This window comes from Mustela nivalis, assembly GCF_964662115.1.
Source record: "Mustela nivalis genome assembly, chromosome: 15".
Taxonomy (NCBI): domain Eukaryota; kingdom Metazoa; phylum Chordata; class Mammalia; order Carnivora; family Mustelidae; genus Mustela; species Mustela nivalis.
The window spans coordinates 81966879-82111057 of NC_139034.1; the positions used below are offsets into that span (position 1 = coordinate 81966879).

Genomic DNA, 144179 nt, shown 5'->3' on the forward strand with positions numbered 1-144179 from the left:
CAAATGACCCTAATTAGAATGATCATATTTACTTTTCCCTACAGTGTGGACACTGAATGTGATTGCTGCTACTTAGGTTTCTTATTTCCCTGAGGCTTGGTTGTTGAGCTCTTCTTTAAATTATATGAGTCTCCCCAATACTCATCCACTAAAGTCCATAACCACAGTTTTGCTCATGTTAGAATGTGTTTCTGTTGCCTGTAATCAAAAGGATATCATTTAGCATGTTCTAGGCAATGGGTATGCTGAGTCTCTGTGATCAGGGATCATGAAGTTCAGTGGAGACAAGTAAATCATCCGTTGCAAAAACATGAGATAATTAATTGTTAAAGCAAGAATAAATCTTGGGTTCCATGGGATACATCTGAAAGACTTTTAAGCCAGGCCCATTTGACAGGGTGTAAGGGTGCCAGGGGAACTAAATTCCTCTACTTTTCTTCATTCTTCACATCATTAAACATGATGAAATTAACCTGGGATGTCACTCCATTTTAAATTGTACATCTAATTTCCTCACCACTCTCGATGCCTCTACCATCACAACGTTACCCCGGGGGAGCCAACACCCATATAGGACTATGTGTACTATATAAAAGTGTGATTTTTCAAGTCTATCAACCCCATCCCCCCTTTTTAAAAAATAACAACAAAAATTAATATCCAGAAAAAAAAAGAAAAAGAATTATAGTTAATGTAACATACCTTTCTAGAAATTTAAATACAAAATCAATAATTTTTTGTGATATAAAGGAGGAACTAGACCAAGTAGGTTAGTATACAATAATACATATTTTGATACAGGTACGACTGCACTAGAAAAAATAATTAGATGTTTACGAATCTATGTAGAATCAAGTGAATATGGCAGCCAAAAAAACACAGAAAAATACACATTTTTTAAAGTCAACTCAAATATTATAAGTAGCTTTCCACTGATAATGTGGTTTTTCGAGGTGTGACTGTGATTAGAAGTCTGTGATTAGAAAGATCCAAAAAGGAGCACCTGGGTGGCTTAGGGGGTTAAAGCCTCTGCCTTCGGCTCAGGTCATGATCTCGGGGTCCTGGGATGGAGCCCTACATAGGGCTCTCTGCTCAGCGGGGAGCCTGCTTCCTCCTCTCTCTCTCTGCCTGCCTCTCTGCCTAATTGTGATGTGTCTGTCAAATAAATAAAATCTTTAAAAAAAATCCAAAAAAAGCAAAATCTTCTTTCATTTTACATGGTACAGTTGACTCTTGAACAATGTGGGGGTTAGGGGCGCCAGCCTCCTGGGGTGGTCAAAAATTCATGTGTAATTTTTGACTTCCCAGAAATTTAACTACTAATCATCTACCATTGACCAGAAGCCTTACCAATAACATAAACAGCTGATTAACACGTTTTATATGTTGTATGTATTGTTTACCTTATTCTTATGATAAAGTAAACCAGGAAAAAAATGATATTAAGAAAATCATAAGGAAGAAAAAATACTTTTAGAGTCCTTGGCTTCAGGTATTGAAAAAAATCCTTGTGTTACATGGACCCAAGCAGTTCGAATCCATTTTGTTCAAGAGTCAGCTGTAGTTCCATTCTTGAAAAGCAAAGTGTCTGTTAAAGTAATGCAAAAAGACTTTGGTTTCTCTGTGAAATAGTGTTAGATTCTAGGCTCAAATGATTTAAACAGATTTTTAGCCAACATAAATGTCTAATAGAACTTTAGAAAGACAGGAAGGACACAGGACAATTATATGTGCTAAACTGTCAAATGTCTTACTGAATATTTAGTTTCCCTTGACTACACCCAATAAACCACAGCAAACCCAATCACCAAAATTATTATGACAAACAAAAGCATCTCCACTCACTTCCCCAAAGTTCCCAAGGGAACAGTGCCACCTCCACTTAGAACCATGGTCACAAAGAAAACCGTGAATATGTATTGTGAACTATCACAAAAATAACCATACATAAGACCACAAGGGAAATTTGAGTCAATTTCTCATATTTTATGTTATTGAAACCCATGATTATTGACCACAGTTCAAAGAAATTTGAAAGTAACATTAAGTAACATCTAGAAATTAAAAAAAAAAATACACATACATATTTCTATCCATTGAGGGGATAGAGAAGAAACAGAAATTTTAAAATAATTTGCATCAAATGACAACACTACCTATATAAATATAGATAAAACAATACTTAAAAAGGAGTTACATATATTTTTTTTAAGATTTTATTTATTTATTTTTTGGGGTGAGAGAGTGCCAACAGGGTAAGAGGGAGGAGAGGGACAAGTGGACTCCCTGTTGAGTGTGAGCCTGACACAAGGTTCAGTCTCAGAACCCCGAAATTATGACCTGAGCCAAAATCAAGAGGCAGACTCTTACCGGAGTGAACCACCCTGGTACCCCAGGAGTTGTATCTTTAAATGCATCTTACTATAAATATAAAAGTTTTAAAATAAACAAAGACAATTTTCAGCTCAGGAAGAAAGGCAAATTAAAAACGATAAAATTAAAAACCAAGATTAATTGAAGTAAAGAAAGAATAAAGATATGGTACAAGTTAAAAATCCACCACCAACAAATTAGAGCAGATTAATAAAATCTAATGTATTCTTTAAAAAGGCTAATAAATTAGGAGATACCACGAGTGCAATATCACATAGGGATAGGGGACAGTGTCAGGACACGATGAGGACATGACCAGTTCAGTCCTGAAAGCATGAGAATGTCCCGTGGTTGCTCTCCTTGCTACGAGATGGGACCAAATAAAACAGGAGGGCTTTTGCATGGCTCAGTTGGTTAAATGATTGCCTTTAGCTCTGGTCATGATCCTGGAGTCTTGGGATCCAGTCCCACAGTGGGCTCCCTGCTCAGCAGGGAGTCTGCTTCTCCCCCTGATCTCTCCCCTCTCATGCTCTCTCTCTCTCTCTCTAAGTAAATAACTAAAATCTTTTAAAAAAACAAATAAACAAACAAACAAAAACCAAACAAACTGGAGGAGCTTCTGCTTCCATCTAGTCCAAGAATTCTTCCAGGCAACAATGCCAAATGGTGGAAAAGGTGATAGAGTAGATATGCAACTAATTTTTTAATCTGTATTGGCTTCGATGAAATCAGTGGGAGAAAAAATATATTAATACTCTGCATATCCAAAAAAATATCTGTGGCTTCTGGAGTACCACTTCTGTAAATAAATCTTATGACTGAGGGGCGCCTGGGTGGCTCAGTGAGTTAAAACCTCTGCCTTTGGCTCAGGTCATGATCCCAGGGTCCTGGGATTGAGCCCCGCATCGGGCTCTCTGCTCAGCAGGAAGCCTGCTTCCTCCTCTCTCTCTGCCTGCCTCTCTGCCTACTTGTGATCTCTGTCAAATAAATAAATAAAATCTTAAAAAAAAAAATCTTATGACTTTATTTTTTCTTTTTCTTTTTTTTTTTCAGGTTTTATTTATTTATTTGAAAGAGAGAGAGAGTGCATATAAGTGTGAGAGAGGGGCAGGGAGAGAGGGAAAAGCAGACTCCCAGCTGACCGGGTAGCCCTCCGTGGGGCTCTATCCCAGTACCTTGGGATCAAGACCTGAGCCAATAACAGATGTTTAACTGACTGAGCCACATAGGTGCACCCTGTCCCCCCACCCCCATGGTTAAAATAAAATAACAAAAAGTAAAATAAAAACTTTTAAATTTTTCCTCAAATGCCCGTCATAACAGAGCACAATCTCTAAATACTATTGGGGTTGGGGCTATTTTCCTCATTCTGGTGCCATTTTCTTTACTATAAGACGTGGGTTCTGTCGCCAGAGTGCGTATGTGTCCACTGTTAGAGCTCAGCTCAGCTTGGCTAACGTCTCATGGATTCTCTTCTCCAAATTGTGGCTTTAAAAATATAAAACATTCTTCAGCTCTGTTGAATTATTTGCTGTTTTATTTTCACTAGATAAGATATCAGAGATCTGTATAGTCTTGTCAGTTTATGGGATTGCCTCACTTATATCTCTAAACTGTTCCTGCTGGCTTTCCCTCATCGTATGATTGTATAACGACCGAAGGTCTACTCACATCTAGATTTCTAGTTATGTTGCCAAAAAATACCTCGAGTATGGCGTTTCTGTTTGTGCCTGAAAACATCTCAACTAATAAAATCATTAAAAATAAATAGTAATGCTGATGAATGTCAACAAAAATCATTTGGCAAGTAATAAAATAATGCTTTCCGGGTGTACATACATCAAAGTGATGGAAGGATCCGCAAACCCTCTTCCTGCAATGGCTTGGGAATTAGTCTTTACCCTCAGGGAAGACATTTTTCCAGCTAACATTTTAGTGTCTTAAAAATTGCCAAGAAAAAGTTTTGGTTGGTCAAAATCTCCCATGTGCTTTTTGTGATTAATACGAAAGGAATAGATCTTACTTGCTTGATTAATGATGAATGCCAATAGATTTTGTAGATATTTTAAAACATGGACTATTTAAGCCAGGATAAATCCTCCTGTATTGAGACTGGCAGGGTGAAGTGGAAGAAAAGCAATAGTCCTGTAATGATGGTGGTGACTATAAAATGGAGACATGATTATATATTAGTTACAAAGAATCCAAGTATGTTAGACAAGACAGGCCATTAAAACAATTGATGCTTCCCAGTGGGTTTCAGTCTTTAAAGCTTCTCTATCAATATTGACATATGCAATAGGCGAGAACAGATTTAGAACTTATGAGATCTGAAACTTTTATAATTTCACGTTGTTTATAATTTGCAGGGAATGCTTATGGAAACAGATAAGATTATACATCCAAAATTAAGTAAAAAATAGAATATTTAAATTGAGAAAAAAACTGGCAAATGTCACAAACGTAACAAAATCTAGAAGAAGAAAAAAACATATTTTGATTAATAGTTGCCTGCCTTGATACTACATTTTTAAATTACTGGTTTGATTAATATTTCCAAAACACAACACAAAAGTAATCTGAAATTAAGGTATACTCAAGAGCAGTTCAAACACATTTTAAAATTGTTGCTATGTATACTGAGCTACACTAATTTGCAATAAATTACTCTTATCCTATATTGATTTATTGGTTAAAATGTGTAGGTGCTCTGTGCTTGTTTCTTCACTTTATTTGCTGAGTTGGTGGCAATTTGTATGCTGTTTTGTCTACATCTGCCAGATTTCATTAGGGAAAAAAATGCATCAGATATGCTAAGACAAGTTTGGTAGGTTGGCACACATAAAACATGCCACTGCATACATAAGACACCCCTCAACCTTGCAGAGCTGCTTTGAGATTGTGCCCTGTAAACACAAAGATTCTCATCAATTCATTCTGAGCAGGGTGCCTGGATGGCTCAGTTGATGAAGTCTCTGCCTTCAGTTCAGGTCATGACCCTTGGGTTCTGGGATCGAGCCTTGCGTCAGACTTCCTTCTCAGCCAGGAGTCTCTTTTTCCCTCTACCCCTTACCCTACTCATTCTCTCTTGCACTCTCTGTCAAATAAATAGAATCTTCAAAAAAAAAATTCCATTCTCAGTAATTCCCATCAAAAAAGCAAAAAATGTCAGGTCCTTTTCTAATCATATATGATACACATACACATGTACATACACATATACATATGCACACACACACATGCACACACACACATGCACACACACACACACACACATTTTTGTGTATTGCTACCAAGAGGAGTTGAATTTCTATTTTGATTGTCAGTGAAAACCATCTTCTGCTCACAATTCTGCATTTCTAGGGCTTGGAAGAGTTGTTCTTGCCTATTCCACGGCTCTCATGTCTGCTCCACTTCTCCCAGCAGGGTTAATGTGAGGGCTCTGATGTCAAGGCTAGGGGACCTACTTGCAACATGATACAAATGACCAGAATCTCTAGGGTGGACAGGTCAGCACAGAAAACAGTAGAAGTTTTCCTGAAGGTGTCTCCTATACATGACGTGATCAGCCCACAGAAACTCGCCATGGAAGTGATGACAAGGCCTAAAATAAATCTGAATTACCAAACCCAGTTGAAGAGAATTCCAAAAATAGCCGCCCTCAGTTGAATCCCCAAATTCACAGTAGCCTTTTTTATGGTCCACTAAAATCAGGGATGGTATAATGGATGGAAATCAGGGTGAGAAGAGACAGGGATCTTCATAAATCATAGTTAAATTACCGAACTTGACAAATTTTACAGAACCATGAGACCATCTGACCACATTATGAGCTCCCTTCCCATGATGTTGAGGAGGCTCAAGTTTATTGTAAATCGACCCTTGTAAAGGAGCTGGCTGTCATCCGTACATAGATTACTCTTTGTTTTTAGTTCTTTAGCTGTTACCTTTATCACTTGATCTTAAATATATAGTCATCACATCTGATTTAATGGAAGGCAATTTGCTGGTCTCTGAAGTAGAATTCTCTGGAAGCATGGGTGCCAGCCAATGACTCCGGAGCCTGCCACTTATTTCCTGTTAACAGCATCTTCTATGCCTTCAAGACAGTCCATCCTGTGTACCTAAGCCCCAATTAGATAATCTCAGAAACTTAAATAAGACAGGTCACAAGATCATTTAATATTAGAGACTTAGAAATCACAACTTTCCAACCCCAGGTGTTCAGATAAGCAGCCAAGTGTCAAAGACACCAAATGATTTTCATTTTATCTTCTTATTATTTACTAGAAGAATTAGTCACGTCCATACCTTACTTTTTTTCAGTACTTATTTGTTGGAGCTGCTTTGATAAAACCCTCCTGCATATTCACACAACCACTCTGCATTGAGAAAAGCTAGAATATGTACAATATCACTACATGACACAGACTTTTTTCTATATTGGTATTTTACATAATTTAATAGACAATATAAATGCTGCTCAATCAGACGATTTCTTAATGTATGATGGTTTTGAAATACATAACTTGGAACTAATGTACCTTTAAATGTATGCATTTCCTACAAACTGAATGGGAGAGTGATGGCTTTAATTTAAAACAAACTATTCATCATGGGTTTGGGAAACATTTAAATGAACTCTAGGTTTAGTCAAATTCAATACTTCCTGTTATGTTTTTCGTAACACAGAATAAACAAAATTATTTTTGAAAATTGCCAAAGGGCATTTGAACAGCATCATCTTCCTTTTCTCCCCATCAGTTATTTGTACAATCTTCAAAAATTTCTTGTAGAGTTTGCTTTTATTTTTTGCCTAATAGTTATGTTTTGTGGTCAGGCTAATTACACGTTATAGGGTCCTACATATGACTTGTTTGATTTTTTGATTGCAGAAAATTTTATTATGTTTAAAGGAAATTAGATGAGGAAAGAGAGTGAAAAATAAAATTAAACTTTTGATACTATATTTTAGATAATTTATTTAAATTATTTTTAACTGAAATTACCTGGACAATCATTTTTGTTCTGTGGATCAGTTTTGTGTCTTGAGACATAGTATAAGAACATTGGTAGTTATTTAAGCATTTATTAAAGAAAGAACATACCCCACGCAGAAGAGATGGCAGTTTCTAATATCCTGAGCGTGACCGAAGCTACAAAGATGTCTAGCATAAATGATGATTTACACTAGAAAGCAAAATCTAATGTTCATTTATAGCTTAAACTAGTTCATAAATATCTGCTTTTAATCACCAAAGACAGTATTTTCTAAAATTTATATTATAGGTGATTTTTTTTCCTCAAATATTTTCTAGTAGATGAATCCTCTTTGCAAAGGGATTGTAGCAATTTATTAAAAGAATAATAAATGTACTTAGAATTTTTCAGACCACTCTACCCTGAATGTAGCTTTCCTCACCTGCTCCAGCCTATTATTGGTATTTACTGGAGATTAGAGCAATTCAAGGACAGCTGGTATCACCCTTAGTAGAGACAGGGAATATCTAAATTAATTTTGATTTGCTCTGAGGAAGTAGCATCCATTTGTTCAAAATCAAGGGGTATTCAATAGAGCATTACATTTACATCATATTAAACTTCAAAATAGCATATTTAGCTTTCAGTAGTTAATTAACTACACATCTCTGATTTGTTTTAAAATGTTTTATTTTCCTAAAAACATTTTCCTTAATGGAAATCTGGACTTAGATTACACCTCAGCAACATTGATTATCTAGCTCCATATGGGTCAAATTATGTAAAATGTTACCATTACTGAAAAAAAAATATAATTATTTGATTTTGAATATTTTGGTTCTTTAGTTTGAAGCCGTTGTTTTTGTGTTGATGTTGGATGTTTAAGTCGGATGCTGATAGAATGATTACCCTATTGGACTTCAGAAAATGTGGTCAATGAAATAAAACTATGACACTTGTCTAAACAAAGCAACTGTCAACTCACATCACAGGCTCCTTCTAAATAAAGGAGTCCAGTACATTAAATTTGTTTTTCTTTAATGAACCTAAGCTTTTCACTGTCATTACTCATTCATTCTAAAAACAGAGGGAAATGCAATACATTACTCAAGGGAGACCATTTGTCTTGAGGTGCCTATTTTATTGATGTAAATAAATGAGATTTTGGCTCACTCAACTACCAATATTTTGACTTCATAGAATTTCTGTATTATATTGAAGGTTGCCATTTTTAAATTAATTCATATCCTTCCCAGAGAATCTAGTGATAATGTTCAGGAGCTTTAGGGTAAGACTGTTTGAAAATCATTGTCAAAAAAAAACAAGTTACAGGGACCCTGAATGCCTCGGTTGGTTAAGTGTCTGGCCCTTAATTTTGGCTCAGGTCATGATCCCAGGGTTATGAGATGGAACCCCGGTTCTGGCTCAGTTCTGGGAGTAGAGCCTGCTTAAGATTCTGCCTCCCTCTCCTACTGTCCTTCCCTATCCCCTCTCTACAAAACAAATAAAAAAGGCATGGTAAGAGAGAGAGATGAATGGTGATTTTGTTCTTGATTCATAGATAGATAGGTAAAAAGAAGGAATCAGGAGCCGTCATGTCATCATACTCCAGTTCTTTGACAACTTCTGTTTGTTGAACACACTGTTCAATATACCATAGTTCACTTTTTTCTCACTACTCCTCTACATGGTGACTATTCCCAGGTAAGAGACCAGCCTTTGCAATATCATTATACAATTCCTGCAAGTGAACCATGTTTCTGATTTGTTTTGGTATTTCCACTAGTAACTACAGCAAATTGGATCTTTATGACAGAATCCTGTGTTCAAAAATTTCACTGCCCGCAACACATGGAACTTGCCATCTAAAATTCCAAAATATTGTGTGTTATTGAAATCTTCCATCTTGTGGTACAGAGAACAGCTAAGCCACATACTAATCTGTTTACAGAGGGATTCTCTATAGGAACATTCTGACTACCTTGGAGATGCAGTGGACTACCTCTCTTCGGTGGCAAAGAAATCACATGTCTAGGCTAGGGCACAATTTTTAAATGAATGTAGATTGACATTGTAGACTTCATGGCAGAATGAGTGGCTGTGAATGTTATGAACTTCTGTCTTGTCTACACACTTGACACGTTTGTCCATAAGTGTAATTTGAGGATAACTCTCCTGTGAATTATCCTGTATCATAATACTAGTTTTTCCCCAGTGAAAAAGCCAATGAAGTGGTCCATCAGTCAGATGGTAAAAGAACAGCTGAATGGAATTTGCTTCTTTTTAAAATGATTTTATTCATTTGAGAGAGAGAAAGAATGAGAGAGTACAAGCAGGGGAGCTGCAGAGGGAGAGGGAGAAGCAGGCTCACCGCTGAGCAGGGGGCCAGACTGCAGAACTCAGTTCCAATACTCTGGAATCATGACTTGAGCCAAAGGCTAGTAGTTTAACATTTTTATCCGCTTATATATAAATGGGGTAGCATTATTGAGGGTACAAAGAGTTATGTTGATGCATAGGTTTTCACAAAATTAAATTAAATTTCTATCTGATTTTTTTACTCTAGTATTTAATAATCTATCCATACCTTCTTCCAGTAAGATAATTGGGTAATTATCTTGTTCTAATTAAACTAAATTTTGGTGGTAATGGTAGGGTATAAACAAAGAACATATTTATGGACAAAGCTTACTTTAGTAATTTTCTTGTTCTCTGAGTGGGTACATATAATCTGTACACCTTTATCTTTGCACAGTTACCCAGCACTTACTTGCAGCTATGTTTCCACAATAAATTATAATATCTGTATTCCCTTTGTGTTGATTATGACAATGGTCTTTCTTTCACAAATATATTTAATTCTTTCAATGTTTAGAAATTGGACAACCTGTTGCAATCGTCTTTCCAGTGTTGCTTATTTATTCAAGCAGAATGAAATAATAACTAGATATCATGGCTGTAGTATAAGACAAGATGTTTCTCAGTCGCTTTGCAGGAAAACATGGAATCCTGCAATTCCTAATCAGCTGTTTTGCTATAAAATATCAACAACATACAGATGATACCTGATTATCTTAAATTTTATTAAAAAATCTATAATGTTTATAGCTAAATTTGAAGTTTGAATGGGAAAATTCAGTCTCTCAAAACTATCAAACACAAAAGAATCTAAGTATTTTCCCTTGAGTTTCATAAACCTCTAAAGTATATTAATGAAATGAACTATGTAAATTTTTAGAATACCAAACACGATTCTTGATTTCTTCTCTTCTTTCTTTCTCTGTTTCTCTCTCTCTCTCTCTCTCTTTCTTTCTTTCGTTCTTTCTCTCTTTCTAAGAAAGAGTGAGGCTGAAGAGAGAGAGAATCTTAAGCGGACTCTCTGCTGTTACCGAGCCTGAGACAGGGCTTGATCTCAGTCAGGACTCTGAGACCACACTTGAACCAAAATCAAGAGTCAGACACTTAACTGAGCCTTCCAGGTAGCCTCTGGATTTCTTAATTAAGTACATTTTAGGGTATTTAGTTCTCAATTTCTGAGTAAAAGGTGTGATGTCTCCATTTTGCTTTCTCATACTTGATATGAAGTAGTGAAAATTTCAAGGAGAAAATAATGCCAAGCCCCTTTTCAGTAACAACAGTGAAATTAGAATCCCGAGAACAGTGACTTTCTGAGTATCAGCTGGTGGAACCAGTTATCCTTGAGTCATTTCGAAGGGCACAATTAATTCTTGAATTATGTTTACTGTTAACATTACTTATTGAATAACATCAGGCCTGAGACTTATGTAATTAGTTTACATCTGTTTCATCAATACAAGTTGTTCAGTATGCAGCAGAGGGTCCGCTGTCTGAAACAGAAGGTCACTTTGCCAGACCAGATCTAGAGAGGTGGAAGTGGGGGAGAGAGAGGCCTCATGACCGGAGACTAAGCTGACAGCAATCCTATATCACATTTCTCCTGAACAACAACAATGAAAACATCTCTCCCGAATAACATGCACTGAACCAGCTACCTATGCTCTATCGGGTACATCACCAGACTCTCTCCTTCTACCACAATCCTTGTAATTGCATGTAGTCCTTCCCTGGGTGGGATCAGGCAGTTTGCTATTGTTTTCTCAACACTCCTGGCAGAAAAAGAGTAGCTTCCTACTTGAAAGAACGCTGAACCAACTCCTGTGTTCACTCCCACTGAAACTCAGAGCTCCGATAAAGCGGGGTACAGCTAAATGCAAAAAGGTAATGAAAAAATTAACCTTCCTTAATTACTTAGTAACTATGTTCCTTTACATTTACCATATTCTACTGGCTAAAAGCAAGTCATAGGGTCCTCACATACTGAAGGGGAGGTTGTAGGGTGTGAACAGCAAAGCAGTGAAACTCCTGGGGCCACCCTTGATAATTACCACATGTTAATATCAGCACATTAATAAATTCTGCATTTTTGTATTAATATTAGTGCATTAATATTTCAGTAGTTGTGACAATCAATGCCAAATGTTATTGATAAATCAATACATATTTTTATGATATTTTATTCTATATATTCTTTGTTTTTGTTTTTAAATAAAATATCATATACAAAATAAGACCATAGCAATCTTTAACAATTTCATTGTTGCTCAGTCTTAACTGTTTCTCTGCTGTGAAGAATAAATTCCCTATAACACATTATGGCAGGATAAGAATTTTAGAAAAACTATCTGAAACAGCAGAAGTGAGAAGCATTCGTGAATTTCAAGCACTGTGAGAATTTTAAAAAATATCAGAAAGAGAACAGCAGTGATTTTTAAAAATCATAAGCTAATATGTCATTCATTTTGCATAAATTAAGTTTTATTCAGGGCAGCCTCCATTGATAACACATTTGAAAAAGAAAAGTTAAAATGGAGAAATGATTACTGTAAGAAGTTACTTTGACTTTATAAATGTCTGTAACAAACTGTTCATAAATGATGGAAAACATCCAAATCATTTTCCTCACTGTACATTAACGATATTTATGTGTATTTGATTATGATTACCATTGGCCTCATTGCGTATTTTACTGTGTGTGCCTGAGAAAGAGAGAGAGAAAAAGAGAGAGAAGGAGGAAATGATTAGGAAAGATGGATGAGAGTCTAGTAGAGGAAATAGACCTTTTGAAGATGGATGGGTGTGGAACCAGTGACCGTGACAAGGTCATTACTGGACCTACATCCCTGACTTCTAATCAGAAGAACTGATGTTTGTCTACGGCCATACCACCCTGAACGCGCCCGATCTCGTCTGATCGCGGAAGCTAAGCAGGTTCGGGCCTGGATGGGAGAAGAACTGATGTTTGTTTAGAGTATTTATTGGTCTGAATTATGTAAAACAACTCATCTGCATTCTGGTTTATTGACCACCAAAATCTCATGAAGTCACTACTGGGTTAACATCCATTTTTCTGACAAGGAATCATAGCCTTAGAGAGATTAAGGCACTTGCTAATGTCATACTACTAATAATTAGTGGATCCAGAGTTAGAATAAGTTACTTAACTCCAGAATCTGCACTTGGCTTACTAATTCAGGCTTTTAAATTTCAACGTTATAATTAAGGCTAAGAAGCAGAAAATAAGAGACCCTTGGAAGCAAATTAACAGCATTTATTCATTCAATTTTTAATGAGAAGCTGCATTTTTTTTTATCTATGATAACTTCTAATAAATGGTCACAACATTGATTTTTGGATACACATACACGCTTATTTAAGTATATCTTACCTCTAAATAAGTTTATTTTCACCATTTAATAACTTCTCACTATCTTATTTCCCTGTTTTGTTTTTTTCCCTTTGTGTCTGTGTTTATTCAATCCCTTTACTTATCTATATTCATTCCAACAACATGAGACAAAAACTTACCTGCTATGGGAAACAACACTAAAACAATATTGATTAGAATTCATCCACATATGAGAGGCAGACACCAACAACCATCTAAAATTTTGAAAAGTGTGGAGTTGTTCCTGACTTTGCATGTGGAGCTCCTTAGAGAACCACCTAGTAAAGCTAGTCCATAGTGCATTAGCTGCGGGACAAAACACCCTTCCATCCGATCCAGTTCCTGACTAATTGATATGATGTGTACTGGCATTAACACTAAGTTAGGCTGCAAGCTGTGTGCTTGTACCTCTTTTCTCCTTTCTGATCTTTTCTTTTCTTTCTTTTTTTTTTTTCTTTTTCCCCCCTTCATCCATATTCACAGCTGTGGAATTGGTCGTCTTTGAGATTTTGATAATCAGGGTACAGATTTGATGGAATCCAGCAATAATCAATAATCCATTGAAGGATATGTACTTCATAGATGGTTCTCTGGGAGACCAATTCATTTACCTAAATGGGCAACCCCCATGCTAATTTACTTAACAGAAACCTGCAGTTGTGGGTGATTCCATGCAATGAGTGGGTTGCATTCCCATACTGGGCTAACACCTTAGGGGCTTTTTTGTTGTATTTTCTTGTCTTATATTGTATGTATGTATGTATGTATGTATGTATGTATGTATGTATGTGTTTTAATTTTACTATTTATCTTGAGAAATGTTCTAGTCTGGGTATGACCTCAGCAGAGCTTCCCTAGGTCTGTCAACCCAAATGAGGCATGCTGACAGGCCTGGGAAGGTAAGCTACGAAGACAGCTCTAGAAGGTAAATGGGTGACCGTTATTATTCCATGCTTGCTGAAACCACCTCTGGTGACTTAATAGAAAGTTTATTTGTTTCCAACATACCCATTACCAAAACATGGTAGTTAAGTAACCCCATGGCCAACTGCATTGTGTCAATCAAACACTAAACTAACTAACCTTTTATTAACCAGTTAGCAAGGACTACTTGGGAATAAAACAAAACAAACACAGACCTCTTGAGTCTTCTTACCGCATCTCCATTTTCCTTTGCTGTTGAAAACAAGCATAACGTGTCAAACTAGGAGTGAACTTTAGGCAGGTGGAAACCAGAAGCCAAACTTGCTGAGGGTCTGTTGGAGGTTAGTCTCTGAAGTAAAATGATGAATAAGAAATCACTTCCATTTTGGCAACTCAGAGCCTAGGAGGTTGACAGAAATTAAAAAAAAAAAAAAAAAAAAAAAGGAAGTTAATTACAACAAAGCAAGAAAATGACAAAAGCAAGCAGCAGCTATTATGGTGGTGGGAAACAGAGTGTGCTGGATGAGATGGTGGGCTCCAAGAGGAGCTTGGAAAGAAGAGATGACACTTAACATGAATTCTTTAATATGGCTGGAAGTTCGAGGCTACCACTGTCAAGGTCTACATGCCTTTGTATAGATAATGTAGAGATAACAACTAAGAAGAACTACATCTTTGAATCTATGTTTCTCTTTCTTCTGTAGTCATTTGAGTTTCATATCCCAAATTACAAAATGTTTTCAGGGGATAGAGGCAGGCTTGGCCAATAGTCCTTGCCCCAGTAGACCCACAGCCGCTCAGCTCCATGACTGCCACAGCAAAATGCAGATATATGTCAATGATGCAGATCTAATTTAGACTGACGGGGAGTACTCGGAAAAACTCTGGCATTCTGTACAACTAAATGAACACTCGATGGGTTCTGTTGTTTTTAAATGAAACTTCTTGTGTTTGTCCATGAGACCATAAAATGTGGAACAGTGCTGGAGGCCTCTGCTATTTTTATCTGAGGTGCACAGAAAGTATGACTTTTTTTTAAAGGAAATGTTATTCCGGTGATGGGTTGCTAGCTCCTACCACATGCACCAAGGTGACTTTTAGAGCAGTGCTTTGCAGTGCTCAGACAAAGTCAGAAACTCAGAATGTTCAGCATCCTGAAAAAGGCTCACTGATTGGGACAATATTTCTTCCATTGATAGACCACACGGCACTGTGCTTCTCTTGCAGTTTTATAGTTCTATTCTTTGAAGTGATAACTGCTCAGCAGAGCTAGCTGAGTGTCTCTCTGTATGTGTGTGTATCAATGAAACCATGTGTGTATATTCTGAATAAGTCATTAAATGACTTAACCTAACCAAAACTTAAGCACAGGAGCATAGCTGATACCAGTGTTGGCATGAGATTACTTTCTTCAGGGTAATACTGGTTCAGCTCTATTATTAGTAGGGTTGGAAATAAAGGGCATACTTCTTTATGGTAATTATATGTGTAGGCGGTGAAATATTAGTCAACAGGCTTTTACCAAAACAGTAAATGTTTTTGTTTTATTCTTTTTTTCTTTTTTAAGATCTTATTTTTATTTATTTGTCAGAGAGAGAGAGAGAGCCCAAGCAGAAGGAGAAGGAGGCAGAGGGAGAAGCAGACTCCCCACTGAGCAAGAAACCCAGGACCCTGGGCTCATGACCTGAGCTAAAGGCAGAAGCTTAAACAACTGAGCCACCCAGGTATCCCTATTTGTTTTGTTCTAAACTCAGTCTTACCCACAATATTTGAAGGTCAGTAATCTTCAAATGCAGACATTCAGATGAGGTTTCACAATGAAAAGATTAGAATGTATCTGTTCAGATAAAGTGTTACATATCGATTTTGAAGTCATGGTGAGTAAAAGCATGGACTTTCATAGGAATCTTCTTACAAAACAGAGGTAACCGAACTGTGACTCATACACTGAACTAAAGAAAATACAGTAACAGCAAAAGCCAATAAAAATGTGATTTCTCAGATAAATATAAATCATTTCTAGGTAAACTAAAAGGGGAAAAAACAGGTGTTAACATCCTATTATATAGAAGTGCACATTACTTTTCAATCTCTTGCTTATTATTTGTGACTTTAAGAATGCCATCTAACCTTTTTTAGGCTTTAGTGATTCCCCCATATAAAATGAAAAAAAAATCTAAATCATCTCAGGTTAATATGTATATTATATGTATTATATTTATAATTATATTGAATTTAATTATATATTAAATATATAGATACATAATATATATTTAATTATATATTAATATAATTAAATTGCATTTATGATTGTTATATATTAATATATAAATATGTTATATATACATAACGTGTGATTGTATTTTAATTATATAACATATATAGCATCATAGAAAGTTTCTTGCTGTGTCTTCCAGCTCCAGGGTCTGCATTCTCACTGGTTTTTAGAATAATAACATATATGCAAACTGCAAATCTCAGATCTTAATGAAACAACTTTTATGTTATGAAGGAGAAAAGATTTCCCAATTTTGAGATTATTCTGAATCTTCAAGGCTGTGTGACTGAGAACGAAGCCGATATTTCTACTATGTTGTCCGCTTGCCTTTTCCTCCTCATTTGTGCTGACCTGCTAGTTCTTCCTTTGTTACCTGAAATTCCAACAATGGTAATTCTTATTCTTCTTGTCAGAGGCCACATAAATAACACTAGTCATTGTCTAAGTTCAATGTGCCCTCTGGGGTCAATGAAGAAATATTTTTGTGTGAAAACTTGAACTTTCTCTTGGGTAAGGGCCTGTTATTTTCATAATTCAGCTACAATTATGTCATCAGAGCATTCTTTCCAGGACTGCCAGGCATAGAATAATTGATAACAGAATAGCTATACTGTAGAGTGACTTCACTTTATGAAAATAAACCACAGTTATCATTTGAAACTTACATGAAAGAGAGATTAATGGATCAGAAGAAGAAGACTATAATTCTATAAATCACCGCAGCTCACTTGTCCATTTCCAGTTGCGGCGATTGGTGAATGATTCTAGACATTTTACACTTTCAGTGATCAGTAAGGGACAGTAAATTAGACAGGTTGGAAGAGTTTATTGGTTGTCCTGGTCAGTTTATGTAAGGTTCTATATGTCTTATTTCATGGTAGGAGGCACGATGAAGAATGCCCCAGCATCCTGGCTCATTTCGACTTGCTCTCTGTGCCCAAATCTCTTTACCTTTCAGTTCAATGATTTCAATAACGAAAACATGGGAATTACGTCCTTGGGGGATGATGTAAGATTATTTGAAAAGTGCATTGTGCTATTCCGATGCACGTTGCTACATCAGTAGAAAATATTTTAATTAACAACATGTAAATCACTCCAAATTTCTTGACCAAAAGAGATATTTTGAAGAAGAATTTGAGAATTAAGCACTTAATGAGGAGTCATCTTACGAATATAAATGGATTCATGGGATATGTTCATCAGTTTGAAGCTTAACACAATTGAAAAGCTGTAACAGGAGTTTATTGTTAAGAAGTAGCTTGAACAACTCTTTTAATTCAATGTGTCATTTGAGTTGTTGTTAAATAGCCATAGCTTATTTTGAAATACAAATTAATTATCTATTACAAGCATGCCATTGCTTATCTCCTTCAAAGTCTCATCAGTATGCAAATGATTCTAATTAGGTCACTGTCAGACAATATTAGTGCAGAGTCACTTTCCATGGTTTAGAATGAAAGGTTTTGGTTCTTAAATATTTATAAAACTGTTTCTGAAATCAGCTTTACTTAATTGGGATTATTCTGGAAGTCTTATTGGTTCAGAGGAAATAATCTATGACAACAAAGAAAACATTCTTTACAGAGCACTGATGTTTAACTGACACAAAGACAATTAGAATATTAAAGAAAAATATTCCTACTTGTCATATACATTTTGTTTTATATTCTTAAATCACTAAAATATCTTTCTGTATATTTTAATCATCTGTTTTTTTAACGTTCACCGTGAGAACAAAGAATTAAAATGATTGCAAATGTACTTTATAGAAAGTTTAGTTCATTAGGGATAATATTCTTCCCTACAATAAGAGAATTACTATCAATAGATATTAATTAATAAAACAGGGCATCCCATGGTATTACTATGTCCCATAAAGTAGATTTTGATTAAAAGGATGTCTTTTCATATGTCCAATCTTTATGATCTACTTAGATCACAGAAATTTTTTTTTTTGAACAGCCATAGCGAGATTTCTTGTATCATTCAAATTCCCTGACATTCTCTTTACTGTTGAATATAGTACAAGTCCAAAGCAGTATGTTGAATATGGTATAGGTCTAAAGCAATCATTTGGAAAATGAATAGCAACGAGGGAAAAATCAGTATTGTTAAACTTTTCCTGGGCACTATGTGCTGATGTAGTTTGATTGCCACCACTCCCACCGCCCCCGCCAGGTGATGGTCATAGTGCGTTGTGAACAGAGAACAGTTCTTTGAAGGAGTCGATGGGAAAGGGGGAGGCAGCATAATCAGAGACCAAATGCGGGGGACACAGAAGTTGAGGCGTGCAGGATGATACTGGTCTAGAAAATTAAAGATGTGAAGAAGAATAGGAGAGATTTAATAGAAAGGAAGAGGAGAGGTGAGCAAATACGACGTGGGGAAACCAGAAGAAGCCTCAGAAGCAGAAGCACGCACACCTGAAGAAAACGAGGGATCTAAGAAATGAGGTTCGCTGAGACATTCCACAACAGGAGGCAAACGGACCTGTACCCCAGACCCCAAGCAGCGTGCTCCGAATCTTTGCTCTCCAACGTCCTTCAGCGCAGATACCCTTTCTCCTTTCCACATGAGGAGACCACAGCAGAAAGATTACAGCGGTTTGCTCTAGCCAGTGCAAAACCCAAAACCCGGTTTTTTTTTGTTTTTTGTTTTTTTGTTTTAGAAATATGTGTCCTTGTTGTTATAGACCTCTCTGAGAGACATTACAGCATCACGATGAAGAATTTATGTTCTGGAGTTAAACATGAGACAGCTGGCGCTCAGTCAGAAGTGGGATAATGAGTGCATCATTTTATTTCTCTAAGACTCAGTTTCCTCTTCTGGGGTTTATGCAGATTTAAGGAATTAAGCATGTACAGGGTTTAGCCATAATTTCTGGACATAGAACACAGTAAAAAAATATGGTATCTATTTTTGTTATTATGTGTCCAAACAACATGGCCCACTTATGTTTATCTTAAATATAAGATATACATTATATATAAACATATATGAGATATTATGTATATATAGTATCTTATATATAAGATAGACATTATCTTATAATGTTTATATTTTTTATCTTATAATAATATATAATATATATATAAGACATAAGATATAGATATGTAGATATATCTATATCTTATATATAAGATAAATGTAATTGGGCCATGTTGTTTAGACACATAATAACAAAAATAACTTGCAAATATAATTCATTCTTGAGTTTCTCTGATTTGCCTATGAGGCAAAGCTGCTTCAGTTATCAGGAAGGACCCTCCAACCTCCTACAATATAGTATTCCTCCAACTAAATATTGAACTAATTTTCAAAGGATTCTATTTGAAGGCTGTTGCCCAGAATTCCAAATCGCTTCCATTTGACGTTTTACTAATATCCTACTGATAGCGGAGGAATTCGGTACTGTGAGTGGATAGGCAATGGTTAAGGGTACTTTAACAAATTATTTTTAACCTTGCTAACATATAGTAAAACATAATATGTAAAAACCATTTCCAGTTGTAAATCATATGAACTATGTATTAAATGTAACTTAGTTGTTTTTTAAAGATTTTATTTACTTGAGAGAAAGAGGGAAAGAGAGAGAGAGAGCACAAGCAAGGTGGAGAGGGAGAGGGAGGGGGAGAAGCAGACCCCCAGCTGAACAGAGAGCCTGGTGTGGGGTTCAATTCCAGGACCCTGGGATCGTGACCTGAGCCAAAGGCAGACACTTAACCAACAGAATTACCCAGGTGCCCCAAAATATAATTTAGTTTTTAGTAAAGTTATAAACTCAGTAAGGTTCACATAACAATATCAAGTTAAGATGGTGATTATTCTTTCTTTACTAACTTGACACTCGTGGTGTAAAATGTGCTCCAGGCTTTCAAGGTGCAATGTTGTTGGGATTGAGTTTGCTCACCTGACTGCATGCTGTGTCATGTCTCAATTTGTCTACCATCTTTCTTTATTTGACTTACTGTGTCCCACATGTCACTTAATCTTCCCCTGATATACATAAGTCATTTGTACAGTTAGTCAACATTATTTATGTCTTCTTAGCCCATAATGTTAAAAATAACATGTATTGCAATGTTAGTCAATGAAATTTTGAGATAGTATTTGATAAAAATTATCATTCGTGTCATCAGAATATGCTTGTATCCTATTTTGCATAAGTCACCATCATGGGGGCCCTGGGTGGCTCAGTCAGTTAAACATCCAACTCTTGATTTTATCTCAGGTTTTGATCTCAGGGTCATGAGATTATCCCCATGTCAGACCCGACACTGAGTGTGGAGCCTGTTTAAGATTCTCTCTCTTCTTCATCCTCTGTAACTCCCGGCTAACACTCTCTCTCTCTCTCTCTCTCAAAAAAAAAAAAAAATTTAAATATTGTATTTCTGCACTGTGGCCTACTAGATATCCTACCAACTGTACTCTGAAAATCTCTAGAACTTCCTTGTAAATTCTTTTCTGAGCTTCTGAGAGCATGAGGGAGGTCAGCGAGCCTAAAAATATCATAGGGGACAGGAAGCCAGCATTCTACGCAGTCAGTAACACCACCTGTTCCCGTGTATATGCACTGTGCTGACCTCAACGCTTGCATGTTAATACTAGTGTGGGAGGCAGGAAATGGCACCTTAGGCTCCCATGAGTGAATCCCCCACAAAAACCTGGGGCCCTCGCAATACTAGAGCTTTGCTGAAAAGGTTCAGGAGAGCAAAATAGGTTTCTATTAGAAGGCAAATTTTTAGGCTGTACCAAGCTATGGTCTCATAAGGAGAAAGATCTTTTCACAGGTAACTTAGAATGATTAATTTTCTCACACATAGATTTAGGGTTTGGATTTGGATTATTTATGTTATTGTCATGGTTCAGAGGAAATGCTGGAGTTGAGAAATTAAGATAACATGATTTCAAATTGATAGCTCCCCGGGGGTCCTGGCAGAAGCAAACACAAGTCTCTCCTGGAGAGGTACAGCCTTCACCAGACATCTCAGCGGTCTCATTCCATATCCCGTGTCTTTTGATCACTCTTTCATCTTGTTTTATTTTACCATCTATTTTATTGTGTTATGTGGAATTTCCAGGTCACTACTATTCTCAAGCTGTGCCTAACCTGCTGTTTAATCCATCTGTTGACTTTTAAAGTTACAATAATTTTATTTTTTTATTCTTAAAAGTTGTGTGTGTGTGTGTGTGTGTGTGTGTGTGTGTGTGCACGCACACGTGTGTTCTCCTTGATATATTTTTGATACTCTTCCCACTCTACTTTTATCTGGGACTCAGAGTGGGTGAAAGAGAGGGTAGAGGGAAATGCCAACAATAATCTGTCAACATTGCATAGAAAATTGTTCTGTATTTTATTGGATTGCCATAATCTGAGTTACTTGGCTATCCCAATTAGTCGGGTTTTATTGTCCCTCCTGCTCACTCACGGTGACTTCTTCCCTTGTTTGAGTACTGAAGTACTAATTTATGAGTGCCATCCTCTTAGAAGGATTTGTGTTTGCTTTTATAAGGCGCCAGTGGAAAGTAGCAACCTCGTACACACATTTAATCCCTTGCCCTTGGGTTTCCATATCCAGCAAGTATTCATTTCAACTCAGAAAAAGTGAGAATAATCTTATTATAAATTGTCAGGTGTTCAGTGTTTCTGTAAAGAAATTTGCCAGACTAAAAACTTCCTGGCACGTTCAAATTTATCCTCTTGCATGAGGAGAGGTATATACACTGCAGGGCCAATTTTTGAGACAACCACTCCGAGTCCTGTGTGCATGTCTGTTTATGTATTTGGACTGAGGAAGACATTGTTCTCCACTGACTTTGAGTGTCAGGAAAAATTTGATTTAGTTGTTCAATTACAACATCCTGCTACATATGTTTGATAATATTCAGTTCCTCTTTTTGGAATAAGAATGGCAGAAAGCAAAAAACAGTGAAAAAAAGAACAATTTTTTACTTTATCTCGTTAACACAGAGGAGTTCCTTTGTCTACTTTTTCAGTAATATATTCTGAGAGTCCAGAACAGTGTCTGGAACAGAGTAGATTGAGCCTATGAGCTCAATCAATATTGAGCCTATGATCTCTTTTCTATGTGGAATCTAAACCAAAACAAAACAAGCAAACAAAAACTCATAGAAAAAGAGATCAGATTTGGGGTTACCAGAGGGGGATGGGGGGAGGGGAGGAAGGTGGTCAGGGTATAAATTTCCATTTATAAAATGAATAAATACTGGAGATGTAACGCACAACGTGGTGACTACTACCAACTGCTTTGTGACATCGAGAAGAGTTAGGCAGTAAGTCCTAAAAGTTCTCATCACAAGGAGAAATGATTTTCTTTTTTTTTCTCCCATTTAGTAAGTTCTATATATATGAGAGGATGGATGTTAATTCAATAAGTCAAAAGTCAAACGGAGAAGGATAAATACCGTATGATTTAACTTATATGTGGAATCTAAAATTAAAAAAGGGAAAAAAGAAAATGACAAATGAATAAACAGAAAGCAGAATCAGAGCCATAGATGCTGAGAACAAATCAATGATTACGAGAGGGAAGGAGTTGGGGGAAGGGTAAAACGGGTGAAGGGGAGAGGGAGACACAAGCTTCCAGTTAGGGAATGAATAAGTCACAGGAATAAAAATACATTCGTATCTAAAATACACATTTTCAAAATCAATTGTATTCCTATATGCCAGTCTCAAATTACCCTTTTAAAGTAATTGAAAGAAGGGTACTACTTAGAGTAACAACAGCAAAAACAAATCAGGAGCAACCTAACAAAAGATAACCTCTTGTGTGTGGAGAAACATCAAACTTTAAGAGAGATTAAGGATATGACACCACACCCATAATGATATGATACCAATCAGTAACATAAATATGTAAGTTTCTCAAAATTACTCTATGAATTTAAGGCAATATCAATAATTTCCTACAGAATTTATTAGAAAAGTCCACAATCTTAAATTGCATTTGAAAGAGATAGTTGCCAAGAATAACTAAAAATATATTTTAAAATATTAATGTGGAGAAATGTTTCCTGCCTGATCTAAGGCCCATAAGCTATCATTACTGCACAGAATTAATTAAATATATATATTTATGCAATAGAAAACAGAGCCCTGAAAAAGAACTTAATATATGAGTTAGCATAAAATATGATAAAATTGGCTTTGGTTTTTGGTGAACCTGCAGTATAAATACCAATTGTTGGTAGTATATTAAGAAAAAGTAAAATTGGACCTCTACACCAAAGACAGAAATTAATTCTGGGTAATTTTAAAGATTTACTTTTGGAGCCAAAAACAATCCTTTAAAAATTAAAATCATATTGAAGTGTGCTGGCTATTTGTTGAATTTTTCCCTACTCTATTCCAACCTGCCATGTTTTTTATATATACGGCAGAGAGCTGAAATTCTGAAAACTACTTTTCCTAGATTTCATTACCAGCTAGTTTCCACTTTTTCCTTATCACCTTTCTTTCTTCCATGGCCATAGCTGGGTGTTGGTGGCCTCACAGCAGCAGGTGTCTCTGGCCTCTGGAGGAGGGAAGCCCCCGCCTGAGGGACTAAGGTCTCTTGAGCCCCTCCAGGACACAGGCAAGAATACAAGCTGATTTGTACCTTCTATTGTTAGAATCACCCCAGTAGCAGCAGCTTCAGGGTTAAAGTATCCAAGATCGTCCCAGAATCTGGGTTATCTTCTTAACTGTTTTTAATTCCTCTTCTTTCCAACATTTTGTAAACAATTCACTGCATTACCTTCACTCTGTTTGAAATACTCTCTTTTCCTGACACACTCTTAACTGATGAAAAGGAAATACACTTACATTCTCAGACCTGCTTAAAAAAATGTGTAGTATGCATCATAGAATCATAAACATTACAGTTAGGATAGCGATGATCTCTGGGATCATCACGAGGCGGGGCAATCTTTACAGGCTGGGTGGTTATTTTTGCTTACTTAACCTAAGTGGTAGGGGCATGTGTAATTTTGTATGTATTAATGTCTGAAATTTTAAAAATGATAATATCACTTTTGTATATGATATATAAGAATATATAATGCAGGCTTCTTAAGGATACATCTTCTAGCTACAGAAGTCAATAATTTTTGGTTAAGAAACAAAAGGAAAACAATTTTCCCGTGTCCCTAAATCAGCCCTGTTTCTGACCTTGCTCCCTATAGCATCTTTTTACCAGGATAGTCAGAGGGATCGTGTTAATATTTCAGGAATGAAGTCATTCCTCTGCTCAAAACCCTCCAGTGCCTCCCATCTCATTCATAGCCCAGCCAGATCCCTACCACATCTTGTAAGCCTCCAGAGCTGACTTCTTACTGTTCTGACAACTCCATTCATTTCTTCGTTCTCTCGGCTCTGGCCACAGAGGTCTCTCTGGTCTGTTCCTTGAACATAGGAGGCAGCCTCTCACCCCAGCAGACAAATGTTCCTCCTTCTCATATCTGCATGGCTAATTTGTTAACTTCTCAACCCATCTTCACTGAGGGGATTTCCACGGATATTCCCCCTCAGGCATTTCTAATTCACTAAGCATCACTTTTCCCCTTTTTTGTACTTATTATATAACACTTATTATATGAGACGCTATCTATTTCACTTACTATCGTTATTAATTTCTTCTCCACTAGATTATAAGGGAAGAATTTTTTCAGGGAACATGACTTGGCAAGGGCAAGCATTTAATAAGCGTTTGTCGAGTGAATACATGAATCAATGAGTATCCTATTTCCCGCGGCAGTCAGGATACATTGCAGTTGAATTTTTGTTACATCCTTTGCCAATAGCCTCTAAAATTATAGAGTATTTAAAAGAAGATTGGAGGAGGACTTGAAAAAACATCTTTAGAAAAAAAAATCTATGAAACGTGAAACTATTTCATTAAAGGTTGGAAATTGGATCCGAATTTCCTTTGTATTTAGCACTGATATGAGCGATTCTCTTTTTATTTTTAAAACCATTTTCAACCAGTAGTGTTGGCTTTGTTGTGCATTCATAGTCTTAATTTCCATTAAGCTAATTTTTTGGTGAGTTTTTTATTCTCGTAACTTAACAACATATATAAAAATTCGTTCAAAATCTACCTCTTGTAACTTGCATGACGGTTTTATAGCTATTGAAATAGATTTTCATATAAATGAATATCTCTAGGATGCTTTATTAAAAAGTCATGGAGATTACATTTGTGAGATAGTATTTTTAACTGAAGGTTTGATGGGAAAATTTACACATATTTTAAAAAAATAACATCTCATAGCCAAATGCTTCTAGTGAAGATCATTTGCAGCAAAGCAGTTTCCTGATGACAAAAATATTAAAATATCATTATGTCATCTATTAATAAAGTGCTACTTTTGCAATTTTTTGACACTTTGAAGTAGGCTATCTGTGTGCATTATGCTGGTAATCACTCATGTGTTCAGTATTTATAATCTGAATACTCATCTTTAATGGGATTCTTTACAGACTCTTACTATTTATTTTTATTTAGTTTCCTCATATGAAATATTATAAACTGAAACTACCATAACCTGAAAATGTTACAGCAATAAATACAAAGATATTATCCTTTTTTCTCAGCTGAATATGCAGATATTTTAACACTACTTTTCTGAGTATGGAGGAATTTTCCTCATACTTCGATCATGGAGGTATTTATTTAGTTGTTACTGGTGATGATGGAGGTAATGACTGTTGGTATAGCATATTTAGATTCCCCCATTAAAGTTTTATACCCTATGGAAGGCATGTTTCTGGGTTATAAACAAGTATTACAAAAGAAACTATGTATGGTAACTTTGCTTTCTTTTTCCTGTCAATCGTTTTAACAGATGATAGCTATCAAGTTCTTGGTGATGAGACACTCAAACACTGTTCCTGTGCTTTCTATTGTGTGCCCCTCTAGAAAATGAGATAATTAATTATTAAATTTTAAAATGGAATATTATTTGAAATATGGTGATAAAAAATGAGCTAAAGCCTTGGCATTGAAGGTCACATTTCCCAAGTTCAAGCACTACTAATTCATAAATTCAGGTCTTAGGCAAAATATTGTTTTGTTTTGTTTTTTTACACTACCTTCTTTCCCCCTCCTCGTACCCACTTAAGCCCCCATGTTGCATCACCACTTCCTCATATCAGGGAGATCATATGATAGTTGTCTTTCTCCCTTTTTTCTTATTATTTATTTTCTTATTTCATTATTCCCTGACCTCTCATCGTGTCACAGAACTGCCTCAAAGGAGTCAGCCCTAAGTTGGAAGGAGGAGGAACAAATCATCCCCATTTCAAGGGGCAAAGCTCTGCTTTTAGTATCTCTTATATCTTTAACTCCCAAGATTTCCTCATTTTGTGATTCCATTGTGTTTACATTCTGTATTCCACAATTATCAGTCGACATATATTATGAAGCTAGTAGTTGCACACTTTTCAATAATAGATTTATAAGTTTTCGTTTGAACAATTGTTTGTTGTTTTGATTGTTCATACGACTTTGTTTCAACAATCATTTAATAATGTAAGTTAGTGATATGTAGTTTTTTATTTAAAAATGTGGAGTTCACCAAAGGAAATATAAACAGTAAAACTGGTCACATCAACTTTGAGATTTCCATCTATAGCTCATATAAAAACTGCAAGCATAAACAAGTTTAAAGTTACATTTGTATGTTTATTTGAGGAACATAATTTTACAAAATCAATAAATTCTAATCACTTTTCTGTGTCAACAACATGTGTGGGATAGGCTACATTTTCATCAGTAAGATTGGCACTGTATAATAGTGTTTCTGATATAAGAAATTGTCAGATTGTCAATTATGAATTAGTTGGATTAAATAATCTTCAAGATTTGCCTAACCCTAAAGTACACAGATTCATACAGGTGTCCTCCAATGGCATGTAATTCTTGGTCAGAGAAAGAATTGTTTTTATAAAATTAGAAAAATTTATTTATGAAATGATAACACTGAATTTGATGTTAAAATGACCAAATTTCTATGTAATACTGAGTACAGAAGAAATGGAAGAGAAATGCTATACTCTTTCTTTTATTTTTCCTTATGTTTCTTAAGTTCATTGATTATCACTCCTTTTTCTAGAGATAGAGACTTGACCACTTCATAGCATTTTACTTCCTAAATCCTCAAGGAGCAAAATAGTTATACTAGTCATGTAAAATGTCATGGAAGGACCTGAAAATATATATTGATTAAGAAAAAATGCTCGGGGGTATTGTATAAGAACTGCTAGATATCATTTTTCTTATAAATATTTGTAATAACTTTAGTGCCTGTGTGGCTCAGATGGTTAAACTTCAGCCTTCGGCTCAGGTCATGATCCTGGGGTCCTGGGAGCAAGTCCATAGAGCTCCCTGATGCTTGGGGAGCTGCTTCTCCCTTTGTCTCTGCCTCTCTCTCTCTCTCTCTCTCTGTCTCTCATTCATGAATAATTAAGTAAAATAGTTTTTAAAATATTTGTAATGACTCAAAAATTGATGTTAATTTATTTGGATATTACATTATAGATTTCTCTGTGTTGTACAGTGAAAATATGTGCCTAAAGTAATCAAAAAACTCTCTGGATGCTAAAATGTAAACTCTATTCCTTCCAAACATATAGTCTTTCTAGCATTAACTCCATCTAGATGGAGGCAGATGTGGATTACCACTTGAATCAGCACTTGAATTAACAAGGTACTGCATGCAAAAGAGGCTATTGAGTATGCTTTGCTTGAATTAGGATGCTTTAAAAATATTGGATATGTTGGTTTTTGAAGCTAAAGGAGGCATATAGAATGAGCCCAGTTTTTATTTCTTAAATACATGAATTCATGATTAAGTTAATGAATGAATGGTTGTTTGTAGCTATTTAGTGGCATAATTCTAAAGACCAAGGACTCTGGAACGAGAACACATGTATGACTCTCTCTTAGTTTCTGAGTCTATAAAATGGGGGATATCTGTTTAATTCATTTTCCCACAAATGTAGGATCTTAGGATGCTAATGGCAGGAACTCACTTAACACAGTTTGGCAAGAGAGGGGAGCAAAGATGTTTGCAGAGGGCTGTGGTGCCTGAACCAAAGAAGACAGAAATTGTGGCAAAATTGAGTGAAAAGTTGGGCAGATTGATAAAGTAAGTTGTCCTTCTCAAATGGGAAGGCAGAGAGCAAGCCTCTCTATAGAGTCCAATGGATAACATGAAAGAAGGTCACAGAACAACTAACTAAAGAGCTTCACAGCTGTCGCCCTCGACCCACAAGAACGACAATCAGCCTGGTATGGTGTTAATGCTTCATCTGTTTATTTCGGCAACTTCCTTAGCTTATATGCAGCAGGGTGGCCAATAAGGGGCCAAGCAATGGGGAGAGCCAATGAGAGTCCTGTTACTATGCTGATTAAATTTGAAACAGCCAATGACTATGTCCTCCTTTAGGCTGGCTTTACCAGAACGTTTGTTGTTTACTTGCAGCGTATTTTGCTGGCAGTGAGCCAAGCGCCATCTTGTAATGGCGGGGGACACAAAGCCTTTATGGAATTCTGGGAGTTCCTGTTTGTGGACCAGTAGGCCATTACTAAAGGTATAAAATCAAAGGTGGTAACATGATATAAGTAACTAGTTAATTCAAAACATCATAGTCATGACTTTGTTCATGAACATCCTTAGCTTCACATACAAATGTTTGCCTCCAAGACAATATGTTTCTTTTCCTTTTCTAGCTTGATGGTTTTTTCTTTATTGATATAACTCCTACTTTCTCCTCACAATTTAAGTGTCTTTCATCTACCTCCAAATAAAAGGGGTAGTGAAAGGAAGGGAATGGTAGGGTTCTGAGTCCCTTGGGCAGTTAGAGAGAGAAGGGGAACACAACAATCACTGGCTGTGACAGAGACTGACAGTCAAGAAGTCTAAAACAGAGTTGGAGATGTAGGAGAAAGGGAAGGACAGGTATGAGAAGCCACCTCCTCCATTAACCCTCCTGCTAAGAGGAACTGGTGGAAAGTCTCAAACATTTGGAAGTACATGTCGTGAAGAAAGGAGGTGGTAGCTGAGACTGAAGAAGGAGTAGGTCAAGGAAGGAGGACCACCTCTCTCTTTGTAGAATGGGAACCCCCAAGTCAGGGGCAGCAGCTTCACAGACATAGATACTTTCATCACTGTAGGCAATGTATAGAAAGAAGTCTTCATGGTGTCCCTGCTATAGTTGACCCATTGTGGTACTGGTGGATGGAATGACATTGTTGACAAAGAAAAAGAAGGTATCTATCCTCAGCTCAGAGATGAATTTGCTCATAGATCAAAAAGTAGAACTGACCAACTGTAGGGACGCCTGGGTGGCTCATTCAATTAAGTGACCAACTCATGATTTCAGCTCAGGTCAGGTCATGATTTCAAGATCATGAGATCAAGCCCCATATTTGGCTCTGTGCTCAGTAGGAATTCTGCTTGAGATTCTCTCTCCTTCTCTCTTTGCCCATCTCCCTCACTCAGATCTCACTCAGATGTTCTTTCTCTTTCTCTCTCAAATTAATATATCTAAAAAAAAAAAAAAGTGGAACTGACCAGCTGTGAGATGAGAAGGCACCAGCTATTTCTTTTTTTCCAGGTCTCCTACCTGAGATTTGGGAGCCTTTTCTTACTACCACCAGAGTACAATCTAGGTATTTCTTTGAGATCTTCTCACCCTCGAAGCAGCACTTCCTGAACAGATGTTCTTCTTTATACATCCCCCAAGAACTGGGCTGGACTAGCTTGAGCTGAAGGAACCTGGGGTGGGGTGGGGGTGGAAAAGGAGAGACCCAAGACAATATGCTTCTAAGTTCACTGCAAATTACTCCTCATAATGCCCCAAAGGAAAATACTTCTCTGTTAAAAAAAAAAAAAATGTGTATCAAAGTATGATTGAGAGACACCCTTTTGGGTGCAGTCACAAAAGATAGAGTTATTGATGTAAAAACTATGTGTAGACATAAAAAGACATAGCTAGTAAAATAATAACTCATTTTTCCATTTATGGGACACCTAACAGTAAATTGCTTACTTTTAAAGTATCTTTAAAATGTTCAAAAGGAAAAGTAGATGAAAAAATATTATCATTTCTACCATACTGAAAAAAAAATCCCACTGAATTTAAAATGTTTAGCTGATACTTACATGTGAGTGTTACAGGAGAGACTCACAAAAAGTAGAAAATAAGATGTTCATTTTTTCTGTTGTTGGTAGTGTAGCCATCAATAAAATAAGGGATAAAAGTGAATCAGAAGAGAGAACATGTCAGGGCGCCTGGGTGGCTCAGTGGGTTAAAGCCTCTGTCTTCGGCTTGGGTCATGATTCCAGTGTTCTGGGATCGAGCCCCACATCAGGCTCTCTGCTCTGCAGGGAGCCTGCTTCCTCCTCTCTCTCTGCCTGCCTCTCTGCCTACTTGTGATCTCTGTCTGTCAAATAAATAAAATCTTAAAAAAAATAAAAAGAAGAAAGAACATGCTATTGCATTCATTCATTCATTCATTTACATTTATTAGTATTGCTTATAAGTACCTTGTATCGATTTGGAAGTTTTATTGCTTTGGTTTGATTTTGTTTTGTTTTAGTACTTCGGAGAAAAGTGTTTTGAGATTTCTTTTGCCTTCTTTTCTTTCTCCTTTCTTCCTTCCATCTTTGCTCCTTTCCTCCCTTCTTTTCTTTCTAGGAATGTCCCCTTGCTGTTTATTGCAGCTTTATTTATAATAGGCAATATATGAAAGCAACCCAAGCACACATCTGTAGATGACTGGATAAAGATCTGGGATATATATAATGGACTACCACATGTATATATGGAATATATATGGAATTATATATATGTGTGTGTATATATGTATAATGAAATATTACTCAGCCATAAAAAGCATGGAATCTTACCTTTTGCAACAACACAGATGGACCTAGAAGGTATAATGCTAAATGAAATAAGTCAATCAGAGAAAGACAAATACCCTATGACTTCACACCTATGTGGAATGTATGAAACGAAAGGAACAAACAAATAAAGAGAGGGGAAAGAGACAAACAAAAAAACAGACTTCTAAATACAGAAAACAAACCGGTGGTAGCCAGAGGGCTCTTGAGGGTGTGTGTGTGTGTGTGTGTGTATGAGTGAAATAGATAAAGAGGATCAAAAGCTAAAAAACAAACAAACAAACAAATAACGTTAAAAGCAATATCTTTGGCATTTTATTTTTATTTGGAAAATTATTTGCGTTGGATTGCTCATTGTGATACTTTCTGAAGCATGTAAACAAATAGTTTATATTTTTGTATATTTTTATCCCTTCTCCATTTATAAAAAGTAATGTTTCTTATCTGTACATGTGTGGTGTATGTACACGTGTGTGTTTGTGTGTGTGTGTGTGAGAAGGTGTCTGTGGATGTGCAATTCTTTTGGAAACAGAGGTCAAGAACCTACTGGATTTTGGTTTCTTAAATTTAGTATCTATTAAAATTCTCCAAAAAGTTAAGTTCTCAATGATATCAATTAGATCCTTTTTGGATACTGCATTTTAAATCATTCTTACATGCTTAAAAATATTATATATGATAATTATGAGATTTTATAGTTCTTCGGAGAAAATTAACAAACCTAACAAAATTATTTTAATTATTTTTATTATTCTTAAATTAAATTAAAACCATCAACATGTATAGGATTTATTTTCGCATTTTCCCACCCAAGTCTACATACAATTTCATATTCTGAATTTTGTTTTAACATTTCAAGAGGATTTTTTTTAGAGCAAATTGTTTTTTCACAACAAAATTGAGCAAAAGGCACAGAGATTTCCTATATTTCCCCAATCCTACTCAAGCATAGCCTCCTCCATTATCAGTATTCCCCAGAATTTTAAAATTTAAATGGTGCCTGTGTGGCTCATTTAGGTAAACATCTGACTCTTGATTTCATCACAGGTCATGATCTCAGGGACATGACATCAAGCTCCACATCAAGCTCTCTGCTGGTGTGGAGCCTGCTTGAGATTCTCTCTCTCCCTTTGCCCCCTCCTCCCTCTAAAAAATGAAAATAAAAAATAAATAAAATTTGATGATCTGTCATAAATATTCAAGTACCTGTCTATTATATTTTAATTATTTTAATAGAAGTGTGCTCTTATACTGATTTTGCACCGTAAACTATTAAGTCAATCTGTTATTTTCATACAAGAATTCTTCTTTAATAAATAATAGTAAATAATCACTTCGACATTTAATAACCTATTATTAAATTCCGTCCTAAGAATAAACTCTCACAAATTTATGTAAGATTCAATCTGTGGGGAGCATCTCTTTGGCTCCATCACGTATGCAATTTTCACAGAAGGATTCTATGAGTAGACAGTGGTGCCTCCACTCAACACATGTAGCATTTTCTTCATATAGCCCTAAATTAATTTTAATTTTGGCTAAATCAGTAGATAAGGTGATCTTTTTAAGTGCATTTCAAATTTTGTATCTCTAATAACTCATTCAGAGAAACTCTTTTCCAAATATTACCTTATTTAATTAAAAAAAAAAAAACAAGCAGACCAACAAAACAAGAAGACAACACATTCAGAAGTTTTAAAAGTTATTAATTTCTGTGTATATATATCAAATCTGTTATACTCTTAAATAATACATATTATTTGTACAAGATATGAGTTTAAACATCAGTTAAAAGCCAATGTGGGAATTGGGAGGAAGATAAAGAACCAAAAATGCAATCCATGATTAGCTGAAGGCTGTTGAAGCAAGAAAGCAACTGTGATCTCAGTAAAAGATTTGTATTTACCGAAAGAGTCAATGAGGTTTCTAAAATATTCATAACTAATTCAATTTAGCATACCATTTCCTTGACTTTTCCTTCATATTTGCTTGCTCTCTTGAACATCTGGGTCACTCTATGTTTATTCTATCACTGTGAATGTCCTGCTTTACCCATGTGGCTTTTCACTGGATGACCATGGAATTAACACAAAAATAGTGCCATCAAAATTAAGGACAAAAAATGAGAGGCCTTATCTTCAACTATGTGAGATATGTTTCAGACTATCACACACACACACACACACACACACACACAGCTGAAAGAACAATACAGTTTCTGGAAGCAATATTTGTAAATTATGCAGTGATAATTATAGTGGTAATTGAGGAAAAACAAGAGCATAGCACCAGTCATAAAAGTGAGAAGGGTAACATCAGAAGAATGTCATTGATAATTCTTAATAAATTCAGAAAAGAAAACTACTGAATTTATTTATTAGTATATGTTATAAAGCTGAAGGAGATTTTAATGTATTTTAGGAGAAGTTGGTTTCCTGCTTAAAAAATATTGATTCTAGAAGTTTGGTTAATTATCTACATTTTACATATGACAAGAAATAACCAACTTACATTTTAATTGTCAAAATGTGTTTTTCTTGACTTTAAACAATAAAAGATATTGACATTGATTTTATTTTTTATTTTTTTAAAGATTTTATTTATTTATTTGACAGAGAGATTACAAGTAGACAGAGAGGCAGGCAGAGAGAGAGAGAGGAGGAAGCAGGCTCCCCGCTGAGCAGAGAGCCCGATGTGGGACTCGATCCCAGGACCCTGAGATCATGACCTGAGCCGAAGGCAGCGGCTTAACCCACTGAGTCACCCAGGCGCCCTTGACATTGATTTTAATGTGTGCTATAAAAGTATCAAAATAAAGCTAAAACAAGTGGCTAGTTTTACAGACTTTCACAACAGGACTCAACACCAGTTAGGAAAAAGCCAAACCAGAAAGGATTGTCTTAAACCTGCCCTGAGGTTCATTAAATTATTTTGGTGGAGTCAAGGAAAGAGGGAATCAGGAGGCCCAGGGATTTGGGGGGTTAATGTATTCTTTTAGTTATCCTGATCTCTATACTCAGCCTCATTATCCAGAGTGATTCAGTTAATGTCAAGAGTTATGAAGGAGCAAGAAAGAACATTCATGGATGGGTGGTTTAATACGGGGCTCTGTGCCTATGTTATTTGTCAAACTCTTACAGGGGTAAGTATAATCCATCGGCTTGAATACTGTCTAATACTTGTTATATCTCTTTGTTCTAAAGTATCAGATATGCTTGTTTATTCTCATAATTGCATGTTCAAGCTTGATAGATTATAACTTAACTCTTGTTTTGGATATTTAAAAAGACACACGCTAACTGTTTCAAGTTTAGACCTCATTGGTGAATCAAATTTTCCCTTTTTCAGAGAGCCCTTTCACCCACTTTGGGCATTAACCAATCATAGAGAGGCTAGTTTAAGGCAAGACAAAGCACATCAAGGGAAGAGATGGGAAGAGAAGCAGATGACCAAGGACGGTTTCTTGGGGAATGCATGAAGTTAAGAGGCAGAAAGCATAAAGACGATGTAAGATGTAAGAGTTAGAAGGTGGTAGAGATAAGGGAAAGGAATAGGATTACTTCCTCCAGTGAAGATAGAGTGAAGGGCAGCAGAATCCGGGCATAGTGCTGTTTGAGAATGGCAGGGCTGATCTAACAAAGAAGAATGACAATATGCAGGAACACAAGGGCTCTTAGCACCAGGGCACAACTGACAGACTGACAAGGTCAGGACCACAGAGTAAGTAATAGTGGTGTGTCTCAAGGTGAAGATCGGAAAGATATAAGGAAATAAACAAGTACAGATGGCTGTTCTACAGTCTCCATGGCTAAAGGCCACCAGGAACAAGATTAAATGCAAAAATTTGGAGAAAATTCAAGTGGGCGTAAATTAAGATGACCCACTCTGCTTATTATTCTTGGTCCCCTGCCCTGGTATAAAAACTCACTGCAAACCCATCTTTCAGAAGATAAATTAATTACATGACTCTTTCATATTTGAACATATCGGAAAAATAGGGATTATCTCTTAAAAGCTTTCTTAACATATTAGAGTATGAAATAAAAATCAAAAGAAAGTCTTTTTTTTTTTTTTTTTCTATTCCTTTGATGGAGAGAGGGGGAGAAAATAGGAGGCTTTGACAAAGAAATGCTTTTACTGTTCAAAGGGGACTTGTTTAGGAAATTGAACACATTAGCATCTGATGCTTGAGCTTTCCTTTCAAAGTGAAATTAAGCTGAGTAATAATAATCTCCTCCCCTCTGACTTCTTTAAATAAATACATTCGAACATAAAACCTTGCATTGTGGCATGAGGCTTGCAGTTTCTTTTACCTTTAATGAGACCGGGGCAAACCAAGGGGTAAGAATGGTATGTTAATGAGAGGAGGAAGCCGTGGCTGTCCCAGGATGTAAAGAACTTTTATTCTTGGGAACTGCATAGAGACTTCTCTTCACTTGTTAACCTCCCTGCGTTTCTGGAGCACATAAAAGAGCATATGGACTTCCAATTGTAAAGGCACTTTGACTGGGGTATTTTACTGCTTTGCCAGGAATTTACATTTCCTTGAGGTAGAGTCAGCCGTCAGGGACTGCCTCCTCAGTCTCTCAGAATGTCAGGCCAAAGTCATTCTTTGATCAGCAGCTCTTGCTCTGACACCTACGCTCCCTGGCACCCCCCTCTCGTTCCTGATGCCTACAGACTTGTTTATTCCCCTCCGTTCATTGAGAAATTTGCCACCCAGACTGGAGTCTCCCTCTTCTATCTATGTTTTGCTTGCTTTATTCCAACCACTCAAACGAGACGTCTCATGTTATTCTTAGATAGAACTAATGTTCACTTATATTTACCCACTTAGTTAAATTAAAAAAAAAAACAAAAAACAAAAACAGTGTCTTTTGTATCAAATCTACATTCTGAAACCATTTTCCCTTGTATCTTTTTACAAGTTGCCTTTAGTGAAAGTGTGCTGGTGATAGACACTTTTGGGTTTCAGATATCAAAACTTTTTAAAATTTCTTTCCTGATTAGAATTTTGAAGTTTAAATGGATGAGTATTTTCTCTTAGAACATTAAAACGATTCTTTTACTGTTTCTCTGCTTTCATTGATGCTGTTTTTGTAAGTGATCTGTCTTCTCTCTCTGAGTGTTTTTAATTTATTTTCTTTTTCCTTGAGGTTCTTTCATTTTAATGTGAAATGTTAAGTGTGGATTTCCTTTTACTTGCATGTTTCATGCTTCCCGGATATGAAGTTTGTGGTCTTCCTCTCCTTTAAACTCTCAGACACTATTTCTTTGAATAGTGCCTCTTTTTAAATTTGTTTCCCTTCTTTCCTTGTGGAAGGTTAATGAAGTATGTACTAGAATGTTCCTATTTTCTATATAATTTTTAGCATTTCTCTCACAGTTCCGTATCTTTTCCTGTATTCTGATGGCTTCAGGGGTCTCTCACTCACTTATGTCTGTCTGATCTTGGGTTTCAATTTTTCAATTATAGCTCTCATATAGAGGTATTCTTTTCATTATTTTCAAAACCTGTTGGTTTATGTCTTAAATGTTTCTCCAATTTTCATGGCTATCTTCTCAAAAACATATCAAACATCTGGATTTTGTGTTCTGTGACTGGTAACTCCCTGACGAGTCTGTGTGGGTGTGCTCCTCACTCCATGGTGGGCACCTGCTTTCACCCAGGACCCCACACTCACTCCCCAGGAAGCGGAGATGTTTGCTGATCTGCTGTGAGCTCAGAGTCTTCCCACTGTATCTGTGTGAACATTCTTCGACGCCTAGATTGAAGTTTGCTTGTTTTTCTGAAATGACTGCCTTGACTCATGAAAATGCCTGAGGGTGCTAACAACCTGAGCCCACTAAAAATGAAATGATTTTCTTAGGATTTTTGGAATATACAGGTGACATGAATTTATACCTCAAAACCACATGAAGGATGAATTTTCAGAGGGATTTTTTTTTCCCTTCTAGCTAGAATTAATGCTTAGAATAAGCAAGTGTGCATTTTACCTTCTATCTTGATGGTGCATTTGTTTGCTTTCTTCCTGTCAATGTGAATATAATCTTTATGACCTCAGTTTCACGCAACCAAATCCATCATCTTCCCTCCATCCCATTTACAGACACCTCCACCACTCCCCTGAGCTAGAAAATTCATTCGTCCTTGACCCCTGTAACTCCCTCACTTTCCCAAATCCAACGAATGGGATACAGTTTGCATTTCAGCCCTTAGATATAGGGTTACATCTCAGTTCACCAAATGCAAACAAGTCCACAACACAGGGCCGGTTTGCTTCTAGATGGTCCAGTCCTATATATACGCTGTTTCTACAAATCATATTATGAGCGAAAGGTTTTGAAATGATTAGTGAAGTCCAATAAACCAGACATTTTCAATGTCTATCACAGATCTCAGTGGTTTGTTCATGATGAAATGTAGTATTGTATCCTCTGCCAAAGATATAATATAAATATCTACTTATCTGGTTCATTGAAGGCATAAGTACCTCATCATTTCTGAAACTTTTATTATTGCTATGGTACACTTGTCATTAGGATAAAAGTTATGTTGCAACCATGCAACCGTGATGCTATTAATTTATTTCCTGTCCTTCATAGCTTTTGCCATCTCCAGCCATAAAACCAGTTGGGAATCTATTCTGGCACAAAACATCCATTTATGAAACTCATGCTATTTTGTTTTTTGCTCATAAGCCATATATTTTCTATTCAGAGCATCTTCTGTGTTTTTTCAACCTGAAAAAAAAAATTCTGAAGTATTAAAAAGAATTTTGTTACTGTTCTTATACAATGAAGTAGTAACTGAACATTTCCTTTACAATTAAAAGCACTATAATATTTCTATTTTTAGAGTCAGATTCAGATATAATGAAAAGTAATTAGTCTATATTAGTAATGAGCATTCTGGTTACTATTAAGCTGTGGAACCCATCAGCCTTACTGCTCTCAAGGTAGAGCTTCTCTATCTATATTCTTTGAATCCCAAGTCATCCTAAGAGCGCCTATCTCTAAGACCATGGGCTTTAGGATCACATTGCCTGGATCTACCAACCATTAATTTTGTCCAGTTATTTTCCATCACTTATAAAATAGGACAGTACAGGAACTTGCAGATTAGTCACAAATTTTAACTGAATCCATGTGCTTAAGTTGCTTGGAAGTTGTCAAGTACTGAAAATAATTCTCAATAAATGACTAGCAGCAGGGGTCACAATATCTTAATTCCCATGGATGCCAGTACATTTAGGCACTTAATATTTCAGGCCTAAATAATTCTATAAGGTTCTAAATGTATGATTTTCCTCAGCATCTTTTTGTGTTCTCTAATATGTCTACACATAAGCTAAATGTTGCTTATGCAGTATTGTCCTCTGTTGAACCCTGTGCCATTTCATCTCTTATCTCTCAGCTCATATCCACATCATCCTTTATTGGTTACCTATTGTGGAAAAAATGACCACAAAATTTGTGGCCCATCTTTATTATCTCACAATTTCAATAGATCAGGGTTCCAGATGCAGCTTAGCTGGGTCCTCTTCCTCAGAATCTATTTTTTTGCAAGGTCGCAAACAAAACGTTGACCAAGAAGGGAGTCTTATTTGAAAACTTGCCTGGGGAAAGAGCCTTTTCTCAATGTCTAGCGACATAGGACATTTGTTGCAATCAGACATCTCAGGGCGCACTCAAAAATGCATTCTTGTTTCAACATTTCTTTACTGAGTCATGCATTCCCAAATCTGTACGGTGTTCTTGTGTGAGATGTTATGAAGTTATGATGTCAGCTGTCATGGAAAGCTTCTTCCCAGTTCTGTCCTGGGCTTTGACCCCCCAAACTTTACCCACTCCTTTAAGTCTAAGTCAAGCTTCACCTCCACGGAAAGTTTTTTCTCCCTTCTCCAGACAATCATTATTATTTCTTTTTCTCACATCTACTTTTAATTTTGGAACCACACACTTTGCCAGTTTGATGTTCTCTGATGTGTTTATATTTGTTCATAGAGAAAAAGATATTAACCAAGTAATAAGCAACTTGAGAGTACCTGAAAAATAAGCCATGCCTTATTTGTGTTTTACACAAACCCTAACACAACATTTGAAAATTTGATGCAAATATTGATTATATATATATATATATATATATATACACACAAAAATATATATATATTATATATATATCAGGGAGATCTTATGATTTAGTATTAGAAAAGGAAGGCTATGCCTGATGCTTGGAAAGCACTAAAATATCAAATTGTGTTTTCATTAATGCACTTTTAGAGCAAGTGCCATTTTTATTACTTTCTGAAAGAAACACTGCCAATGATGAGTAATCATGGCACGTACAAATTCATGGCTTAAGTTTACAAACAACACTGGGAAAAATTTCTTCTAAAAATTCTATAAAGGCATGTTTATTTAGCACTCTGTATGTATTATAAAATGGTGTCCTATAGTTTCAGCAAATTTAACTATTTGGGTTTCTTAGTGACAATAACGAGTGTGGTCAAGAGCAGCCAACAAAAGCTCTACCACAATCTTTAGTTCCTCTAACTGGCCACTGTCATTTAAAAAAAAAAAAAAACATTTATATACACACATCATACACACACACACACACACATATATATATTTATATATAGTATTTTATTATTATATATTATATTTCATATTTATATATTTGTATGTTTCTGTTCTAAACACATTTTAACAGAATGCCCAGCTCATTTAAAGCTTCAGATGACAAACATACATATGCAAGATTTCTAATATGGGATACTTGTTCACTTAGAAGTCCTTACTGGGATTCTAGTTTTCTATAATAGAGATGCAGAAGCCTTTCAGTGTGGTGTTAGATATTCTATCTTTGTTCACTCATATTTTTCTATTAAGGTTTTCTTAATTTTTACCTTCATTTTTATATGCTTCACTTGTGTCTTTAGGCTAGTCTCAGGGAAGGCAGGTTGATATCTATATACATAACCACATGGCTGAAGATTATAAATGAGGTATAAGGTCAACATAGTACAGAGAAACCACAAGTTCAAAATATGAACTAGGACCTTCTATGGGAGGATACTAGTTATAATGCTAGTACCAAAAGGTTTTGGTTAGATGGTTAGATAACCTTTGTTCAAGTTGTGTTACTGCCCCAAAGGGTGGAAAATTTCCTTTCCTATGGGATCTCTGCAATCTCCTGGCTCTGAGTTTATGATTTCCATGCACTTCCCCAGCACTGTTTTCACTGGAAGAACTGCTTGTGCATTTGTCCATCTTGGATGCATCAACCAATCCCCAAAGGTGCTTTGCTCTGTATATATCCTGCCCCTCCACTCATGCTGCAGTGCATTAGGGAGGGCTTAAATCTTCTGAAGGATTTGGGTTTGTACGTTGCCAGAAGCCACATTAGGTTCTCTAGTAAGGTTTAGGTATTGTCATGGCCTTCTTCTTCTACATGATGGTCATGAGCACACCGAAAAAGCTTTAATTGTTTTCCAATAGCTTTGGTTTCTGCCTTCTTTGAAGTTTAATCCCATAACAGTCTTTCTTTCCTTCTGAACCCACAAACCACATTTTATTATAAGGCCAAGTCCAAGTAGCTTTGCTTCCTTAGGTTTTCCAACTGGAATTACACAAGATGAAGGTTAAGCATGGTGCATTTTCAGGGTACCTCAACTTTCCTAGTAGATTTCAGGAAACCCACTTTTGGGAAATGACCTTTAAATCTTGGCGGAGTGTTTCGTCCTTCCTCTGCTGTCAGCAGTCGGATTTTTGTGTTGTCTGCTACTCCATATTCTGGAGAGAGAGCTGCATGACATGCAGCCTAATATTCATCATAGTGAGTTTCAGACCAAGCGTTCCGAAAATAAGGCCCAGGGTCATCGCAAAGGACAGAAGGACTTTAACAAAGATGCCAGACCACATAAAGATGAGAACACAGAAAAGTGGATGTACCTTGAAAATACACTGTGCTTATCCTTTTTCTGGTGTCTTGGGTCTTCTCCTCAAGAGTAAATCCAGCTGGAAAAGGACGGCCTTCATCAGGGTCTCCTACACAGAGTTTCCACCCTTGTGCTCCCCACTACATTCCCTGTCTAGACTCTGCCAGCCCAAAACACAGCCACCCCAGGTAGGGTCTTGTCAATAAGACATTCGGATACTGATTCTGATAACCTGGTTCTTCAACATATAGGTGCATTTGGAACAGAGAGGGAATGTGCACATCTCTTTATGCTGTCTTTTGAAACTCTTCTAATGCTAGAGTGAGGAAATATTTAAAAGAAATAAATTGAGATTTTTGAGAAATACTGTTTTGAGTCAAGTTATGGCATAATATGTCATTTTAACTTGATCAATCTGGCTTCTGTGTTGAGAACAGACAGAAAAGAAGGTAAAGGCAGAGCAGGTGTATCAGTTGATAGCATCTGTGACAATATAGTTGAGGGAGGATCAGGGCTTTGCCTAGGATGGTAGTAATAAGGCTGGAAAGAGTGGGATCCTAAGTCTGAATATAATTTGGAAGCAGAACTAATAGGATTTGCTGCTGGATTGATGAAAAGCAACAGTCTATGACAAAGCCAGATAGGATCTTTACTACTGGCAGAGCAGATTCTTCCTTAGTCCAGTCTTTCTTCCTTTCTTCCCCTTCCTTCCTTCCTACCTTCCTTCTTTTTCTTTCTTTCTTTCTTTCTTTCTTTCTTTCTTTCTTTCTTTCTTTCTTTCTTTCTTTCTTTATTGGAGGTGTGCTCTTATGCATGGGAAGCTGGAAACATCCACTAGACATCTGAGTAGAACTATTGACTAAGCAGTTGAATGTGACACTCTGGAATTCAGAGGAAGGGTTCAGGCTGGAGATGGAAATCTGAAGCCATGAAATTAGGTAATATCACAAGGGGTTTGAGTGTGAATGGAAGACAGTCCTGGGGCTTACCAGCATTTGGAGGTCAGAGCACAAGAGGTGAGATCAGAAAAGCAGACTGAGAAACAAAGGCTGGAACACCAGGTGTTTCCTGGAATCCAAAGGGGGGAAAACTGTTTCAGAGCCTGATTACACCAAATGTTGATGTTTGAGTCACATGACAACTGGGAATTAGTCTTCTTATTAACAGCTTTGCAAGCATGGTGAGAATGAAATCATGACTGAGGAGGATTCAAGAGAAAATGTGATGAGTTCAGTTGAAAAGAGCAAGTCTGTCCAGACAACGTTTTGTAGAGATTTTCCTTAATGGGGAATTGGGGTAGGATGAAGAGAAGTAGAGAAATGTGGGAACTGACTTTAAATGTATTTATAGGATTTCCTCTTTTTAAAAAATGTGAGGAAAATATTTGATAATCATAGTGATCCCATAGAAGTGCAGAAAATGCAGAATATGGAAAAGTGCTATAAAAGTGCCTAGTGCGGCCAGTGTGGGTCTGTTGGGCAGGATGAGAGGCAAACATGCGAGTGAGGGGGTCCACCTGTCCTTATGGGAGACAGGGCAGAGTGTGAAGGATGTGGGGTACATGTCCTATCTGAGAGCTTCTGGAGGCCTTCTCTTCTACCCTCATTGGTATTCCCAGGAAAATAGGAAGCAAGGTCAGCTGTGAGTGAGGACTAGAAGGAAGACGTTAGAGGTTTGAAGAGAGAGAAGTGAAATGGTAGTTTAGGGATGTGGGAAGTGAATGAGCCAAGTAAATGGGAGATGAGCTCTGGGTAGGATTCAGAATACCACAAACTCTAACACCAAACACTGATTAGAACGAGAGTGGGATTGAGCTTATTAAAAAAAAAAAAAAAAGTGTAGATGAAGGTATATATGTGAAAGAGAAGGCAAGGGGAGAAAGAGCTATAGCAGGAGGGCAGTAGATACCAACAGACATGCAATTTGTATAAAAACAAGTAAATGCTTAATCAGATACAAGAGTCAAAGGATTTCCTTATATAGGGACACTGGATTTTAAAATCTGGTAGAACAGTTGATTCTTTATATGCATGAATAGATTTGATAAAAAGAAACTTTGAAACTATTTAATATTTGAAATAGTAAAAAATAGGATAAGAGGGAAAAAAGTATATGCTCATTTGTAATAGATAGATAGAGCTGTATGCTTAGCTGTTTGTATAAATAATGTACAAGTTTGTTAGTATATACTTCATGGCCTTCTCAACACCAAAAAGGATCTGAGATATAAGCAGAATTGTCAACTTTGTAATGAAGCATCATCACAATTAATAATGGGTAGTCATACATTTCAGCTAACAGAAGTGTCAGCTAGACTAACCCACCTAATTATTAAAATACAGTAATAAAATAAGATTTTTTTCTTTGTAAAAGACATCCGCATTCCATGAATCGAAGAGTTAGAATTAAAAAATAGCAACAGCAATGCGGAGAAAAATACAGTTTTCTCATCTATCACTTATGAAAACCTGCATTTTATCAGCCAAATCCTCCTAATTAACATATCAAGACCACTGTTACTATCATCTTTTAACAAGAAGATTATACACACAGTTCTGTGGATTACCCCGCCATCAAACTACAGAGAATTTCCGAGAAATTAAAATTTAAAAAACAGTAAACTTGTTGGAAAACGCTCATCAAGGGTGCTGTGATCTCTGAAAGAACAGAGGTCATCTGTACTTAGGAGTCGCACTTTAGTGCTGATTTCTGGTGTTCTGGTAGGCTCCAGTTTTGGGTGATAGATTCACCAGTTCACCCATGTTCCCATAGACCTAGGATCCGGTGCCCATCATGCTCAGACCTGGAGGGAATATTCAGGAAATCTCCTCAGACCTTCCTCATAGACCATGATGAAGTGTAGGCTTCTGAACAGTGACATGGGCCACAATTGTTTTACTCTGCAAGCATTCTGAAAAAGAGCTGATTTAATCTCCATAACATCCACTATGGTTTATTGTATACCCAGAGCCTCAGTTATAATTTCAAACCAAGAACAAGGTCCCCCTGCATATGACATCCAATAGGCCATGAAAGGAACTGAGTACATTCACTACCCTGGAGAGGTTCCAGCAGCTTCTCCACATGAGATCAGTATATAACAGATGGGACCAGGGTGACTGATTTAATTAGAATATTTTAATAGCAGAATGGAGAACATTGTACGGCTCTATCAGTTAGGAGGAAGGCCATTAAATGCACCAAAGTAATTTGTTTCATTGGGAGGATATGTCAAATAAAATATATCTACATGCAATATATATATTTAATTTGAAGGGAATTTCAGATGATGATTATGAAAATGAAGTCATTATATAACATATGATGGTTATCTAAATCTTCATGAGAAATGAACCTTTAAAGCTCCTCAAATATTTATCTTGTCTTATTAATTGAAGCGTCCTGCTGCTTTAAGCTCCTTTTGACCTAGTCACTGTTGTCCTCTAGACTTTAGCATGATACATTAGGAAAGGAAGTGATTTTTTTTTTCAGTCTGTTCAGAAAAATAGACATTTTTGAGATATAAAAGGCAGTTTATAAAAGATACAGCATTTATCTAGATTTAGTGAACACTCTAAAGGAAATAATAATATAAAACTGCTGTTCTTAGGGAAAGATAGCATCCTGCATTATGCTCTTGAATGAATTTTACAAATGACGAAAGCAAATTAATCTCTTTTAATTATCATTATTTAACCATGAAATACTTGAAGGTTTTTATTGAAAAATTTGCATTAGCCTGAAATTTATACTAAGGATTAGTGTATCAAAAAAATAAATAAAGAGAGAGAGAGAAAAAATCTGGTAATCCCAAGGGAAATTGTATTATATATTATCTCTCAAATAGTATCTATAATTTTGTTTTGAACAAATCCTTTATCTAGGATAATAGAGCAAGTCTTCCTATGATAATGAATGATTGCCGTAACATAAGGGTTAGCACCCCGGTGCTTAATGGAAATTGAATTAATTTGATGATAGAATTTATGTCAATTAGCCTTAGTAGAATCTGTTGTTCAGTTTCTTATCAAGCAGCAATAAGAGAATTTTTTTTTTAACTGAAACAGCCTGTCTTATTCATGTATACCTGATAGGTTTTTTTTTTTTTTTTAAGATTTTATTTATTTATTTGACAGACAGAGGTCACAAGCAAGCAGAGAGACAGACAGAGAGAGAGGAAGGGAAGCAGGCTCCCTGCCGAGCAGAGAGCCCGATGCGGGGCACAATCCCAGGACCCTGGGATCACGACCTGAGCCGAAGGCAGAGGCTTTAACCCACTGAGCCACCCAGGTGCCCCTGTTTTTTTGTTTTTGTGTTTGTTTTTTTTTTTGTTTGTTTTTAATTTCCTTCACATATCAAGGTAATCAAGTAGGTTTAAGGGGAAAATAAATGAGATTATCTGTCAACCTAACTACCTATCTATGTATCTAAAAGCCATGTTTTTGAAATGAAAAAGGAATGATATATATTTTTACATAGTAATAAAATTTAATGCATTGTCTCCTTGAAATAATAAACTTAATTAATGAATTTCTTTTTTAAGTAACTGGTATACATTGTCATTACCTTATCACTTAAGGTACAGTGGAAAATGCTTACTATTAAATTTTAGAGAGGGGTAACAATAACAGAGGTAAGGAAAAAACTGTAGACTCTTTCACTGTAGTACCCAGAAGAGATCCTTGCTGTGAGAAACCCAAAAAGTATCATAGAGTCAAAGATACTATAGGGGGCTTGGTCAGGAAGTTACTAAGCCAGCAACAGCTTTCTTCAGACCCCAAACTCAAATGAACTACAAAACCTCTCTTACTGCCCTAACACAGATCAAATTTCAAATGAGAAAAAACTCAGTAAGCTACGCCAATGACACACTTCTCTGTTAATGAAACTGGCAGTCGTGGCATTATTCCACAGAAAGCTTGTGGAGGAGGAGGATGTATGCCCCACATTACTGTTGTACATGAATTGTCACAGTACCTAGGAGTAACAGGCTTAGCTGGCATTATATGAATCACTGATAAATATACTAATCTTTTTTGAACCTTGAACATGAGCAGATGGAAAGTCAAGTATTCTCTGCAGATTGTATCAATTTTAATTTTTTCACAGCCAAATTTTGGACAAGAACAGTGTCCACTCAATAGAGTATCCGAAAATAAACCAAACCGGGATGTGGTAAGGAGAGAATTGATACCACCTGGTGATGATGCCCTAAAAGGTGCATCAAATTCTCACCCGAGAAGGACCAAAGAGTAACCAGGATCAGTTTATCTGTTCCCTGTGTTTTGATGTATAAATATTTCTTCTTCAGTTATTCATTTAATAAACTACATGTGATTCCAAGAGTATGTTTTAGTCATGTTCAATGAAGGTTTTGTCTTAAAAAAAAAAAAAAAAAATCCTGACTTAAAAGAACCCTGTCCAGTATTACTGAAGAGCCACCGCCAGTAGCAGTCTAATGCTGGTCAAGAATGATCAGGAAAGGCAAGTGCGTCTTCCGGCATGCGGCTTTACTCACACCCAGCCCAGAATGAGTCTGCTCTGTGCTGCACCCATGTCGTGACAAGGTGTGGCTCTCCACTCTCCACTTCTGTCTCACCCAGCGCTTTCCTTATCTCTGAAAATTTCTTCCCCAGATGTACATGTAGCAATCCTGAGTCTGAAGGGTACGGTACAAAAAGCCTTGTCTTTATTTTTTCCCCTCATCACAAATGCAAAGATTTAGAGTAAAACTTGGTAAGGCACGCCAAAGATAGAAAAACAGTTGGGTCATTTCTTAATGTCCTTCTTAAGACTGATTCTGTGCTAATGCAATAATAAACCACTAAAAAGAAGTGTATCCAAATTAAAATAACTTTTCCATTTTTCTTCTATAAAATATAACAAATGGAATAGTTATTTATATTTCCAATAACTGAATTAGTTCCAGGCTTTGAGATCTTCTATAAATGTTTACAGAGTTAGTGAAGGAGTGAAACCAACCAGCTATTCTGTGCCTGCGTGAAAACGATGCTGATAATCTGTTTGTTAGCAAAACCCAAGCTTCAGGCTATGATGGTTAAGGAACAGGTATTCGTTTCATCATGACATATCTTGTCCTTCCTTCTGCCTCTGTTGGAATGAATATGTTGTATGCTGACCTGTCCTGTGTAGGAAATTAATTAGAATGTATTAAGATTAAGCCTGTTAACATATACTTGTTAACACATTAATCTTATAAAAAAGAAGTCTAAGGACTTTTAAGTCTTAAGTTAATAACCAATATGGGCAGAGTGTTTTTTAAAATGAACGAGCCCTTTGAACTATATACTGAGACAAGCTGTAATTTATTTATTTATTTATTTATTTGAAGCTTTTATTTATTTATTTATTTATTTGACAGAGAGAAATCACAAGTAGATGGAGAGGCAGACAGAGAGAGACAGAGGGAAGCAGGCTCCCCGCTGAGCAGAGAGCCTGATGCGGGACTCGATCCCAGCACCCTGAGATCATGACCCGAGCCAAAGGCAGCGGCTTAACCCAATGAGCCACCCAGGCGCCCTGTAATTTAAAAAAATGTAAGTTGGGGGCGCCTGGGTGGCTCATTGGGTTAAGCCGCTGCCTTTGGCTCGGGTCATGATCTCAGGGTCCTGGGATGGAGTCCCGCATCGGGCTCTCTGCTCAGCAGGGAGCCTGCTTCCTCCTCTCTCTCTCTCTGCCTGCCTCTCTGTCTACTGTGATCTCTCTCTGTCAAATAAATAAATAAAAAATCATTTATAAAAATGTAAGTTGAAAAGTGTCATTAGATGTCAAAATAATATTCAAATGAGAAGATATATTTCATTAAAAGCTCTAAATGTGGAGATTATAGTGGCCTAGGGCTGTGTTCAAAGACTTCAAAGACAGCAAGTTCTTGAGTACATTACATTTGGCTACTAAGTCATTTAACCAATTGTATATTTGCAGCACACATTGTAATTTCTAGGTGATATCTTATCGGTACTATGTCAGTGATGAGGAAACTTAGCCAATAGTTCAAGAAGTTGTCAATTGCCAATTCTGATAGATATTGTAAGTAACCTCTTAATGAGTACTCCAGATAAACTGATTTGTAGTCTAGCAATTGGTATCTAGTGCTGTGGTCACTGGAGATTTAACAGATACAATTTGGAAATCACGAAATTATCCTGATTTGGAGATTTTCCTTTCTAAGAGGGAAAATATCCTTTCAACGTAGTTATGAAATGATTAATGCTTGGTTCAGATAAGTGAATTTCTTATTAAATTGAATATATAGGTCTATGCATGCAACCAGCTGTAATGGGTGTCCTTTGTTTGTTGGTTTAAAGTTCTGGCTATCCAACTAAGAAGATTAAGCATGATCTTAATTTAGTCAGTGGGAATGTAAATGCTCAAAGTATCTAAATAACTCACTATTCTGAAAATGTATTTTTAATGATCCTACATTGTTGAATCCTACCATTGAGTCAGAAGAAGAGTAATTTGCAATAGTGGGCAGCGAGTGGCAATGGTTTAATCAGTGGGATTGTGAGTGTCCTCTTGGAGAAGTCACGCAGGCCATCAGTAAGATACAGTAGGATAACTGACCACTAATGGTCACAGTGGTGTTCCCACCTTCTCTGGATAGTGCAAGAGCTTTGAGTTTTCTTGCATGTGCTTTTAATTAGTGGGCATACTAATGATGAAGATAATAATACCAATAATACTAGTGATGAAGATAATAATACTAGTGATGAAGATAATAATAATGTTTCAGAGCGATTACTATGTGCCAAGTAGCATTCCTATCATTTTACATACATTTTCTTTACTGGTTATCTTCACTAATCTTATGAGGTAGTATTTTGAAGAAACTGAGGCACAGAGGCTGTAGTTGGTTTTCAAGATCCCGGAATTAGAGAATAATAAAGCTAAGGAAGTTGATGTGGAAAGTGTGGTGTCTTTTTATACACACATGTAAACATACACACACACACACACACAATCATCACATGGCCAAACTATCTCTCTCTAAATATCTGCTGTCCTTGTGACATTTTAAAATCTCAACATAATGTTGAATAGAAAAGATCAGATACCAACTATTAAGAAATCATTGATATTCCACTGCAAATGTGATAAATGGTGCATTTTATTAAAGGCAAAATGTCAAAAATAAAGGCAAAGTATCAACATTGCTCCAAAAGAATTTTAAACATGAACTATTTTAACAATCTTTAAGGTACTCCTGATAGTTCATAACGTTTTATTGGAAATGATGGATTCAATGCTGAAAAAAGTACAGATCCTTAACTCTCTTATCTTGACTCTTTTTAGAGGTGAGGGGTTGGAACTTCACTTCCACAAGTGACAATTTAATATGTATTTCTGTTTGGTTCAAAACTGTGTTATGTCTTAAGCCAAGAGGAAAAAGCATAAAAATTGTATTACACAGACACATGGTATATTAGTTCACTATTGTGACTGTAAAAAAATATGATGAATTTAGAGGATTAAACAGCATACATTTATTCTCTTATAATTTGTAGGTGGAAATCCTGAAATCAGAGTGTCAGCAGGCCTGTGTTCTTTTCCTTTCCAGCTTCTATAGGCCATCTGTATGCCTGGTCTCTTGACCCCTCCTCCATCTTCAAAGATGGTAGCAGAGCATCTTAAATCTCTGTCTCTCTGTCTCACCTCAGCTTCCTCTGTCACAGACAGACATATGATCGGACCCTGGCTATTGCATTTTTTTTTTTGAATAATCCAGGGCCATCTCCCCCACTCAGGATCCATCTCTAATTTAATGACATCTGTAAAGTCCCTTTCGTCATGTAAGATAGCATATTCACAGGTTCTGGAGATTAGTACATGGATATTTGGGGGGCATCATTCTGTCCACCACATATAGGTAGAAAGATAATAGCAAGTGTAAATTAGCCTGGACCCTAAAGCCCATAAATGTGTCCTTTCATCACTAAGTGCACTAAATGTTAGCAGTTAGCCTCGAATGTCTCTTTTGCTCTATTGCTGTGAAGTAAATGAGGATTTGGAGAAGTTCTCTCATTTAGGAGCCCATTGTGAATGTTTTCAAATAATAGCTCTAAGTGGTGAGAACCTATTTTAAAAAGCAGAATATGGGGCGCCTGGGTGGCTCAGTGAGTTAAAGCCTCTGCCTTCGGCTCAGGTCACGATCCCAGGGTTCTGGGATCGAGCCCCGCATCCGGTTCTCTGTTCAGCAGGAGGCCTGCTTCTCTTCCTCTCCTTCTTTGCCTATTGGAGATCTCTGTCTGTCAAGTAAATAAATAAAATCTTAAAAAAAAAAAATAAAAAGCAGAATATGATGTGTTCTGTCCTGTTTGTTTGACAAGTCGTCATCAAACTATTCTCTATATATGAGACCAAGGGTCCAGCTGCTGTGCTCTGGAAAGCGTCACCGAGGGCCTGTAGGTGTGCTGAGGTGAAGGTTACCACGGGGTGGGTCTGGAGACCTTGGTGGCACTCGGAGGCTGTGGGAGCAGCCCATCCTGCCCTGTGAGCTGACACCCGTCACGAGGAGCCTAATCTGTATACACCAGCACACTGAGCACATCTTGTCATTTCTGTGTTCTCCTGACACAAAAATATGGGGAGCACTCACTCAAACTGACGATCTAGCCATGTTAGTCTTCGTGCTTTGGGCTTAGCTCTCTGCCTCACATTTTAAAGAATTTGCCAGCCATGTGTCTTAACCTGGCATCCAATGTCTTTCACAGCCTACTGCCTTCCTGAATCTGCTGTTCATCTCTCCTCCACAACCGTTCTCTTCCAAGCTGCAGCATTTCTAATGCCAGCGAATTCAAGAAATGCTTACAGAAGTTTTTCTTCACTAAAAAGATAAATAAATAAGCATGTTGTAGCCCAGTGTTCAAAGTATTTTTAATGATGATCATTTATTTAAAAGTAACAATTGGGATTCCATACACATGGAGCAGGCATTTTTCTATTACAGTTTATCAGAGTCTGAGTACAAAGCCCCATATTTAAGACTTACTGTGTGCCTTTTAGAAGCATTATGTTGTCTTACTTGATCCTCTTTACAGCTCTATAATTAAATAGGTCTTAACTTTCTTAAATCACATTTTATTTAATAGAATTTCAGTGGGCATTTTAACTAATGCTTAACTTCAAAGTTAATTGTCTTTCCACTATAGTCTACCATAGGATCATTTAGCTTAACCCATTTATTTTACACAAGAGAAACTGGAGGAGCTGAGTCTTTAAGTAACTTGCCCTTTCCTATGTAACTGATATCACTAAATTTACACAGAATATTAGCCTAAGGAGAAATTTCACTTGAAGGACCAATAGAAAAAGAGCATATGTTTGAGCACAAATGGTACCTGGCTCACCTAATATGTCTATGACTTTTTTCAGTTGTTTTTAACTCTAATCAAATGTGGAGGAATTCTAAGATGAAAGTGGCAAATATTCCAAAATCCTTTCTGAAGACGAACAATGCATGTAGCCTTCCATCTCCTGAGCCTAGACCAGCCCATGGTTCCTGGTTTATTGCTAGTAGATGCAAGTGGGATTTTTTCCCTTCTGTTGTTGTTTTGTTTTTGGAATTTAGCTAAAATTTTATGATAAATAGCTCTTCTTGACATTAGTGAGAAACATGAAGCAATTCATTCTACAATACAGTGAAGATCTAGCCTGTTATCACTTCAGGGATTCTTAACCTGGGCTCCACTAAACACCAAGAGATTTGTGGACAGACTTTCAGGGATTTATAAAATTGGATGAGAAAAAAAAATGCAGTTTTTCTTTTACTGTCCTTTAACTGAAGTTTAGCATTTCATTAGATGTTAAGTGTAGGCAATAAAACACAGTAGTCCAAGCAATTCTAGGTGACACTGTCAACAATAGAAACAGAAATTTTCATGTTATGTTTAAGTTATTGACAATATCAAAAAACACTGTGTATACTCAACACTACTTTGAAATTATAGAAGTTACTAGTTGTTAATATGTTCACTTTATTTCAATAAGTTGCTTTTTTTTAAAATCCCATGCTTATTATGTTATACACTTAAAAATGTTAGAGATTCTTGGGCTCTTTTGATAATTTGGCTATGTTGATAATTTGTTGATAATGCTGCTATAAATGTTGGGGTTTATGTATCCTTTTGAATCAATATTGTTAGATCATTTGGGTAAATAGACCCCCCTAGTGCAATTGCTGGATATAAGGTAGTTCTATTTTAAGTTTTTGGGGAAACTCTGTACTGTTTTTTGGAGGGGCTACACCAGTTTTTATTCCCACAAACAACGTATCCTGGCCAACACCTGTTCCCTGTGTTATTATTTTCAGCCATTCTGACTGGTATGAAGTGACATCTCATTGTGGTTTTGATTTGTAGTCCCCTGATGATGAGTGATTTGAGCAACTTTTCATGTGCCTATTGGCCATCTGTATGTCTTCTTTTGAAAAATATCTATTCATGTCTGCAGCCCATTTTTTTAAACTGGATTATTTGTCTTTCAGGTATTCAGTTTTATAAGTTCTTTATATATTTTGGATTCTAATGCTTTTTTTTTAAACAGGAGAAAACAAATATACTTTCTTTTTTTTATTATACTTTTTAAATTTAAATTCAGTTACTTAACGTACAATGTATTAGTTTCAGAGGTACAGGCCTGCAATTCCTCAGTCTTATATAATACCCAGTGTTTATTACATCATGTGCCCTCCTTAATGCCCATCACCCAGTTGCCCAATCCCCCCCACTGTTCTCCCCTCCACGGAACCTCAGTTTCCTGTGATTAAGAATCTCTTATGGTTTGTTTCCCTCTCTGATTTTGTCTTGTTTTGTATTTTCATCTTCCCTATGATCCTCTGTTTTGTTTCTTAAACTCCCACATATGGGTGGGATCATATGTTAATTGTCTTTCTCTGACTGAACTATTTCACTTAGCATAATACCCTCTAGTTCCATCCATGTCATTGCAAATAATAAGATTTCATTTTTTTTGGTGGCTGAGTAATATTCCATTGTCTATATATACCACATCTTCTTTATCCATTCTTCTTCCAATAGACATCAGATACCATATGATTTCACTCATATATGGAATTTAAGAAACAAAACAAATGAACACAGTGGGGAGAAAGAGAGGCAAAACAAGAAACAGCATCTATAGAGAACAAACTGATGGTTCCTGAAGGGGAGATGGGCAGGGTCTGGGCTAAATGGGTGATGAGTATTAGGGAGCACACTTGTTGTAATGAGCACTGGATGTTTTATGTAAGTGATGAATCACTAAACTCTGTACCTGGAACTAATATTGCACAGTATGTTAACTAGCTAGAATTTAAATAAAAACCTGGGGGGTGGGGAAACATTAAAGATGAACCTAGAAGAATGAACCTAAAGTGTAATCAGTTCCCTTAAATTGCCCAACTTCTTCTTTCACAGTTGGGTAGAAAACTGAAATATGACTTGCTATCAATTCCTCTCCCTTTTCTCTGTGAGAACTGAAGTCAAGTAACCATTAATAATTCATTCATCACAATATAAGGGAGGTGTGTACTAGCTATTTTATGTCTTATGTATGTATATATGTATTCATTTATTTAGAAGCCACAGAACTCAACTTCCATATTCTCATTACAAGGCAATAAATATCAGAATACATCTGCTCACAAAGTGCATAATTTCTTCTAATGCCTAGGTTCTCTGGAGTTCTACACAGCTCATGGTTCTGTGTACTATAATACTCTACATCTCCCAGTTTTCTTTCTCTGGCAGCACAACTCTGGTTCATGAAACACTAGTGCCATCGAACTAAAGCTCCACATCTCAGAACAGAATGGAGATGAACTCTGGAGTCAGAAAGAGTGAGTTAGAGAGCTCAGTGTTAGAGACAGGGATGAAGGCACATGGATGCAACATCTTCTCGGATCACACAGGAGTGGGGCAGGAATCCCCAGAGTTTTACCCAAAATTTCAGGTTTCAAATAAAATAAGTAACTGATATTTCAATTTTTTTCTTAAATTGAACATAAGAGTTCCATGAATAGGCTGATGTCAAATAAGTAGAATTTGACTGCAAATGAGATTGATTACAAAAATTAGCATTTTTGATTACATCATATTGACAATTATAAATTTTAGTCCAGAGAGTGTCCCTAGTGGTATTTTATTATCCAATTTTGTCAGCTATATTGAGCTTCTTGGATTTAACTCCGATTCAGGCCCATTAACTCTGTTTTGGATTAGGGCCACAGATGCATCCTGATCAAGGCTATTTATCTCACAAACTTTACCACAAGTCCCAAAGAATATTCAGTGGAGGAGTCTGATTAGATAGGAATGGGTCAGTTATCACTAGCAGAAACTTAGCTTGTCATTTATGAGTAAAACTAATATTCTTTTCTTAAGACCCCTCTCTGAGAGTTTGTATGAGATCCCTAGAGAGGTATAAAGTACAGAATGAATCATTAAAAGTGGAAGCAGAAACTAATGGGTTGTACACTTAAAGATGATAAAGTGTGTCATACTTATATCTTACTGTAATTAACATTAATAAGAAGTAAAATAAAATAAAAGAGTAAAAGCAAAAAGAGCTGTTAGTTTCTATTCAAATTTTCTCCATTGAAGACAAAGCTGTGGTTTGAATTTGCCAATCTAAACACTATTTCCCAATTAAAATTTGAAACTTTGTGAAGGGGCATGTGATAATACATATCATCTGCTCAGAGCAATGCCTATTTCTGTAAGCATCTCCAAAAAATATTTAGCTGGCACGTGAGACATTTTATAAAATTAAGATTTAAAAAAGGTAAAATGGGACTTTATTTTCATTGACTAAATTTGAAATAATCCAAAAACGGCAAAGAAAACCTGAGTCATGCCAACTCAAATATGATTTGAATGTGGATATTTCAAGATGAAAGTTGGTCAATTTATGATTCTTTCTATTTCATATGTTCTTCCGTTCTTCCGTAGTGTCCCTAAGTATCTACAAATAACCGTATTGTCATGACATCAGGAAAAGGTGTCTGTCCCTGTATTATCTTGTGTCCGTGACAATACTCACTAAGATGTAACTCACTTAGCCAGGTGTTGAGGCACCTACTGTGGAATCTGGTCCTGATGCTAAGGACCCTGCCGTGACTTCTAGGCACAAGTCTAAGGACTTAGATATTCTGCTTACTTTTCCCAAGACCAGCTTCTGCCCCTCCATTACCCTCTCAGATCCACTCCTTTTCCCCACCCCATTGTGCCAGTTATCGATCCTTCCTGACAAAGTTCTCCAAATTTAGTGACATAAAACAACTGTTTTATTATATTTTTGGATTCTGAGAACAAGGAATTCAGAAAAGGCCCAGCAGGGACAGCTTGTTTCTATTCTGAGCTATTTTTGGGCTTCATCTGGAATACATGAAGTCTGGAGACATGAATCATCTAAAGACTTTTCTTTTACTCACATGTCTGAAAATCGATGTTGGCTGTTGGTTGCAACCTCAGCTGGGCCTGTTGGCCTCACACCTACATGAAGCTTCTCTTGGCTGCTTGGTCTTCCTCACAGCATGGATGGCTGGGTTCCAAGAACAAAAACATTGAAGAGAAACAGGCAGAAGTTGTTTGCCTTTTATTACTTAGCATTGGAATCCCATCATGTCACTTCTGTTTGTAACCCCACCAGCTTCAAGAAGAAACACAGACCCTACTTCTTGATGGTAGGCCTGTCAGACTCACATAGTAAAAACAGCATGTGGAATGAGAGTACTTGCTGCAGTCATATTTGGAAAAGAGCATCTGCCACACCCCCTCTTAGGGGACTTGATTCTTTCTCTATGAAGGTCAAGATTATCAGAATTTTCTGAAGCTATATCCAAGTCCATAGCCTTATCTATTTTACTGGTTTGGCACCATATTCTGGAGCTTCTCCACAAGGTTTCCACAACCGTGGGCTACAGGTGAACCATGTAGAAGACCTCTCTATTTCAGATTTCCCTTAAACATATAGGGGTCCAGCCATTCCCACTGGACAGAGCCAAGGGATGGCAGTGTCGGGCTTCTTCTGGGATACCATCAGGCTCTAGAGACTAGTCACTTCTCTAGCTTCCTTCCCCCTGCTAATCTTTTGAGATCTTTATCTATCTGCTTGGGAAAAGGACTAGTATATCTGCATATTGTCTTTCTTATTCAAATATCCGTTATTTACATTTCTCTGTGTTGTACATGTTTAAATGAATTTTTAATTATTTAAATCATTTTTCTTTTTTCCAATTCCATATTTATATAAATCAAAAATATATTCACGTCACATGTCAGCTTTGGATTTTAAGAGCTCTTTTGGAAGTCAAAATCAATTACTCGACGATTACTTTATATTCTGTTCTTTGTGTTTTCCTTTCTCAAAGCACTACCAGAATTATTTTAATGGGGGAGGAACAATAAGATAAAAGAGAACTAGGAAAGAAAAACAGTTGAATAGTGTTTCAAAATACTATCCTGCTACAGTTTAGAAAGACCATATACTATTATACTTTCAACTGTATATGGTAATGAATAAGCTTCCTAATGTAAATATATTTATTATGACTAAGTCATTCTAAGATACATTAATCTAATCCAAGAGATCTGAACAATTTCTAATATCCTTTGTATTTTTAGTTGTTTAAGATGTAATGAAATAAACTTTGCTTTCTGTAAATATTCAGTTTATGCCAGATTGCATGGAAACTCAGAAATAGGTCTTTTTGCCCTACCTCATCTTTTTTAAAAAAATTATTTGTTCAGTTATTTGAGAGAGAGAGAGAGTGAGAAAGCACATGAGGTGGGAAGGGGGAAGGCAGAGAGAGGATTTCAAGCAGACTCTGCATTGGGAGTGGGGCCTAACATGGGGCTCGATCTCTCAACCCATGAGATCATGGCCTGAGCCAACAGAAAGACTTGGATGCTCAACTGACTGAGCCAGCCAGGTGCCACACTGCCTCTTCTTTTTATATTCTAATTTGATGCAACTTCTCTTTGTTTTAAATTCAGCGAATACATATAATGCATGGTTTGAAAATCAGATGGATTAATAAAAAAAGTAAGTGTCAATTAGTTGTCAAGTCCTCATGGTAAAAAGTTATGAGATTTATTCTGGTCTTGCTGATTGATCCTTCTGCCTTCATCTAAAATACTGGCATATGGGGACATCTGGGTGGCTCAGTGGGTTAAAGCCTCTGCCTTCAGCTCAGGTCATGATCTCAGGGTCCTGGGATTGAGCCCCGCATCAAGCTCTCTGCTCAGTGGGGAGCCTGCTTCTCTCCCTCTCTCTGCTCGCATCTCTGCCTACTTGTGATCTCTCTCTATCAAAATAAACTTAAAAAAATACTGGCATATGTAAGATTAGATGATGTGTTCAGGTCAAGTTTCTGTGATTATTTTGAGGCTATTGAACATGAAGAAGATAGTTATAGATACAGACTCAGAAACATTCTTAGTCTAACCAGAAACTGAGGGGGTTTTTAGAAGATTAGTCTCCAAAACAGAGGAGATATATACTCAGACATGCTCTGTTAAGACTTGTGATTTCTGCTTCTGCATATAATAAGGAGCTTGGAAGTAACTACTCCATCCTAAACACAAATAAAAAGTTGATCAGACTGGAAAACCAACCACTCCTCTTGAATTCATAAAAAAGGAGGAATATGGGACAAACCACTGCCCCCCAAGATTAAGGAGACAGATGAAAAAGGGAGTCAGAGCTTCTGTGAGCCTCGAAGTAAGCCCGTCATACAAACTATGAACTTTGGGTGACTAGTGTATTAAAGTAGGTTGATTGTAACAAATGTATCACTCTGGCAGAAGATGTTGAGAATGAGGTGCTGTGCATGTGTGAGGAAAATCGTACCTTTGCCTGGGTTTTGGTAAACTAAAACTAAAACTAAAACTAGAACCCAAAACTGCTCTAAAGATGAAGTCCTTAATAAAAATTTAAAATCTACTTTATTAACATAAAGTGAAATAATATCACTGAGGAAGACAAAGAATAGCTAAAAATATCCTTCAATAAAATTAGGCTTTCTTTAATTTTTAATTAGACCCCAAGCAGTTCCAACATGCTCACACACACATTTGAAGAGAGAGAGGAGGAGAACAGAGAAATTAAAATGAATATAAAAACAAACAACAACAGCAACAAAAATGAATTAGTAATTGAAGGAAGGGGCTTTCACTTTTCTAAAATAGCAGTTCTCAAAATAAAGTTTTCAGATCCCTGGGATCCCCTAGATATGTTCACTGTAACAGTCAAGCTATTTTCATAATAATACTAAGATGTTTGTTGTCTTTCTTATGCTGTTTGCACTGATGTTGCAAAAGTAATTTAAGTAAAACTGCTGGTTTCCTAGCATGAGTCATGGGAATAGCACCAAAATACTAGTAGTTGTTGTATTTACAGCCAAGAACTTGTGAGGAAGACAACACAAAACAAGAAAATATTTTTTTGAGACTGTCTGAGGTGAAACACAAAAGTTATCCTTTTCATTAAATTCTAACTCTCTAATAATGCCATGTGATGACATGGAAACTCTATGAAACACTTTTACTGCATAACAGAAGTCAATGACTATATCCGGGCTCCTATATTTGTCTGAGTTGTAAGCTAAACTAACTGCCCCCTTGCCCCCACAAATTACCATTTTTACCTGAAAGAAAGACTGACAGAACAAATATGTTATTCAGAACTGAATATTTGGTGGACATTTTCTTGATAGCGAACAAAGAAATTAAACCTGCTATTTTAAGAAAAACATTTGATAATACTTTTCAATGATGAAATCCGAACTTTCCAATGAAAATTAAACATTTGGAAAGCTTGTATCCACCACTGTGAGACTGGTATATCTAATTCTTAAATACTTTTCTGATGATTGCTGGTGAAATTAATTAATGTGATATTTAATACTGTATAATGAAATGTCAACATTTGAAAGATCAGCATTACTCAATAAAACAATACTTTCCAAATGATCTGTACATGTTACATAATCATTTGTGGTTAAAATATCCATTCAAGATGGAAAATACATCAATGAATTTGAATGTAACAGGGCAAAAAATGATTTTTTCTGTTTCAATATTTCAACTTCTATTAAAAATTACCACCTTGGAAATTTTGGTATAATGTTAGACAAGAATATCCCCACTTATCTGAAACAGGTTACTTATATCACCCCCACTCTTTCCAACCACATGCCTCTGTGATGCTGGATTTTGTTCATATACTTTAATCTAAATAGCTTATGGCAACATGAAGACTATAGAGGCAGGTATAAGAATCAAGATATCTTAAGAGAGACATTTAATAGAATTGCAAAAGTGAAAAATAATGTTTTCATTATATTTGGTTTTAGAATATATACTGAGTTTTTCATAAAACCAACTGTTATTTTAAAGATTTAATTAATAAATACTTAAAAATGTTCTCACACTCAACTTTTAACTCTCAGTGGATATAACCCACATAAACAAAAGCTTTCAGCTTCTCAAAAGTTTTAACAATACAAAGGGATATTGAAACAAAATTAAAAAAAAAAAAATTGTAAACCACGTCTCCAGTTTCCGAATGGTTTGGTGTTGTGTATTTGTCAGGCAGATTGCTGTCATCACTACTCCCTCATTAATACCTTTTTCATCCTTTTCACTCTTTATACTATTCTGATTTTTCTCCTTTTCCCCTATTACTCCTTTCTTGGCTGTTCCAAATATTTTCAAATGTTTGTGTTTCCTAAGGTTTACTCCTAATCACATATCATTTCTCCTCTAGGTTTTCCCTGGGCAACTGTTGGGTAGACCACCCACCTGTCATGGATCATCGGGTACATTCTTTTTTTTTTTTTTTTTAAGATTTTATTTATTTATTTGAGAGAGAGACAGTGAGAGAGAGCATGAGAGGGGAGAAAGCCAGAGGGAGAAGCAGACTCTCCAAGGAGCAGGGAGCCCGATGTGGGACTCGATTCCAGGACGCTGGGATCATGACCTGAGCTGAAGGCAGTTGCTTAACCAACTGAGCCACCCAGGCACGCCCCATTGGGTACTTTCTTAATGGGCACCAAGAGCATAAAATTTTGACCACTCTTTCCTTGGGCAATTTCTTTGGGTTGTGTTTTCAATGAATGAATTTGAGAGCTGACATGAAGTCTCCCTCAAAACAAAGAGCAAACCAACTTCTCATCCTATGGAAACAATAGATTTCTCAAGCTAGGTGCTCCTCTTCTGCAGTGCAACCTACTATGTACAAGTGTCCATTATGGGCCACCTGTGTCACCCTGTGGGGTCTGAACAGCATAGATAGTTGATAGAAATAGACTTGAAGCTAGCTACTGCTGCTTGTCTCTGAACAGCATAGATAGTTGATAGAAATAGATTTGAAGCTAGCTACTGCTGCTTGTCTCTTATTAGGATGCCCTGTGTCTTCTGCCAGAACCTATGAAAATGGGGCAGGCAAACTTGTTGGCTTGACACTAAGATAAAATCCTAGACCCTGCACAGTTCTTGAGACTGACCTCCTTCTCACCTATAGTTTCCTCCTAAAATTCAGAAATAACAATGACTCCATAATATATGACTTTAGCCTAGATTATTGTCCCAGTTACAGACTGCTTACTAGAACAATATGAAAGAGACACAGTTCATGCTCTATGTACCCAAAGTCTAATTATGTAGGATAGTTAATTTATTCAGTGGTTATAAATTCCCTGAATTTATATCTCTGAGATCTTGCCATATAGATTTTGTGTGTTCTTTGCAGACCTAAGTTTGGTATCAGGTTATAGCTACACTTCTGTAGGTCCTCACTAAGAATTAGTTATCAGAGATAATATTTCCTTCTTTGGTGCCCTAACATCACCTAAGAATTCCCCAGCAATTATTTAAAAGTAAATTACTTCCCCAGATCCCACACTTTCTTTATTTGTTTTCTTTTCTTCCACCATTTCCAGAAGTATAATTAATTTAGCCTGAGAGGTTTTTGCACGTTGCTGCCCTAGCCCATGGCCTTTCCAACAATGTACCTCTGAGAGTGTCTGGAAATTTCGTTGAGCAGAGAGCTATAGCCAGGCCTTCTGCTCAAATGCACCAAATGTGACACATTGGCTCCCAGAGAGCACTCTCTGCTCACCGTTGGTGTGACCATGGCCAGAAGCCAAACCTTGCTGTGGACACATTACCTCTTAGTGAGGAAGAAAAAAATATCCCTCATAATGACTTTTTAGCTATAGTTTGAGGATCCCAACTACTAACAATGTATTTCTATAGTGAAAAATAAAACAATGTAAATTTTAATATGATATTTAAGGCTTTGGTATTGCCTCAGGAGGGGTTCAACAGGGCATTTGTATAGGTACAGGAATTCTCAGAGGCAACACCACAAAGCTAAAGGTTAGTTTGAAGTGATGACAAATACTCTCAATGAGGAGTCCTTCCAGATCAATGAGGTCACTTGATTTCTTGCTGTATATTCCAACAGGACCAAGTTTTAGGTCCTTCCAACCAGGAATCTTATAGCCCATATGACTTCTGTAGATTGTTTATATAGTTTCTATGAATTCAAACTCTGTTTTCTACCTCTGCCAATTGTGATTAGTTAATAATAATCTTCAGGATGAGGCACATCCCCGAATTTAAAAATAATCCTTGATTTTGACATGACATTGACAGAGTCCTTTGTAATTGTTCATCAGAAAAACATAGATTCAAGTATTACTCTAATGTCAACCTTTGTTCAAAATAGAGAGAAAAGCACGTGTAAAACATACATACATAAAATAGAAATGTGCGCATAAAAATACATATAATCCCATGTCCTTGAAACAAAATTTATTATTTTGTTTATTCCTTCAGAATATTTTACATAATTTCTATATTATTCTTAAAATTATTTAGCATTTCATTTGGAAGTCAATTTTTCCTATGTTGCTAATTAATTTTATAAAAATGAGAATTTAGAAGAAATATAAATGACATTCACCTAATGTTATATTTTAGAAGGTATCAAAGTGTAAATATTATGAGGTTTGCATTATACTCCAATCTTTTAGACATTTAATTTCTGTCTCTGGAAGAAAGCATTTCTGAGATCTGACACAGAACTTTCTTAATGTGCATCACCATGTTGGGCTCTGGAACTCATCCTTCTTCACAGGTGGGAACACATAATGGTGCCGTCACTTGGAGAAAATAGTTCAGAGGTTTCTTAATATATTCTTGTCATGAAATCCAGTAATCACACTCCTTGGTACTCATCTAAAGGAGTTGAAAACCCATCTATAGAAAAACCTGGAATGACCATTGATAGTAGCTTTATTTGTAATTGCCAAAACTTGAAAGCAATCAAGATGTCCTTGATGAACAGTGGTCCAACTAGACAATGGAGTATTATTGAGCATTAAAAGAAATGAGTGTCATGTCACGAAAAGGCATGTAGGGGACTTTAAATGAATACTATTAAGGGAAAGAAGCCAATATGAAAAGGTTACGGTATGAAAAGGAATATGGTATGATTCTATCTATATGACATTCTAGAAAATGCAAAATTATGGAGACACTAAAAAGATCAGTGGTTGTCAGGGATTGTGTTGGGGAATTAATAGGCAGAATACAGAGGATTTTCAGGACAATGAAAATACTCTATATGATACCGTAATGATGGAAACATGTCATTACATGTTGCCAAAACCCATAGAATGTACACCACCAAGTATGAACTCTAATGTAAGCTATGGACTTTCAGTAATCATAAGGTGTCAATATTGGCTCATCAGTAGTTCTCAGTGTACCATTCTGGTGAGGATGTTGAGGCTGGGGAAGGTTATGCAGTTGTGGAGCAGACAGCATATAGGAAATCTCTGTAACTTGCTTCTCAGTCTTGCTGTGGACTTTAAACTTCTCTAGAAAAAAGTCTTAAAAATTTAATTTTCCATTTTTATAGAAGAAAAAATTAAAATATCTGACATACTTCATTACCTTCTTAAGAGGATCAAGTAAAAATTTGAATGTGATTTATAAGAGTATTAATAATAAAAAAGGACTCTAATGCTATGTGCCACTCACTGATGTATATATCCAATATTTTCAATATATCAACATAGTCTTCACGACAAACTTATGGTGTAGATATTATTATTATATTGACACTTCAGATGAGGAAATTATGGCATTGAGACATTGTGTAACCTGTTCAGGTCACACAGCTTGTAGAGGAGGACCAAGATACGATTTCAGGTGTGGTCTGACTCATGAGTTTATCTCCTAATTCCTACATTATACAGTCACCACAGGTATTAACTACATCCCTTACTATTAAGCATGATTCTATAAGAAAGGGGAGATCACTGTCATTATTAAAAATGATATAGATTTGCAGAATAAATGAACATACTTACAACCCCTTTGCTCAATAAGTTTGCGGATATTTGGGGGTTCTCAAATGAGGGTCTAGGATATGCCAACCCCTGGGTATCCTGTGCTAAGGATTAGCCTTGAAATAATAGGAATTTATGCAGTAGTTCAGAAGCTTCAGGTTTCATCAAAAAAGGTATACATCAAGAAGGTGGTCTGGAATTTTCCAATATGGAGCACAGAAGAATCTTGTGATCCCGACTGGGTAAGGGAGGAATATAGAGGGCCACCATGATGGGGAACATAATAGCTTAGAGTCTACCTCTGACCACCACTGAGTCAACACGTAAGAAATCATCAGTATTTTCCAGAAGCTGCTGAAAAATTATGTCCGTCTTTCTTGTGCCATGGTGCAAGACTGATTTGCCAGGCTAACCTACTCCACTTTGAAAATATTGTGTAAAAAGTGAAAATGAATAATTGGTGAAAAAATTTCTATCAGGATATTTGGAACTTTTTCTGTTGTTTCAAAGTCACTAAAGCCTGGGAAGTTAACAACAGTCAGTGAACTTCTCATCACTTCTAAAGACAGGATTTGTAAAGACATGACTAAATTGGTTCAGATTTCTTACAGTGCATAGAAAAATGGCTCTAGATATCCTTCGTATAAGGCATCTTTGCTAATAAGGTAGCAAGAACTTTACAAAAATTAAAGTGTTATGTTATTTTCCAGCCCATTTCCATGGGGGAGAAATGGTGCACGGTTATCCGCACCCCAGCCGGCTGTGGCAGCATCAAAGAACACACAAAAATTGGGGAATTGTTTGCACTACAGAAGGCTGTAGAACACTCCCTGACTCAATGTTCTTTATCAGTCATATCCCAAATTATAACAGAAGTAGTCAAACCTCAGGACATTCTTGCAAAGGTTGGGTTATGCCGCAGGGGTTTTGTATACATGTTGATGGAGGCAGGTGTCGGTTTTAAGCCTGAAGAAGCCAAAAACAGGAAGCTGGCTGGATGAGCCACACAGATAAGGCAAGAAGAAAGGGAGCAATGCAGAAACTCTAGTGCTTCATGGGACAAAGAATTCTCTATTTTTATTTGGGACACATGGCTTCTTACAGGAGGTAACTTTGCTATCGATATCCTGACAAAAACCTGCCCCAGAGCAGCTACCTCCCAGGGCAAGGTAATCTAAAAAGTCCGACCCTGGATCGGCCTGACGAAAGGTAAGAAGCAAAGTTGCCCCAGCAAGAGCATGATGTCAGTGAGGAAAGAGCATTGAGAAAGACACACAGTGGCTGGCAGGACCAAAGGGCAGTGGTGAGTCGGGATGCCCTCAAGGTCCAGAAGTAGATCTTTCCTTCTTCCTTTGAATCACCTCCCCCACTATAGCCTTGAAGGAAAGGCAGGTGGAGGCAGGAGTAAGAAAGGAAAAGGAAAGGGAAGATGGTGGCTGCTCCCTTTCCTCATGGCTTAACCAGCCCCAGAGTGGTCTCAGAAGGGATAGGACAGACGTGTTTGAGGGATGATCGATTAGAACTTTAATGGAGACCAGATTGGAATTAAAATCACCTAAAAGCTATTGGATTTTCCCAGGATGCTCCTAAGGATCAGGGAAGGGCAAATTGACAAAATGTATGTTAGGCACCGATAGTGGTAAAAAGTAAAACTTTATATTCTGAGTTCAACCCATCCTAAAAGCTAGCTGCTCTTATTTCTCTGGGGTTTTTAAAACTTCCACAAAAGTTCTAGAAAAATCAAAGCACTCTCCAGCCCATCTCCTTGTTGTGTGAAGAATTACATTAATTGTATAAATCCCCAATGCTGCTTTTAATAACTAGTGCTCTTGAAGATTAAAAAAAAGGTACAAGTAGGAGAAAGTATAGCAATTCTTAATGTATGATAGACCTTATAATTAGTTTGCAGTGATTTTCTGTCAGTGTTTTAAATAACTGGGAAGGTATCTCATGATTTTCATAATTGGATAGCATCACGATACTCACCTAATCAAACTTGTTCTGAGAGGTTTTTGAGGCAAACTTCATGAGTGTTAAATAAAGCAAGTGATAGGGAGCACTAGTTGAACCACCATACCCCTGTCACCGTAAAACACTTGGGCTGCACATGTGTTTTTCTGTCTCTATTGATTTCTTGGACACAGCTGGGTTCTAACCTTAGAGAAATACACTGTGGCACAGCCCAAACGGGGCAGCATTTGATAAACAGAAAGTGCTGGGAAGGGAGAGCTCTTTCAGAACTCGGTGTACCTGCAGGCACGGCCCGGCGCTCCCGTGCCCAGGGCCCATTTGCGAAGCCTGCTGCTGCTTGCCACGAACCTGCTTCCTACCCTCTGAGCCTTGTTGTCTTGCCAACCATGGAAGCTGACATTTTTCCTCTTATTTGCTTTTGCATTTAGAAAAGGTTCTTGAAGGAACACCTGAGGGACAGTCAGCAGAGCAGATCTAGTGGAAAAAAGGGACAAGAAAAGGCACAAAAAACAAAGGCTGCTCCCCAACCAAAAGCACAAAGTAAACAAAAAGGGGAATAAAAAGCCAGATAAAAAGAAGGAGGCTTTTGGGAACAATGGAAATGTGCTTCTCATGTTGATTTAAGAGAATTATTTTAAATAGATTGTCTCTAACTGAGAGAAAATTGAAACTGGAAAAGGGCACTGAACGTCTTTCTTTACCCAGTTCTTAAAATAGATTAGTAGTCTTTGTAACTTTTGAAATAGGCACTAAATGATTTTATTACATCTATATTTACAAAGCACTGTCATATAAGGCATGAGTGACCTTAATAAGTAGATACATACATATAGAATATACATTCACATATAAATAATATAAATAGAAGTGTATTTATATGTATGTGCATATACAGAGCCTAGAAACCACCCACCCATATAGATGCATATATTTAACCTCCTTCAACTGAACATTTATATTCCATTTTGTATTATATTTTGGTTATCAATTTGTATTTTAAATGTGTGTTGTTATTTTAAAAATACTAAAAGTATTCTCTTTTTATAATACATGTAACTGATACTAGAGGACTGATCTTGAAATTCTTAAATTCCTTTTATATAAAATGTATTCAGCATTTGGAAGTTAGGAAACTCTGTGCCTTTTCAAAGAGTTTGAGTTGTTTTCTACTGAAAGTCCTGTCTTCAGGCTGATCCCTACCTCTTTTCCCACAGATATGTCAGCAGACCTTGCAGATAACTCCTCTCTAAGTAAAGAAATTCTTTCCAAAGAGATCCTACTAAAAGATACATTTCTGTTCTGCTTAGGATAACCACATGAAGTTAATCTAGGATAAATAGTTTCAGTTTACAAGTATCTGTCTTTGCACTGGGGAGAAACATTCTGTACATGCTGGTTGTAAATGTGGTTCTTTGCAAAGCTGATGCCCCAGAAAGCAGAAATCCACTAGCTGGCCCAGGAGAATGGAATCATTCCAAGTGGAGTTGATAACAGGTGGAAGGAAGAAAAAAAAAAAAAAAAAAGATGTAAGAGTCAGTTTTAAAAACCAATGAAAAGAAAATGCAGGCATTGAGAAGAAAATTGAGCTGATACAAGAAAAAGCAGAAGTAATAGCTTGTATCAGATCATCGAGGAAGAGGGACAGTGGCTTCAGATTCCCAGGGCTGGCTGTGATCTCTCGTAAGTCTTGCCAAAGAGAGCTCTGTCTGCCACAAGAGAGGACAGAGCACAAGGGCCATCACTGTCTTTTAGGAAGACCGCAGCATTCAGTGCCAGATGACTGGGGAGGCAGTCCAAACTGGGTGTGTTCCCTGCAAGGGATACTCCAAACTCCAGGTCTGATGTACAGTTTAGCCAACAAGGGTCACTGCTGCCTGGTAACCACACAGCGAAGGCCCCAGTGGGAAGTTGTTTCAATGAGCTTGAAGACAGAATGTCCCTTAACTACCTGCAGACTCCGTTACCTCAATTGTTAAATGAGTACCCTAACAGTCACACCCGAAGCATCCAGAATAGCATACAACTGTCACCTAGTTTTAATATTTCTGCTGCTGTTCTCGTTGATAGAGACATCCACAAACAGCAGCCTTCTGTGCTGGGCATGAGGGAGTTCTTTGGGCCTCACTGCATAAGGAGGGTTTTGAAGTGAACTGTCTAGCAAGATCTTGGTTTCAAAAAGCAACATCTGTATCTTTGAGAAGTGGCAGCAGATGTGATCCCAGGAGGATGAAATGGAACTTCGGCATTAGGAGGAACCTGACGCTCATTACATCTTCACATAGTATTTGCTTGTTGAAAAACCAGTTAGTAAAGGGTCCTCAAGGGGGGCCTGGGTGGCTCAGTCAGTGAAGCATCTGACTTGATTTTGGATCAGGTCATGACCTCAGCATGGTAAGGTAGAGCCCCAGGTTGGGTCCCTCTCTCTCCCCCTCTTTAATTAAAAAAAAAAAATGGCCCTCAAGAAGAGGAAACCACCTCAGGTAAGTAGGGTAAACAGGAAAAATGTGGGAATAAGGAAGGTATAAAAAATATGGGATCAGGTAAAGAGAGCCAGGGCAAACTTGGGACAGTGGAGGGAGGGCATTGTATCATCCAGATCCGGGGACAGTGTTTATTTCAAGCACTTGTAGCAGAGAGTAAATATTTGAAGGGAGGCAGTCTTAAAACACCAAATGCACACTGAACGATTTTTTCAAAGGCTGGTAGTTTATGCAGATGTAGAAACATCTGTTATGTTTAAAGTTTACAAATAGCTTTAATTCAGTGATACAACGCACTGATACAACAATGTGCTTGAGTCTGGAATGCTTGTGTTTTGGAGAAAGAATGAGAAACCGAGCAGCATGGATCAGAACTGCCCTTGGCTGTGTGCATTTTGGAAAATGTGTTGAAAGCCCATGTTTAAGATTTTCTATAGTTTTAAAATAATATGCTAAATGTCATGTGCTATCTTAAACTGGATTCTGAAACCCACAAACAAAAACATTAATGGAAAAACCAGTGAACTCTAAACAGCCAGGAGTTTACTTGGCAGTATTGTACCAATATTAGTTTCTTAGTTTTGGCAAGTGCCCTGTGGTTATTCTCAGTGCTAACTAGGGGGAAACTGGGTAAATCATATTCAAGAACTCTCAGCAGGATCTTCCAACCTTTTTCATATATCTACAATTATTCTACAGTACAAATGTATTTTTTTTAATTGGGATTTTTGAAGATGTCCCTGAAAACTACATAAAACTATTTTAAAAAGCTGTTTTTCTTTTTTTCCAAGTGCAGACAAACATACTCCAATGTTTTTTAATGTTTTATTATTGTTGCAGTTCTATATTTAATAATAGCATGAGATTATTAGAAAAAATCTTCCTTAAAATTTGTATGAATTTCCACTCTTGAGTACAGCCTACTTTGGGGCTTTTGAGTAATTGGGAAGGAATCTTACGTAGAACTTACAAATTCACTCTTCATTAAAACTCTTTGAACCTAACTTTTCAGAAAGACACTTTATGATGAAAGTTGCAACTGATACATGCAAAAAAATTTAAATTTTTGAGGGATTGAACCTTAGAGAAATTAAGTCTAAGGAACCAGCTTGTACAAATGTTAATGAAGCCAAGTACTCAACACCAGAAAACAAGCAGATTTTTCGAAGCAGTGGGGAAAGTGGTACCTCTTACCTACCACCACATTGTCTCAGGTGCAGGAATTCCCAGGCATCCTGGCAGTATTTTTCTTGCAAGACATCTTGTCTAGCTTGACATCAGAATGATTGTTCAAGTCTCAAAGATATCGTTTTGGAAGTATGATGCATACCTCTGTAATTGTTTAAAGATTGTTTACAAATCAGTTCTGTTTTCTTTAATGGTCTGCAAGTTTTAGTTCATCTAAATCCGTAGGTTATCGAGTTGACCCTTGAAGAACATGGCTTTCAACTGTATGGATTATTTATTTATTATTTGTGGATTTTTTTCTTTCTTTCTTTTTTTTTTTTTTGATTTTTTATTTTCAATAAATATAGTACAGTACTGAAAATGTAGTTTCTCTAATTTACTTTTTTTACTTTGTTTTAAGATATATTCTCTCTCTATATACATATATTTAGATATCTATATCTATCTATATACACAAAGATTTTATGTATTTGGCAGAAAGAGAGAGAGAGCACAAGCACAGGAACGGGAGAGGGAGAAGCAGACTCCCCACTGCGCGGGGAGCCTGACGCAGGGCTCAGTCCCAGGACCCTGGGGATAATAAACTGAGCCAAATGTAGACACTTATTCGACTGAGGTACCCAAACATCCCTCCTTTTTTTTTTTTTTTTTTTTTTTTTTTAGATTTTATTTATTTATTTGACAGAGAGGGAGAGCAGACTCCCTGCTGAGCTGAGAGCCAGCCGCGGGGCTTGATCCCAGGACTGCCTGATCATCAGCTGAGTGGAAGCAGATGCTATATATATGGTATAAAAAAATATGTGTTAATCGACTATCAGTAGGGCTTTCGGTCAACAGTAGGCTATTAGTTAAATTTTGGAGGAGTCAAAAGTTATCAACAGATTTTCAACTGTGCGCGGATTGAAGCCCCTAACTCCTGCATGGTTTCAGGGTCACCGGCAATTGTTGAAATTGTAAACTAGTGTATCAATATAGTGATTTCATGATAAAATGTCTTATTTAATCTTTACAAACACCAAGGATTTAAACCCAACTTACATTAGATATTAGACAGCTTATTCAATGAGGAATCAGCTAATTCATAACTGATTCTAACCATAGTTTTATTTCAAATGTAGTGATTTAGCTTTTTTCTGTTTTACCATTTTTGATAGCTAAAAATTTGATTTTGTTTGCTAGAAGATGGGAGGTTTGGCATATTAAGAGTTGTGTATTTGTATATTCCCTTCATTTGCCAAAACATTTCAGGCTCAAATTGGATATAAATTTGAAAGGGATATTTTGGAAAATGGTAGGATTTTTTTTCCTGAATTTTAAAATTTGCTCCATAAGACAGATGTAGAAACTGTAATAGGGTAAGAAAATTATATATGCATTTTCCTTTGTGCTTTTTATCTGTTGATATCCTATTCTTTTTTTTTTTTTTAAAGATTTTATTTATTTATTTGACAGAGACAGATCACAAGTAGGCAGAGAGGCAGGCAGAGAGAGAGAGAGGAGGAAGCAGGCTCCCTGCTGAGCAGAGAGCCCGATGCGGGACTCGATCCCAGGACCCTGAGATCATGACCTGAGCCGAAGGCAGCGGCTTAACCCACTGAGCCACCCAGGCGCCCCTATATCCTATTCTTAAAACATATTTTCATCTTGGTAGCTTGACTCTGGAAACTCATGCAACTTTCCACAAAATAAATCATAAGTGAGAAAGCTATCCCCGAAGTATGAAACAGGGGCTCCTGGGTGGCTCAGTCGTTAAGCATCTGCCTTTGGCTCAGGTCATGATCCCAGGGTCCTGGGATCCAGCCCTGGATCGACCTCCCTGCTCAGCGGGAAGCCTGCTTCTCCCTTTCTCACTCCCCCTGCTTGTGTTCCCTCTCTTTCTCTTTGTATCAAATAAATAAATAAAATCTTAAAAAAAAAAAGAAGAAGAAGTATGAACAAAGTAGTGTGTGGTCTTGACATTTGCCTAGAATAAGAGAGAAAGATTCTTTTAATATATGTAGTTGTTAACGTACCATAGAACATGTATTTATGTACATGTTCTTCTCCTTTCTCCTCTCCTCCTCCTCCTCCTCCTCCTCCTCCTTCTCCTCCATCTTCTTCTTCACTTATTTTCTCCTCTCACTGGTTGATTTTTGAGGTAAGAACACTATACACTATTCTATTCATAGCCACAGTGTAGTACAGCAGATCTCTAGAACGTAAACATCTTGATGACTGGAAACTTCATACCCCTTGAACGAAATGTCCCTTTGCATCCTTCCCACCAGCCCCTGGTAACCACCGCACTCCTCTATGCTTCTATGTGTTTGAGCATTTTAGATTCCTTTTTGAAGTGGAGTCATGCAGTAATTATCCTGCAACAAGGATGACTCTGATTTCTCTTTAGCAAGGCAGTAAATATTATTCCTCTGTTACAGATATAAACAGTAACACTGCAGATACGTTTGCTCCTCCCCTCAGCATCTGCCCCTCCCCCCACTACTCCTCCCTTATTCCCTGTAATGTCTAGGACCTTCCACAAGATTTCATCTTCACTGCTATCTATACTAATTGTCTATTGCTGCTGTCAAAAAAAAAAAAAAAAAAGACTACAGACTTAAAACAACAAAATTACATTATCTTAGCATGTTGGGGTAGGAAGTATAAACTGGGCTGGCAAGGCTGCTTCCTGAAGGCTCCAGAGGAGAATGCATTGCACTGCCTTCTCCAGCTCACTCTGTGACCATGCCTGCCTCCCATCTCTACTTTCCTCATTGCATTTCCTTCCTGACCTGACTCGCCTCTTTGCCCTTATACGGGCCCTTGTGAGTACATTAGCCTCATCCAGGAAATCCAAGAGAATTCTGTTTCAACGTGTTTAACTCACATGTGAAGTTTTTGCCATGGAATGTCCTGTATTCACAGGTTCTGGGACTAGGATATGGACCGCTTTGGAAAAACATGTTCTGTAGTCCACAATGGCCTACAGAATGAAGTTCCACTCGATAGAATAAAGCCCAAGACCCTTTTATGGTCAAATTCTGATCTACTTTATTATTCACTCCTATTCTCTCCTACTTCTTCTCTGGCATTTTAGATCAAAGCCATGCCACACTATGTGTGGTTCTCTGAAGCCATCTTGTTCTTTTAAAATTTACTAATTCTTTTGCTTCCTTCTGCCTGAAATGCATTTTTATTTTTTTTTCTACCAGACTAATCCCTACTCATCCATGTTGTATTTTAATTACAAACCACTTTAAACATATGGAAGGATACAGAAAATAAAAGAACAGACCTCTATACTCCAACCCCCAAGATTAAACAGATGTTAACATTGTGCTGTGTTTGTTTCAAGTATTTTTTTTTCTGTGTTTTAGAGAAATGAAACATTACAGACATCTTGAAAGCCACCTTATCTCCTGTCCCCACCCACCTCTCCAGATGGACATCTGAATTGGTATTTATCATTCATAAACCGTAAATATTATAGTTTTGACTGCTATCAGCATAAAATATAAATTAATGCATGTGTTACTTTACAGTTTAATTTTCTTCACTTACCATTAGATTGTTTTCATATCTTATGCATGTTGACACACACTGGCTTTCTAATTTAACTCCTCTGGAATATTCCATTGCATAAATGAAACACAATTCATTCACCCAAAATCTATTTAGAATTCATTTTAGAAATTAGAAATTTCTACTTTTTTTGCTATTATAAAGGATGCTGCCCTGAGCACTAATGTGAAAATCTCCCTTGACTGATACACAGTTTCCCAGGGTAGATACCTAGAAGTGGGGTTTTCTCCTCTATTTAATACTGCCAAACTATTTCTAATGTGGTTGGACTAATTTATAACCATGCATCCTACCAAATGTGGGTATCATGATTACATAAAAATTAACCTAATTATTGTGAAAAAAAATATGCTTTGTTAATTATTGATCATATAATGGGCTCTCAGTGAGATTAAAAGTATTTTCATACGTCTATTTGGCACTCAGTTTTCTTGCTCTGTAAATTAAAATCAAAGCGAACAGTTTTTCTTTTTGTGTTGCTTGTGTATGTCTGAGCCTTCTTTAAAAAATCCTTCAAACTTGGGGCAACTGGGTGGCTCAGTCAGTTAAGCATCTTACTCTTGATTTCAGCTCAGGTCATGATCTCAGAGTCGTGAGATCAAGCCTCATATTGGGTGCTACACTGAATGTGGAGCCTGCTTGAGATTCTCTCCTTCTGTCCCCTGTCACCTCAAAAAGAAAAAAAAAAAAGAAAGAAAGAAAGAAAAAGAAGAAATCCTTCAAACTTGAAGTCATAAAGTTACTCCGATCTTTTCCTCTAAATATTATAGTTTAATTATTCAAGTACTTTACTTAAAATACGTGGAATACATACTTAATATGAAACAAGGATCCAAATAGTTAAAATATATACCATTATATGTTTGCCTGGTCCTGGACTCCCTAGTCTTATGCAATGTCTATGTGTGTGTGTGTGTGTGTGTGTGTGTGTGTGTTTTTCTTGTGCTAACACTACACAATGTTATCTATGTGATATTTTCATTTTGCCCTGATAACAGAATAACTCTTTCTCTTCTTCATCTCCTTCCCCTCCTTTTTCATTGTCCTTCATTTTTAAAAACTGAACTTTATTTTTAGAGCAGTTTTAGATGAGCAGCAAAATTGAGTTGAAAGTTTAGACAATCCCCATAAAACCCCTGCCACTCCTCCCACAGTCTCCCTCACTGTCTGCATCACCACCAGGGTGATACATTTGTTGCAATTGGGGAAGCTACATTAACACATCAGTATCAACCCAAATGATAATATGCACTTAGTAATATGCATAACACTGTTTTTTTCATGGCTTGATAAATCATTTATTTTTACTGCTGCATAAAATTTCATTGTCTGGAGTATACCAATTTATTTATTTATTCACCTGTTGAAAGGAAATTCTGGTTGCTTCCAAGTTTGGCAGTAATCAATACAGTTGCCATAAACATTTCAAGTGGAAGATTCTTTTATGGATATAAGTTCCCCACTCAATTTGAAGTGAAATTGCTGAGTGATATGGTAGAATCTGTTTAGTTACCTAATAATATGTGATGCTTTTCAATTTACTCTGTTTTATTCCTTTTTTAGAATTGTCTGTGAAACTCTTGGCCTGTCATGTGATAATGGTGATGATGATGATGATGATGATGACGATTTTAGAGAGCTGGGGGGCAAGAGGCAAAGGGGAAGGAAGAAAGAATCCTAAGCAGACTTCCTCCAAGAGTGGAGCCTGACACAGGGTTCATTCTCACAACCCTGAGATGATGACCTGAGACAAGATTAAGAGTCATACACTCAATCGAGAGTGCCCCAGGCACTCCGTGACATTTTTTTAACAAGACATTTTGAATCTTCTAATTTACCTCTTTTTTTTAAATTTCCATAGAATATATTTCTTTTTTGTATATGTCTATTCTTTTTTTGTAACATCCCTTCTTTCTTATGCATTTGATTCTTTTTTCTTACATTCTTAATTATATTTTTTAAACATAACTATTTTAGTTAGTCCCCCCACCCTCCGATTGTCTATTGTCTGAAGAACTTAGATTCCTATCCTTATGTTGCTTCTATCACTGAATTTTCCTCATGGTGGATTGCTATTTATGGGAGTTCCATGTCTCAAACTAAGGATGTCTTCCTTGAGAATGACTTTGCCAATTTCTAACTGTTAGTCTTTGTTTGAGAGTTCTTGAATCATGCAGGTAGTATAACTCTGAACTTTATACAGACACACATCTGGAACAACCACAACAGCAACCCACACACTAACCACTCTGTTTTTCAGTCTAAGAACTTTTGCTTTCCCGGATTACCCTTTCTGAAGACTACTTGTCCCTCTCAGCCAGTATCTTGTGCTAAATGCACAACTTCAACCTGTATATTTAATCATATTGCCAGAATGAGCAGGGATCTCATTTATAGCTATGATGCCTTTCAAACATTTTACTTTTGAGACCATCTTTATTTTTAAAGGTTTTTATAACCAATTGGCACAAACCCTTACCTAGGCATCATATTGAATCATGAAAACTGGTTCATTCTAGATGATGTAAGGCACAGGTCTATCGAATTGTCCGTGTGAGTTCTATCGAATTATCCATGTGATGTGATTGGGAGTCTGTCTGACTCTCTTCTGTCCTGGCCCTCCTTTCCTTTCAACTGAAGTCTTTTAACATGGCTTTTCCATATCACATTTTCATAGACAACTCTACACATCTACTTTCTTTATACATAATGATCATTTATTTATTTATTTATTTTCCACTAAAACAAAATCATGTGACTCTTACCTTCTGTTCTTGGAGATTGTTCCATGTTAGTTTCTGATGACTAAATGCACATTCTTTTTTTCTTTTTTTTTTTTTAAGATTTTATTTATTTGACAGAGAGAGACAAAGGGAGAGAAGAAACACAAGCAGGGGAAGCGGGAGAGAGAGAAGCAGGCTTCCCGCTGAGCAGGGTGCCTGATTCAGAGCTCGATGCCATGGACCCCGGGATCATGACCTGAGCCGAAAGCAGACACTTAATGACTGAGCCACCCAGGCACCCCTAAATGCACATTCTTGGCAAATTTTTAGATGAGATGACAGAGCTAAAGATTGGCTGGGCCAGGATTATGTGCTCCCCTGGGGCGGGCAAGAGACAGTCCATTCCACCTGAGTAAATAAAACGGGGAATGAACATCTCACTTGACTTTCATCAAGAAAGTCATATTTGTTACAATAAGAGGATAAGAAGGGAACAGGTGCAATTTTTATCCACCAGTGATTCTCTGTCTTCTATAGATAGTCAGGCAGTGTCTTTCCGTGCCCCCATAGCAGTTGGCAAAGCGGCGGGCTCTGGAGTCCCAACCCCATGGCCTCACTGAATTGTTGGGGTATTGCTTCTCCTCATCCATAAATCCCTCAAGATCAGCAAGTGGTTTTGTTTCATAATGGAAGTCCCAGGCCCCAACATCTCCTAATACCATCAGAAATGGTTATGGCAGAAAGGGAGAAAAGAGAAAAGGAACAATTAGGGAGAATAGAAATCTATGCCAGGAAAGGTTAAAATATTTTCTAACATCACAACAAATTAATGTGAGCCTACAGAAGAACCCAATTTCCACACACCCAGTCAACAGAACAATTTTATTCCATGGATATCCCTGACAACATAAAATATGTTATGATGTTAGTGACTAAAAAACAAAACAAAACAAAACAAAAATTAATGAAACTAAAAAAGAAAATAAAAAATTACTTTTCTTTTTTTGGAATAGTTAATGGAGAGCATTCATTTTCCATGTGTTTGGTTTTAGAACTTCCCCTTTTATCATTTGGTTTTAAATTCCATTTCTTTGCAATTCTCCAGTTTTTCATTTTCTTTTGTTTTTTTTTTTTTTTTTTTTACTTGTCTCTGGTTCCAGTTTATCTTCAGGTTCTTCTCTAAGTACCAACATGGGTGTGAATAACCTGGATCTCAGGTCTTCACATCATAATGTCAGGGTAAGAGTGAGTGTCTCCTGCAGGGACCGCCATGGAAGATGGAGTACATTAACTTTCAGGGTCATGGATGAAGGTCCCGCAGTGTTTGCTGACTGCATGGCACTGCATAGGCCAGCTCTCCTGGCTTATCAGATGGACCTTGCTGATTGACCACCTTTAATAAGGGCCACCCTGAGCTGTGGATTGGGCCAACCCCCAAAGAACCGCATGGTGCAAACTGTGAATGTTTTGCTTCTGAAAGGAAACTTGGAGGGCTGTAAACATAAGGGAGAATTAATGACTGCTGGGCAGCAAAGCCAGCACCACGGAACCCTGTGTCTCCCCTCGAGCAGACTGAAATCTGTGTGCAAATGTTGACAGGGCTTATTCAGGTCATACCCAATAGTTATTTGCATTTGCCACTAGATAATTGTTTGTTGCTACTGATATTAATTTTCTCTTGACAAGTCAAAACTACGTTCTTTGTTAGCCTTTTTCCTCTCAACGTGCATTTTCCTTACAGACTTGGTAAGGCCACCCATGTGGAATTGTGATCCCATATGACGGACACTCTTCGGTTTTAATCGCTAGATCTCATGACATATGTACTTTGTATAACAGACTATCCAGTTAATATTAAAGCAATTACTAAAACTTATATCATATATCCTATTTTCTAAATCTGAACGCCCCCCTTGTGACTTCCTTCCTTAGGGCACTTTTATGCTCTCAGATTGTCCTTGTCGGCCTTTCGACTAATGCAGTGATCTGTCCGAATGAGAAGAGGTCTGGCTCTGAGTACTTAATACTCCATGCCTTCTCTGGAAAAAGGAAGTAATTAATAAATTTAAAAGTTCTTTCCTCCCCTTTGCTTGCTTCTGCTAGACCAGTGTAAACTATGACACTGTTTATGTCAACAAAGTGCAAAGGGATAATCCACATGCTATTATCCAGACTTAGCTGCAAGGAATTCATTTCTGTTTGATAGTTTTGAAAACTTGTCAATATACCACAGCCATGAGATCCCCTGAGATAAACCAGATGTGAGAGTCTGGCTGGCCCTGTCAGTCCCTGAGGGGCCTTGGTCAGGATTTTAAAATCTTTGGCTTTCTGCTCACCCTCCAACAACAGAAGCAATAATCCAAAGTGCTTTATCTTTCTTGGACTTTGGCTCCTTTTTCTACAGATGTGCAACTTCTATTTTTAAATTTTCCTTTCTTCACTTTTTCTATTATAATCTTTCTCTCAGGGACCTTGGTGAAAGAAGGTAAATGATTTTCCTTTAAATTCTTGAGGGAAAGTAAGATAGGAAGATACAATGTCATCTTGGCAGGTTGAAACAAGTCAGAAGCGTGTTTTAATATCTTACAGATGTATAAAACTTTGGCTTATAAATCTCTTTTGTGTGCACAAGCTAAAATCTCAGAAAGGTCCTGTGGGATAGGAGGCATAGAAGGTTGAAATAACACATCCAATATCACATTCCCATGGTGCCATAGAGATGACCCAAAGAATCTAGTCTCAGTGCCAATGTTCTTCTTATGAGGGTTTCTCTCCATGCCTTCACATTGGCTGGATCATGTAGAATAGGGTGCAACATGTACATTTATTCATGTATTTTTAGTTCTTCTTCACTTTTCTTTGGTTTGCTCTTATGTCTTTGAGTCATTGAACATTAATATATTATATGATTTTTTCTGTGAACTGATAGCTTGGCTTCACAATTGTAGTTTGAATTCCTTCATAACCCGTAATTAGGCAATTCCAATAATATTCCAAATACATACACTGAATCTGCTTAGCATATGACTCTGAGTTGCCAGTGTAGCAGAGAGAGGAATGGTGGTTACCGGTGAGAAAAATGGGGAGATGTTGATCAAAGGGTAGACCCTTTCAGGTATGCAAGATAAATAGTTTCTAGAGATCCTACTTATAGCATGTTAACTATATTTAGCAATATTGTATTAAATACTTGAAATTTACTTAGTAAATCTGAATTGTTCTCACTAAAAAAAGCGGTTGTGTAAGGTGATAGATGTCTTAACTTGATGGTGACAAACATTTCAAAATATATGCATATACCAAAATATCACATTGATTAAATATATACACTTGTAAATTATATCTCAATAAAGCTGTAGAATGAGAGACAGAGGTTAGTGATTGTCCATGAGTCATGCCTGGAAGAAGCCATTTTAAGGTAAAATGAAACAATCAAGTTGGTGACTCTGTGAACACCTGAGATCCTGGAATTAGAACAGATAGAGGCAGTGATATTTTCTATCTTTATTTCTAAAATTGTAAGTATTCAAAGCAAAGCCAGAGATGGTAGGGAGAGACTAACATGGACATTGGAATATAACAGGAGTCAGTGGGTCCCTGTATATCAGTAATCCATTCTCAACTTCACAACAACACCCTTTACGAATTGCAAGGGCTCAGACAGGATGGACTTTCTGGTGTCCCAGATGAGGATGGGTCCCAAACATGGGCTCCCAGAATTCCCACTAGTCCTATCACTCAACAAAGCATAGACTCCAGAGAGACACTCACTTGTGGGTATTGAAGGGATCATATGGCCTGGGCCATGAGCATCTAAGACCTCTCTGACGTTGATCCAGCACAGAGAAGAGATTGGTGGTATTCAAGAACATACATGACTGTGGTGAAATTAGGCCATCTCCTTACCTAACTTTTTCACAATAATGCTTGGCAGAGAGAGGCTGGGCCAAGTGATGATATACAGCTTCAACTTTTGCTGAATGACATTTAGTACCTTCATGTTCCAACTATAAAAAGCAGAGATAGGATATCACAGGAAGTGTATATAGATCGATGACCCAGGTTAAACATGGCAGAATGAACATCTAAGTTTATCTCTCTTCCCTCCAGAAACCAAGTTAAAATGTCATTGCTGTACAAGAGGTGAGCAGTGATGACTGTCTGCATCCCTTAGCACTTACTCCTTTCCACAATAAGGGATAATAAATCAAGTATATATTTCCCATACTCTTGTGTTGGTAGATTTGGCTGCACGACCCAGTCTGGCTTCACAGAAAGTTGGAGTGAACTGCACCTGCAGAGTACATTCTAGGAAATATTTCCCTCTTTGAGAAATGATAGATGTTGTTCTAACCTGAAAGGGAGAATAAAGAAGGTATGCGTTTTTATAGCCAAATCATGAATATCTGGATATCTATCAATACATTCATCACTCATCATTCTTTTGCATACAGGTTCAGTTTCCAGGTGAGTGTCTCTTAGAACAGCTATGGTTTCCCAATCACACCTTTTATACAAATATTTTATGAGAGTTTCATTTTTGTCATTACAAGGTAGGCTTCTTGTAGTTGTCACAAAAATACTTGGAACAATTTTTATAACGTCACAGGGTATGGGTTAAGAGACCAGCTTCATTAGAAAAACTTATCAGGCAAAGGTCAGCAAGAGAAGAGACGAGAACGCATAAATCCCCCCATGCCATATCTCATTTTATCCATACAGAGGCAAACCCAGACCATGGCATGTGTGTGACTTCTTGTTGCCCTCCACAATTACCAGGAGAGCAAGAGAGCAACCTGCCAGTCAAAATAGGGGAAGACCACTTGGCCCCTTGGCAGTCTGGGTTTGCATAGCAGCTGTTCACATGGATTTCCTGAACGCAGGTTTCCAAAACCTGGGAAACACGGAGCTTATAGGAGCAGCCCCTCAGCAGAGAATTGCAACCACTATCTTATAGTGAGTTGGCTTTATGTGCTGGTTCTCATGTTAGGAGAAGGAGGAAACCCCAGTTCTTGTTGGTTCATAGTCCAGGTAAACCAGAGCAATTTTTAGACAATCCTGCCTCTCCCACCATGATCTAGCATGGTCTACATCAGTGTACAAGTCTAGGATATGAAAATAATATATTTCATTCAGCACTCAAGATTTAACTGTTCTAAGAATAAATGTTTTCATTATTTATTTATTTACTAGATTCTTTAGAGCACTTGATAGAAATTGGACAATAATCCAATGTTAGCTCAACAACAGTTTTGCTCAGATTTAGTGACAATCTTATTCCCTTGGAGTAAAAATGACATTCTGTGTTTTCCACCCATGGATATAAATTAATCCAGAAGGATTTCAGGAACATTGAGAAAGCACAATGCTATGCACATAATCCAACATAAATCAAGGTTTGATTGGAAATTATGGCAGTATTAGCTTGAAGAGAGTGATGTTGATACTTCAAAAATACACCCTTAATTGTAGAGAGATGATTTTTATGTAATACAGTTGGAAAACGTGCCCAGGGAACTGCAAAAGTGAGATCAGATGGCCTTGGTAATATTATGAATATGTTAAATACCCAACTTAATGTATCCAAATTAGTGAAATGTCTATAGTTCATGAGAAAAATGAATTTTTACAGGTCTTCATTTACATTTACAAATTCTGCTCGCTCTTGTCCTTTCCTATTTGAATATAATACTGGCTTATGCCAAATGCCTTCATAAGTTTTCATGTTGGCATTACATGTACTCTTTTTGTATTCTTTTGGTATTCTATGTACTTAATTTATATACTCATCTACAGGAAACAATACTTATAATTTTATAATTACAAAAGTACACTCATGTTTCCTATAACCATCATGATCCCTCAAAAGTTCAGTAATATATTTTCTATGATAATGCAAAAACTCAGAGCCTAAATTATAATTTATCTTATATGAAATTACAATGATTCTTTTTGTCTATGCACAGTTTTCCTGAAGGAATGCTTCTGTGCATTACACAAAGCACTTCATTTACTTTAAATTCTCTTACAAATCATTTGGACAAATAGTCTTCCATTCTCTGTGTCTATTTTGGAAAGTAATAAATTTTCAGTTAGGGAGAAAATAATCTCAAAGGTGCTTAGATTTCAGACTATAGTGTGTGTGGGTGTCTTGTATATGTGTATGTGTATCTTAATGACTCAATTTCCCTGATCAACTAATAGATAAGCAACACATTTATGGATCCAGAGACACAAGAAATCTTAGTTTCATTTAGTTCAAATAAAAGCTTCTGCAGAAAGTGAAGGGCAATTTATGGAAGAACATGTAAATGAGTGACCCACTTACAAATGTCATTCAGATATTTTTTTAAATCATCCACTTAAAAGCCAGTCTACACCAAAAAGTAGTATTTGTGCTTTATGTCAGCTGCTGCCTCAACTTGGTCATGATTCATTCTACTTTTTATTTTGTTTAAGATTTACTTATTTATTTGAGAGAGAGGCAGAGTGAGCAGGAAGAGGGGCAGAGAGAGAGGGAGAGAAATCCCAAAGTAGACTCTCCACTGAGCATAGAGTCCAAAGCAGGGCTCAGTTTCAGACCCGGAGATCATGACCTGAGCCAAAATCAAGAGTCAAGATGCTCAACCAACTGAACCCACCCAGGCACCCCCTACTTTTTCTTGAATAAACAACAAACTTGTGAAGGTTGGAGGAGGCAGACTCTAATTCATTTATTTCCTACAAAACCGAACAGAGTGGGGAACATGAGAAAGAAAAACAGGCAGGCTTCTGTGTTTGTCTTATGAAGAAATATGCAGAAATAAGTAAAATGACATTTTTTTGTAGCACTAGAAAGACAGAGAAAAATATATGGACAGATAGATACAGATAGGATCTCTGAGATGTGTACATAGGACCTCCAGCAATGTTACAGGATAACTGTTTATTAAATTAGTTTGATTTAGAATGATAATTAAAATTATTTTTATATTCAAATCACATCATGCAACATATATTTTGTGAGTTATTTCAATAATGTAATGCTCCTATTCTTTTTTATACAGTAAGCATTTAATGTATATAATGAATTGCTGTGAATTTCTTATTTCTACTAATTTAAAAAATGTGTTGGTACATTAATAATGCTACTAATCATATACAAATCACATGTTTATCGGAATAAATCTAATACACTATTCTATTTTAATTCAGTCATGAATTTTTAAATCATGTTTTATTTGAGTTAAAGTTTTTCAAAACAAAAGTAGAAATTACTTTGCTTTTTTTTAAATGTATTTTTTAAAATAATATCTCTCTGCCTGTATTGTGTTCATCTGTTTTGTTAGAATCTGATCTTTATGAAGCACCTATCTAAATACCATAGATCATTTGAACAGTATAGGAAGCTCTTTCCATACACACAATGATGAAGCTTCTGTACTTCCCAAATATCCCTGATGATCAATTTGCACCAACCCTGGACTCACAGAGGCTATGTCACATTTAAATATCCCAAAGAGTTAATTTTTCCATTTTCCCCCAGCAGTGATTCCTGCTGAAAGGACTTAACTATCACCCAATTTTGGATGGTAGTCAACTAAATTTTCTCTTTATTAACTTGGAGTGATTCAGGCTTTCTGATCTCAGCCTGAACATCTCTGTTCCAGCCTTGATATTTACATCCTGTAAGTACTTGTAAACAATTACCATATCCCCTACTTAGTTGTCTGTTAGCCAAGCTAAACAGATTGAGCTCTTTTAATCTTTTCTCATAAATCAATCTCTCCATTCCCTTAATTACTCCTGATGTTCAGTTTTGAACTAACTCCAATATGCTCATCATATTTCTAATACTCAGTTTCCCAGAACCAAAGTAGTTTTTTAATGGCCTCATGTTAAAATTGTGCTTATTCAGTTGAAATAACTGCAGCAAAAGATGTTTTCCACAGTGCTCGGTTCTCCGTGGGTACAGAGGATGGAAACATGGCCATCAGGACACTCATCTCAGAATGTATTCCTTCTGCGCTCTCAATGGCCTTGTGCCAAAGCACGGGGCTAACATATGAGATGTGAAGGGTAATGGCTTTAAGATTGTCTGGGCTGAGTGTGAAGGCTGTTTCTCTTTAAAAGAGGGGGAGAGAGAGAGAGAGATACTGTTTCACGATGCAAATAGGAGAGTGAGTTCATTTTTACACATTAGCTTGGCAGACTTTCTCTGTAGATACTGTAGCCAAAACTTAGGTATCTCCTCACAAGATCAGTTCTGATGTAAACCAAGGCTCTGCTATTGTTTTGTTGTTGTTATTGTTTAAATAAATCCTTTCTTAGAAACTGGGGGCTATGACTTACTATTCACGCTAAGATTTTCTGAGCTTACAACAAACACTTAGTGTCAACAAAGGGAAGGTAAAGAAGAAAATTTGAACTTGGCGGTGGGGTTGGAGCACGGTGGCCAGTGTATTGGGAGAAACTATGATCCACTTAGTTTTCTGGTGACCCTACAAGGGTGAAGCTGACCCACATAAAGACCACAATAAGGTTACAGAGCAAGAAAGTCACTGGGCCACAGTGGCAGCTTGATGCCAAGTGTTTAAAACAGTCTCTAGAATTATCTTACAAGTGTAACCACTTCATAAAGTTTTTATTCTTTAAACACTGCCTTTAACAATGTTTAAAGAGGATGAAATATCTTTAAATAATTCAGTAGCCTAACTAGCCAAGTACATGATAAATGAAAAGTGGATATGTGGCAACAATATACACAAAAATTCATAAAACATAGGGGTCATGTAGATGTAGCAGTAACTCTACTGATTTATTTCTGGAACTTTGAAAAGGCCATCTTTCTACCTCTTCTGACATGCTTCTTCAGTCTTCCTGTATCTTCTGCTGGAGGTTTATAGATTTTCAAGGTACTTCCAGAGATTTTTGATCATTTATTCAATATTCAATTAGCCAATATTACAGTAGGTGTGTTAAATGTTGATTATTATTACTCAAAGAGTTTGACAGAACTCGGAATTCAAGCTGGAAAACAGGCAGGTGTAATAGATGGTAATAATTGTTTCACCGGGTTGGAAGGTGGTTACCGTAACACACCGGTGATGCTTTTTCTCAACATAAGGTTTAAAGATTCATAGGACACCTACCTGCACGTTCAGTTTTTTCATCTGCTTCACTTCCTTGAGGTTTTAGTTTTAGTTCCACCAGAAGCGGACCTTGAGACAAGGATGCAAAAGGAAGTGGTTGATTTTAGAGGTGATCCCGTGAAACACTAGTAGTGAAATTGGAAAGTGAGAAAGGCAAGGAAAAAGAAGCCAAAAATGGGTTTCCTTGAGACAAACTTTCTATCAAAGCAGTTAACAGGAGTCTCTAATCTTCTCAGGGGATTCAGATATTACTATAAAAGAGAGTAACACATGTACTTAACATCCACTCTAGAACCCTCATCCGCATCCAGCAGTTCACCTGGTCTAGGTCCCTTATGGTTATTCCTTGGGAGGCTAAGAACATGCGCATATCAAGCTACCTGTTCCAAGTGAATGGAAACCACTTGGGATCCCCCCTCCTCAAGGAGATCAGAAAGGTAGTCACCTGATCAGTAGATACATCCAAACTGGGGGGCGTGGATCCGGTCAAGTGGAGACAAGACATCTCGCCAGTAGTTGCTATTCTCATTCCCGTACTGTGGAATCTGTAGTTATTCACTGGCATCCGATGCTGTCCATCTGGTGTCACCCGGGACCACACCGGTGACTTAAACAGGGATGTGACAGGGATCCCCTGAGCCCTATAACTCTTTGAAGGGCTGTAAGTCTCTGCTGTTGCCTTGAGGATATGGTACTGATTCAATTTCACTATCTTGACCAGCAACTGAATCTCTAGTTTTAGGGACTTGATTTGGCTTTTCCATCCATTATGACTCTCATTTGACTGAGAAATGGAAAACCCACATGAATGAGGACTTTCCTAGATGCCTAGTGTGTCCATTTTAATCAGCCCTGAGTGTTCAGGATTCTGTCTCCCAGGATGGGTTCTAGAGACTCCGTGGACAAGCTAATGTGGATGTGGTACAACTCCACGGTCACCTGCTTCCACAGCCCCACTATCTAACCAGGGCCGTGACGGGATTGTCAGGGTCACCTCTGACCTGTGTCATCATGTGGATAGCCCCCTCTCGGCCGTGTTCGGACTCTGCGAACAGCTGCAGGAGGAAATGGAGGAGCTCCAAGGCGACACTTGGAGAGCGGCAGCTGCCTCCTCCTTCTGCAGACAGGTTCTGAGTCTGAGAATTGTTTCAGGCCTGAAACTGGAGGAAGAGTCAGAATTTTTTTTTTCCCCCAGTGCAGTGAGTGATATGAGCCTCCAGTCCATCTGTTCTTTATTACTTTGGGGTCTATAGATCAAGTAACATCCTATTTGTCCCTGTTCCTTGCTTCTACTTTCCCTGTGAACTGTGAGCCATCACCACAGATCCCACTGGGCCTGGGATCATTGTTGCCATTCTGATGACGCCCACCTTGTTTGCAGTAATTAAGTGCAGCCCCTGGGTCGGCATCACTTGGGGAAGTGATTTCTTCAGTGATGTCCCTCTACCTTCCACCCCAGTGCACAGAGGAGAGACACCACCACAACACTTCTCAATGGTGCCAGGACCCTCCTGTCTACACATTCCTTTTATTGCTTTAGTAAAGGAACTGTTCTAAGGGCCCTTCCACGGAATATGCTCATCTAATAGTTCCATATTTTACCTCATAAATCTATTGTATAGCATACCTGCTGTAGACTGAATGTCTTTGTTACCTCCAAATTCATATGTTGAAATTCTAACCCCCAATGTGATGGTATTAGGAGAAGGGGCCTTTGGGAGTACTTTAGGTTTTCATAAAATCATGACGGTAGAGCCCTCCTGACTGGGATTAGTGATTTTATAAGTTGTGAGAGGACTGGCTTCGTCTCTCTGCTCTCAGCTGTGTGTGGATATAATATGTCAGCCATCTGTAGTGGGCAAGAAGGTCCTCACCAGAATTGGAACTTGCTAGCACCCTGATCTCAGACTTTCCACCTTCAAAACTATAGGAAATAACTTCCTGTTTAGAAACTACCCTGTCCATCGTATTTCTGTTACTGCAGCTCCAAAGGACTGAGATGCCACCTCTGAGAGCCTTCCCATCGCTCCTGCAGCACTCTCCCCAGACAGTGTGATTCCCCACTCTCTCTTTTTCAAGCTTCAAGGAGAAATCCTTGCTGCATAAGAGGGTCAGCTCCTTAAAGAGAAGGTGTAAGAGAGAGCCCACGGCTCTCTCTTGTCGGCTTTCCTTTTCACTCTCTATTCCTCTGGACCCTAAAATCCCATCCTCGGCATGTTTTCCCAGGCCTTGGCTACACGTATTAAGTAAATCTGACATTCCTTTGCTGAGAAATCTTTCCTCTTGATGCTGGGATAATGTTTCCCTCTTGGGCCTGCTGAGGAGGGTTCACGCTAGTCATTGGTCCCCAGGTAATAGGAAAGGTGGGGCATTTGCTGGGAATGGAAAACACTATCTCCTCAAGGCAGCTCACTCCCACTGGGCCTTAACAAGACCTCCTCCATCCCAGAGAGGTTCTTCTTCCCTCACAAATGGTGGGGGAGCACCATTCAATCAGAGAGTTGATGGGAACCTGGGGGTTCAAGGTCACCAAGCACATGCACTCAGATGTGTCTGCTGTCCGTGTCCAGGGTAGGAGGACAGCTGGCTCAAGGATTCAGCCTTCTCTTTCCACTCTGTTACTTTATGTTCACCTTGGAGCCCAGAGCTGTGTCTTCAGCATCATCTACCCTCTAGTTGGAGAACAGAAAGATCTCTTTAAATGTTGTCAGGGAAATGTCTGGCTCTCACTCGGGGCTCTGAGGTGAGAGCTCAGTAGACTGAGTCTGTAGTGTAGTTCCCTCAGTGTACTGATTGCACTTCACCGCAGCCAAAGTACTCCACGGCCCTTGGAAACGGGCATTGTCTCCATTCTCTGATGCCAAAAATACCACACAACCCAATCAGCCCCCTCCTAATGTGCCACCGCTGAGTTGTAAGTGGCTGTGCTTGTTGAGCACACTGGTGTGATCACAACCTCCTCTCAACACCAGCGAAGGGGGCCATGTTGCCCCCCCTGGTGGGTAAGCATTCGAACTCTTAAATCTCATTCTGAAGATCCGTGTCCTGGGGCTTTTTCTGGCACCAACTTTCTGAGATTAATTACCCCTACAGCAGAACCTGAGACAGAGATTTCGGCACAGGGAATTTCTTTTGAAGGCAATTCTAAGAAATAAGCAGGTAGGGAGTGGGAAAGTGAGAGAGTTGTGGGATGGTTGGGGGGAGGGCAGTTAATTTTTTATTTTTTTATTATCATGCACTTTGCAATTGAGGTGAACAGGAGCTTTGTCCCACTGGGAAGCTCTTGGATGACAGAATAGGGTGTACCCACAACTCAGAAGTATCCCACTGGAAGGGTGAGGGGGTGCAGAATACATGTGGCTGTTCCTACTGGTCTTTTGTTAAAGGCCACATGTTTGTTCCCTGGCCCTTCAAGCTTCAAGTTAGAGAAAGTTCTCCAGCAAAGATGAGGTGCTGGCTTCAGGAAGCCAAACCAAGTCGCACAGAGCAGTATAGACAAAAGGATCTGGGCAGACACTGACAGTGTTGACCACCTTTGCGTAAAGGACAACCTAAAAAGAAAAAGTGGCATTTTCTGAAATTATCACTTCAAAACCTTTGTCGTTGAGCATATTACCCTAAGATATACATCTGTCCTTATCTTGTTGCTGTTAAGATCTCCTTCCAGATGGACTTTCATAAGTGGTCGTCAATGAGGCTCATATACTATGTTTTCATTTTCCTTGTACCTGTTATGAAAAGAACTTTGATTTAGAAAATCTCTGCCATTTGTTGGGGATGGTGAAATAAGGTATAAATATAATTTCAAAAATAATAAAATGGCTTATTGGTAGATAGGAAGATGTTTGAGAAGGTTTATGAAGCCACATTCACAAGAAAGTGAAAATTGAGAAGACCTGTGATTTGCACAGACCGGTTTGTGCCTGATGGGCTAGAACATACATACACACATACACTCACACACACCCTCCCACAGATACACACATACATCTTCACATTCATCCTTGCATGTGCACACGCGCGTGCACACACACACACACATATACATGCACACTGGTGGAAATGTTTTTGCATATATATGAACGTATATACAATGTTTTGTGGAAAGATTACAATTTATCATTGTTGGAAAATAATTAGTTGGTTGTAATGGTGGAGGAAATTGATATTATATAATGATACACACACAAATTCCTCAGAAAGTGTTAAATATTTAGTCTAAAACTGAAAGCAACTCTGTCAAGATATATTCCTGAAAACATATTTTTTATATGTTGCTGCTGAAATAACTTCCTGTTTAGAAACTACCCAGTCCGTGGTATATCTGCTACTGCAGCTCCAAAGGCCTGAGATCCACCTCTGAGAGCCTTCCCACTCCTGCAGCACTCTCCCCAGACAGTTTGATCACCCGTTCTTTCTTTCTCAAGCTTCAAGGAGAAATCCCTGTATATGTAAAATTAGATAGATTATTTGGGGGAAATGGTAAGAATGTGTATTTCTAAAAATTTTATATCTACCTATTTACTTATACAAATCAAATGTAAATATATATAATCATTTACAAAGTGGGACTTTGCAGCAGCCCTAGAAACTTATCAGAAATAAAACATTCCTTAGGACTTAGAGATCCTGGGGCTGTGTGTGGTTGAGGAAGCAGAACTATTACTAGAATTACTGGTACTACTGTCCCAAAGACTTACATGTTTACATTAGGTACCTCTATTCCCCATCTCTAAAACTGTTCCCTAGTTACTCCTGTAAACAACATTGGGGTGCCCATGTAGGATGGTTACTAATAAGTCAATATTCACTTATAATAGCTTGAAATCATCAGTGATGTGCTTACATTTTAAAAGGGCTGAATCAAGTATGAAAAGTCATTAGGAGGGTCAAAATATAATATATGCTCATTTAAATAAACACAGAAAAAGTATGGACAAATTTAGCATGTGTTCCTGATAAAAATTCTCAGAAAACTAGGAATGGTAGAAGTGATGGAAAACATCCTCAGAACTGTTAAAGGACATTTAAAAAAGTAAGTAAAACACCAAAACCTAGAGTTAGCATCATTTCTTCCAGGACGATGACATCACCAGGACATATTCTCCTGCCCCTTCTATTAAACAGTGTGCTATTTATATTCATTATAATAAGGTACTAAAAAGAAAAAAAAGAGAGACATAAAGATTAAAAGCAAGATTATCACTTTGCTAATTAGCATCTGACATAAATATGTGTATAGAAAAATCTCAAGAAATCTGAAGGACAGAAAAAAGAAAAGAAAAAGACCTACCAGAAGTAGTAAGTTTCTTCAGCAATATAAGAGGATACCAATTCCATATACAAAATTTGGTTATATTACCATGCTGATAATGAACTACCATAAATAATGAAATTAAACCATAAAATACTATGGGATAAATTTAACAAATTTATTAAAAGATCTGTATTCTAAAAACTACCAAATACTCCTGAGAAAAAATAAATGAAACTTAATTTAATGGGTAGACATAACATATTCATGGATGGAAAAATGTTACAATGTCAGTTATCCCTAAATTGATCAATATGTTCAACACAAATGAAATGACAACCTATATTTGCCACACTAAAACTTATAGACAGTTTTGCTACAAAGTCAGACAAATCAATCAATGAACCAGAATGGAGAGTTAAAAAATATACCCATGCATTTTGGTCAAAGTTTTTTGTTTATGTTTTCATTTTCTTCCAGATTTATTGAAATATAATTGAAAAGTATAATTGTAAGATACAGGTATTTAAAGTGGGCAACATGGTGATTTGATACATGTTCAGGTTCTGAAAGAATTCCTCCTACGAAGTTGAAGTTAACACAGACATCCGCTCACTTATTTACCTAGCTTTTTTGTTTGTCTGTTTTGGTGGTGGTGAAATTATTTTTAGCAAGTATGACAGTGAAAGGCAATGAAAAAAGGATTTTTTTTCAACAAATATTGTTGGAACAGTTGAATAATTATCTGAAGAAAGGAAGCCTAATCCACCCTGCCCCCACACCCAAATATTTTGAGGTAGATCATTGAGATAAAGTCAAAAGCTGAAAGGATGAAGCGTTTAAATGTAAAAAAAAAAAAAAAATAGAATGTCGTGATAAAGCAGAGTAAGCAAAGGACACACCTGGAACTAACTATAAAAGAGAGTAAAAACCAGTTGTATTTCATTAAACCAGAAAATTATGCTCATCAAAGATTATTGATAAGAAACTGAATAGACAAACCAGAAACATTAATACATTTTTATATTTTGCATTTTCGCAAGAGATAGGAAAATAGGTGAAGTTATCCAGTCCAATCAATGAAAAAACTAATAGGGGTACCTGGCTCAGTGGGTTAAAGCCTCTGCCTTCAGCTCAGGTCATGATCCCAGGTCCTGGGATCCAGCCCCCCATCGGGCTCTCTGCTCCACAGGGAGCCTGCTTCCCCCACTCTCTGCCAGCTTCTCTGCCTACTTGTGATCTCTATCTGTCAAATAAATAAATAAAATCTTAAAAAAAAAAAGAAAAAACTAATAATACAAAACTGAACAAAATGCAATAAGAACAAACTGTTATTCAATCATACCAAGAAATACACTTATAAAAATTAAATATTATTTTCTTTACTATTTAAAAATATAGCACAATTTAATAGATCTCTTTGAAATAATGACAAAAAATGAAACATTAGACAATCTATTACTATAATCATTACATTTAAGGAAAGCTTTATTAACCATGCTTGACCAAGAGTAAGTGCTTCATAAATATTTGTTGAATATACTGAAAATAAAGATTAAATGTATTACCCTCATGAAAGTCCTGAGAATGGAATAAAACTGATATAATTTTATAACAGTTAACTACCAGGAACAAATAGTAAATAGTTTACATTAGATAGCCTTCCCTTTAAAATTTGTTATATAAAAAACAGAATGTTTACTATTGCCACTGTTGGTCTTCATTTTACCAGAAATATTTTAATATTTAAAGTTAGAGAAAATAAGAAAATATATAAGTATTGTATAAGAATTATAAGGCATAGAGACTAATTTTAAATTCCCTAAATCCAATATTCTTAGAGGAAAAAGTAAAATAAAAATATTACTTTAAGACTATCATATAAACCACTTATTTTTTCCAACTACAACCAAATAGGAAATGAAATAAACAAAGCACTGATTTGCAACAGCAAGAAAAATATAAAGAAACTGGTAATAATCCTAACAAGAAAGTTTCAAGGACAGTATCGCCAAAATCAATAAAATTTTAGTAATGGAATTTAAGAAAGATCTTATAACATCAGACACTATATTGTATTAATTAATGGCAAGACAAAATATGGTAGAACTGAAGATTCTCCTTAAGTCAAACTACTAATTCAATTTAAAACAAAACTAAAAACTGTTTTTCTTCCATAAACTTGAGAGGCTGATTTTATATAATAGTAATATGCAAAGGATGAGTTTTAAAAATAACAGTTTATAGGTGATATCGATATATACCACAATGTAAGTCATTAAAGAAGTATTATTTTGTGCACTAATAGGTTAATGGAAAATAATATAGATTCTTTGGAAGACTCACAAAAATACTGGATTTTTTATTTGATAATATTCCATTTTTGGATCAAATTAGTCAGTGGTTGATAAAGCCATCAGTCATCCACATACATTGGATTTACTAAGAAAAATCGTAATTCACTTTTAAAGACTATTTTTAATATACTCCATACATTTTAAAAATATTTAAGTTTGATAGTGATTTTTCTTTAATTTTATTTAGCTAAAATTCTCTCATTTTTTCTTTAGTTTTGAGCACAGATTCCTCTCTCACACTGAATTTTCTTCAATTCTTTACTTATTTCAGGATTTTTAATTTAAAATAATTGTTACATTATTCTGCCTGTACAGCATGTATAGGCTCCTGTCTCAGCACCCACCTATTTTCTACAAACACGGAATTTTTTGTTTTTCTTTTTAATTCTACTACTATTCTCTCTAAATATCTTAATGGCTTAGAAGGTGTCTATCCTTGTTGGATGCAGTATTGTCTGTGTTTTGCTGCACGGATTTTAACATAATATTTTTCTTAGTATTACCAAAGACGATGACGTGTAGTTTTGTTCCATTGGCTTTCCATTTGAAGCTTTAGTTTATCTTCTGTGAAATTTTTAAGGCCTTTTCTTAGCTTGATCTTTGTGAATTAAAATAAATAAATACATACATACCTGTCTTTTATTTTAAAAAAAATTGACATTTTTACTTAGAATGGCAACTGAGTGTAGGATAAACACATGCTTTCTGATCTTCTTACTATCCATTCATTCTATCTCACTGCCAAATAAAGCTGTAATTGTTAACTTTTAGGAAGGTTTCGTTGTTTTGCTTTTTAAATGTCATTTTCTCCTACAATTTACCAGGTTTTTTCATTTTGTGAATCAGGGACATGGTCAATGTAAGATTTGCCCATATGTATCAGACTAATTAAAACCAATCTTGTAAAATAGCAATAACATTCATTATCTTGTTGAAAATATCTTATTGTTTAACATACAATGAAGAATTTGAAATTCAAAGATGCAGTGTATACATGTGATCAAATTCACATCCATCTGAAAACATGTGTTTTCAGGTATGAATGATCAAGATACATTCATCTAGGTTTGCTGTATGAGAAAACCTTGTTATTTCTTCCTATGTTTACTTTTTCAATTTCTACCTAAGGTTTAAACCCTCCACTATGTCATCCTGGAATAGAATATTATTCAGACCGATTCCACAGGAATGGCATGTTGTTAATGTAGTCACCAAAAGGACAATAAAAAATCCATTTATTATTGCAGAGTAAGACTTCGTCTGAGATTTTACCACCATAATGGGAATGATTTGAGTGTGAATGTGCATGTATATGTGTGCCTACGTGGGTACATTGCTGGTGACTTACCTTAAAGAGAATCCAAAGAATTTTCAACATCAAGAAGATTAGTTATTGCATAAGTTATTGGATAAGTTTGGAACATTCCAAGGTGATGACTTTTAGCCTGGTAATGCCTAAGAGAAAGAATACAAACTTTAGTGACTTATTTGCATGGAATCTAATTCCTATAGCACAGCACACCCATTGTCTGACTTTAGACATATGATGAAATACCCTTGTGCCTCCAATTCCACATTTATGCAGTGTGGAAAATACTAGCGACAGCATGCTGCATGGCGTAATGAAGAAGGCTCTTGGTAAATGTTGTATCACTGTCCACTCACTCCCCATCCTTCACCCTTAACAGAATAGGCAAGTGTTCATTGGTTGAATACTTAGTTTCACTCATTCTTTTTACTTTATATAAATATTCAGATTCTCCCTGATGCCTAAATTTGTCAGGGAATAAAAATAAAATGTCATTAAACTGATATTTTTTTTAACCCTCTATCATTATAACCTTTTTTACAAAAACATTGGTATTTATCTGTTGTAAATCAAGCTTGTAAGTGTCACTCTCAACTGTACAATATAGGATAATGAAAGGCATTATGAGCTCTCTTCTTACACTGAGAGGGAAAGATAATTTGTTTTGCTTGAGAGCTTCGAAGACATTGAGGATGTTGAAGGACAACCCAGTCTTTCTGATCTGAAGCCACCATAGCTGTGGAGCAAGCTAACCATAAAACTTGTTTTATCTACAAATATTAAAACCTTAACATTAAGAGAGGCGAGAGAAAATTTGGAGAATAATGTAGCTCTGAATTTATACATAAAGGTCTGGAGTGGTAGAGAAGTTAAATGATTTGCCAAGGATCACCACACAGCAGAACCAGGCAGAAACTCCTACACTTGAATTACGGCCGGCCGGCCTGTCTTTCTTTCTTTCTTTCTTTCTTTCTTTCTTTCTCTCTCTCCCTCCCTCTCTCTCTCTCTCTTTCTTTTTTTCTTATTTCTTTATATATTTCTGTCTTTCTTTCTTCATTTCTTTTCTTTCTGCTGTATCACATTAAATAGTTTCCATCATTCTTCTTATGTTTTTCTGCTCTGTGCTTTGGGACATATATCAGTGCTGACGAATCTTCTCAGAGGACAGAAAAGATGAACTGTCTTAACTTTAATCTCTGGCTTAGCTATACCAGCTGAAATCATGATGAGCAGTAGAATTCTCTCTCTTTCTCTGTAAGATACATTTTATGTGATATATGCTTTATACAAAAACACAAAGTAAATGCTCAAGAAAAATGGACAGTTGCTCAATTTTGAAAGGAACAGCAAGTCATATCCTTATGTAATGACCAAATACTTCCCAAAGTTCCCCCCAATTTTTCCATGTACTGGAAGTTAGTCATATTGACTATAGCTCATACCAAAAGTGCCATTGGCAAGGATTTGGAAATCTTTGTTATATAGGGAGTGTTTTAATATTTGTTGTAATGGTATTTACACACAGCAATGCTTTTGTAGAATATTACTAGCTTTAGGCTTTCTCTAAGACTGAACAAACTCAATTCCCAAACTCCCAAAGCAATTTTTAAGCAGAAAAGGAGAAGATAGACCTGGAGCCAAATGTAGTAGTGATCCCATACTAGGTGGAAATCAGAATTGAATATGGTAGGGGTCAAACACAATTTAATAGTTGTGGCACAATATGCTGACTACTATTGCTGTGACCTGCTGGGATGGAGGGCAAGCAAGACCACGGTAGTGGAAAAGAGAATTGTCATTGCAATGTTCTCCAGACTCAGAGGAAGAAAATAACATCACAGCAATCTTAATAATAAGAAGATACAATATTTATTAATTGCTTATTACATGTCTGTTAATGAGATAAATGTTTTACATTTATATTTTATTTATTCTTTGGAAGAGGTCTATTAGTCAAAGCTGCTAATTGTTCTACTTTTGCCCAAGAAAATAATTAACAGGAAGATCTTGGACTAAAAGGCAATTATTTATATCTTCACAGTCATTAACTAATATGATATGGTGTCCTCCATATAAAGTCCTAGTCATCAGTTGCTGATCATTTAAATACAGGAGAAATAATTAAAACTATAAACAATAAAATCCATAAAGAAGTTATTATTAGCAACTGAGACGTCTACATTTGTAGACTCAAAAGTTATACAATCTGTCACAACTGAACTATTTTCTTTCACCTTGGGGTGGATCTTAGGAAACTTATTAACACATTTGTTTTATGGAAATATTCTGAGTGTGAGGAAGAAGTTCAGCTTATTATTTTCTATTTATATAACTGAGCACGAGTGTTTAAAATAATTCTATGTAAAATTACTCTGTATTTTCTGATTTTGTTAATGCGATTTTATTGCATTTTTAAAAGCTTATAAATGGTCAATTTGAAGCAATAGGAATTAAGTTGAGTATTTAACTTCTGGAAGTATATAATCTATTATGGACATGAATGCTGGTTCCACCGAGATTCTAGAAGTCTTTGTGGGACCTCACACATTGCCCCTTTATATACACATTTAAGAGTTTTCACAAATTTGGCAGATTCATACAATTAGTTTCCCTCTAAATCTTGTAACATTTCTTGTTTTATTGTGTGGTGCAGCACACACTCTTTTCACATAGAGGGCAGCTTTATCCCTCTGAATTGCAGATTCTCTGCAACTGGTACAGCCTTTCCCCAGACAGACAAAACTGAGCACAGTCCAAAACATTATAATAACATTTGTCTCCGATGTTGATGAGGGCCAACACATATTAATTTGTCATTTGCTGCATATTTATCAACCAGATTGCAGACTATTTCCAGACTGAGGCAGTTAAAAGCCTTTATTAAAAATGATGCTTTTGAAATCTAATTTATATCAGCATGCATATATTTTTATTTAATATTTTGTTTATGTCTTGCAAGCTAACAATGTTTCAAAAGTGTCAAGCGGGAATGTTAGGCTTTACAAATCTATTATTTTTTTATTAATTTGTCTGGGTGCAATGTTATTTTATATCCTCATTTTGCTCTTTTTTAAAGGAAAGTACCCGTGGTACTGGTACAGGGCTCTGGTTGTTACCATGACAATCATAATATAAGGAATTAAGCCCAAGACCTTTATAGTGGGATATTATCAGGCAAATAGGATGCACAAATGAATCAAGGTAAGCAGTCAAATAAATATTTGAACAGGGCTTTTTGTAACTACACAAGAGGGTAAGAGTAAAGTTTGTTTACATCCGTGGCTAGGCTAATATCTAGAATAATGTCATTTCCCAGGTTGTTAAAAAAGATATATGTCTATAAAGTTACATGTGAGTTGTAAAACATAGAATAGATTTCATCTTTTCGTGCACCTTAAAGTCTTTTTGCAGGAAAACAATTGTTGACACAAAAAAATACATATATATATATAACATATTAAAAATTCAGAGATGCATGTTTGACTTTTTTTTAACAAACTAAGTTAAAGCATTTTTACAGGCTGTCCAACCATGTAAACCAAGTACTTTTATTATGACATGAATAACTTTTAACACTGGTTTTTGACTCCCTTAGTATAAGTTTTTAATCCTCAGTGCTATATTTTTAGTGTAATGTTTACTGAACCCTTCAGTACTTTAAGGCACTATTCCAGATTCTATAAGGAATATAATGATTTGAGATTCAGTATTTTCCTATCATGAACTCAAAATAAAGTGAGGAAATAAGTCAAAAATAAATAGGGAGAAATAAACATTCCAAATTAGTGACACAAATAATGACCATTACAGGAATGCAGATGAATTTATCAAGCTAGAATCTGCTAGGTAAAAAAGGTGGGAAGAATAGGAAGGGTTTCCCTGTTCTTCTCAAGAACTGTGTTTGGTTCCTGATTCTGCTGCTTATTATCATTTTCTCATTGACAGAGTTCTTGTGTGTGTGTGTGTGTGTGTGTGTGTGTGTGTGTGTGTATGTTTTCCTCTAAGGTTTATTTATTTATTTAGAGAGCAACGGTGTTAGTCTGCTAAAGCATCACTGACTAGTTGGCTTCAACAACAGGGATTTATTTTCTGACAGAGCTGCTAACTAAAAGTTCAAGATCTAGGTATTAGCAGGGTTGGCTTTTTCTGAGACTTCTCCCCTTGTCTTAGATATGGCCGTTTTCTCCTCCCTCTGATATCATAAGTTCTTTTCTTTGTTTGTGTCTCTGTCCAAATTTCCTCGTCTTCTAACAACACCAGTCATATTGGACTAGAACTCCCCCCTCCCCACTGTGACCTCATTTTAACTTAATTACCTCTCTGAAGAGCCTATGTGGTCACATTCTGATTTACTGAAGGTTAGGCCATCAATATATGGATTCTGAAGGACACAATTCAGCACATTACAGAAATAAATACTCGTGTTTTGTGACTGTTATAATATTAAAAGATGGTATTGTCTGTGAAAGTACATTGTAAACTGAAAATGATTAACACAGGTTAAATGGTGCATTAGGCAGGGTCTATAAAACAAACTGCTATAACAAATAAATCTGAAAAGCTTAGACAATAAACATGTACTACAAGCTCATGAAAGTTGAGTGCAGGTGTTTGCAGTCAGGACACGGTGAACTGAAGACCCTATCATTTTCTAGGGTCTTGATGCTCTTCATTGGAATCTGTGCTCCAACTGGGAAAGGAGAGTGGGAAAGTCCTGGCAAACATGTTTCTGCGGTTGAGCTAATACAGTACTTGCCTCTTTCACCTACTTTCCATTGATGAGGACTGACGAAACAGTCCTAACAAGATTCAGGAAAGCTTAGTAATGTAGTTTAATGGTGAACTGAGAAAGGGAGAACATAAATATTCCCTATGCTGGTGAAAAATCAGTAAAATTATTTTCATAGACACAAAAAATTTAGTCAGTCTCTGCCACAAAAGTTACCAGTATGTGTATATGTGTGTATATATATATATATATATACACACATGTACATTTATATGTGTATATATATATATATATATATATATATATATATAAAATGGACTTTGAAACATAAAGAGGAATCCAATAGATGAAAATGGGACAGGAATTGCGATTCAGCTCCAGAAACTGGTATGATCGATGAGTAGAAAACACACTTTAAATGGAAGAAATCCAATGTAGATGTGAGAAGTCTGGTGCCAGGGGCCCTGAGTTTATATCTCATCATATGTTAGTTGTGAAACAATTCTTGCTAAGTTATCTAAGCATTTCCCTCCGCCATGATTTCTTCATAATAGCACCTTAGAAGTGTTATTGTATAAGACCTTATAGATATTTTTTGTGAGAATTAAAATAGAAAATATGGGGCTCTTGAGTGGCTCAGTTGGTTAAGCACTGAGTCTTAATGTCTGCTCAGGTCATGATCTTGGGATAATAGGATTGAGCCCCATGTCAGGCTCTATGCAGAGTCTGCTTGAGAGTCTCCCTCTCCTTTTGACCTTCCCCTGACTCTTTCTCTAAATCTCTCTAATTAAAAATAAATAAATAAATAAATAAATGAATATAAATAAATAAACAAATAAAATAGGAAAATAGGAAAAGAATTAAAAATATGGGTTGTGCACTTTACATATTGCCTGTTGCATTTTAAGCACCTAATTAAGTTCAATAATGGTAAGGATGCTAAATAGCATCAGTGGGCATAGATCGACCACCCGAACAATTGTATGATTTCTTTCATGTTTTCCTATTTCCAACTTAATATATGTATAAATTAAGTAAGTTGTAACAAAAACTGTAACATGAATGAAGGTGGGATAGGTAGTTTGGAATGTCTTGTTAGCAATCCAAAAAAAATTGCAGGTTTGACAATAGTCAGGTTTCCTGCTTTTGATAATTGTGGTAGTTTATTGCTCAGATGCGCTGGGGCAATTTTCAGAGCAGGTTATGCCAAATGGTTTCCCAGGGCTCGTGCTGCCATTCTGAGAGAAAACTGTCTTGGCCATACTTCCCTGACTCTTCTCACTCGGACCACTCACAAAGATTGACCGGTTAGTTCAACTCACAGAGAGAGACTGGTTCTGTCAGCGCTAGGCTAATCTGGAAATCCAGTAGCCTCACTGACAAAAATTCAAGCTCGAGATCTTGAGCTTTCCTTTACCCAAGGAAATTTCGTAGTTTCAGTATAACCACTTTTTGGCATTGGAGATAAGGTTGACCAAAAGACCTGGTAGAAAGTAACTGAACGTCAAAACCAGCACAGCAGAGTATCATTGGCCCAAGCACTTACCAGAGAAGCATTCAGGACTTCCACACCATCAAAATCAAATGTCAACACTGTGAATGATATTCAGAAGAGGAGAGGCAGCCAGAGTGGCTCTAGAGCACAGCTGGTATGTGCTTCTCAAATCCCATGCCTTCAAGTATATTACCACTGCTGTTGCGTACCAGCTGGGTTGTCTGGGTGTCACTCAACATTAGCATCTCAAACCAGATTGTTATAATTAGTTCTGAATTGTTTAGAGTCCAAACTTCAGAAAATCTGAATAAGCAAATGCTGGTATACCTAGAGGTCATATAATTTAATAAGACACTGATTATTACATATAAACATATTTGAAAACAGATCTACCTAAATTTCCTAGAATTCATATTGTCATATGCAATATTGTAATTTAGGTAGTTTCTACTTATTCAATTGAAAGCATCCAAAATGTTAACTAACTTTGGTGACTTTTGAAGATCCTAAGTGAAACTGTGAATTTTAAAATTATAGTTCTTGGGTAAGTCTTCCTGTGCTAACAAGGAAGGGAACAGTCAAATCAATTAACCCACATTGAAAAATTTAAAAGACCATAATAAAGATGTGTTTCGTTTCTCCTAGATAGAAAGTGTTAACTTTATTTTACTCACAATTAGATGTCAAAGAGGTATGTATACATTGAGTAATATTTACATTGAAAAATATCAAAAGGCAAAAAAAATACTTCAAGCACATTGAACCACATCAAATGGAGATTTTTTTTTTACATTGCATTCATCCATCATAACAGTCAAAACATATTTTTTAAGGTCTATTTTTGTCATGTGTCATGGGAAATAGTGGAAAATATATTATGAAGTTGAAGCTTATTAAGCAAAAGCTAGTAAAATTGGCAGATGGATACTTTATCCTGAATGCTGAGATAGCTTCCTTTCTGGCTCAAGGGAAACTATTTTTTAGGCCAAATAAGTGTACATGCTTCAATTGATTCATTTAGGAAAATACTTATTAAGTGGCTAGTACATGCCTGCCCTTCATCAAGGCATTAGGAATATAATAGTAAATTAAACTCCTTCGTGAAGCTTACTTACTAGTCCTGAGTGGAGATAATCACATATGTTCATAATACGTCAGGTCATGGTAAGGAAGCTTCTACCAAAACCTGTTATTTTCTTTCAAATGTACCAGGGATGTGGTTCCTTTTCATGGTTATTTCTCATCAATGCCAGGAGAGCAGAAGTTACGTATGGTCGCTCCTTCTCAAGCCTTACGTGGTGGTTTTCTCCTCTCTTCTCAGGTCATCTATGCTGCGTGTAGCCGTGACAACACATAAGGTGAATGCAAATGAAATGAGCCTCTAATGCTGTGTCCCCATGAAGAGAACAGCCAACCAGGGACCAGGAGGACACCCATCTTGAACTGATGTGTGAAAGTAAAATATACGTAAGCTTGAACCATTTCTTATTGAGTGGTCTGTTTGGCTTTTTAAAGATGTATATATTTGTTTGAGAGAGCGAGAGAGAGAGAGAGAGAGCGCGCGCTCAGGGAGAAGGCCAGAGGAAGAGGAGAGAAAGAGTCCTCGAGCAGACTCCCTGCTGAGTGTGGAGCCCAAGTGGGGTCTCAATCCCAGGACCCTGAGATCTTGACTTGAGCCAAAATAAAAAATCAGAGGTTTAACTGACTGAGCCACCCAGATACCCCTGCATGGTGTGTTTTTAACTGAAGACTAACTTAGTAACGGTTACACATGAGGAAATACAACAGCATAAAGGAAGAGAGGGGTGTCTAGATGGTTGGGGTATGGAAGAATTTAAGATTGTCAGATGAGCCCTTGTCCTAAATGACTGTGATGAGTATAGAATGCGCTCTTAAGCTATCACCCTCCACTTATCTTGGGAAGTCACTTGCTCCTCTATCACCCCCAGAATTTCTCAGGCCAGTCTTCCCTCTCTCTCCTGGTTCAGCACCCTCTTATCGCCTCTGAAAGGTGTCTTTCTCATTGGCATACACTCATGCTATCACTTCACTCACCTTAGAATTCCATCTGTGCCTTCACCCTTTTCCTCCAGGTACCTCCTTGTTACTCTCCTTTTATTTATAACAGAACTCCCAGAAAAGGCTGTCCATATTCCTTCCCCGCCTTCCTGTCCTTCTAGGGAGGCTCTCTAAACAAAAGTGTTGCCCACTGTGCAGAATCTGCCTATTTCAGGTTCACCAAAGATCATGTCTTGATTCTCACTGTGCAGGATCTGTCAAAGGCATTTGACTTGTGTCTCCTTGATACAGTTCCTTCATGTGGCTTTGAGGATGCCACACTCACCTGACATTACTTCTGTTTTTCTTCCCATTTCTTCTCTTTTGTTGTGCTGTTTCTGCTTATCTCCTATCCTTTTAATGTGGCATTGCCCAGTGTTTGGCCCTGGGGAGTCTCCTATTTCCCACATATCTCCACTCCCTTGCTTATGTTGTTCATGTCAGTAGGAGACATGCCGTCTTGGGGCTCCTAGCTGGCTTAGTCCCTAAGCATCTGTCTTCGAGTCCAGTCCTGATTCCAGGGGCCAGGGATCGAGCCCTACACTGGGATCCCTGCTCAGCAGGAAGCCTACGTTCTCCCTCTCCCACTCCCCCTGCTTGTATTCTTTCTCTCGATGTATTTCTCTCTCTGTCAAATTAAAAAAAAAAAAAAGAAAAAAGAAATATCTCAGTAATCTGAGAACATACATATATTAAAAAAAAAAAAATAGACATGCCATCTACATGCTGATCATTCCCCAACTCATACAGCCTACCCAGATCTTTCCCCTGAACTCCAGATTGGAATATCCTTGACCACTAGGAAGTCCCTGAATTTCCACAGGTCTGCTCCTCCCATGTTCTCCTCTTCTTAGTTATATGCACCCACATTCTTAAAGGTGTTGATGTCAGCCCTGACTTCTCCATTTTATTATCCCCAGGCTTTTGTGCCAACTCATCAGTAAATTCTGGCAGCTAAATACACAGAATTCAAGCATGTTCTACCATCTTATCTCACCATCATTTATCAGCGAAACGCTACAGTACTTCAACAGCCTCCAATCCAGTCTCCTGGCTTCTGCTACTGCCCCTACAATCTCTTCTCAAAAAAGCAGCCAGAGGGATTCAATTAAAATGCCATTCCCATGTTGAAATGTCTTAATGCCTTCCCAATTCACTGAGAGTAAAATGAAAAATCTTGTGCCTACAAAGCCTGCATGATTGGGTGCCTCTTTCTCCTTCCCATTCCTCTTTATTATCCACATTGGCCACCATACACTGGCCTCTTTGGTGAGCCTCTAATGTGAGAATCTCCAAGATTTACTTCTCTTGGAAACCAAGTGTGTCAAAATGGCAAGTGCCATCATATTCTATAGATTTTTTTTTCAGAAGTTGTCTTCTCAATGAGGCCATTCTTGGGCAACCTATCTAAGACTGTAACTCGCAACTCTGACAGTCCATGACCCTTCCTTTCCTGATGTATTTATTCTTTAGTATTATTATTAACTGGTGCATGGGTGGCTCAGTTGTTAGTATTATTATTAATATATGAAACCTTTGTGTACATACCACAGACACTCACACACACACACACACACACACACACACATGTTTATTCCCTTTGCTTTTTTATAAAAGACCTGAGGGCAGGTCTTTTGCTCGTTTGTTTTCACAGCTATATCTCTGGTGCCCAGAATGTAGTACATAGAAGATGTACAGTGAACACTGATGGAGTGATTGTAATTGACTATAGTAATTAGATGATGCTATAAATTTTACATATAGAGAGTATGAATGCTAGGTTTGTATAAGAACAGCAAAACCCTCAGCTATGTTTCCTTCTACACTGTTGCACTACTACACACTTAAATACCCTTTTTTAATGTAAAAATGTATAGTTTCAGTCCACAGTGTTGAATTTAGTTTATCAGAATACCTCAAATATATAATAAATATTTTAAATTAACACTTGTATTTTCAGTAAACCATTTCCATCCAAAAAGTAGTCATTGGTGCTAAAACGGGAAATTGCAAACTTAAAAAAAGAAAATTTCACAAGATAAGTGATTGAAAGAGAATGTCCCTTTTCATAAGCTTTACTTCGAATTTAATCAAAATCAGCCCGTATATGTCCTTACGTAATTTTATGCCAATTCCTACCCAATCCAATATCATACAGGATTTCAAATCTTTCTAGGATGGAACAATTCAATTTTCCATTCATCAACTATGATTTCTGATTATAGAGCTCCTGCCTTTCTCCATTTCAATGACTCTTCATGGGAGAACCACAAAGTAACTTTCTGCAATAGTGAAGGTGCCTTTCACAGTTACTTTTTTTGGTTTATTTTTGTTTTCCTGAAGTGGACACTAAACATTCTGTTACACATGGCATTTTCTTTACATGTATAGGAGATGAAAGCATTCTCTTTGCTTTATGCCTTGCTTTGTTTTTATGCCTTAAAATGATAACCCATAATTAATATCCTCCAAAGTAAATTAGTTGGTGGCAAATTGAAAAGTTAAAATACTACATCTGGGGAGGTATTGTGAAAAAATATTTGTAGGTTATTACATATTACTCGATATTGGGTATAAATGCCAGACATTCAACGAGCTTCTATTTGTGTTTGTTTCTTTTTGATGTAGAGGTCCAAAGAGAAATGAGAAAACCAATCTAAATGGATTTCACTCTAAAACCAAAACGAGTTGTGTCTGAAATTTTGTGGCTACACTTTTGAAGTAGTCTGAAATTTTGTAGTCTGAAATTTTAAAGCTACGCTTCTCGGATTTCATCAAAAGGAAAGATGGGAGAAAGGTTAGAGCATTGTCGCTCCCAGTGACGGTGGTAGTAGAGGGAGCAAGAAGCCTGCGTCCATGAAAGACCGGGTTTTATTGCTCCGTGGGCCCTGCAGCCATTTTCTAAAGGCTGAGGGGGGGCGTCTCTGAGCACAGGTGGCTACCAGCTCACCCTCAGTAGCAGCCCAAGCATTTAGTCTGAAAAGGAGGCCAGGTGGCCCCTAAGGAATTATAGAAGGAAACCATGTAAAAGTTGAAATGAGAAAAACCTGAGGAATAAATACAAAAGCATGTGTTCGCAAGGGCGAGTGCTCCCAGGAATGCCACCTCAGCAGAAATCTGGTAACTAGGGCAGGCAGAGAACAGTCTTTCTGGTTTAAATGATTCTTGCAAAAATCTTCCCTATCTCTTCCTTAACCTTCAATTCTGCTGTATATTCAAATGTGCAGGGGGAAAAAAATTAAGTATAAATTTGGGAAACAGACACAAATTCAGCAAATTTTGTATTCTGTATTTATAGAGCTTTAGCTTACGAGTCCCTCATGTGGTAAATATATAATCCTCAAGCTGTTGTTGATAGCCGACTGCAGTTTTTATTTTCCGTTCGATAATTCATCTTCAGTGTAATTTAGATGATGCAATGATATAACAGCATTAGTGAAAAGTTTTGAAATAATATTTTAATGTTTCCTATTCAGATATTGTAAGAGACACTGGTTAAATGTTCTATTTTAACTCACTTAGATTTCTGAACATGATATTATATGTCAGTTGATGGCAAAAAAAACTCACCAAGTTTGACTCATGCTTAGAGTTTTGTGCTAATTAATCAAGAAGAGACTACTGACCCTCCCGTTGATGACCTCATCATTAGTAGGTATGCTTACTCTCAAGATGGAAAAAAACAAAAGGTGCATCCTAATTATAGTTTTTTTGGTGTGGTTCTTTCCTTAAACCAACACATTGAGACCGACTGCCTGGTCGGAGACAGACTGCCTGGGTTCTTAGCCCAGTGAGAATAACTCACATTCAAGGAACAATGGTTAATGGCAGGAACTCTGTAAAACACTTCATAAATGAATCATGTAATTAAATTATCACAATGATACTAAGAGGCTGATACCACCACTATCATTATTTTATAGAGAAACAGACCAATCCTAGGAAAGCTACCCAACTTGTTCATAACAATATACCCAGTGAATGGCAGAGCCAGGATTCAAACCTGAATTGGAAAACAGGCACATAGTTAGCCATTGAGAAATGTTGGTTTCTTTCTACTTACATGGATTTTAAAATGCTATTTAAATTTTTTTAAAGTAGCTTTTTTAAGGATTTTATTTATTTAAGAGAGAAAGAGAGAGCATGAGTTAGGAGAATGGTCAGAGGAAAAGGGAGAAGCAGACTCCTTACTGAGCAAGGACCCTGATGCAGGACTCAATCCTAGGACCCTGGGATCATGACCCAAGCTGAAGGCAGCTGCTTAACTGATTGAGGCGCTCAGGCATCCCTGTTTTAGAATGTTTTTTTTTAAAGCACTGTTCTTTTTCCTTCAAAGCTTCCTTAATGAAATAAATGTTACAGATACAGTTAGAGATCTATCTGTTGTCTTCCAGGACCTATTTCCCTCTTTCATTACAAAAGTTACATTATGTTAAATACGGTGCATTTCTTTTCAGGCTAATGTATTATTAATAGTATATAGATTTATGAGACTGTCCATAGAGCATTAACATGCGTATTCCTCAACATGTTTTTTTCACTTATGATTACATTCTTAGAGTTACTCAAGTTATTCTGCATTTCATTGTATTAGTCTATCTACATTTAGCTATTCCACTATAAATATAAAATTATATTGTTTCTGTGTTTTACGACAGCAGCGGATACTGTGTGAACTCACTTGTCATTTTAGGGATACATACAAGTTGAATAAGTTCTAGAGTTCTGCTGAACAACAGAGTGCCTCTGTTTAGCAATTCTGTTCTGTGTACTTGGTTTGATAAGAGGGTAGAACTCATGTTGAGTGTTTTTCCCACAAGAAGGGGGGGCAGGAGGGAACTTCTGAAGGGGATAGATATGTTTACTACCTTAATTGTAGAGATGGTTTCACATTTATTTGCATATATCCAAGCCCATCAAATTAGATATTTTAAATTAGTGGGTTTTTTGTATATCAATTATACTACAATCAGGCTAATTAAAAGAAAAGACATGCGAGTTTTAGATACAAAATATATGTAGTCTGTAGGAAGTCTGATGTGTCATCGGGAATGTAAATCAGGTGTCTGTCACCTGATTGGTCTCTCAAGTGTTAAGAATGAAGGGCCACATGGGACTTCCCTTTCTTCACATCATCACCACCCTATATGCTATGCCAGTTGCCTTGCCTGCTTGTTTTTTTAATTATTATTACTATACAAGTTGTGATATTGTGTAGAATCAATGACTTAATTTATACCTTCCTGATTACAATGAAAGTTGAGACTCTTTCCTACTAGCTATTTAAGATTCATTTTCCATGAACTTATTCATTTATTTATTTGAGTTAAGATCTCAATGGCATCAAGAGGAAATGATGAGTAAATAGTTCAATATATGGGAAATGAGTTAAAGGGCGGGTTGAAACCAGAGAAATTAATGTGGGCATCATTAGCATAGAAATGGAATTTACTGCAATTTAGATAATGTCACACAAAGAATGAGTAGCAAGAGAAAGAGAAGGGGCCCAGGGACAACTTAGTCTTAGTACTTACACATTTAGAAATCTCAGGAAAGAAGACATAGACTCCAGAGAGACCGGTGGGGTCAGGGAGGGGGGGGTACTGGTAACAAAGGGATGAGGAGAGCAAGGTCTTCAAGAAGGCAAGAAAGTGGTTGAGGTTGAAGGGGAGATCCTGTGGAGAGGATAAGAAAACTGACAAGCAACAACTGACCATTGGGGTTTGTATTTTAAAAATCATGGATTGAGTGCAGGCAGTTGAATGAGTGTAGACAATTTTCTTTTTAATCAGGCACAGTTTATGCATACCTTCCCATCTACTTTGCCTTACCTGTTTCTTCTTCTTCTTCTTGACATCTTGGCCTTCGATCACACACAGCTGCCACCACTTGTGGTCACAGTACCCTGGCCGGCCCCGGCTTTCCAGAAGCTTCTACCAGGGTAAGTGTCCTCTGTGGAAAAGTTTCCCTTCACTCCTAATGCAGAGGGAGCCAAAGCAATACTGTCAACCCTACCCTACCTGAGAGAGGCACCTAAGGGAGTGATCTCGACCCTTGCCATTACCTGGGAATTCAGATGAAGTCCCACACCTCAGGGTATAATATCTGATTCACCAGTAACTTCCCAAGGGTCCAGGTGACCCAATACCACAGGTGGAATTAATGATCTGGTAACAGTCTTGCCCAGTGAGAAAGAGGAGATGTAAGAAACCCACAGATAAATTCCTCCTCCATTCTTCCACTAATGGATGGCTCCCAGATACGGTGGTTCTTTTTGGCCTGCTGGAGGTACACTGTGCAACTGAGCCATCAGCCATGTCTCCTTAAGCTGTTCGATGATGTGTAATCTTCTATCTGTTTTCCCTTCTTCACTTTGTTTTTCCCTCTGCATTCTTGCCTGAGATGGCACTTTCCATGAAAGACCAGTTCTTAAGCTTTGCCTCAGTTTCCATTTCCTAGCAGGTTTTGACATCCTTTGAAGAGAATACAGATGTGGAATTGGAGAAACAAAGCAGAGGCTCATAGGGGAAAAGGAGGAAAATATGAAGCAAGATGAAACCAGAGAAGGAGACAAACCATAAGAGACTGTTAATCCCGGGATACAAACTGGGGGTGGCTGGAGTGGAGGGGGTGGGAGGGAGGGGGTGTCAGGGTGACAGACACTGAGGAAGGTATGTGCTGTGGTGAGTGCTGTGAATGGTGTCAGACCGATGAATCACAGATCTGTATCCCTGAAAGAAGTAATACATTATATAGTAAATAAGTAAATAAAAAGGAGAAGAACAAAACAAAACAAAAAAGAAATGAACAGTGTCGGTGTTGTTGGCATGGAGCATGGGCTCAAGGTCTTCTGTTTCGTTGACTTGTATGTTGTGATTGTGAAGGATATGGAGCCCTCTGTGTTAGCTCATGTAACAATCCAGTGGACACATGAGAAAAGTCATTTGCAGAAGCAACTTTCTTGAGCAGGTGTGAGAGCACGGGGGCCACTGCACAAATAGGGCACTTAGCTGAGGCAGGAGCAGAGAGATTTGCCTACAGATGCTGAAGTGAAGTCAGGACTCTTGAGTATACAACTGGGAGTGTTTGGAGAGCACTGTGGAGGCTCTTTCCTGATTTGGCCATAATCACATTTCAGAGTTTCAATCTTCGCAAACGAAATTATTTTTATGAGATTCCTTTTACTCATGTTAGATCTGAAAGGAATTCTCTTTCCACGACAAAGTTCGTGGATGAGATTCTAAACATTCTCCAGGTCCAAGATGCAAAAATTGAAAAATTCTTTTAGATGAGAATTGTTTCTATTCCCAACACTTTTTGTGGGTTATGCAGATATTTCTCATAAACAGGAACCTGCCACTGTTTTACTGGCACAAATAAAGGATCAAATTCTGACATTATTACAAAAGAATGATATATTCTGATAAATATTGGTCATGGCTTAACATTGGGAACAAGGATTTTTTATCTTCATTTTAAGTGTCTTCCCCGCTTCCCTGAGCCCCACAGAAACAAAATTCTTATTTCCTAACCTAATAGGACATGTTGAGTCAGGGTTAGCAGTCAGATTTTTTTTTTCCTGAGACAGTCAATATTACAATGTGGAGTAAGTAGTTATTTTCCAATCGTGAATTATTGAAGTACTGAACATGATGATTTTCAAAATATTTTTCTGGCATATATATTTTTGCAAATGAATATACCAGCGCCAAGGAGTAGTCTGAGGGAGGGATACAGAAGTCCAGAGCTATGAATAATTATGTTCAGTTGTTCCTAGGTATATTGGAGTCGTCATTTCTCTCTGCCAACAGCACTGACATAACCTTGCTTAATGAATGGCTACAGATACAAAGACACTATATTCTTGCAACATCAGCCCTCTGCTGACATACCTTATCATTGCAATTTGTCTCACCTTTCCTTGTGTGTACTATCTTTCTGAAGTTTTATCTAGTCGACTGCCATAAGCTGCTGTTCTCAAGCACATTTTTCAAATCTAATGAGAAAGGTGATTTTGGAAAAGAAAGTTAATGGCCTCTGGTGCTATCAGCTTCTTGCCCTCAAATCTGCACAGCTGTAGCATCAATTGTCTTGAGATAGATGTAGCTGATCTTAAGTTTGCTTGGGAAACTCTGAGGCAAGTTCAAAGTGTGACACAACCTGGAGAGGAAGACAAAAAAATATAATTATCCTTTGGGGTTCTGGAGATAATGAAAGAGTAAAGTCAGCACAGAAAGTCTATGTAATCTGCACTTGGGTACTAGATGTGGAGGGTAGAAATCTTTATTGCTATTTGATGGAAGGGAGAAAATGTAGGGGAGAATCAAGTAGGAGGAAATCACAGATCGCCTTGCTTTGAATGCAGAGTGTTCAGGGACAGACCAAAGGACAAGTAACTGTGTTATGGCCGACTCCTCTCTGCCCCCTCCCTTTTGTACCGGCAGGCAATGGTGGAGCGTTTGGAAACAGGCAGCATTCATTTCCTAGACCTGATAGTAAGTGCGGTCACTCCTCAGAATTGGTTGCACCCCTGACTTTCTACCTCTTGGTGCTACTGAAGACACCTCGCTTGTGTGCTCCGCACCAAGAAGCCCTGGAAGTTCATGGAAACCTGCTCACCTAGCAGGGGTGGCGACTAAGCTCACCCTCAGCAAAGACTCAGCCGTGCACTCCCGGTTCTTGGCCTTCCTGCTCTGCTGAGGCACAGCCCAGTGTCCAGACTTGCATGATCTTCACACTGAGAATTCCTCAGTGTGTTATAATGTTGGAGACTTCAACTCAGATGTTTTATCTCCATGCCTTTATCCTGTCTCTGTCACTTATCTTTAATATTCTGACTAAGCTCAAGAAAAAAATTAATGGCTTTATTTGGACTTCAGAGTGCTCCCAAGGGTCCTGTAAACAGTAAATGAACCATCTCACAAAGTAGCAAAGTAGATATTGGAGTGTGGTTTATTTCCTGGAAGTACAGTATTTTCCAGAGAACCCCACATCTCTGTTACTCATGGTTTAAGTGTCTGTCCACCAGGTTTGATCTTGTTATTATTCTTCCTGGGACATAAACATGACCTTGGTTGTGATACAAAGTTTGGGGCATGGTTTTTGTTTGTATGTTTGTCTTTTAGATTAATTAAATGATTAAATGTTCAACTGTATCCCTGCATGAGTCCAGTAGTACAATTTAAGGAGTGTTTTTAATGCTTGACAAATGGTAATCGGCTCTATAAGACGACCTGGCCAATTACTGTATAAATGAGCTGCTTCTGAAGACTCTGTGGGAGACAGTCTGCTCTACGGCTGGGCAGAGTCCCCTGCTAGGTGGGTTTTCATCCATTCTGCCGCCACTGGGCAGCAGAGTTTTCTCACTATAGGACATAAGGGTCAGCCACTTAGCCAGAAGAGTATGTAAAGATGACGAACACGCATCACATAAAATTTCGCAAGGTATTTAGGAATATTTGAAGTAAAGATAGACAAAATGTAGAGTCTAAAGTTTTGAAAATAAATATAACTTCAAACATGTAATGTAATAAAATAGAGCATTTGACCTTGAAGTAAGGATCCTTCATTCTTTCCTTCCTGCCTGCCTGCCTTCTTTTTGAATCTAAAGATAAAACATGCACAAACAGGAAGGTCAACGATGTGACTCCACTGGGGTAGTACTCACTCTTTTTTAACCTGATTTCCTAATCTGTCAGCTGTGTTCTTTCCATTTAAGCTTCTTGACTCTCTAAATTTGGTGAATTTGCTGTCATTCCATGCATATTCATTGACACAATGCATTTTTATTTTTATTTTTATTTTAGTGATTCTATGGCCGATAGCTCTACACAGAAGTTCAAAGTGTAATTAATCAGAAATTGTTTACTTCCTCTTGGGAAATTGCCTCCTGCTTTCCAAATGCCTACTACATATTCTATTTGAGCACCAGGCAAATGCCCCAAGCTTACTATGTCTCAGATTAAAACAAAAACCAAAAACAAAGCAAAAGAAACCATAAAAACAGATTCTGAGGGGGAAAATATGTGTGTCAGGTAAGAACATGCTTCTCTAATGCATCTTGCAAGCACCGTGTGGCCAGTCTGTACCCCAGTAACCATTCAACCTAGTCATTAATTCCAACATTAATTTCCCAAGCCACATAGTCCCTTAACGTGGAAGATAATCTTTTCTCTCATCTGGACGGGTTAAAAGTAACCTGGGTATTTCAGGGTTTTGGCCCCCATTTTTCTCATGCTAAATCTACTTTCAATTTTTGACCAGCCCCAGGATTTTTTTTGTCCAAAAACGCTATCTCATCTCTTTGACACCTGGGTCTGTATTCCATTAGTCTCAGCCTCCATTTTTGGTCTACAGATCTTGGAATCCTTGCTTTGTATCTGGAGGTGTGGTCTCTGCATGATAGCTTTACTGAATTACCTTTGCAGTGAGACCATAAAGTTGAACTTTGCACAGAACATCTCGTTGATGCTGGTGATTCTTAGATGTGGTTCATGAGCTGCCCTGCTTCACCCATCAGTGTCATTCCTTACTCTGCTTCCTTTGCCAACCTCATTGCTCCTTCTTCTCTAGTCCACTTACCATGCTAATTTGGCTTGTCATGTTTTCTCTTGACTTTCTTAATTCAGTAAATTTTCTGACTTTCTGCCTAATGTGCATATGTGATTGATGTACACTCATGTATCTTCCTCGATGGGAGTTTCTACAACTGTTCCCCAGGCCCATTATGGGCAAGGCAAGAAGTAAAATAATCACCATTTCCTGATTGCCTTTGTACTGCTAGCATCCGCCGTTGTCCCCACACATAGAAGATGATGAGGAAACGGACTTTGAAAACTCTACTTCTATTTGGTGTGAAAGAATGACTCTAACTCTAACACAACTCTAACTTCTCACCAGTCCACAGTCCTGCTTCCTGGCCTGTGTTCAGTCCCTAGTTTTGAGCAGAGAGTCCAGGTGGCACTTTGTAGGATCTCAGTAAATAGTCATCCTTGAATTGATTACCTTCTCTGTACTGCATCTTCCACAATCCTAATAGCTCCCCCTCATGGAATGTTGGAACATCTAACTCTTAACTTTTTTAAACTCAATGAGCTCCCACACCATCTCCCTGGACTGCTCTGCTGTGTTTACCACGATATTTTCCAAATATCCATCTTGCATGTTTGGGCGAGTCATCTTCTGTAACTTAAACTTAAGCCAGGGTCAGGTTTCAGGGCTTCAGATCCTTATGAACTCCTGAACTCATGAAGATTCTGGAAACTGGCTTCTTTTGGTGTATTCCAAAGATACCAATGAGTGCCCTGAACCTAATTCTCCATCTTGGCTTTGATTTTAGGTGTGTTTTTGCTGTGTCGGTGACTATTATCCAGAATGAACCTTCACTCTAGCCAACTTTGCTTTGTCACAACTACCTCCTCACTTCACATGCATTCATCTTCACTATCTTGGACTCCATACTGTATCAGCATTAAAGGTTTTTATGCTCTTTGTGCAGTTAAATCACATCAAGGTTTTTTTTTGTTTGTTTGTTTTTTAAGGGTGTATATGAAAATCTTCCTCTGTGACAAGATCCCTCAACCCTGAATCTTACAATGATCTTGCCTGCCTCCTACTGTGAAATTTTATCTTGTTGTTTTGTAGCATTAAAATTTAACCTTGGACATTTCTTTATTCGCTGGTTCATACTTTCTTTGAGAGAGGGGCTCATGGAGTTATTTAATTATTTATTTTTTAATCACTCATTTACTTGTTCAGGGCATGCTGGTAGGCCCTCAATTAATATCACTGTAGGAATGAATAAATTAATGAATTATCTCCAAATAGACCAGATATACAAATATGAGAGGGATATTAAGTCCTTGAGATGAGAGCTAATAATAAATTTCTTGACTGAAAGGTAACATAGTTTTGAGACAAAATTTGTAATCTGGTCAAATAGATCAAGTTCTGTAGCTTGCGGTGCGGTTTTTAAAATTTTGGCAGAATCACCAAGAACGATGAACTTACATAGTGAAGTATGTCAAGAATCCGGTGACTTATCTAGTAAAGCAGAATCAGGGTCTCAGAAGAGTATTGGCATTTGTGTAAGGGAAATGGATCTATGTTCTTCAATTTAGAGTCCTTTCTTTTGATTTTGCTATTTTCCCGCTTCTTTATAGGATTTAGCCTAGTTAGGATGGACTAGTCAATTTTATTCTATGCGCTGCCCAACATATGTAGGGCAAATAGCCATTTTGCTAGTTTTAGGGAAAACCTAAATGAGCAGTAGCAGTATTAATATCAGTATAAATGTAGGAAACCAGGCAACTCTGCTGGTAGTGTTTTTACCACACAGACGAAGCATTTGTTTGTTTGTTTTAAAGAATTATAGTTTTTTGACCCTTGCAACAGCTCAACACATTGATTTGAGGTTTTTCTCAGTCTAATTTTATTCCTTTAATCAATCCTTTATTTAGCCATGGTATTCTAATTTTATTTTCTTTTTCTTGTTTCAATGATTGCATGGTCTAATTATTTAAACATCTTTGTGAATTCTGTTCTTGTTTCAGATCTACCAAATATTTCTTTAGTCATTGATTCAAATATTAATTAGCTATTGCTACAATAATGCCATGTAATAAGCATCACAAATCTGAATGATTTAAAGATAATGAATCTTTATCTCGTAATCATGGCTCTGCAAGTTTGCTGTAGTTTAGCTGACCTAGGCTGGGGTCTGTTTTGTTGGCTTTGCTACAGGTTGTAGGTCACTTGAGCTTGCCCAAAAGCTTCACATGACTTCAATTTTTTTCATTTATTCGTTTGTTTATAATTTGGGGGCCTCAAATTATAAGTGTGTGTATCTATACAGATCTATATCTATATGACATTTATACCTCTAATATATATTGGCCTCTTCAGAAGTCTTGTGTATCCCCAACTCTTTTTATCCTATGGGCCTCAAATGGATATGACTCATGGTTTTATTACCTTCCATGACTTATTTACATAAACTGAAAGAGTACATGAGCCAGACAAGCCTTTAATACCTACTAGATATTAAAGGGAGAAAGAACCACGATACCACACAATACCATTATGGTTTTTTCGTTTATTTTAAGACAGACAGTACTGGACAAAACCAAATGTCACACACACACACACACACACACACACACAGCAGGGGGAAGGACAGAGAGAATTTCAAGCAGATTCCATGAGGAGCACAGACACAGATGTGAGGCCGGATCTCATGACCCCGAGATCATGACCTGAGCCAAAATCAAGAGTCAGTGCTCAACCAGCTGAGCCACCCAGACATTCCCTTAGTTTCCAAGATGTTATAAGCAGAATATTTCATACAAAGTAAGCTTGAAATATTTCCCTATTTATTCTAAATGATTAAAATTTATTAGAGAAATAAACACATTGTTTATTTTAGAAGGGAAACTTACATGCCCTGCTCTTGTACAGCCAGAGATACATTGTCTACTGTCTACTTTCTTCTGGACCATTTACCCAATACATCCCTGGCTCTCATGGCCCTTGTGCATCTAAATCCCACAGTTCCAACACTGGAGTCAGTTGGATAGATGCCCACTGAATTGGCTCCTTCAGCATCGATCAGATACAACAACTTCTCAGTATATTCCTCCTTTGAAAATGTCTTAAAGAAAGAGTTTGGTTACCTAATATTATGTTCGAGCCAATGTCAGTTTCAAACAAATATTTTGATAAAGGTCACAATCACTGCCCATATAGTATTGTGTCAAACAATTATGACTGGTAGTTACTCAATTATTTATATATCATACGGAATAAAATTTATTACAGAGTAAATAATTAAATTATTACAGAATAAATAAGTCAACAGGCTACATTTTTGTTCTTCCCAAGTCCACACATCCTGAGCTAAGAAGTGGGGTTCTTCAATCTCTGTCATCCTTCAGCTACCTGTTTCATATAATTTCCTTGAGAAAGTTCTTCTAACTTTACATTTTTCAGAATCTCTCCCAAACCATATCTATTTCCTCTTAGCATTAAAACGTCACTATGATGTCCTCAGATATCCTCTCTTTGCTTTTTAGGTGTTCCAGTTTCTAGGACTAGCTAAATATTTTCCGAGTTCAAATCCAGCCTAATCCTTAAGGTTTTCTCTGCTCATTTTAGTCCTCCATGACTCCTGCACCTCTGGTATTTCCCGGCAATACATCTCTCTCTGATCTTTTCTGTGACTTTACTGTATTTTCTCATTGTGGTTGTTTTGTTTTTGTTACTCCTAGAGCAAAACTTCATTTAGTGTAATAAGTGTGTGTATATGTATGTACATTCATCATAGCATGTAACATATTTGTTGATTTTGATTATCAACCAAACTATTCCAAAAAGAATGTTTTTATCCAAACTCTAAAAGTGGTAATGACACAATTTCTGAAAAACATTTTTTTCTGGTAGGATGAGGAAATGGAATACAAATTTTCTCTTGAAATATTCTTCTAAATATACATGAGTAACCACACTCTATATTTATAGCAGACTCTCTTCTCAAAATACAAGCTCCATTGACAAAGTCTTACTGGATATTACAAGTCCTTACTGGATGGTAGCTTGAGACTTCAAATGAAGGGCCAATGCTGAAATAACAATTTTCTCCCCCCTGCCCCAGTTAAGGAAATTTTCCTCAATCTAGTTGGTTTCTACCTCCAGGGCTCCTTATTTCTAAAACATTTACCAGTGACCGTAACAATTTTTTTAATGTAAATTAAATTTAATCATGTATATCACCAGCTTTAATTTTTAAAATCAATATTTAGGGCAGATCTTGCTTTACCTGCTGGTAAAGCACTTTGGTACCTCTATTAGTTTGCTACAGAAGCCTTAACAACCCCCTTAGGCTAGGTGACTTAAGAAACAGAATTTGTTTTCTCATACTATTAAAGGCTAGAAAATCAAGATGCCAGTAGGGTTGGCTTCCCCTGCAGGCTCTCTATGGCTAGCAGATGACCACCTTCTTGCTATGTCTTCACCTGAGCCTTCTTCAGTTTCTTGGATGACCACACATTTAATCTCCCAGGGCTCCACATTGCTCTTTGCTCTCTGTGGAACTTTGTTCCAACCACCCTTTGCTTAACCAGATCTTATCTTATATATAAGGTTTTTCCAATGGAATCTTCCCTCATGGTCCCCATATAAATTAATTTCCTTTTTCTATTGTCTTATAACTTCCCAACTCTTTCTACCACAGAGCTTAGAGTGTTTCAGATTTACAAAAGTAGTTGTGTCGTAATGTATATAAAGTCCCCCCCCACACTAGTTGGATAGATCTAGAGGGAAATCACATTCTTCACTCTCAACTCTATATCACAGCACACAGCATGTACAAAGGACTCAACAGATATTGCGGAATAAAAGAAAGCATGGAATCTGTCCATCACGTCCTGGGGAATTAACAAGTAATCTCTGAGATTCAGGCTAAATGACTCCTGTGTACATGATGCATCTTCTGACTTGCCAAAGCAAATTTGATCCTTCCTCCCTTACTCTTGGACCACTTGCGCTCAGCCCTCCTTATACACCAGTTGTTTGGGAAAGAAAAGCCTTCCAAAGAGATGGGAGAACCACATTCATGCAAACCAGACCTTTAGCCATCACATTTTGTGGAATAAATGCTCATTTGTTAGCTCTACTATTTCATCATTTTCTTGTCCTTATTCCCAATGCCTGTCTCAAGAAGAGAGGAGTACACCATCTCCCTGGGCCTTTAGGTGTAACCAAACTGCCTATTGGAGTCCGTGGTAGACAATGTCCTTGGATTATACCTTCTTTTCTCATCTCACTCCATATCCTCCCTGGAGTTGTTTGGGAAGATTCCTTAGGACAAGAATTCCTGAATGAGAAAATCTCCCTTTTGGGGTTTTTATGATCATCTTATTCTGACCACTAAGATGAATGGCCTAGAAAACACACATCATAAAGGAATTACTTTGTTGTAAGTGCTATAAAGTCGATACACATTCAGGTTCTTGGTGTTCTTCAGAATTACTGAAAAATAGGGGCTTCCACTTTTGTTTAACATCAGAAGGAAAGTTACTAAACACCATATTCCAAATATTGTGGAAACCATTCCTGCAAAAAAAAAAAAAATCTGAAATTTTTGAGAAATCTCACATATTTTCTGGTCCCTCTTGGCTCTGATCTGGTGATGAATTATTGATCTCTATTAATAAAGAATCTACCATTTCTCCATAGTATCCATCTGCACAGCATGTCTTCCCAATGTCTTTGCTGTATAAAGCATTACATATGACAGCTAGAGGGAGATTGGATAGAGGTATGATTGCAGCATAACACCATGTTAAATTTCAGAACTAGGTATGCTTGCTTTGAAAGCCTCTTGATTATTTCTTGTACTAGGAACCTCCCTCAGATTGTTTTCTCTCTCTCTCTCTTTCACTCCCTCCCCCATTCCCTCCCTTTCTTTTCCCCACCTCACCCTCTACTGAGTCCCAGGAGCAATCATAAACTCTTCTACTGCCATTTCTCCACACATACATCTTTCTCTTTTTCTTACCTCTAATGAAAATATGTGGGCCCCTTGGTACACCAGAATTTCATTAACACGTATTGTTGAAGAAAATTCCAATGTTTGGTACCACAAAAGATGTGGCCACTAAATCCAAACTTAGATTTTCTGTTCTTTTTAAAACAATCCCATTATCCATCATGGCCTCAATTTTAGCCAGACCTCTTAATTGTGAACAATAAGACATAGTTCAGACTGATTTAAGCAAATGACATTTGGGCAGCACTTGTATCACAAGAAGAGCTGGAGAAGCAGGTTCAAACCCAAGCAGAAGCTTTGCAGGCAGCAGCAGCACAGCTCAAGTCCAGACCCAGAATCAGTTCAGTGAGAAAACTTGCTTTTCCTGATCAACTCTGGGTGTCATAGCTTAACAAAATTTGTCACTGCCACAGAGCACTGGACCTAATCTCCACACGGGGTTTGTGACGTCATCTCCACTGACTGTATCCCCATGTCTGTTATCATGACAGCTGCAGGCTAGGCTCTGGTATGACATCCTGGGCAGAGGGGCCTGCATAGCTGACCTGAGGTCATCTCGTAGTGGCTTTTCTATTGGGAAGCAGGCTCTGCACCAGCAAATACTGAAAGCGTGCCAGTTTTCAGATGTGGGAAAATGACTCCATGTCCAGGGAAGAACGATAATAATAATAATGATGACGATGATGATGTTGATGATGGTAATAATACTAAACCCCTGCATCTTTGTTCAAACATTCTCCATAAGTGGACAGAAGCCACATGGAGGTTTCTTCTCCATCATTTATGAAACATGTCAAACCCCGTAAAGGGAAGGAGGGGCTGCTACAATGAAACTCTTGTGTCTTTGTTGGCTTTCAATGGCAAATATCCTTCATTGTTCCCTACCACTGACATTATTAGACATTTTGGAGTAAAACAAAACTAATGTTTCTTGGCAATGACTTTTTGAAACAATTCTCATGCATCTTTGTTTGTTTAGCTTGCATTTTGTTTTCTCTTTTCTCTCTTTTTTCTTTTTTTTTCACTAAATAGACTAAAAGATGGCCACCAGTTGGTAATGATTTTATTAAAAGTATCTTGATTCTATTAGAACTTCAGAGAGAGAATGATGAAGGGTGGGCAAAGGGGAATATATATTTTTTTCTATGTGTATTATTGTATTTAAAACAATCAAGTTTTTTTAAATGATCCAATTTTCAATTTATATTGTGATTCATCTCTGTTATATTATGTATTTGTATTTATATTATACGTAAATAGGTTGGGAGACGTCTTCTCACTCAGGAAATAAACAATAAATATGTTATTTGGGTTTTCATTAGAAAGCTTGGTAAATTACTATTTGTTTGACATTTTCTGAGGGATTACAAAATAGAAATTTTTTTCTAATAATGCTAGACTACATTACTTTTGATTTTATGTTACCTGTCCTGAAGAAACCAACAATATATAAATAGTATATTTTATATATTTTTTAAAAAATATAATTGTATTTTTATTTTTTAAAATAATGAAAAACATTTTGTTATCTACTCTTATTTCTATTCAAATTTGAGTTCAATCACCTCAATCCTGAAAATGTTCACAAGTAAAGATTTATAAAATTCAAACACCTAAATTTGCAATGACCCCAATGAGAGTAATCCAGATGAAATTATGTCTCTCTCTAAAATTCAAATTGAATTACCTAAAAGAAAGATGAAAAAATATACTTTAGAAATAAACTCCCTGAGAAGACTTTCAGTTTCAGTTCTGACATGGAGCTTGGCCAGACCTTATAACAAGGAAAAGAGACTGAACAGACTGAGAATTGACTTTTCTTGGTCCATCAAAGAGATGAGTTCCAAGGGTGAGCCACCATCCTGGACTCTGAAGAAATGGCAAATCCAGGGTCCCAGCTGGAGTCGAAGCTGAGATGAATATTTAAATGGCACTTCTGACATGTTGCTGCACTAACTATGGTCTGCCATGAGTGAGAAACTTTTTGAAAGACATCTTACACAGGTTTTACATCCTGTAATCCCACCAGATTCTTGTGGCTGAGAGCCAAGAAATCCTATCGGTGTTCTCAATACGATACCATCTCACACCAGTCAAAATAACTAAAATTAACCAATCAGGAAATGACAGATGTTGGTGAGGATGTGGAGAAAGGGGAAGCCTCTTAACACCATTGATAGGAATGCAGGCTGGTGCAGCCACTCTGGAAAACAGTGTGGATGTTCCTCAAGAAGTTGAAAATAGAGCTACCCTATGACCCAGCAATTGCACTACTGGGTATTTACTCCAAAGATACAAATGTAGTGATTTGATGGGGCACCTGCAACCCAATGTTTATAGCAACAATGTCCATAGTAACCAAACTATGGAAAGAGCCCAGATGTCCATCAACAGATGCATGGATAAAGAAGATGAGATATAAAAATATACAATGGAATATTACTCAGCCATCAAGAAATGAAACCTTGCCACTTGCAACGATGTGAGTAGAACTAGAGAGTATTATGCCAGGTGAAATAAGTCAATTGTATAAGGCAATTATCATATGATTTCACTCATATGTAGAATTTAAGAAACAAAACAGAGGATCATAGGGGAAGAGAGGAAAAAATGAAACAAGACTAAACCAGAAATGGAGACAAACCATAAGAAACTCTTAATCAGAGGAAACAAACTGAGGGTTGCTGGAGGGGAGATGGGTGGAGGGATGGGGTAACTGGGTGGTGGATCGTAAAGAGGACATATGATGTGATATATAAGCTGATGAATCGCAGGCCTATCCCTCTGAAACCAATACTATATTCTATCTTAATTAAATGAATTTAAATAAAAATTTAATTTTTTAAAACCAATAAATGTAAAAAGCCACATGCAGCTCTGCAGAGGACCATTTTAAACAGGGTTTTACTTGCACAAAAAGGATACTAAGTTCTATCCCTCAAGAACCCTGGTCCTGAAATACTGTAGAAATAGCCCAGCCAATTAAAGATCTGGTTGTAGCTCCTAATTAAAATAATAATAATAATAATAGTAAGTAACCAGTGGGCAATATGCCCAGAGTATTCTCCATGATAAAGGACAGTCCTCTAAGAGAAAGAACTTTGGAAGAGCTTCCTGTCCTCAGGAAAGGGTATTCCCTCTCCTAGACCTCCCCCAACACCAGCATCCTCCAGCCTTCTTGGCTCACCTAAGTAGGGAAGGAAATACTGAAAATGATCCCAGAATAGAGAAAATGTGTCCATTTCATTAAATCTGGGTCCAGTTGAGAACAGGATCCATAATGATACTTAGACCTAGGTTTATAAAAATTAATATTTTCCTGATTGAAATAACGACTACATTTGGTATTAAGTCTCCAGGAGATATAACTATAGTGAGAACGTAAAATATCTTCAACTGCACTCTAAAAAGAGGTAAATCCTCATCCCCACCCCTCGCCCCAAATTTAACTTGCACAGCCATTTGAGAAGGAGAGCAATGTTTCTTGCGTAGGTCCCAAAATGCATGGAGGTGTTTGCTGTGAAAGATTTTCTGTGGAGCAGAAGATGTACATCCATGGGAAAGTCAAGACATTCTAGTTCTAGGCTTAGTGGGGGATTCCGTATCCATAGAGTGAGGATTCTGTTCTTGTTGATGTTGATGGTAGCCCATTCCCCTAGAAGCGTCAAAGTTGAAAGGCACCATCTCTCTCTATGAGTCTCAGAAGAAGAATTTAATCATTAATTTCATCATGAAAATATCAGCTTCATTTTATTGGACCTCGCTCTGTGCTTGCTGGTCGCCATGCTGAGGATTGAACACGTTCCATGCACAATTTCATAAAAAAAATTCACAAAATGCATATAAGGCATGTACAGGTTTTATTTCCAATTCACAGATAAGAAAAAAAAAAAAAAACACACTGGTTTTACAGGGATATTCTGCTTTTAGGAGGAAAAGTCCAGACTCAATCCTGGTCTTTGGATTCAATCAAACATACTCAAAATTTATATAAGTAAAATAATGTAACACAGAAAAGAATTTAGAAGTCTATGTATTGATTTGAGCTTGTAGAAACAATGTACATGTAAGTTTGAATCTGCTTGCTGATTAGAATTTGGACAACTTTACAAATAGAGATATTTTTAGGTCCAGGATTCTCATCATGAAGAGCTTACAATTCACATCCCAATGATTTTATATGAAAATAGAAACTGTCTATTGACCAAATGAAAAGAACCAAGAGATGCATTTTAATTACAAAAACTGATTGTTAATATTGGAAATTTAATGGACTTCTGGACTAATGAAGAAATAATCAGAAAGATTTACACTCTTTTATTTTAAACTAACTGAATATGATGAGAGAAAAATAGCCCTTCCTAGTTTTCAGGGATATCAAACCATAGTGTTTTGCTATTGATCAGAAGGTTATAGAAACTACAAAATAGAATAAAATTTATTCCAGGAGAAAAATGTCAGGACACACATAATGTGTGTGTGTGTGTGTGTGTGTGTGTTTAGACATTCCTAATTCTGATTTGTAGTAAAGAAGGAAGGAAGGAAGTGAATCTACCTCAAAATCTAATATCAATATTTCAATACTTTAAGAGTCATGCAAAAATATAATTTAAACTTGTCTCGGGTTTCCAGTGACTGGAATAAATTGGCCCGTGGTAGTTTTAAGAAGAACTGGCTAGATTTCTAGATGCATGTATTCGAAAAGAGAGGGACTTGGCATCTACTATTGTATTAGCAAAGTCTGTATTCATTACTGCCTATTTTGTATGAATTTATAAAATATTGTATTAAAATAAAATTCCTGTCCTATAGCCAAAGACATTTTAAAATATACTTTAAATATTTACTGTTATCTTCCAAAAGATCACAGGCACAAAAAGAAATTTTAGTAAAAGTATTTAAAAGTCATCTCCCATCCTCCATTCTGTTTCACTCACCACCTTTAGCAAGACTGTGCTCTCTTTCAAAACCCCCACCCCTACATTCCTTCTCTAAAGCACAGAATTACTGGCTTTTATGTTTATCACCAGGTCCTTTTCCTATATGTTTTATTTTCTAGGGGTAATTCTATGCCTTTTCCAACAAAATCAATCAATTTGTGTTTGGCTTCCTTAATTTCCACCCTTCCAACCCCTTTCACCCCCATTTGGCAATGCCCACATAACACCCTGAATAAAACTGGCAAAAATAGAATTATCTTTAATTGGCAATGAAAGGGAGAGGCTATGAAATGCATATGTGAATGTTTTTCCTGTCATACTAGATTTCATTTTTTAAACCTTTGTGACGCTGCCCTCTTAAGTGGCTGAGTTGGTATCTGTCTGCCTTCTGCGCCAAAACACGGAGCTCTGAAAAGTCACGACTTGACATCATGTGCAAACATGGCAGGGCTCTCCCTGTTGGGACTGAGAAGGAACCTTTCCTCTGAAGAATAAACTGAGCTCAGCACTTTCTAAAGTCCTTATTTGGTCTTGGTTCACTGCGCCATAGAGAAGGACCCTTAGAACCACGGGAAAGTAGGCATGCTCTTGCAGCTGTAAAGATCCCACCATGTGCAATAGACATTAGGGAAGTCCTCTGCAGCGGTTGCTCAACCTGTCACTCAAAGGCTCAGAGGGGCTGTGGGAATCCGAGTGGAAAGCAAAAACCACACAACTGCCATCCTCCTGATGTCGCTCATACTACTTCCTCAATACTTGCCAACTTTCTGTGTGGCATATGGCTTAAAGTACAGGTAAATATTTGTCGTAGTGTGGTAAGTGAATAATTAGTATAATACTGTGGGAATCAGTAACGGCTCGCTTGATTTTTCTCAATAAGTCACAATAGCCCATGACATCTGTTCAATGATTTACATTAAATCATTCTGCAGACACAACGGAATTAATTCAATGATGTGTATTTTCTAACAAAACCTAGAGGCTAGAGTTTGCTCATTCAAACGTTATCTTTTTTTGTTTGTTTCCACTGACTTTGATATTCATACAAGTATGGGAGAAATATGGTGTGGATTTCTTCTGAAGTCAAGCACATGGGGCCTAACACTGATGGTTCTACTCTTAATTGCTGTTTCTTGTGGTCAATGCAATCTCAGTGATGGGGGTTCTCTGGGAAGTTTGAGCACGGGCATACGGACCCACTTACAAGGCTTCATGCTAAATTCGTTCCGTGCTTGATCTTCCATCTTCCTAATGACACTTTTTTTTTTTTTTTTGTCACCAACACAATCACAGCCTACAGCTGACTGCTTTTATTGCCTTTAATTAAAGCCTAAAATAGAAAGTGTCTATTAATCAGTGTGTGAAGCCAGTCAGGAGTGAGAGCTTTATACGCGCCTTACAAGATGGATAGTAGTTACGTCAAGTGTCCCACCTTTGTCATCACGGTAGGAAGACAGCCATTTAAGTTAATTATATCACAGGGAAACACCTGTAATCTGGAAATTTGGAAGGCAGTGCCTATTTTGACAGACCAGCAATTTTTTTTTTTTAAGGAGCAAAAGATATATTTAAAAATTCATCATTTTATGATCATTGTATTCATTTCACAGCACAGTTGGAGAGAGAATAAGGAATGACTTTTTTTGTGCATGCGCTTCTTAAATCAGAAAATAGCTAATCACTGACAGTGAAGTGAACACGTTGACTATTCTCTCCTCCTCCTGCTCCTAATATATTTTTAAATGGCTCGATTTTTTTTTTTCACGTTTCCCAAATCAGATTTACAGAATAGGAACTTCTGATGATAAAACTCTCAGGAACCGGCGCCCTTCAGTTTCCGAGATGGAGAGAAATGAGGCATTTTCCCTGGTCTTTCTTTTTTATGTGCTGGAAAGTCTTTTCAAATTCAATTTAAATGTAATTCAGAGAAGATACATCGCAGTTCGTTGGGATGATGAGAGTGCCCAATCTCACCAATATACATAGTCGTGCGGACTGAAGTGAAAATATTGAATTACAATTCAGTGAAATTTATCTGAAGCCCTTGAGGGGCTCCACAGAGCTCAACTCATTTTTAGTTGTTCAAGTGAAATAGTGGGATTTGGGCAGGTGGTGGATTAGTTTTCCAAGTTGTATCTTTCCAATAACAGCAGACACAATCACAGCTCAGACAGAAGTGCGTGTCATCCTTCTGTGAAGATCACTACTATTTAGAGCTGTGGAAGCAAGAATCTGTGCGTGGGGGTGGGTGGCTGGGTTGTGTCTTGGTCAGAAGAGCACAGGAGTCCAAAGACCTGGCATCAAAAAGTGAAACTACCATTGTCTGTGAAACCTAGCGGTGTCTGTGCCTTTCATCCTTGTTAGGTTTTGATTTTCTCATCTTGCAGATGAAAAGTTTGAAATACATTATCCCAAATTCCATTCTGCCTCTAAAATACACTAAATAATCGTGATTACTGTTTTCACTGATCCTTTTTCCTTCTTCTCACCTCTCTCTCTTATTGGGCCCTATCTCCAGCATCCCTATGCCGTGGAGAGTTGCAGGAGGTAAGCACCCCATGGCAAAGAAGTATAAGACTGTGTATGAGACACGGTGTTTAGGAATACCCTTTGGGTTCACAGCAAGAGCTTGGGTATTGGCTCCCAGATTACGTGTCAACACTAGGCACTCCCTCCACAATCATAGCATGACCTTCTGTGTCCAGACACCCCCAGAGCTTCCCCGGCAGTTAGAATGTACTCCTGTCCTTTGTCAGCCACAGTCCCGCAACTCGTTTTGCCCAGCAGAACATGATGATATCACATCTATGCATGGATTTTAATGTAGTTTGTTGGTTTTGCTTTTGTCCTCTGCCATTCGCATTAATGCCCAGGATGAGGCTCCTCTTTTAATATAGGTCAGTGACAGAGAAGACACAGGGAACAGCATCACAGTCAACCCACAGCTACCCATAGGGTAAGGCAGAGAGGAAGGCTTTTTTATAAAATTCTGAGATTGAGGGAGAGGGAGTGTTCATTCGGGCCTAAGCTGACTATTAGGAGTCTGTTCTATCCACCGGGATTTCCTTATTAAATTTGTCACGTTTCTATTCCGTGACCCTGATCGTGGCCAAAGGATATCAACGACCCAGGAAATCATCATTGTTACCATTGCTCAAGCCATCTAATTCCACCCACATTCACTGCAAGTGTGTAGTCAAAATATAGTCATCATTGTCACAATGACTGCTGACAGTAGTGACGGCGTAGCACACGGAGCCCTAGAGCTGAGACTTGTTAGTTTTTATTTCAGGGAAATGATCAGTAAGCAACGAGCTCCTTCTTGAAGTTGTGCTGAACTCTTATTTGCTCTCATTTTTGTTACTTCTTACCCATAAAATTTTAGAAGAAAGGGGCCATTGTGATTACTTTATCTAATACCCGAACATCCATGCATGTACCCATCCCAACTCTCAACTCCTTGGTTAATAAATGAGGACATTGGCAGCCTGGCAGATTATAGTGGGCCAAATTGTATACTGAATTGCTAGGAGAGGCAAGACTAGGATCATGTTTTACCATCCCCTATATAGACCAGACTTTTTTTCCATTATAATTCTTGCTCTTTAAAACAGTTTAAACATCAACATCACCTGCAAAGTTCTTTTAAAAATAGACCTGACATGATCCCAGGGTCTTGGGATCGAGCCCCGCATCGGGCTCTCTGCTTGGCAGGGAGCCTGCTTCCTCCTCTCTCTCTGCCTGCCTCTCTGCCTACTTGGGATCTCTGTCTGTCAAATAAATAAATAAAATCTTTAAAAAAGAAAATAGACCTGAGAATTATCTTATTCATTTTGCCCATTAGTAAACACTGCCTCACCCATGAAAGGCAGGTATGAAATGCATTACTGAGTGGACCAGATTATTATTATTATTATTATTATTATTATTTGTTATTCATTATTCATGTAACCACTGACCAGGCTCTAGATTTATACCAATTTGGATTCTTCTACTTCCTACATGATATAATTTCAGGAAAAAATAGCCCACAAAATTGGCATCAAAACATCATGCCCCAAAACTTGTCATTATATATAAAATTTTTCGTGTCTGATTCATGTTGTTTGCTGAAAACATGTTAAATGTCTTGCTTAAATTGTTTATGTGCACTCTATTGGTCAATTAATTCAATTCAATAGAATTTTAAAGACATACCATATGCCAGTTTGTTTTCTAGATAATTGTCTATGTGTGGTTATAGATGAGTAAGTCCACTGCCTTCCCTCAAAGATCAGGAAAACACATAAACTAGTTTGAAAGTGATGTTGACGCCATTCCCTGCTCCCTAGAGGGTCTTCCTGTACAGAATTCTTGGCAGCCAGGAAAGATGCTGTTAAGAAAGCCTACAGAACATTTACCTCCTCCACAGTCACTCAACCAGTGTTAGTAGGTTCAATCGAGCATAGCTCAGCTTCTCAAACCTGAGAAGTTTCCAAACATGCATCTTCAGTGTACACATAAGCCGTGTTCAGCAGTGTAGCCCTTTTTCTTTCCCTTGGTCTCCATTTTTACTTCTATGCACACAGCTACCTAACTAGTTCTTGTTACTCTCCAGGAGGATCTATTTAGACAACTAGGTACATTTCTGATACTATTTATTTCATCTGAGTGCTTCTCTGCCTTTAATACCATCCTTGTGAGGACAAAGACTATCTATAAGGAGCAGGAGTTGTGGGTTTCATTTTAACTGTAGCCACTAATGTATTTGAGCAAATAAGCCATGTGCTTGGTTCACTTGGAGATGTTACTAACAGGAATTTAAATATTTCGTAGCCTCTGCTATTCTTTAATTTTCTTGATGTCTCACATGTTCACGACTGGCATAAGTTTTCTATGAATTTTTGCATTTCACATATTCTAGTTTTACTCAAACAGGGAATGGGAGGGAAAGATGAGCCTGATGTATCTTATTTTTTTTTAAGTAATCAATAATCTTTTAAATCATTCTTACTCACATGATCCCAAAAACACATCTTTCAAAATCTTTTCATGAGAAAAGTCCACTACTGGTATATGAAATATTCTTCTGGCCCTGATCATGAGGAAGAAAAAGTAATCAGAGGAACCACATTTGATTTTATCAGAGAAGGCACGTCAGACGTCACCTAGCAAGACTCCAAGACAGCGGAGCAGAGAGGAGGTTAAGGACTGGAGAGAGTGTTGGGAGAATGCCGAGTTTAAGAGAGAAGAAGGTGGGATGATAACATCATTCTCATACTCTCCTCAGTATTGGTCGGAATGAGCCAGAAAGAACAGGCATAGACGTTAGATTTCCACAGAACAATTTTATTTCCCCTGTCTAATTGAAACACCATGTAGAATTATCAACTTTTTATTGTATCTTGATACCAGGATACAGAAATATAGATATAGACATAATGGTATTTTTTTCTGTTTTTGCTGAAGAACAGTGACAATCTTGACATGGATCATCTGTGGATCAGCACTGGGACAACTGCTTGGGCAGAACACTCATAATGAGGCACCAAGAAGGTATCGAAGTCAAACATCTAAACATAAATACGTAGACAAAGATCACAATAACATTTCTGGTTTGTTAATGAAAATAAATGGCACATTCAGAAAAAAACAAACAAACAAAACTATTTCTAAATTGGGTCTTGGGGCACCTGGGTGGCTCAGTGGGTTAAGCCTCTGCCTTCAGCTCAGGTCATGGTCTCAGGATCCTGGGATCCAGCCCCGCACTGGGCTCTCTCCTCAGCAGGGAGCTGGTTTCCCTCTCTCTATTTGTCTTCCTCTCTGCCTACTTGTGATCTCAGTCTGTAAAATAAATAAATAAATAAATAAATAAATAAATAAATAAATAAAGTGGGTCTTGCCTACCTAAATCTCTCTTAAAGAAAGCACTCCAGTCAATCCTTTCTAAGGTCTTTAAGGAAGTCTGTTGGTTGAGAAATTAAGACCAATTTAGTCTCCCTAGGATATCCATCTAAAAAGTTTCATTTTTACGAGCTAAAGCAGGTTATGCCCCTCAAATCAAAGCTATTTCCTTCTGTAACAATGGCAGAGAAGAGTTGCTCTTTTTTTTATTATAACAAACATATAAATGACATATGAAAACCCCCAGTGGTCATTCACCTGTCAGTAAGACCACAGTCCTTGCAGGATTATTTTTCAATGGAAAAACTTGAAAATATGTGTCCATACTTGTTGTGTGTGTGCCTGTTCTTATTTGACAGCATGTTCCTCTTCTAAATATCTTTCATTTCCTTCAATATATTTTGGAATATTTCAAAGGGAACATTATTGCCTTAGTATACATAAACCAAGAAATAGAATGACCAGTAGAATCCATTTGGTGAATGAATCAGATACATCATTATCTATGGGTATTTTAGGCATAGTTATGTTAGTGATTCACTCATTCATTAAGCAGTCAACAGAACTGACTTGCTAAGTGCTAGTTACTGTTCTAGGCACTGGGGATATTAATTTGAACAAAATCCCTGTCTCCATGTTAACAGTCTAACCCATGACACCCTAAAATGATCAAGATTTAGGACATTCCCACATTGCTCTAAAGCTCTGGGAGAATATGCTTATATACAATAAATAAATAATCTAGCATTTATTAAAGAATCATAGGTGCCAATCCTAGTGCTAAATGCTGCAAAGATGAACATATCAAGTTCCTATTCTCAATAGGGCTTCTACTCTATTTGGTTTAACAAACTGTAATCCTAGTCCGGTGTGATGAGTGCAGCAGCTGATGCATGTGTGTGCTCAGTCCAGAGGCAGCATAAAGCGAGGAAGAAATGCAGAGGATGTTGGGGTTTGCTTCAGGGAAGGCTTTTCAGAAGTTGATTTTTTTAAATTTTAAGGATTGCTCTCTTTTTAAAAAAGTTTTAATTATGTAAAATATCTTTATAGTTGCAACCTCCAAAGCAAATAACAAGTAAATTCAGAAAAATACAACTTCTAACCTCTCACTCACCTACATGCATAGAATTCAGCTTTTAAATCAAATCTGAAGAAAGTAGAATACAGCTTCTTCAGACACATTCTGAGGTGCTGTTAATAGATTTGTGAGTCCAGCTCAGTCATACTGAATTTGTATATATGGGTGTGGGAACTTGGAGTGTGCACTTCAAACAAGTGTCCTATTCTTAAGTACAGTGGAGTCTAAAACCCCTGGTCTTTGGGTTTTGGTAAGATGATTTGGACAAAGGAGTCATGTAGTTGCATTGGGGTACAGAGTGGTTAAGGAGACAGGCGTTCCTTGTGCTTACCACAAAGCTTGGTATTTGGGGAAGCATGACAGGGTAGGGTAAGGAGAATGAGGCAGACTTACATTTTGACATTTTAGAAAAATAAATCTGGACTCTTTATGAAGCACAAGTGAATGATTCTTTAAGTTTCATTTCAAGAAAGGGGACCAGAAAAAGAGCACATCCCGTAGCCCAGGGGAGAGAAATGAATGTCTGACCCAAGGCAAGGTAGGTTTCCAGCACCTCATCTCCCTCATTTGTTACCAGACCACAGAAGTTTCCTCACCTGGAAATTCGTTACTACATATCCGACTTAAATAAAAGTACCAGCAGGCATTTAAAATTTTGATATGCAGACCGTTCTTGCAAGTCTTCTCTTCATCTATTTTTTAAAAAATGAATTCATTATTCCAAGTGGAATTTTCAAAAGCTAGGAAATCAATGATCAATCAGTAAATGTAAAATGAACATTTTCTTGAAGATATGCAACTAACATAGCATTTCCTTTCACTTGATATTTCTTCAGCCTTGTAGAGAGAAATGCTGTAGCTGCCATTAGGTGTCTAGAGAATGCATTTAATAATTATAACACATGACTATGGATTCTATAATTTGGTTTTTGAAAATACTATGTTATCTGCAAATATGTTAAAGCACCTTGGGCATGGGACCATGTTGAATTCTAATTGGTATAAACCAGGTCAACATCACTTTGCCATACGTATGTATACAAACATACAGGTTTAACAAAGTACGTAAATGTGGGCAGGCATCGACCAAGATGGCTTTATCTTTCTTCTCGGTTGCACTGAACTTTAGACAGTTTTCTTTCTGACTGTATTTCCCTGACTTTCCTTTTCTTTGTGCATTTACTTTAGAAAACTTGCAACTGCACACACTCTCTCTGTCCCTTGGAGATGTGTATCTCCTATGGCCCAGGGATGTCTTTCTCAAGGACTTGGGAAATGACATCATCAAGAATGATAAGTGTCGGGCTCCTGGGTGGCTCAGTTGGTTAAGTGACTGCCTTTGGCTCAGGTCATGATCCCGGAGTCCTGGGATTGAGTCCTGCATCGGGTTCCCAGCTCCATGGGGAGTCTGCTTCTCCCTCTGACAATCTCCCATCTCATGCTCTCTCTCTCACTCTCTCTTAATGAAATAAAGAAAATCATAAAAAAAAAAAAAATATGATAGGGCCCCATCTCCCAGGCTCTGTCTCCAGGCTCTGGAGGATAGGAACCTAACTTCCATAGTGTCAGTCAGCAAGCACAGCTAGCCTGATCGCATCAACCGGCAGCCCCTGATGTCCTCCAGTACTTTTCCAGGAGCTCAGCCATGAGCTTAAAACTCTCTCGCCTTTTGTTTCAGTGGAATGGAATTCAATCTTTTTCTTCTATTTGAACAGTCTTGAATAAATCTTCCTTGCTCTGGGGGAATTACTCTCTTACAATTAGGCATGAGCATGTAACTCCATGTAATGTAGCTAACACATACACACACGTACCTTATAAAACAAAAAACAGGTCACTAGTCCATTTATTTTAGAAAGGAGAAGGAATGGGGCTTAACGATCACACTATTCGTGCTCTTTTGGATTGCAGTCCATTCATTCATTCATTCGCCCATCCGTTCATCCATTCGATAAATATTTATAGGAAATGCAATCAGGAGAAGTTCCGTATATCACACACAAATGGAAATCAGTAATGAGAACATTTATTCCATCTACGACATCCTTAGCCGTCATTCTACCATTCTGAGTTGGGAAAAACAGAAAAGCTGTGTTATTACCCTTTTACCAGTCTTGTTCCAGAGAGAGAGGTAAAAGAGGAACAGATTCCTTTCCATATTTTCTTTTATGTACAGATATCTGGGACATGTTTTTATTTTTATTACTTGTGATTATATTTCTGATTTGAGGTCCTCAAATATCATCTTTAATAGTAAAACAAAAGCGAAAAGTCTCCAAGACATTTTAGGGGGAAATTTTTTTGTAGTTGCCTTTATGGATTTTTCTCTTCACAAAGGAATTGGGATACATTTTTTTTTTCCCCTAAGCAATTTAGGGCCTTCAAAACTGAATGCAAAATTGTGCACAGGCACTGACACTCTCACCTTGAAGATGTTGACCCTTTGGTAATCTAACCCCTGATAAAAGTGAGAATTTTTGTTTTGGTTCCTTATTCTTCATGGTTTAAAAACAAGTCCAAGGTAGGTAGTTAAGCTGTAATGGCTTCTAATGACTGTGACTTTTAAGAACAATGACCCTCTGAGATGAAACTATTTGGTCATTCATAGGTTAGTTAACCTTTTGGAAGCTCAAAGCCTCAATTACTTCAAGCAGAGAGGAAACTTCAGAGTATAAACATGACTGTGCCTTCAGTGATAAATGGCACAGGATAATTTAACCACTTTCTGAAGGAAGGATATTTACTCAGGTGTGGGGTGAATGTTGTATCAATAAACAATGGAAAGACTATTGCTAATTAATTAAGGATATTGAGACCTTGTAATTTTTTATCAAAAAATTTTAAGAATAAAAATATCCAGGGGATTTGTTCAAATGGCTAAATAGATCAGTCTACCAAAAGTCCAGCAATTATTTATTTAAGGACATAATTTTGTTTTCTCTATGTGTTCTTTAATAAAAGAGAACTATCTGCTTTGAGATAAATGTCCAGTGAGTTTGACCTGGACATTTAATTTGTTTGTGTTTTATAGATAGATGCCTAGACGTTAGTGCTCTATGTAGGAAAATTTATATTTAAGTATCTAATTTGTGTGTGTTATCCTTAAACGTGTATGGCCTAAGGATGCAATTATTTAAATATTTCTGCTACTGAAGATTCTCACTGTTAATTACTTTTATTTTTTCATGGACTCCGCATTATGAATAAAAAATGCACTGAATCATATTATTCTTAATATTCAGGGTAAATAGGCCAAGAAAGGCTTATAAATTAGAACATCAGGGAAGAGACTCCCCTTTCCCCATTGATCAATAGTATAGTCTATGTCTTATTGACATCAAAGATTAATTGATTTTAAAGTTTGATGCTGTCTTGGGTACCTGGGTGACTCAGCTGGTTAAGCGTCAGACTTCAGCTCAGATCATGATCTCAGGTCATGTCCTGGGAGGGAGCCTGGCCCCATATTAGGTTCTGGGTTCAGCCCTCAGTGGGGAGGGGGCTTTTCCCTCTCCCTCTGCCACTCACTAAATGTGTTCTTTCCCTCTCTCAAACAAACAAACAAACAAATAAATAAATCTTTTAAAAATTATGCTATCAGGATATATTAATTCCTATATTATGTGGAGTGTAGCACCTGCCACAATAGCCTTCAAGCCATTTAAGTGCTTTTTCTTTTCTATCAGATGGCACCTTCTAAATGATTATGGCTATCACTGATTGCATGAAAAACTCAGTCACGTTAACTAAATTATGAAACTCCTTTTCTCAAAGTGTATTTAATATTTACAGTTTTTTGTATCTGCGTTTTCTCTTCAACTGTCATTCCTGTGAGCTGTTACACTAGTAGGCCAAGTCGTGCTTCCTTATGCCATCATGGTGTTGCTGCTTTGCTGCTTTGTTAGAATCATTCATCAGACAGCGACTGTTTTAGAGAAGCGGTGAGGTATGTGTGGGAGGAAGAGCAGTACCACCGGGGGTTGTCTCTATATAATTGCTCAGAATATGCTGCTTGAATTCCATTTGTCTTCCCTGCCTTGGTGAGAAGAGACACAGTTGTTTATGCATCACTCACCTCGATCATAATGCGAGAAGTAGGAATTGGATTTGCAAGTACAATTTCCAAGTGCCTGGCAAGACTCACCATAGACCTAGAATGACAAGGATGTTTTCAGGATGCATAGATAATGTGTGTTACATACCTTGTTATAAAATGCTGGCAAGTATGTTGCATTTTCTTTGATGTAGAAAATCGCTCCTCCTCTCCTTTGCCTCCTCTCTGTCTGCCTTTGTCAGAGCCTTGGTGGATGGTCTGTGAAGCCCACATAAGGTGGTGCACATGGCAGAAATTGGGAGACACAACGATGTGCCTTGGGGACCTCTGAGAGAGAAGAGCTGCAAATAAAGGATATAAAAAAGTTCATGGAGAGGGAATGTCCCCTAGATAGAATCCCCATTAGCATCTCAATGTCATGATATTTTCACTATGTTATTGAAATCATATTAACCTTTTGAAAATTACAATATGTACAATATTACAAATTACAAATATTACAAATAAATATTACAAAATTACAATAAATACAATGGTATTTATAAGATCCAGGTTTCATCTTATGAACACTTTGACCATCAAGGTTAACAATGCAATGTGGTATAGAGCACAAATGTCCTAGATATTTCTAGTGTTATTTTTGGACATTCAGCTAGACATACAGGCAATGATGACTTGAGATGTCCAGAGTTAATTTTAAGATAGGAAACATGGGATTTAGAAACCTAGCAATGCAGAACAATTTAAGAGGAAGTTTTAGACATAGGCTCAAACAAAGATAGCAATCTAGGTGAGTTCATCTAAAAAGACAAGGGGATAGGTCAAGAGAAAAGCTTAGAATAAAGTATCCTGATTAGAGAAACAAGATTTTAGATTTAATCAATCATGTTGCCATAAGTCGTCTAATTAATAGCACATAATATAAATGAAAGTGCTGGTAAATTCATATAAATAGATAAAAGGGGACAAAGTAAATGAATTTTGTTAGAAACATGTAAGGTAGCTCATTTATGGTTCTAGGTAGAGAACAGCCTACCTCAGTGTTCTTCTGAGTCTATGGAAATAGGCGTATTATTATGAATGAAAAACAAGGGTTACCATTGTATATATGGACTCTACACGGATTGCTACCAAAAGCTCATTTTGAAAAATTATTCGTAATAAGCATATTTTAGCATTACTATATATTTTTTCATTTTAAATGTCTTTTGAGATATACCATTTGTTGGATCTAAAAGACATGGCATTTTAAAATGTTCATATTACAAAAAATTGAAACTAAGTCACCGAGAGATAACACGACTGGCCTTTGTCTTGTGTACATATCACTTACCTAGCTCCTCCGACAGGAACGGGGGCTGGTATTTGTAAATACAAAATCCCGGTATAACAAAACATAGGAAAAAAACTTACATCTCAATGTGAACACCTCGGAAAACGGAGTGAGGGTTTCCCTCATTGTTTAGTTAGAAATGATATTCCCACCACAATTTTGAAATGAAGAATTAGACTTTTAAAACGGGTATCTGGAGTAGTGTTCTAAGTACCATGTGTCCTTACCCAAGTTCCTCCATAAACAGAACCAAGTAAAGAGCTTCAAATTTTGTTGGAAGTGATATGTTTGAATTTCCCAAGGATACTGTAGAAGCATCTGGAAAGCAAGAGGCGGTCATGGACACATCTGCAGACTTACTTAATGTCATTCTCTCTCTCTCTCTCTCTCTCTCTCTCTCTTGCCTCCTGGCCTCTTTATCCCTCCCTCTCTCCCTTTCTTTCCTCAAGTATGGGCACAGCTACTTACTTGCTAGGTAATGTTGGCAAGTGAAGTAACCACTTTGTGCATCAGTTTCTATGAAAAATAGACGCAGAAAGCCTACCTACTTGGCAGGGTTGCCTCCAGGATTAAATAAATTGACGTACTTGCAGCAGATGCTGCTGGCTCACATCCAGGTGCCCTGGATCCTTGGCTGGCTTGGTTGGTCTGCATTTCCTCTCCATGCAGCTGGGGCTTCCGCATTTCCCTGTCATTTATTCCCTTTCTACAGCTTACCCTTTGTGTCGTGGATGCTCCCTTCTCAAGTGGAGAATTAGAAGTTTCCTCCAAGCCCTACAAAACCCAAGTCGGTTGTATTCTTTTTTTAACGATTTTATTTATGTATTTAAGAGAGAGAGAACACAGGTGCACATGAGTGCACACGTAGGCAAGGGGCAGGGGGAGAAGGAGACACAGACTTTTCTCTGAGCAGGTAGCCTGACGTGGGGCTCCATCCCAGAACCTCAAGATCATGACCTTAGGCAGGCATTTAACTGACCGAGCCACCTAGTTGCCCCCTCCCTCAACCCCAACCAGGTCCATTGTATTAAGGCAAGACAGCTCTGAGGAGCTTCTGCTGGGGTCTGGCAACATACTGGACCCCACCTGACACCACAGTTTTGAGTAGCTCTTTTTCATGTCCTAGCTTGCTGCTCTCAGTCATCAGGGGTCTTTCCTGAGACTTTCCTTCAAGGTGCATCAGGGATGCTCTGCTTTTAGGGAACCCAACCGAGAGCTGCTTGCCTTTGACTCTTGAACAACATGGGGGTTGGGTCGCTGACCACCCTCACAGTTGAAAATCCGTGTATAACAGTTAACTGCCCCCAAACTTAACAACCAATGCTTACTATTGACCAGAAACTTTACGGATAACAATGAATTAACACATAGTTGATATGTTATGTCTCTGATATACCATATTCTTACAATAAAGTAGGTTAGAGAAAAGAAGTCATTCAGAAAATCAAAAGGAAGATAAAATGCATTTACAGCACAGTACTGTATTTATCAATGACAATCCACCTGTAAGTGGAACCACGCAGTTCAAACCCATACTGTTCAAGGGTCACCTGCATGCAGAAAGCATTCTCAACGTCCTGGGACATTGTAAGTGCTCAGTAAAAAAGGGCCTAATGTTATTATTTCCTTCCTCAAGTATGCATTAAACACCACTATTTAATAGGCATTCTGCTGGCATGAGTCTCTTCCCCAGAGAGTTGTAACAAAGCCCAGTACATTGATAGGAAGCCTGCAGTGGCTACGTCGCGGGTGGGATTGGAAATTCAGTGGGGAATTGAGTAAATCAGTAGCCTGAGGGAGCACATCAATCAAGAAAATTGCTGCTCACTGAATTTTTCTTTTATTTTGTAGAATACATGGTGAGATATCCAGTGATCTTTTGCAAGTCATTTTAATATTACATTTGATAATAAATGTACTTCTCCCAGTTTGTGTATTTTATTTCCCTAACAAAATACGGGTATTGGTATTTACTCCAGTTATGCCTAATTTAAATGACATTTTCAAGTCAGCTTCTTATCGCAATGTGTCGCCTTCCTAAATGCCTTACCCAATTAACCAGTTGGCAGGATGCGTTTTTTGCTCCAATGGTTATAGCTTTTGGTTATGGCTTTGTCAACATGTTATCTTTTCCAAAACGTACCACGGTAAACTGAACAAAACACAAAGCATCCCAGTTCAAGGCTTGCTACCAGCTTTCTTCTCAAAGACATACTCAGACAACTCCAGAAGAATCATGCATTTTCTGGAATCTAGATATTTGCCTTATCAAGTTTTCAAAGATATGAATGAAGTCTATTTAAACTCTGTGCTCTGCAATTCATTTTAGTAGAGATGTTTACATAATATACATAGTATTCCCCCAAGCAGAGGAAAGGATAAAAGTGCTTATTGAGTGGCGCTCCAGGAAAGTGCACAAGGATTTAGCTAAAGGTCAGTGAATGTTCTAAGAAATGCCACTCATAACTAAAAGGAGTTACTATAATGAAGTTTAAAGTTTATATGGAAAATTCAGATTTGAAAAATACTTTGTTTCTTTATAATATCTTATTTTGTTCTTGACGTCCTCCTCTATCAGAAAACGTGAGGGGGGTGAGCACACGTGGGAAGGTTTTGAAACTACAATGCGCCCATGCGTATCTTTGTTTCTTTTACCTCCAAACTGTCTACATGCTCTCATTCATCATAGGTACCCAGAGACTCAAACTTACCTAAGAGTGAACTGGCTGGATCATTGAAAATCTTAAAACAAAGGCTTTAAGAAATGGCAGAATTGGTTTTCAACGCGTTTGTCCTATCTGCAGCTCCCAGAAGTCATATTGAGACATCCGGGTCCCTCGCGTTCTCATCGGTATTTCCTGTGGCCTGACTTTTTAATCCCAAGAGACATGAAGTGGTATCTCATTTTGGTTCTAATTTGCATGTTACTAATGACAAATAATATTGAGCATCTTTTAATATGCTTATATATTATCTTGTCTATTTTGTTGAAGTATTCCAATCATTTTTTTAAAAACCATTTTTTTAAGCCATCAGTGAGGTATGAGATTTCCTCATGTATTCCGGACCCAGATTTTTTTTGTTCTTTTGTTTTTTTTTTTAATCGGATATATATGATCTGCAAATATTTTTTCCCAGTCTTTGCATTTTTTTTCATCTTCTTAACAGTATTTTTCAAAAAGCAGACTTTTTTTTTAGCTGTGAAAAAGTGCAAGTTATTGATTTGTTATTTTGTAGATAGTACTTTTGGTGTCATATCTAGAAATATCTTTGCCTAACGGAAGAACACAAAAATATGCCTCTATGCATTCTTCTGGAAGATGTAAAGTTTTAGATTTTATATTTATGTCTATCATCCATTTTGAGTACATTTTTATATATCGTCCAAGGTGTGAATTAAAGTTCAGATTTTTTCTGCAGATGGATGCTCAATGGTTTCAGTGCTGTTTGCAAACAGTTCCCTTTCTCCACGCCATTGTCTTTGCATCTGTTGAAAATCATATGTATGTGGCCATATAGGTTATGTGTCCATTTTATTGTTCAAAGATTTTATTTATTTGGCAGAAAGAGACAACCAGAAAAGGAGCACACGCGGGAGGGAGCTGGAGAGGGAGAAGCAGCTTTCCCACCCATCACGGAGCCCAATGAAGGGCTGGATCCTAGGCTCCAGGATTCATAACCCCAGCCCAAGGCAGACGCTTAATGACTGAGCCACCCAGGCACCCAGGTACGTGAATAGTATTCTGTTCCAGTGGTCCATCTGTTTGCCTTTGCACCAATACTACACTGCCTTGATCACATTTTCCTTCACCTGTTGACTCACACAATGGTGTCATCGCCAGGAGACCAAGACCGGGCAGAGCTGAGCCCCAACCTGAGCTGTTGTGTTCTTATCTTTTTCCTCGTCCTACCCAGACATGGCCAGGATTGCTGCAGGATTATATGCCTCGTGGCACATCCCAGAGCTGCCACAGTCTAAGCTGGTTTCTGCAGAGGGAGGTCTCTCCTGCTCCTGGTCTCTAAGACCTGCTGTGGCGTACTGACATCCTCGGAGTCCTTGCCCATCAACAGTGGCTCGCAGGGGTCCGAGACTTGAGGCCGCTTGCCTGGCATCTCAGAAGCAGCTCCCACCTGGGAGACCCAGCAAAATTCTATTGAACTGGCTGCAAATTCCACCATCCTTATGGGTGAGGTGATTTTTCCTTCTAAGTGTTCCCTTCCCGAAGCGCTCTTGGTGGACCTCGTACAGTCCTCTCTCCATATTTTCACTTGCTGTCCTATGAGGATTTATATTATATACATTATATATTTTTATTATATACAAAATTACCTAAAGTCCTCTTTACTTTGTGATTTCTGTCTCCAGATTGGATACTGATTGATCCAATCTTTCCTCATCCTACTTTTAACCTAGGCTTGTCCTTATATTCAAAGTACATTACTTCCATTCATCCTATAGGCAGGTCTGGCTTTTTTATACAATTGACAAGCTTTGGGGTGTTTAGACCACTTAAATTTAATATGACTAGTGATATAATTAGGTTTAAATCTGCCATCTTGTTATTAGTTTAAGATTAATTTTTGTTGTTCTTTGCCCCCCCCCCCCGTTTTGACTAATTTTAATGAACTGAGTATTTTTAGAAATTATCCCTCAGGGACGCCTGGGTGGCTCAGTAGGTTAAAGCCTTTGCCCTAGGCTCAGGTCATGATCTCAGGGTCCTGGGATCGAGCCCTGCATCGGGCTCTCTGCTTAGCATTGAGTCTGCTTCCCTCTCTCTCTCTACCTGCCTCTCTGCCTACTTGTGAACTCTGTCTGTCAATAAATAAATAAATAAATAAATTATCCCACATTGGGGTGCCTGCATAGCTCTATTGGTTGGGCTCTGACTCTTGATTTTGGCTTAGGCTGTGATCTCAAAGCCATGAGATCAAGCTTCTTGGCTAACCTGCCCTGTTCTTGGAGCCTGTTACGATTCTCTCTCTCTTTCTCTCCCTCTGTCCTTCTCTCTCCCATTTGCACTCCCTCTCTCTGTAAAAATTAAAAAAAAAATAAAAAAACCAAAATATCCCACATTTTGTCATTTCTGGGTTTATTAACTAGCTATAACTCTTTTTTTTTTTAAGCTTCATTTTAGTGGTTGCTCTAGGTTTTAAAGTACACACGTTTACCCCATCATAGTCTATCATTAAGTGAATGTGGTTTCATGCATAGGACAATAAGCTTAAACAGCCTATTTCCATTCTTCCCTTATCCAGCTCTGTGCTCTTTTGTGATGAATTTTACTACTTTTACATATATTACAAACCTTACTTTACATTGTTAGCATGTTTGCTAAATAGTAAATCACCTTTCAGAAGTTTATACAATAGGAATATCTCATACCTTTCTATATATAGAGTTACACTTCATTCCTCTGTATAGATCCAGATTTCCATGTGGTATGATTTTTCTTCTTCCTGAAGACCCAGCTTTTTCTTTTCTTAAAGTGCAGGGCTATTGAAAATGAACTCTCCTGAATTTTGTCTGAAATTCTCTATTTTGGTTTTGTTTTTTGAGAGATTTTTCACTGAGTATGGAATTCTATACTATTGAATTCATTGAGTATAGAAATGAGATGATTTCACTTTCTGCTCATTCACTTTCTCTCTGATAAAATATCTGCTGTCAACCTTATTTTGTTCCTGATGCTTTTTGTTGTTGTTGTTCTTGTTCTTTTTGTTTTGTTTTGTTACCTTGTTGTTTGCTATTTCCTTTTACGATTTTCTCTTAATCTTTGGTTTTCACCGATTCAGTAGTGTATACATATATAGTTCATGTTTATGAAGTTTGGTTCCAATGAGCTTCTTGGATTTGTGAGTTTATGATTTTAATCAAATTTGGAAAAATTAAGCCATTTTTATCAAATATATTTTTCTTCCCCCGTCCTCCTTTGAGGAATTCAATTAAGAGTGTATTAGGCTTCTTGAAGTGGACCTCACTACTAACTGATACTCTGTTCACATATTCTTTCCTCCCTCTGTTATTCATTTTAGATAATAGGTATTGCTCTATCTTTAAACTCCTCAACCACCTCCTGCAATATCTAGTCTGCTGTTACTCTCATCCAGCACATTGCTCATCTCAGGCACTACAGTTTTCATCACTGGAAATTCTGTTTGGATCTCTCATATTTTCTATGTCCATATATTTTTTGAGCATGTGGGATACAGATATGATCACTGTTAATGTCCTTGCATTGTGACACTACCAGGTGTCAGTTCTGGGTTGGCTTTCATTGATTACTCCTCTTTTCCAGTCATGTTTTCTTGCTTCTTTATGTCCATATCTCACCTGTTTGGCTCCAAGACTGTGAACTTGACCCATTTAAGGACTAGATATTTTTGAATTCCTCTTATTATGTGTAGTGCCATTGAGTTGGAAATAGTTTGATACTTTCATGTTCTCCTTTAAGATTTGTTATGGGGACCAGAGCAGCTTTTGGCTTAGAACTAATTGTCCCCCACTAATGTGCCGGGACTCTTTTCTGTGCATGTCCTGCGAATGTGAGTTTTCTGATTTGTCTAGTAGGAGCGGGCATTATTGCTAGGCTGGTGTGAGCTCCTAATCCTCTTCTCTTTAATCATTTTAAGTGATCCTTTCCATGGTCTTGGGGAGTTCCTTCACACACAGATTCCGATCAGAACTCTGCTGAATGCTTGAAGAGAAGCTTCTTGCAGATCAGCTGAGCTGTCTCTGCTCATCTTTCTCCTCTGTCCTGTGAACTCTTTCTGTTTCCATCTCCCCTGACTCTCAGTTCTGTCTGCCCAAAGGTGTGTCCATGGCTCTGCCTGGGTTTTCCCTCTCAGAAGCATGGTCTTCTCATTCTCTCAAGGCAACAAAACAGGACAATTGTGGGGCTCACTTGTTTTGGTCCTGTCCTTCAGTGAGTTCATTTCCAATTGAGGCCATAACAAATTAATACAAACTTAGAGACATAAAACAACGCACACTTATTTTCTACAGTTCCGTATGTCAGAAATCTAAACAGAGCGTGACTCAGCTCATTCTCTGTCTGCAGTCTCACAAGGCTGAAATGAAGTTTCTGCCAACATTGTGTTTCCTTCCAGAGGCTCTGGAACCTAATCGGTTACTCAGCCCATTCTGGCTGTTGACAGAGTTCTTTTCTATGTGGCTGTAGGATTTAGGTGCTTCTTGGTTTCTAGAAACTGCTCATATCTCCTGGCCAGTTGCCAACTTCAAAGCCAAGTTTGGTATGTCAAGTCCTTGCAGGCTTCTATTCTCTGTGACCCCTTCTCTTGCTTGATTTCCTTCCTCTTTTCTTCTGCAGCATTGCTCTTACTGACTCTTCTGCCTCCTTTTTCTATGATTACTTTGGGAACCCTTAATGGTTCAGTATGACCTCTCTATCTCAAAGTCAGCTGATTAGTAATCATAATGCTGTCAACAGAGTTCCTTCATGACAGTGCTTGTTTATATCATCTGCATGGAAAACCAGAGGGTGGTATTCTCAGAGTGTTGTCCTTAGAATCCTGGCTACTACATTCACCAATCATTGACTTTTTTTTTTTTTTTTTTTTTAAAGTTTAGTGTCTTTAAAATCGTCCTCTCTTATAACTGATCTGGTGTTCTGTTTGTTGAAGATGAAGTTGTAAATCTATTTTCTGTGACTCCATTTTGGACACAAGGAGATGTCAACATTCAAGCTTTTAGTGTTTCTCTTCCCTCTGGCTCTCTATGATGATGTCTGTGTGTTGCCATAAGAAGTGGAGAGGGGCCTATTGGCATACTAGAGGGATCCTGTTTTACTCTTGGACTTGGACTTATCTCTAACATGTGGTGCCTGAGCGAGTCTGATCCTTGCTCCCTTGCTGCCTGTGAACACGCTGGTCTTACTGATTGTGTTGTCACCATAACATCCACTCTGGAAATCCAGGGTCTTGCATCTTCAACTTTAATGCAGGATTAGCCACACACTCTGTTTTCTTTGTCCTAACCTTGTTTTTCTGCTGGAAAACTGAAACTCAGGACAGACACAAGCCCTTTCCCTCTTCCAAACCCAGCATTCTGTCTCCACTTGGAAGAAGAAACTTCTGACTATACTGAAAGCCACACAATGGCTGTGGGTAATCAGGATTCCCACCTTAGATAGGTTTATACTTTGACTTTGCTTTCTCCGTGCTGGGATTTGCTCCTATAATTTGTTTAGAACATCAGATTGTAAGGTTTCTCTTGGTTGCCCACAACTGCCTCAGGCAACATCTGCAGAAGACAGACTCAACAAGATCTTGGGTTTGTGGTGTCAGGTGTCATGTTCCTACTCTGTGGGTACTGTTTTCTGACTTCTTCATTTTCTCCCACTAGTCCTAAAATCTCCCCTTGCTCCTTTCTAAAAGTGAAAAGAGGACTTTTTACTTTTTCTGAGTAGATTTCCTGAAAAAAAAATTTTTTTTTTACTCTAGTACCTCCTAATGATAATTTAGTCTTTCTAGGCTTTCCTTCCAATATGAAAAGAGAAACAACAAAAAATGATGTTGATTAATATAAAA

At 37.4% G+C, this 144179-nt stretch overlaps 2 long non-coding RNA genes across 3 annotated transcripts; both read left to right on the forward strand.

Moving 5' to 3' along the window:
• The first annotated feature begins 11254 nt into the window (after positions 1 to 11254).
• On the forward strand, positions 11255 to 28837 carry LOC309848879. Of its 2 annotated transcripts, none has more exons than XR_014303360.1 (3): positions 11255 to 11380; positions 15615 to 15747; positions 28794 to 28837. It is a non-coding gene; the product is annotated as an uncharacterized lncRNA (long non-coding RNA). The 2 variants fall into 2 exon arrangements; XR_014303361.1 differs by lacking the exon at positions 11255 to 11380 and adding an exon at positions 11518 to 11592.
• Positions 28838 to 28839: 2 nt separating this feature from the next.
• LOC309848880 lies at positions 28840 to 101202 on the forward strand. Its single transcript, XR_014303362.1, has 3 exons — positions 28840 to 28902; positions 72544 to 72623; positions 101068 to 101202. It is a non-coding gene; the product is annotated as an uncharacterized lncRNA (long non-coding RNA).
• Positions 101203 to 144179: the final 42977 nt, after the last annotated feature.